At 48.0% G+C, this 144,179-nt stretch overlaps 1 protein-coding gene across 1 annotated transcript; it reads left to right on the top strand.

Annotated features, from left to right (window-relative positions):
• The first annotated feature begins 24,025 nt into the window (after window positions 1–24,025).
• On the top strand, window positions 24,026–117,027 carry vsig10l2 (V-set and immunoglobulin domain containing 10 like 2). The gene is made up of 12 exons (XM_085968235.1): window positions 24,026–24,085; window positions 47,919–47,970; window positions 48,950–49,303; window positions 51,227–51,505; window positions 53,123–53,398; window positions 70,537–70,794; window positions 71,786–72,076; window positions 80,866–80,993; window positions 81,039–81,204; window positions 113,913–113,937; window positions 115,358–115,461; window positions 116,912–117,027. The coding sequence occupies exons 1-12, from the start codon at window positions 24,026–24,028 to the stop codon at window positions 117,025–117,027; spliced, it is 2,109 nt and encodes a 702-aa protein (XP_085824361.1).
• Window positions 117,028–144,179: the final 27,152 nt, after the last annotated feature.

The following is a 144,179-nucleotide window of genomic DNA, read 5'->3' on the forward strand; positions in this document are numbered from 1 at the left end:
GAGAATGGTGGGCAACGACCGACTACCCCATTGCACCGTCGCGGTGGTCGCATTAATGCTCTCCCCGGATGGCCCATTTAAGATGCAAATAGTAAGGGGGGGAGGCGCTCCAATGATGTACTTCGGGCCCCGATTACCATCTGAAGTGGGCAGAGTCTGTGCGTGCCCTCTTCAACCCGTATCATATGGTGGCAGGGAGGAGCAGGACTGATTCCATTAGATCGTGGCTGATCTATATCTTATCTCCGTCTACCCGCCTTGGTTCCGTAACCCTTAATATCCTTGCCTAACAAAACTTTATCTAAGCATATTTTTAATTGAAGTCCATGTGAATTAAGGTGTAAGAAATATCTGGGTGTAATTCTCACTGACTGGGTGGTAATCTGGCAGAGCCATTTGCCCGCAGGTTCTAGAACCCGCCCAATTTTCATAGGAACATTGGAACATAGGAATTACTAGATGGAAAGAGACCAAGGTCGATCTCGTCCTTCTACCATCCTGGTAGTCACATGATACAAAGATAATGGAGTTGTTGACTAATCACAGCGATCAATCTCTATCAATTAGTCTACACCAGACCCAGACATGAGGTGAGGAAACCCCAGTGGTGGAGAGCTTTGGGAACCGCAGGTCCAAAGTCGCCTGTTCCTCCTGAGCACGCCGCACTCACCTCATGTCCGGTCTCAAGTTGTATACTGTATCTCAAATGTTATTTTCTGAAAGAAATCTATCTCATTTGCAGTGGCATGAATCAACATTATCTGCTTTCACCGTCTCCCCAGGGAGCCTGTTTCATAGATTGACCACTCGCTCACTGAAATACTGGGGTTGATTTTTGTGGAGCAGTCAGGCGGGGTTTCAGGCATGTGGGGAGGGGGGGGAAATCCTGAATTCGGGGGTCCCGACACCATCCTGCCCAAAACCCCGCTCCACGCAACTTTCAGAGGCGGCGGGTACCCGCCCCGCACTGGGACCCGCCAAAACCAGGCAGGGAAGGGATTAGTGCCAATTAACTGCCTGTTAACAGGTAGTTAACAGGCAGTTTTTAGCCTAATCCCTATTTTGAGGGGTTTCGTGTGGGATTCCCGACGGCTCCAAACCACGCCAGGTTAGAGCAGGAGTTGGAGGGGTCGCGATGTCGGTGTTCAGGTGAGTGATGGGGGCATGAGTGCAAAGGTGAGTGTGTTTGGTGTGTCTAAAGTGTGTAAAGAACTTTTACTTACCTGTACTTACCTTCACAGCCTTTCTTCCTGTAGCCGTTGGGAGCCCATCACTCAGCCGGCACTTAAAGCTGAACGGCTGCGATCTGTGAAAAGTGACAGCCTTCAGCTTTGAGTGCTGCTGAGAGTTCTAACTGAGTCTGTGCAGAAGGACTCAGGTTAGAACTCAGACTGTCAGTGTTTGGCAGCTTCAAACAGCTGTGAAACACTGATATTTCATCTGTCAAGAACTCTTGACAGGTGAAATTGCAGTCTGTGACGTCAACTGTTGCCGGGTGGCCCTTAATTGGCCTGCTGAGCCCGCTGGGCGGGCTCAACAAGGTCAATCAAGGGAAAATCGCGCGGATTGGCCGGACGTCAAAGTAGGCGGGTCAAAAACCTGAAAGTTGTAGTCCTGCCTTCTTCCCGACATGTTCAGGAAAATCGACCCCACTGTTTCCACAGATTGGTTTTGAATTTCCCCCCCTTCAAGCACAGGCCGTGTCCTCTGGTTTTGCTGATCCGGACCAGGTGAAACAGTTCGTCATGGTCGACATTATCGAATCCCTGTTGAATCCTAAAAATAGTAATCATACCAACTCTGAGCCTTCTCATTTACAGTGAGAATATTCCCAATTTAACTTATCCCTCAATCATACTTGTTCCTCTCTTTTGTAACCATTTAATAGCTGAAATATTCTTTCTATATCGCGGCCACCAGAACTGCTCACAGCATTCTAAGTGCGGTCACGTCAATGATTTGTAAAGTTGCAGGATTACCTCACTATTTCGTCTCTAGATTGACCTTTCAATACAGGAGCGATTGTCAGACAAAATTTGACACCGAGCCACATAAGGAGATATTAGGGCAGGTAACCAATTGCTTGGTCAAAGAAGTAGGTTTTAAGGAGAGTCTTAAAGGAGGAGAGAGAGAGAGAGGTGGAGAGGTTTAGGGAAGGAATCCTAAAGCTTAGGGCCTCGGCAGCTGAAGGCACGGCCGCCAATGGTGGGGGCGAAAGAAATCGGGGTTGCACAAGAGGCCAGAATTGGAAGAACACAGAGTTCTCGGAGGGTTATAGGGCTGGAGGAGTTAACAGAGATAGGGCGAGGCCATGGAGGGATTTGAACACAAGGATGAGAATTTTATAAGCGAGGCGTTGCCTGACTGGGAGCCAATGTAGGTCAACGAGCACAGGGGTGATGGATGAACGGAACTTGGTGCGAGTTAGGCCACAGGCAGCAGAGTTTTGGATGAGCTCAAGTTTGCAGAGGGTGGTAGTGAGAGCATTGGAATAGGAACCAGTACCATGTTATCGGGAAGGCCCTGCACTGACCCAGCCAACGTTCCATGTAATATAGGAAACGCGGCAGCCAATTTGCGCACAGCAAGCTCCCAAAAACAGCAATGAGATAATGACCAGATAATCTGTTTTTTTTAGTGATGTTGGTTTAGGGATAAATATTGGCCAGGACACCGGGGAGAACTCCGCTGCCCTTCTTCGAAATAGTGCCGTGGGATCTTTTGCATCCACCTGAGAGGGCAGATTGGGCCTCCTACAGTGCAGCACTCCCTCAGTACCGCACTAGAGTGTCAACCTAGATTATGTATTCAGGTCTTTCGAGTGGGGCTTAGAACCTACAACTTTCATGACTCAGAGGCGAGAGGGCTACCACTGAGCCACAGCTAATAGCCAAAAAAAAAGTGCATGCATGGATATAAGTTGAGAAAAGCATGGGGCTTGGTCACTCATGGCACATTCACCTGCCGACGACACTCATTACGTAGTTTCAAATGGGCGAGGTTCCAGAGCCCGGCAGGCGCTCCTTCAGTTGTACTCGGGCCAGAGTCAGCGCTTTTGAGAGAGGAGAGGTGAGAATTGGAGGTACAAGAGAAATGAAAGTGTGGTTTACGGTAGGGCGGAGCAGTGGTTTTGCTATTGGACTAGTAATCCAAGAGCGCAGGGGTTGAAATCCCACCATGACAGTCGGAGAATGTGAACTCAGTTGTCCCGTGTGCAGAGTGCCGCGGCCGCTCAGCGGTCAGTGCTCTGCGCTGTGGCCGCAGCAACCTCGGGTCGACCCAGAGTCACGGCAGAGGCTGTGATGTGTCAGTTGGCCGCACTCTTGCTATTGCCTCAGAAGGTGGTGGGTTCGAGCCGCACTCCAGAACTTAAGCACCGAGAGGGTGAAATTGGACTTCAGCCTCTAGGACTAAAGCGTGACGCGGGCGATAGTGAATCAGCAGCCTGTTTGCTCCTCGGTTTGAGGGGGCACTTGTGCAGTTGTCTCCCTGTTAATGACACTGGGGCAAACCGGCGTCCACCCCTACTGGTTTATGTTAAATAGGCAAACAGCCAGCAGGGGCACCCTGGTGGTGCTCAATACAAAAAAAACGTATAAAATTCTAACAGGACTAGACAGACTGGATGCAGGAAGGATGTTCCCGATGGTTGGGGAGTCCAGAACCAGGGGTCACAGTCTAAGGATAAGGGGTAAGCCATTTAGGACAGAGATGAGGAGGAATTTCTTCACCCAGAGAGTGGTGAACCTGTGGAATTCTCTACCACAGAAGGCAGTTGAGGCCAATTCATTAAATATATTCAAAAAGGAGTTAGATATATTTCTTAAGGCTAAAGGGATCAAGGGATATGGGGAGAAAGCGGGGACAGGGTACTGAATTTGGATGATCAGCCATGATCTCATTGAATGGCGGAGCAGGCTCGAGGGGCCGAATGGCCTACTCCTGCTCCTATCTTCTATGTTTCTATGTTTCTAAAACAGCAGAGCTGCACATCATCCACCGGTGCCTGGGAAGCGAGTATTCCTGGTGAATGAGCGTCTGGAAGCAGCTCCAGATTGCTGCTGTTGCTACAAGGCAGCCACAACGCTGAACCCTGTTTGTGCCAACCACATCAAAGAGGCCTTGTCTCAACATTTTGGCCGAGTCAGCCCCTTAATTCAAACTTTCTGCAAACATGCTCCCTGCCCTTATGTTCCCAGCAGTGTTCCTGAGATTGGCTGGCAGAGCTTCAAGCATGAAGGGTGTAATGATGGTCAAAAGCCTTTGGATAAGGCGAGGAATATTTCAACAACAGCTCCTGATCTACTGCCCCGAAGAATGGTGAAGACAGCTCATGCCTGTTTCCCATGAAGCAGCAGCCCCTGATCGTAACTGCTGGGATTATAGACGGGTTGGTTCTTGGCCAGGTTTTTATTACAGGTCTCCAGCCCAAGCCAGTGGCTGGTTCATCACAGGAAATGGAGACAATAGAGCATTTCATCCACGAGCAAGGACTGTGCCAAATGCACCCACACTAGCCCCAGCAGTAAATTCAGTTTTGGCAACATTTTCATTCTTTAAATTCTCAAGCATTTTCTACATGAGTAAATCGTCCGGAGAGAAGAAAGAACTTGCATTTCTATAGCGCCTTTCACAACCTCAGGATGTCCCAAAGTGCTTTACAGCCAACGAAATACTTTTTGAAGTGTAGTCACTGTTGTAATGTAGAAAATGCGGAGCCCAATTTGTGCACAGCAAGCTCCCACAAACAGCAATGAGATAATGACCAGGTAATCTGTTTTAGTAATGTTGGTTGGGGAATAAATATTGACCAGGACACCGGGCAGATCTCCCCAGCTCCACTTTAAATAGTGCCACGGGATCTTTTATGTCCACCTGAGTGGACACACGGGGCCTCGGTTTAACGTCTCACCTGAAAGACGGCACCTCCGGCAGTTCAGCACTCCCTCAGCGCAGCACTGAAGTGTCAATTTAGATTATCTGCTCAGGTCCCTGGAGCGGGACTTGAACCCATAACCTTCTGATTCAGAGGTGAGAGGGTTACCACTGAGTCTATTCTTCACATGCACCTTCACAGTGAATATGGGTGAATTATTCAACCAGAAGGATGTAGCAGTCTAGACTGATCCTGTCTTCAACTGATGTCCACACACATGCCAGGACTTACAATTGGATAGCAATCACTGGATAGCAAGTCACTGGATAGCAAGTCACTGGATAGCAAGTCACTGTACAGCAAGTCACTGGATAACAAGTCATTGGATAGCAAGTCACTGGATAGCAAGTCACTGGATAGCAAATCACTGGATAACAAGTCATTGGATAGCAAGTCACTGGACAGCAAGTCACTGTATAGCAAGTCACTGGATAGGAAGTCGCTGGATAGCAAGTCACTGGATAACAAGTCATTGGACAGCAAGTCACTGGATAGCACATCACTGGATAGCAAGTCACTGGATAGCAAGTCACTGGATAGCAAATCACTGGATAGTAAGTCACTGGATGGCAAGTCACTGGATGGCAAGTCACTGGATAGTAAGTCATTTGATAGCAAGTTGTTGGATAGCAAGTCACTATATAGCAAGTCACTGGATAGCAAGTCACTGGATAACAAGTCACTGAGCAGCAAGTCACTGGATAGTAAGTCACTGGATGGCAAGTCATTGGATGGCAAGTCATTGGATAGCAATTCACTGGATAGCAAGTCACTGGATAGCAAGTCAATGGGTAGCAAGTCACTGGATAGCAAGTCACTGGATAACAAGTCACTGGATAGCAAGTCACTGGACAGGAAATCACTGGATAGCAAGTCACTGGATAGCAAGTCACTGAGTAGCAATTCACTGGATAACAAGTCACTGGACAGCAAGTCGCTGGATAGCACACCACTGGATAGCAAGTCACTGGGCAGCAAGTCACTGGATAGCCAGTCACTGGATAGCAAGTCAGTGGATAACAAGTCACTGGATAACAAGTCACTGGGTAGCAAGTCACTCGATAGCAAGTCAGTGGGTAGCAATTATTGGATAACGATCGGGAGCGCGATCTCTTACCGTCCATTTCTCTTAACTCAGTTGCAATCCCAGGTTCAGTCTCTAGTCCGTGCTGAGTCGATTGGCAATAAGGGAACGAACACTGACCACATTGCAATGTCCCAACAGCTGGGATGAGCTAACTCAGCACAGTGGGGATTTCACCTGGGATTGGAACCGCGACCTTCCTATCCTGTGAGAGTCTGCGCCACGCCTGGAGCTGCGTTAACCCACAGACCCATCACGGGCCAGGAACATTCTTTAATAAGCACGTTATTGCATTACAAAACCGTTGTGCTTCACCGTGTGAGTGTACCAGTGATAAATATTGTAAAACAAGCAGCTGAATTATTGACGTTAGGTGCTCAGAATCTCTCAGCATTGCATGAATAGGATTAGAAACTCAATCTGCCTCACATTCCCAGTTACAGTGTGAATTATTCAACAGGACAGGCCCTCGCATGAAGCCTATCAAGCCTCCATCTTCTCCATATCTCGTTCTGTGCTCTGTGTCATTACACGGTAGAGCAGAGTTTGATGTTGCTCGATGTTTTTTTGAAGCTCCGGCTAGCTGCATGGCGGAAAGTGTTCGAATCCACGTCACTCCGCTACACAAATGGATCAAAGACATCCGCGTCTGCAAGATATCCAAATCTGTGAAGAAATTGCCCCGAGGTTCGCTTTGTAATCTGGGAGAAACCTTTTCTATAGCTAGACACAAGTATCAAGGGTCTGCAACATTCAAGTCATTAAAAGTAGCAATGCAGGTTAACAAAGGCATAAATATGCAAACAAAGCACTGGGGTTCATTTCTACAGGAATAGAATTGAAAAGTAGAGAAGTTATGTTAAAATTATATAGAAGCTTGGTTAGACCACCCTTAGAGTACTGTGCACAGTTCTGGTTTCCATATTGCAAAAGAGACTGGTGAAGCTGCAAAAACAAGAATTATACCAGAACTGAGAGCTTATAACTATCAGGAAAGACTGAACAGGCGGGGGCTCTTTTCTCTGGAAGAGAAGGCTGAGGGCTGACCTGATCGAGGTCTTTAAAATTATGAAAGCATTTGATAGGCTAGACGTATAGAAGATGTTTCCACTTGTGGGGGGGAATCCAAAACTAGGGGTCATAAATATAAGACAGTCACTAATAAATCCAATAGGGAATTCAGGAGAAACTTCTTTACCCAGAGAGTGGTTAGAATGTGGAACTCGCTACCACAGGGAGTGGTTGAAGTGAATAACAATAGATGCATTTAAGGGGAAGCTAGATAAGCACATGACGAAAAGTCATCAACATGAAACGGTATTATCATTGCCGAATCCCCCACCATCAACATCCTGGGTGTCACCATTGACCAGAAACTTAACTGGGCCAACCACATAAATACTGTGGCAACAAGAGCAGGTCAAAGGCTAGGTATTCTGCAGTGAGTGTCTCACCTCCTGACTCCCCAAAGCCCTTCTACCATCTACAAGGCTCAAGTAAGGAGTGTGATGGAATACTCTCCACCTGCCTGGATGAGTGCAGCTCCAACAACACTCAAGAAGCTCAACACCATCCAGGACAAAGCAGCCCGCTTGATTGGCATCCCATCTAACACCTTAAACATTCACTCCCTCCACCACTGGCGTACTGTGACTGCAATGTGTACCATCTACAAGATGCACTGCAGCAACTCGCCAAGGCTCCTTCGGCAATGTGGTAAACCACTGTATTGTATATTGCCACCTCTGGGTGGCGCTGTGTATGGAGGCATGCCTCAGCTGACTCCACCCACCACTGTGTGGGTTTCGTTCAGACTTGTTCAGTCACTCACGAAGAAGCATGGTCTCTTCTTAGCTAATAAAAGCCTTATTCATCTCTTTCGACTCATCATCTCTTCTTCGACTCATCACCTTTTATGAAGTAATTGATAAGCGTATCAATTTTATTAGCTAAAAGTTAAATGGCGACACCTGAGGAGCAACAACAGCAACGGATACAGCAGACATTGCTGAGAGCCCTCAGACCACCACGCCTGGACCTCGACCCTCAAGATGTGGGTGCATCAGCCAAGTTTGAACACTGGCTGAGCTGCTTTGAATCCTTCCTCGCAATCTCACAGGTTACAGAGGAGGATCACAAACTGAAAATTTTGACCGCCCAGGTGAGCCATCAAGTATATATGCTAATCCAGGACTCTAATACGTACGTGGCGGCCCTCGAGCTACTAAAAGGGCAATATACGCGCCCAGTGAACACAATTTACGCCCGACACCTCTTGGGATCCCGCAGGCAGCAACCGGGAGAATCGGTAGGGGCATTTGCACGGGCGCTACTGGCACTCTGCAGAGACTGCGATTGTAAAGCGGTAACGGCTGTGGAGCACGCGCAGGGACTCGCCTGTGATGCCTTCGTCAGGGGCCTCCAGTCAGACCACACCCGGCAGAGACTGCTAGAAAGCAAGGAACCCGACCTGAAGACGGCCATTGCCCTTGCGCTCTCGTTAGAGGAGGCCCACCGAAACCTCGAGGCATACCCCCGTAACGGCGCCGAGACATGGCAATCGAAACCGTGGGACACGGGACCGCCGCCCCCGGCACCAACCGCTGCAGCGACCCAACCGAGACAGCAGCCTCCGGTAAGAACTGCTTCGATGCCCAGTAACCAGGCCCAAAAATGCTATTTCTGTGGCCAGTTAAAACATCCCAGAGCGCACTGCCCAGCTAAGACAGCTACCTGCTCGGGCTGCGGGAAGAAAGGCCATTACGCTAACGCCTGCAAGGGGAAGCCAGCCAGCAGCGCAGCGTGCGGGCCGTGGGAGCAGCCATCTTATCCGCCATTTTGTGTACCCCCGGCCGCATGGCATCCGCCGCCATCGTATCCAACGCACTCAACCGCCATTTCATCACCGGAACCGACCACCGTCTCGGCGGATGACTATAGTGACTCACTAAGCCACATACTGGCCTCCGTGACGCTGGATCAAGGCCACCCTCACCATCTATCCAGCTCCATGATGGATATCGCGGTAAACGGCCGCGCCACCAGTTGCCTGATCGACAGCGGGAGCACAGAGAGTTTCGTCCACCCCGACACGGTACGTAGCCACTCCCTCACGATTCTGCCAACGCACCATCGCATTTCTATGGCGTCCAAGTCCCAGTCAATGGACATCAGCGGCTACTGTGTGGTGACCCTGTCAGTAGGGGGCACTGAATATCAAAAATTTAAACTGCTAGTCCTGCCCCGTCTTTGCGCTGCCGTCCTGCTAGGGTTGGATTTTCAGTGCCACCTTAAGAGTGTCACACTAGCATACGGTGGACCCCTCCCCCCACTCACAGTCTGCAACCAACAACTTTTAAATCGCCCGCTGCAAACCACCTGCAGCCTTTCCACATTAAAAGTCCCCCCCCCTCCCCTGTTCGCTAACCTCACCCGCGACTGTAAACCCATCGCTACCAAAAGCAGGCGGTACAGTGCCGGGGACAGAGCTTTTATCAGCTCTGAGGTGGAGCGGCTCTTGAAGGAGGGCATTATCGAAGGTAGCACTAGCCCCTGGCGAGCCCAGGTTGTAGTCGTTAAAACCACTGCAAAACGCCGCATGGTAATCGACTACAGCCAAACCATAAACCGGTACACCCAGCTGGACGCGTACCCCCTCCCTCGCATATCTGATATGGTCAATCAGATTGCGCAATACAAAGTATTCTCCACCATCGACCTTAAGTCAGCGTACCACCAGCTGCCCATCCGCCATGAGGACCGCCAGTATACTGCCTTCGAGGCAAACGGCCGCCTCTACCACTTCCTTAGGGTCCCCTTCGGCGTCACCAACGGGGTTTCGGTCTTCCAAAGGGAGATGGACCGAATGGTTGACCAGAACGCGCTGCGGGCAACCTTCCCCTATTTGGATAACGTCACCATCTGCGGCCACGACCAGCAGGACCACGACGTTAATCTAGCAAATTTCCTCCGTACGGCCCAACGGCTGAACCTAACGTACAATAAGGAAAAATGTATGTTTCACACCAAGCGCCTGGCCATCCTCGGCTGCGTGGTGGAGAACGGAGTCATCGGGCCCGACCCCGACAGAATGCGCCCCCTAATGGAGCTACCCCTTCCCCACTGCCAAAAAGCACTGAAGAGATGCCTGGGGTTTTTCTCCTACTACGCCCAGTGGGTGCCCCTCTATGCAGACAAAGCTAGGCCCCTCATCAAAGCCACCTCCTTCCCCCTGACACCAGAGGCGTGTGCAGCCTTCACTCTTATCAAGAACGATATCGCGAAGGCCGCAATGCACACGGTGGATGAGTCCATCCCCTTCCAAGTGGAGAGCGATGCCTCCGACTTCGCCCTAGCCGCGACCCTTAACCAGGCGGGCAGACCCGTGGCCTTTTTCTCAAGGACCCTCCAGGGCCCCGAGACGAGACACTCCTCCGTCGAAAAGGAGGCCCAGGCTATTGTAGAAGCGGTGCGTCACTGGAGGCATTACCTGGCCGGGAAACGATTTACCCTGCTCACTGACCAGCGTTCAGTAGCTTTTATGTTTAATAATAAGCAGAGGGGTAAAATCAAGAACGACAAGATCTTGAGGTGGAGAATCGAACTCTCCACCTACAATTATGATATCTTGTATCGGCCAGGGAAACTCAATGAGCCCCCAGATGCCCTATCACGTGGTACATGCGCCAACGCGCAGAGTGATAGGCTGCAGTCCCTCCACAATGACCTCTGCCACCCGGGGGTCACCAGGTTTTTCCATTTTATCAAATCCCGTAACCTGCCCTACTCCATCGAGGAGGTCAGGACCATGACCAAGAGCTGCCAAATCTGCGCCGAGTGCAAACCGCACTTCTATAGGCCGGACAGAGCAAGCCTGATCAAGGCCACCCGCCCCTTCGAACGCCTGAGCGTCGATTTTAAAGGGCCCCTCCCCTCCGCTGACCGCAATGTGTACTTCCTCAACATAGTTGATGAGTACTCCCGTTTCCCCTTTGCCATCCCTTGCCCAGACATGACCAGTACCACGGTCATCAAGTGTCTGAATGACATCTTCGCTCTGTTCGGGTTCCCCAGCTATATACATAGCGACAGGGGCTCATCGTTCATGAGCGACGAACTTCGGCAGTACCTGCTAACAAGAGGTATCGCCACGAGCAGGACCACCAGTTACAACCCCCGGGGTAACGGCCAGGTGGAAAGGGAGAATGCGACGGTTTGGAAGGCAGTCCTCTTAGCACTAAAATCTAAGGGCCTTCCGACCTCCCGCTGGCAGGAGGTCCTCCCTGCAGCGCTTCACTCCATTCGGTCACTGCTTTGTACTGCCACTAATGCGACCCCTCATGAGAAAATGTTCGTTTTCCCCCGGAAGTCTACATCGGGAACCTCGCTACCGGCATGGTTGACTTCTCCTGGGCCCGTCCTACTGCGGAGGCACGTGAGGACGCATAAAACGGACCCCCTGGTCGAGCGGGTGCACCTCCTACACGCCAACCCCCAGTATGCCTGGGTGACATACCCAGACGGGCGGGAGGACACGGTCTCCATACGAGATCTCGCACCCTCGGGTACCCCTGAATTACCACCGTTATCCCCCTTACCACCGTTATCCCCCTTACCACTGTTATCCCCCACCACCCCTCCCAACCCAACCCCTGCAGACGGCATGCCAAAGCCCCAGGAATCTTCGCCAACCACCCAGACACCAGACCCGACGTCGGATGCTGCAACACCACCGCCGCCACCACGACGATCAGGACGTCAGACAAGGCCTCCTGATAGACTTAACTTGTAGTACCCTTCACCCCGCCGGACTTCACATTAAACAAGGGGTGAATGTGGTAAACCACTGTATTGTATATTGCCACCTCTGGGTGGCGCTGTGTATGGAGGCATGCCTCAGCTGACTCCACCCACCACTGTGTGGGTTTCGTTCAGACTTGTTCAGTCACTCACGAAGAAGCATGGTCTCTTCTTAGCTAATAAAAGCCTTATTCATCTCTTCTTTCGACTCATCATCTCTTCTTCGACTCATCACCTTTTATGAAGTAATTGATAAGCGTATCAGGCAGCACCTCCCAAACCCGCGACCTCTTCCACCTAGAAGGACAAGGGCAGCAGGCGCATGGGAACACCACCACCTGCAAGTTCCCCTCCAAGTCACACACCATCCTGACTTAGAAGTATATTGGCCGTTCCTTCATCGTCACTGGGTCAAAATTCTGGAACTCCCTCCCTAACAGCACTGTGGGAGCACCTTCACCACACGGACTGCAGCGGTTCAAGAAGGCAGCTCACCACCACCTTCTCAAGGGCAATAAGTGATGGGCAATAAATGCTGGCCTTGCCAGCGACGCCCACATCCCATAAACGAATAAAAAAAAACCCTGTTTCGCTCTCCACAGATGCTGCCTAACCCGCTGAGTATTTCCAACATTTTCTGTTTTTATTTCAAATCTGTACTGGTCAGTTACTTAATAATCAATTAGTGACCATCCCACTTGGTGTTGGAAGGCGTGCAGAGTCTATATGGGGTCTTGTCGGCTCTATGTTGATATTCCTGGATATTGGAAACAATCAATCCCTGGGGCATGCCGGGCAATCAGCTACCCGAGCTGGGCAGGTCCATAGTGCTCCAGTGTGGTCTCAGGATTGGCCGGCTCTTTGATGAAACTGATGGAGTAGACCTGTCACTAGTGGCTGGGATTTCACAAGATGTCTGTATCTGTCTGGGATGATCCCACATTGCCTCTGCAGACTATGCCGACCCCTAATGTTTCAGGCAAGCCTCCCCTGATCACTGCACTGATTCAATATTCTGTCTGCAGCAATGCAACCAGGCTTCCCTGAAGGACTGGGAGTCAGATATCCAGGAACCTCTGGAGATTTATAAACACATACACAGGTGGAGATCCAATTCTTATGGTAATTACCAGAACTTTGCATTATTAATGTCATATTAAACACGGCGTTAATTCATAGCAGAGGTTGAACTGAAACACCAATCAAGACAATTATTAGAGCTTGGAATAGGAGGAGGAGGATGCAACTGGTCTTCGTCAGTAACCCGATAGCGAATCAGGGGGAAAAATTCAGTTGGTTTGCACCTCCCGTTAGCGCCCGGGTGCGGCGATGTTTGCGCCGCTCGCGAAATTAACTAGACATTTTGCGGCGGCGCTAAACACTACCGCCACGATCTCCTGCGCCGGCTGATCGTGACGTCAGTTGAGTGCGCAACGCCCCGGTAGCGCCCGGGACCAGATATTGAGTGGCGGCCCCTGCCTTACTGCCTGCCGCTAGCAACGACAGGTTGAGGGGAGCGTTTTGCAGTCAGAAAGGGACTGGGGGAGCGCTATTTAAAGGCGACCGCTTCCTGCCTTTTTTTGTTGGTGACATTTTTGCACCACGCATTCAGAGAGAGAGAGAGAGACTTCTGGAGAGATTCAACGCTGTGTGAAGGAGTTTTGGGTACTGAGCAGCACTTTGCAGGTTCATTTTGATTTGCCCTTCCTTGCATCTATTTAGAAGAGACTGTGGGGGCTGCACTCTGAGCTCTTTCCCTGTGACTCCCCATTGTTCTTTCCAGCAGATTTGATGTACAGGTCTCTCCAGGCCGAGATTCAAGGCTGCAATGAGCAGGATGTGGATGGAAAGCAAAATCAACCCTCCCCTTTAAGATAAAAACAGAAAATGCTGGAGAAACTCAGCAGGTCAGGCAGCATCTGTGAAGAAAGAAACAGAGCTAACGTTTCAGGTCGATGACCTTTCGTCAGAACTCCCCTTTAAGAACTGGCCGGCGCCAGTGTGTCTGTGTTCCATTGCTGACTGACATCACATGAGCTTCGCCAGCGCTCTGAGGTAGCGCCTCGCTGCTCGGCCTTTGCGCCTTAAGACAGGTGTGAAGCACCTGATTTAATGCTCCAATCATCTCCAGGGGCGATAAAAGCCAAGTTTGCCGTTGGAAGCGATAATTAGCGCCAGGCGCTAAACTTTGCACACGGCCGATAATCGCGCCCCAAACGGGGCGATCCTGAATTTTTCACCCCAGAAGCCTGTTTTACACCGCATCTGAATTTCTTTTTTATTGACTTCAACGTAACTGAAAATTGGGCGCGGTGTGAAACGGGCTTTCGATTCGCGATCGCCCACTGCCACTGGCCAAGGCCAATTTCATCCCATGGATCTCACTTGAATAAACCAGGTTGTCCTTTCGTGCCTTTGAGCACCAGAAACCCGAAATTGTGAGATTCCGTTCCCAGCGTAGAGCCTCGCTCGGAAAACTGTGTGTGAAGGTCAGTGCGTCTGACCTGTGGCGATTTTTCAGCCATCCATTTTACGTGTGGGAAAATTGGGATTTCTGCTAACTGGGCAAGCTGTCCCCTTGTGCCCGATTCTCCGACACTGGGCCAGGAGCCCAGCTATCAAATTGGAATTAGGTTTAATGCCTTCCTCACTATGCATTACTGGCTAGCATTTAAAGAATTAATACATAATTTACAACAAATATACATTCCTTTAAGGCACAAAAACCCCACAGGAAAAGTGGTCCAACTGTGGCTAACAAGAGAAGTTAAAGATAGTATTAGATGAAAGGGAGAGGCTTATAATGTTTCCAAAAAGAGTAGTAAGCCTGAGGATTGGGAGGATTTTAGGATTCAGCAAAGGAGGATCAAGAAATTGATAAAGAAAGGGAAAATAGAATACGAGAGTAAACTAGCGAGAGACATAAAAACAGACTGTAAAAGTTTCTATCGGTGTGTAAAAAGGAAAAGATAGTGAAAGTAAATGTGGGTCCCTTACAGGCTGAGACAGGAGAAATTATAATGGGGAATAAGGAAATGGCAGAGAAATTAAACACATACTTTGGGCTCGAATTTATCAATGGGGACGTGATGGAGGCGGGACTCCCACTTTTTGGGTTGTAGTCCCGCCTCCATCGACTTGTGGCCAACCCACGCTATTTTCCCTTGATTGACCTTGTTAAGCCCATCCAGTGGGCTCAGCAGGCCAATTAAGGGACACCTGGTTACTGGTGACGTCAGCGATTGACATTTCATCTGTCAAGAGCTTTTGTCAGATGAAAAATCAGCGTTTGACAGCTCTGTGAAGCTGTCAAACACTGACAATCTGTCTTCTAACTTGAGTCCTTCTACTCAGACTCAGTTAGAGATCTCTCCAGACCAGAAAGCAGAGGCTGCAGCTTTTGACAGTTCAGCGGCCATTCTGCTTTCTGTGCCGGTGAGATGAGGGACTCCCGAGAACTGAAGGGAGGAAGCCTGCAGGAGAAAGTAAAGGTAAGTAAAACTTATTAAAACACTTTACACTTACCTCACACACTTACCTCTGCACACATGCACCCATCACTCACCTGCACAACGGACATCTCGACCCCTCCAACCCCTGCAGACCGACGGTCCGCCTCGCTAACTTGCCATGGTTCGGAGCCATCGGGAAGCCCGCACTTCAGGGCTAAAAATAGGGATTAGGCAAAAAACTGTTAATTGGCACTAATCCCCTTCCCGCCTCGGGGAGGCGGCTCCCAGCACAGGTCGGATACCCACCTCCTGGGACATTGGCATGGAGGCGGGTTGGGGGCGGGATGGGTTCCTGCCCCCGATTCTGCAATTTTCCCACCACTCCCGCCTCCAAACCCGCCTCCACGGGGCTTGGAAATTCGAGCCCTTTGTGTTAGTTCTCATAGAAGAAGACGCAAAAAACTTCCCAGAGATAGTGGAGAACCAAGGCTCTAGCGAGAGTGAGGAACTGAAAGAAATGAGTATTAGTAAAAAAATAGTACTGGAGAAATTAATGGGACTGAAAGCCGATAAATCCCCAGGACCTGATGGTCTACATCCTAGGGTTCTGAAAGAGGTGGCTATAGAGATAGTGAATGCATTAGTTGTCATTTTCCAAAATTCCATAGATTCTGGAACGGTTCCCGTGGATTGGAAGGTAGCAAATGTAACCCCACTATTTAAAAAAGGAGGGAGAGAGAAAACAGGGAACTACAGACCAGTTAGTCTGACATCAGCAGTAGGGAAAATGCTAGAATCTATTGTCAAGGACGTGGTAACAGGGCACTTAGAAAATAATAGGATTGGGCAGAGTCAACACGGATTTATGAAAGGGAAATCGTGTTTGACAAATCTGTTAGAGTTTTTTGAGGTTGTAACTAGCAGAATACATAAGGGGGAACCAGTGGATGTGGTGTATTTGGATTTTCAGAAGGCACTCGATAAGGTGCCACACAAGAGGTTATTAAACAAAATTAGGGCTCATGGGATTGGGGTAATATACTAGCATGGACTGAGGCTTGGTTAACGGACAGAAAACAGAGAGTAGGAATAAACGGGTCATTTTCAGGTTGGCAGGCTGTGACTAGTGGGGTCCCGCAAGGATCAGTGCTTGGGCCTCAGCTATTCACAATCTACATCAATGATTTGGATGAGGGGACCAAATGTAATATATCCAAGTTTGCTGATGATACAAAGCTGGGTGGAATGTAAGTTGTGAGGAGGATGCAAGGAGGCTTCAATGGGGTATAGACAAGCTCAGTGAGTGGGCAAGAACATGGCAAATGGAATATAATGTGGAGAAATGTGAAGTTATCCACTTTGGTAGGAAAAATAGAAAAGCAGAGTATTTTTTAAATGATGAGAGATTGGGAAATGTTGGTGTTCAGAGGGACCTGGGTGTCCTTGTACACGAATCACTGAAAGTTAACATGCAGGTACAGCAAACAATTAGGAAAGCAAATGGTATGTTGGGCTTGATTACAAGAGGATTTGAGTATAAGAGTAAAGATGTCTTACTGCAATTATATAGGGCCCTGGTGAGACCACACCTGGAGTATTGTGTACAGTTTTGGTCTCCTAAGGCAGGTCAGAGGCTGGGTATTCTGCGGCGAGTGTCTCACCTCCTGACTCCCCAAAGCCTTTCCACCATCTACAAGGCACAAGTAAGGAGTGTGATGGAATACTCTCCACTTGCCTGGATGAGTGCAGCTCCAACAACACTCAAGAAGCTCGACGCCATCCAGGACAAAGCAGCCCGCTTGATTGGCATCACATCCACCACCTTAAACATTCACTCCCTCCACCACCGGCGTACCGTGGCTGCAGTGTGTACCATCTACAAGATGCACTGCAGCAACTCACCAAGGCTTCTTCGGCAGCACCTCCCAAACCCGCGACCACTTCCACCTAGAAGGACAAGGGCAGCAGGCGCCTGGGAACACCACCACCTGCAAGTTCCCCTCCAAGTCACACACCATCCTGACTTAGAAGTATATCGCCGATCCTTCAACGTCGCTGGGTCAAAATCCTGGAACTCCCTCCCTAACAGCGCTGTGGGAGTACCTTCACCACACGGACTGCAGCAGTTCAAGAAGGCGGCTCACCACCACCTTCTCAAGGGCAATTAGTGATGGGCAATAACTGCTGGCATTGCCAGCGCCGACCACATCCCATGAACAAATTAAAAAAAAATACTTGCCACAGAGGGAGTGCAACGAAGGTTCACCAGAATGGTTCCTGGGATGGGGGGATTGTCCTATGAGGAGAGATTGAGTAGACTAGGCCTATATTCTCTAGAGTTTAGAAGAATGAGAGGTGATCTCATTGAAACATACAGAATTCTTACAGGGCTTGACAGGGTAGATGCAGGGAGGATGTTTCCCCTGGCTGGGGAGTCTAGAACCAGGGGTCACAGTCTCAGAATAAGGGGTCGGCCATTTAGGACTGAGATGAGGAGAAATCTCTTCACTCAGACGGTGGTCAATCTTTGGAATTCTGTACCCGAGGGCTGTGGAGGCTCAGTCGTTGAGTATATTCAAGACAGAGATCGATAGATTTTTGAACATTAAGGGAATCAAGGGACATGGGGATAGTGCAGGAAAGTGGAGATGAGGTAGAAGATCAGCCAAGATCTTATTGAATGGCGGAGCAGGCTCGAAGGGCCGAATTGCCGACTCCTGCTCCTATTTCTTATGTTCTTATATTCTCACTCTTCTGCCCGTTCATTAATTGCCATATATATTTCCTAAAGTATGAATTTGCTTAGTGATGTTTTTAACTATACAGCCATCACTATGATGCAGTGCCAGAAGTATTTCAGCTGTCCAATTGTTTCTCCCTTTTTTCCCATTCCCTCCAGAAGGTGTGACTAGAGGAGTGTGGCTCCACCATCACTAGCAGTCCCCTTCATGTGTAAGTGAGTGCCAGAAGGCTATTTATCATGGGGAGTATCACAACCTCGGTTCCAGACAGCATCAGAGTCTTGATCCAGAGATGGATTCAAGAGCTGAATACCGGAGGACAGGTGAAAGTAGCTACCCACGACATCAAGCCTGGCAGTAAGGAGCTCCAGCAAAACTGAAGTCACTGGGGGTCAAAGGGAATCCCCCTCTAATGGTTGGGGGGTCATGCCACATGCAAAGGAAGATGGCCGTGGTTGTTAGAGGCCAGCCGTCACAGCCCCAGGACAGCATTGCAGGAGTTCCTCATGGATGTGGCCTCGACCCAAGCTGCTTCATTATTACCTTCCCTCTCTCGTAAGGTCAGGAGTGGGACTACTTCCTTTAAAAGAGGGGTTAAAAAGAGGTAGCTGCAGAGATAGTGGATGCACTGGGATTAATCTTCCAGGATTCTCTAGATTCTAGAACAGTTCTCAAGGATTGGATGATCAGCCATGATCTCGTTGAATGGCGGAGCAGGCTCGAAGGGCCGAATGGCCTACTCCTGCTCCTATCTTCTATGTTTCTATGTTTCTATGTAGCAAACATAACCCCGCTATTTAAGAAAGGAGGAAGAGAAAAAACGGGGAGCTATAGTCCAGTTAGCCTGACATCAGTAGTAGGCAAAATGCTAGAATCTATTATTAGGGACGTGGTAATAGGACACTTAGAAAATCGCAATATGATTAGGCAGATTCAACATGGCTTTATGAAAGGGAAATTGTGATTGACAAATTTGTTAGATTTTTTGAAGATGTAACTAAGATGGATAAGGGGGAGCAAGTGGATGTGGTGTATTTGGATTTTCAAAAAGCTTTCTATAAGGTACCACACAAGAGGTTATTACACAAAATTAGGACTCATGGTATTGGGAGTAATATATTAGCATGGATTGAGGATTGGTTAATGGACAGAAAACAGAAAGTAGGAATAAACAGGACTTTTTCAGATTGGCAGACTGTAACTAGCGGGATACCGCAAGGATCAGTGCTTGGGCCTCAGCTGCAGTATTTACAATCTATATTAATGGCTTAGATGAAGGGACTGAGTGTAACGTATCCAAGTTTGCTGATGATACAAAGTTAGGTGGGATGGTAAGCTTTGAGGAGGACGCAAAGAGGCTACAGAGAGATATAGACAGGTTGCCTGAGTGGGCAAGAACAATGCAAATGGAATACAATGTGGGGAAGTGTGAAGTTATCCACTTTGGTAGGAAAAACAAAATAGCAGAATATTTTTTCAATGGTGAGAGACTGGGAAATGTTTGCACTCAGAGGGACCTGGGTGTCTTTGTATATGAATCACAGGAAGTTAACATGCAGGTACAGCAAGCAATTAGGAAAGTAAATGGTATGTTAGCCTTTGTTACAAAGGGATTAGAGTCTTATTACAATTATACAGGGCATTGGTGTGGCCACACCTGGAGCACTGTGTACAGTTCTGGTCTCTTTACTTAAGGAAAGGCATGCTTGTCTTAGAGGGAGTGCAGCCAAGGTTCACCAGACTGGTTCCTGGGATGAGGGGATTGTCCTATGAGGAGAGGTTGAGTAGACTAGGCCTATATTCCCTAGAGTTTAGAAGAATGAGAGGTGATTTAATTGAAACATACAACATTCTTAAGGGGCTTGACAGGGTTAATGCTGGGTAAATGTTTCCCCTGGCTGGGGAATCTAGAACACGGGGTCAGTCTCAGAATAAGGGGTCAGCCATTTAGGACTGAGATGAGGAGAAATTTCTTCACTCAAAGGGTTGCGAATATTTGGAATTCTCTACCCTAGAGAGCTGTGGATGCTCAGTCGTTGAGTATATTCAAGACAGAGATCGATACATTTTTGGGAACGAAGGGAATTAAGGGATATGGGGATAGCGCGGGAAGGTGGAGTTGAGGTAAAAGATCAGCCATGATCTTGTTGAATGGCAGAGCAGGCTCGAGGGACCAAATGACCGACTCCTGCTCCTATTTCTTATGTTCTTATGTTCCTGATAACTCCACAGTGCTCAGTTTCATTCACAACCCCTCTGATATTGAAGCAGCCCATGTCAGCCTACAACAGGAGAGAGATAACATCCAGAATTGGGCTGACAAGTGGCAGGTAACATTTGTGTCACATAATGTCTGGCAATGACCATCTTGAACAAGAGAAAGCCCAGCCACCTGCTTTGACTTTTAATGGCACCATCATCGCCAAATCCCCGTTCATAAACAACCTGGGGGTGGTCAACATTGACCAAGACATATCAACACAGTGGCCACAAGAGCATTACAGAGGCTGGGTATTCTGCGATAAGTGGCTCATCTCCTGACCTCATCAAATCCTCTTCACCATCTACAAGGATCAAGTCAGGAGTGTGATGGAATATTCACCACGCGCCTGGATGGTGCAGCCACAATAACACCCAAGAAGCTCAACACCATCCTTAACAGAGGAACTCACTTGATTGGTGTCCCCGCCATTGGACCCAATCTCCACCTCCTCCTCCTCCACCACCATTGGCCCACTGTGACTGCAGTATGTATGATTAACAGGAAGCACTGCAGCAACTCACCAAGGATACTGCGACAGCCCCTCCCGCCCTCCCCGCGACCTCTATCACCAAGAAGAACAACAACAGCAATGCGATGGGAACGCCATCACCTCTAAGTTTCCCTCCAAGTCATGTACCATCTTGACGTGGACATATGTTGCCGTTCCTTCATCATTGCTAGGTAAAAATCCTGGAATTCCCTACTTAACAGCACTGTGGGAGCACCTTCACCAAACGGACTCCAGTGGTTTAAGGAGAAGGCCCACCACCACCTGTTCAAGGGCAACTAGGGATGGGCAATAAATGGGCCTTTGCCCACTTCACCCCCGTCACAAGAACAAATGAAAAATAAAAGCTAGCTAAATCCTGTCCCTCTGCCTCACCATCACCTCTCTCGACCCCTCCACTTCACACAAAGGGTAGCGGTAATCTGGAAATCTCTCCCCTAAAAAGGTGTCGAGGCTGGGGGTCAATTGAAAGTTTCAAAACTAAGATTGCTAGATTTTTGTTAGGCATGGGTAACGGATTGGGTTGCCAACTCTCCAGGATTGGTCTGGAGTCTCCAGGAATTAGAGATTAGAATCTCTTGAGCTCTGCTGCAAGCAACTGGGGAGAAAAATCATAAAGGCATTAAAAACATGGTGTATTTTTCTTTTCTTTGAACGCTAGTGTTTATTAGTTATAACAAAAATGATGATGGGAGGAAAAGCGGTGAAGAAGGCAAATGGTATGTTGGCCTTCGTAGCGAGAGGGTTTGAGTACAGGAACAAGGATGTCTTGCTGCAGTTGTACAGGGCCTTGGTGAGACCACATCTTGAGTATTGTGTGCAGTTTTGGTCGCCTTATCTGAGGAAGGATGTTCTTGCCATGGAAGGAGTTCAGCAAAGATTCACCAGGCTGATACCTGGGATGGCAGGAATGACGTATGAGGAGAGATTGGGTCGATTGGGCTTGTACTCGCTGGAGTTTAGAAGAATGAGAGGGGATCTCATCAAAACTTATAAAATTCTAACAGGACTAGACAAACTAGATGCAGGAAGGATGTTCCCGATGGCAGGGGAGTCCAGAACCAGGGGTCACAGTCTAAGGATAAGGGGTAGGCCATTTAGGACAGAGATGAGGAGGAATTTCTTCACCCAGAGAGTGGTGAACCTGTGGAATTCTCTACCACAGAAGGCAGTAGAGGCCAATTCATTAAATATATTCAAGAAGGAGTTGGATATATTTCTTAAGGCTAAAGGGATCAAGGGATATGGCGAGAAGGCAGGAACAGGGTACTGAATTTGGATGATCAGCCATGATCTCACTGAATGGCGGAGCAGGCTCGAGGGTCCGAATGGCCTACTCCTGCTCCTATCTTCTATGTTTCTATGTTTCTATGGCTGTTTGACAGGCGGGACTGTTGGAGGCAGGATGTTAACTGATTAAACCTCCAGGAATATTTCCAACCAGTGTTGGCAACTCTCGGTACGGAACCAAGGCAGGTCGACGGAGTTAAGATACAGATCAGCCATGATCTAATTAAACGGTGGAACAGGCTCGAGGGGCTGAATGGCCTCCTCCTGTTCCTATCACCGATGAGGTCACCTACCCCTTCTGAGTAGACAACCACGGATTGGATTGGACGCTCAACTCCACATGGCCGCCGCCTCCTTTAGCCAAGTACAAAAACCTGCTCCTGGTTACACTGTGGCCTAGAAATTCAGTAGGCTTAGCGCCCCATTTGGGGCGCTGGAGGGCCTAGCGCCGGAGTTATGGCCAGTTGGCAAATTCAGTGGGGCCCTTCTGTCGGCGTTACACCGGTTGCGCTGCGCCGGCACCGATGACGTCATCGGTGTGCGCAGCGTCCCGGTTGCCGTGGTGACGGGCCCCAGCGCCGAAATTGAGTTGCGGCCGCCTCGCCCGTGGCAGCCGCAACTAAGACTTTGGCAACCGAGTCTTGCAGGAGTTAGCGCCGGCGCATTAAGGTCGCGCGGCAGCCGGCCGCTTTCCCGCCGGCCGCCTGCCCGCACCTCCCTCCCCAGACTCCTCCACCCCCCCCCCGCGGAACAGATGCGTCTGGCCTGCAAGCCCGGCACTTGTCCGAGGTGCCGGGCTCATTTTTCTGAACATTTGAACGGCCAGCGGGCGGGTGCAGGCAGCTCCTCCTTAACTGAAGGAGGAGGCCTGCACTTCCCCAGCCTGCCGCACCGCATCGGGTGCCGCAGCGCCGGAATTGCGCCGCAATGCGGCACTCAGCGCCCATTTCGAGGCGCTGACACCCTCTAGTAGCGCCGGCAGCCATTTGGGCGCGGCGCTACTGAATTTTTGGCGTGCGCAGGGGGACTTAGTGCCGGCGCTAAATTTCCGGCGCTAAAGCCCTGGCGAACCCACAACCAAATTTCTAGGCCTGTGTCTCCAAAAACATCTCATGACCTTAATCCTTAAGGATAGAAAACTGAAAACCACTGAAGCTTCAACAGACGTTCTTAATCAATGCGATTGTTTCGGCATAATAGGGAGAAGAAAATATCCATCTTAAGCTGTGCAATATATCAGCTGTTCCTTTGTATTATTTTCTGTGTAATTGGAGATTTTGTTACAGTGACATTATTCCAGCTAACATTTCTACATGAAGGCCAAAGTGTTGGCATTGAAAGGATTGCCTCATATTAAACAATCATAAACAATGGAATGAAAAATAACGTAAGAATTTCACATCTGCAAGTGACTGGTTTATAAATTACTTAGTGGCGAAATTGTTTTCCTTAGTCATTTAGCAGAACCTTGTAGAAATAATGCATACCACATTTGGGCACTGCTGCGAGGATTAGAACTGTTTGCCAAGGCCGGATACATTGGCCTCTATTACAGATGAAAGTGATGATCAATGTGAAGCAGCACAGTGCCAGCCCATATGGTCCCATCTGGCAGAGCGACATGGGATTCTGCTACATGAAAGGTTCGAAGGACTCGGGAGAGCCTTTGCCAAGACAATGAACGTCAGAAAGACTGCTCGTGTCAATGCTCAAGACCCTTACATCGCAGTCCTGTGAAAGGCCAACACATCCAACACCCTTACATTGCATTCAAGACCCTTACATTGCAGTCCCGTGAAAGGCCAACACATTCAACACCCTTACATTGCATTCAAGACCCTTACATTGCAGTCCCGTGAAAGGCCAACACATTCAACAACAACAACTTGCGTTTATAGCACCTTTAACAGAGGAAAAGCATCCCAAGGCACTTCACAGTGGGGTGGCGCGAAATGGGCACTGAGCCAATGAGGGAGAGTTTACGAGAGAAGACCAAAGTCTTTGTCAAAGAGGTAAGTTTTAAGGAGGGACTTAAAGGTGGGGAGGAAGGTGGAGAGGTGCAGGCATTTATGGTGAGAGTTCCAGAGAATGGAGCCAAGGCAAATGAAGGCATGACATCAATGGTGGGGTGAAGGGAGAGAGGATGCTCCGTAGCTGTCAGAGGAATGGAGAATTCTGGTGAGGTCATAAGGCTTCAGGAGATCACAGAGATAGGAGGGGTCAGGAAAATAATGTAAAATTTGAGTTGTTGGTACATTGTGAGCCAATGTAGATCAGTAAGGAAGTGGATGATGAGTGAGCAAATTTATTAGAGTTTTGGACTAGCAGGGTAACCAGTGGATGTAGTTTATTTGGATTTCCAAAAGGCATTCAATAAGGAGCCACATGAAAAGCTGTTATACAAGATAAGGGCTCATGGGGTTGGGGGTAATATATTAGCATGGATAGAGGATTGGTTAATGGACAGAAAACAGAGAGTAGGGATAAATGGGTCATTTTTGGGTTGGCAGGCTGTAACTAGTGGAGTGCCTCAAGGACCAGTGCTTGGGCCTCAGCTATTCACAATCTATATTAATGACTTAGATGAAGGGACCGAGTGTAATGTTTCCAAGTTTGCTGATGATACAAAGCAAGATGGGAAGCTGTGAGGAGGACATAAAGTACCGGCAAAGGGATATAAACAGATTAAGTGAGTGGGCAATAAGGTGGCAGATGGAGTATAATGCAGGGAAATGTGAGGTTATTCACTTTGGTAGCAAGAATAGGAAAATAGAATTTTTAAAAATGGAGACTGACTATTAAATGTTGATGTTCCGAGAGATTTAGGTATCCTTGTACAGGAAACCCAGAGAGTTAGCATGCAGGTACAGCAAGCAATTAGGAAGGCGAATGGCTTATTGGCCTTTATTGCAAGGGGGTTGGAATACAAGGAGTAAGGAAGACTTGCTACAATTGTACAGGGCCTTGGTGAGACCACACCTGGAGTACTGTGCACGGTTTTGGTCTCCTTATCTGAGGAAGGATATAGTTGCCTTAGAGGCGGTGCAACAAAGGTTCACGAGGTTGATCCCTGGGATGAGAGGGTTGTCCTTTGAGGAGAGATTGAGTAGATTGGGCCTGTACTCTCTGGAGTTAAGAATGAGAGGTATCTCATTGAAGCATATAAAATTCTGAGGGGGATTTGGACTCTAGGGGATTTTTGAATATTAAGGGTTTTGGTGATCGGGCAGGAAAGTGGAGTTGAGGTCGAAGATCAGCCATGATCTTATTGAATGGTGGAGCAGGCTTGAGGGGCCAAGTGGCCGATTCCTGCTCCCAATTCTTCTGTTCATACATTCTTATGCCCCTTGCATTTAAATCTAAATCATTGATAGATACGATGAAAAGCAAGGGAGCTAGTACTGCTGTAAGGGGTGGCGTGTGTGGTCAGCTTCACCTCTGACTCCCTGAGTGGTTCGAATCGCTCCCACTCCCTTGGTTCTAGACTTTGGACTTATTTGGGGGTGTAATGAAATTGCAACAGACACCTGGGTTGGTCAAAAGAATTGAGATCTTTATTTTGAGACAGGAAAATATACAATACAATAAAACTTATACTCTAAAAGGGTGGGGAACATTCGGAATATGCGAGGGAGAATTACAATGGACAAAAAAAATCCCTTACCCTCCCAACCCCACTATCCTAACTAGGCTGAAATCCAGAGGACCAGGAAATGCTCACCAAACGACTTTCTTGACAGATTGTAGAGGTTCGCGATTTCGGGGTTCTCCTTAGTTGTGGCGGTTGGGGCCTGCCGTACCCCGGACATGGTAGAAGACTGCACCTGCGTTGGGTCTTCAGTTTGGGTTTGTCCGCTGATGCGGTTAGCTGCGTAGTTGGATGTATCGGGTAAGTACCCAATTTTCTTTGGTTAGGTAAAGTTTTTAGGGTTTTTTGCATCAAATCTTACCCGGGGGTAAGTCAGACTAACCTGTAGAGTGGAAACAAGTTTTGATTTTCGAATTTTCGGTGGTTGGTTTCTTGTTGGTCGCAGTGGCCCAGTATTACCTGGTTGGTGGTAATATTGGTAGTTGTTGGTTTCTTGAAGCCTTTGGTTGCCGCGATTTCCTTTTCCTTCTGTTTCATTCAAGTCTCCGATTCTCCGACTAAAGTACGGTAATGATGATATCTTTTCCTGAACCGTACTTTCTCTCCTGTACTGAATTTGAGCTTTCTTTCTGCGTAACGACTCACTGATGCTCTCTCACTGCTGAACTGAATGTGAACAGTACTGACTGAGCAAGCAGGCCTCAATTATACTGGTTTGAGGCCTGGCTTATCTGACCGCCAAATCTCTGATTCCTTTGTCAATTTTGGCAGGCTCGTTATTCTTAATATGTTTTAAATCTTTAACGAGCTCCGGTGATGGCCCATCTAACTTTAATGAACTTCGGGGATGGTCCATCTAGCTTTAATTGGCCTTTAACTGGTTTTGGGATTGCCTTGAAACCAGTTTAAAATGTGTAAAACGTTTTGGAAAACTGTCTGATTGGTTTTGAACTGCTGTTTGATTGTTGTTTCCTGCTGGGCCATGTTCTTTCTTTTGTTGACTGTTGGCATGTATTGTTTTATTCATGTACTTGGTGGCTCTGTGAGTTTCGGCGGGAACAGTTTTTATTGTCTTTATGTAAAGGTTGGGGTGGCCCAGAACATTAGAACATTCCCAGATGGCCCAATACTCAAACTGCTTGTGTTTCGGGGGGCCCATCCCACTTCCCCTTTGTCACAGTTTTCCACAGGCCTGAACATGCCTTTTAAACCAGCCAAATCTTCCTGGGGTTTTGATTTTTAAATCCCTTTGGCCCAATATTAATTCAAACAGTCCAATATCTCTTCTTTCTTACTTTGGGGGAAATTGTGTAATTTTGCGAGCCTTACACTGCGCCCTGCAGAATCCCACTGGAAACAGCCTTCTAGTCACCAAAACACTCATCGACTATTACACTTTGATTCCTGCCACTAAGCCAAATTTGGATCCAACTTGCCATATTTCCTTGGATCCCATGGGCTTTTACTTTTCTGACCAGTTTGCTATTTGGGTCCTTGTCAAAAGCCTTGTTAAAATCCATGTAGACTACATCAAACACACTACCCTCATCAACATCCTTGTTATCTCCTGAAAAAATTCAATCAAATTAGTCAGACACAACCTTCCCTGAACAAATCTATGCTGACTGTCCTTGATTAATCCGTGCCTTTCTAAATGACGATTAGTATTGTCCCTCAGAGCTTTTTCCAATAATTTGCCCACCACCGAGGTTAGGCTGACTGGCCTGTAATTACTCGGCCTATCCCTTACACCCTTTTTAAACTAAGGTACAATGTTAGTAGTCCTCCAGTCCTCTGGCACTATGCCTGTAGCCAGAGAGGATTGGAAAATGATGGTCAGAGCCTCTGCTATTTCGTCCCTTGCTTCTCTTACTATCCTGGGATACATTTCATTCAGGCCTAGCAATTTATCTGCTTTCAACGATGCTAAACCCCTTAATATTTACTTTCTCACTCTGTTTATCCCATCCAATATTTCACACTCCTCCTCTTAACTACAATGTCTACATCGCCCCCTCTTTTGTGAAGACAGATGCAAAGTATTCATTAAGAATCATACCCATGTCTTACACCTCCACAAACAGGTTACCTATTTGGTCTCTAATAGGCCCTAGTCTTTCCTTAGTTATCCTCTTGCTCTTTGTGTATTTATAAAACATCTTTGGGTTTTCCTTGATTTTACTTGCCAATTTTTTTTCATGTCCTCTCTTTACTTTCCTAATTTCCTTTTTAATTTCACCCCTGCATTTTCTGTACTCCTCTAGGCTTTCTACAGTATTGAGCTCCTGGTATCTGACATAAGCTTCCATTTAATTGTCTTATCCTACTCTGTATGCTCCTTGACACCCAGGGGGCTCTAGATTTGGTGAGGGAGTGGCAAGGGAGCAGAGTCTTTGGCGGGGCCAAGACAATGGCTTCAGTCTTACCAATATTTAGCTGTAGGAATCCAAGGCTCATTCAGAATGGTATGTCAGAGAAGCAGTCGAACGGAACGGGGACAATGGAGGGAAGAGATGTGCTGGGTGGTAATGTGGACCAGGTGTCATCAGTGTACATGCAGAAGCTCACCCAATACATGTGGATGCCCCTGAGAAAGGCAAGGAGGCCAAAGGTAGACTCCTGGGGAACTCTGGGGGTGGCAGCACAGGGGTAGAAAGAGAAGCCATTGGTAGAGATGCTCTGGCGATGAACAGATCCGTAAGGTTTGAACCAAGCAAAGGCGGTCCTACCATAATGGCTTTGGAGGAGGATAGTGTGCTCAATTGCATTACAGGCTGCGGAGAGGTCAAAGAAGACTAGGAAGGATAATGCACCACAGAATGCCATTTGTGATTTTGGTAAGAGCTATCTTGGTGCTGTGACAGGGGTGGCAACCAGACTGGAGGGATTCAAATATGGAGTTACGGGAGAGATGGGCATAGAGCTAGGAGGTGAGAACATATTCAAGGATCTTCAATAGGAAAGGCAGGTAACCTACTCCCTCAGTCATGACTGCAGTGTTTCAATCATACCTCTACGCTAATAATGATGATCATACCTCAATCATGGATAGAGTACTCTAATAATCACTGTAGTGCCCCATCAGAAATTGAGTGCTCCAATAATGATGGTACTACTCCAATCATAGATTGAGTACTGTCGGAATGACCTCAATCCTAGCTCTAGTACTCTTATAATGATGTTATCTTGCTCTCTGAATTTAATCGATAGTTAAATCGGACAGGGTGTAAAATGACCATCCAACCCAAATCCGCCTCTTTCCTGCCCGGTGGGTCAGGTTAAAATTACCCCCTAAATGACAAAGAGGAAGGTGTTCCTTGCCCCAGTAACCTGAACAAAACATTTACCAACATGTATGGCAAATTATGAATTACTTTCAATGGAAGTCCATTCCACTGGTCCAATACTCTGAGTGGAAATGTCTTATTCCTAGTCTCACTTGCAGCTTGTCAAATATTGCACTCCAGTCCTCTAGGACTGCAATCGCAGCTTGACTTAACTTCCTTTCTTCTGTATTATCCACGTATTTCAAAGACCTGGATCATGTCTCCTTCTCAATCGTCTATTCTCTTTTCTCCAATGAAAATAAGCTTGATTCTGTCTCCTGTCCTCTTAACAAGAAAGAAAGGACTTGCATTTTTAAAGCACCTTATCTCGTCCTCAAGACATTGCAAAGCACCTCACAAATAATGAATGACTAACGAGTTCTGTGTCTCAGCGTTTATGCTTGTCCATCTTTAAGCATTCTCCAATGATTTTAGGATCATAGGAACATCGGAATTGTTAGACAAAGAAAGATCAAGGTCAATCGAGTTCACCTTCTACCATCCTGGTAGTGGCATGATACAATGATAATGGGGTTGTTGACTAATTATAGCAATCAATCTCTATCAATGAGTCTACAACAGACCCAGACATGACATGAGGCAAACCCCCAGTGGTGGAGAGCTTTGGGAACCACGGGTCCAAAGCCACCTGTTTCTCCCGAGCCTGCTGCACTCACCACACGTCATGTCTCACGTTACACAGATACTGGATCCCAAGATATTATTTTCTGAAATAAATCTATCTCATTTGCATTTGAATGAATCAACACTAACTGCTTCCACCGTTTCCCTAGGGAGCCTGTCCTGTAGATTGACCACTCGCTCACTCACTGAAATATTGTTTCCGAAGATTAGCTTTGAATTTACCCGTCCCCTACCACCCCGTGTGAAGAATTACTTTAATACGTTTTGCCACTTTCTGATGCCCGCCCCTCGCTCCCTGGTATTTCTCTGCACCTGACTGTTTAAATGGACAACTTGCAAAAAAAAATACAATTACATTTGTCAATACGGTGCTAGTATAGTGGCTGTGGGACGGGGCTAGCAACTCAGAGGTCATGAGTTCAAACCCCAACATGTGAAATTGAATTCTAGTAATTTGTGGGCTGACATCAGGAAAAAAAAAAATGACCAAAAAAGCTGCTGGGTTTGTGTTAAAAGCTCAAATGGTTGACTAATGCAACCCCTACCCTGCTTGGCCCACACCTGACTCCAGTCCCACACTATGTGGCTGACTCTTAATGAGCTCGGGGCAACTAGGGACGGGCAATAAATAGTGTTGCCTACATCCGAAGAACAATTATTTTTTAAAAAGCGCTGTGTTTCCAGGCAACAAGAATGTCTGATGTGGGAAATGGAGGCTGTGATTAATGTATGTTACAGGGGCAGCACAGAGGGGCTACGGGTAACCTGAACTGGGAATGGTTGATGTTGATATTGGGATCCCTAAGTGGAAGTGTGTTCCAGTCCACTAGAACGGACATCCCTCGCCATGATAAACGCACAATTCCACTTTGCCACGGTTATTGGGCTCTGATTTTGCTGTGAGACCCTAATTGTTCTTTGCCTCATGCAGTCCTGGTGCTAAGACTAGATGCCACACATCACAATTATAATCTACGGGGGAGAAATTCGGTACCTTAGCGCCTGGTGGGGGCGCTAACGGGGCGCTGAGGCAGTAGTGCTGTGGCGAGGCGAATCCAGCGCCGCACGCCAAATCCGGCCCCCCCCCCCCCGTAGCGCCGCCGTTATGAGTTAGCGCCGGGGACTTCAGCGCTAGGCAGATCGTGACAGGTGCCCGATCTACCAAATTGAGTATCGCCCCCTGCCTAAGTGACTCGCCCCGACAGCGACAGGGAGAGGAGGCATCAAGCAGGCAGATGCCGGCTCCAGGGGCGCGACTTAAAGGGATCATGAGCAATGTGTCACAGCTCTCAGGTTAGTGCTGCTTCACTGCTTCCTTGTCGGTTTGACATTGTGCAGCAGTTGAATTCAATCATTTAAAGGTCGTTTTGTCTCCGGAGAATTACGGCTTCTAAAAGTTCGTTATATTTATTCCCACAAAATATCAAAGTGCTGCACTTCCTTACATTAATGGGGGCTGTACTGGCAGTCGACCTCTCTCTTCAGGATCTACGGCGGAGGGAGCGCAGGCAGCGAGAAGATTGGAACATGTGGCCAGAGGGAGGAGGAGGGCCATCGGGGCTCTCAACAGGAGGCCTCACCCTCCGAGGGTATTCCGACAGCTCTTCCCCTACCTCCAATTAAGCGAGGAACAGTGCCTTAGAAGGCTCCGCTTCAGCAAGGAGGTGGTCACTGAACTCTGCCACCTCCTGCTAACAGACCTCGAGCCTCAGACCAGGGCGACCACGGCTCTCTCAGTGGCAGTCAAGGTCACCGTCGCCCTCAATTTCTTCGCCAGCGGATCCTTCCAGTCGGCAACTGGAGACATAGGTAACATCTTGCAGTTCGCCATCCATTGCTGCATCCGGGAGGTCACAGAGGCTCTTTACAGTAGGAGAAGGGACTACATTTCCTTCCCCGGTGCCCTGGCCAATAATTCTCCCTCAACCAACATAACAAAAACAGATTATCTGGGCATTTTCACATTGCTGTTTGTGGGAGCTTGCTGTGCGCAAATTGGCTGCCGTGTTTCCAACATTACAACAGTGACTCCACTTCAAAAGTATTTCATTGGCTGCAAAGCGCTTTGAGACGTCTGGTGGTCATGAAAGGCGCTATATAAATACAAGTCTTCCTTCCTATCGCCAGAGAGAAGCAGGACGAGCGTGCATGTAGCTTTGCCAGAATAGCAGGATTCCCCGTGGTGCAGGGCGCTATTGACTGCACCCACGTGGCTTTGTGAGCACCGCATAACAATCCTGAGATCTTCCATAACCATAAAGGCTACCACTCACTTAATGTCCAGTTGGTGTGCAACCACAGACAGCGAATCCTCAATCTGAATGCCCACTATCCTGGCAGCAGCCACGATGCCTTCATCCTGTGCTGGCATTCATCCAGCCTCCACATCAAGCTGGTTGGAGACAAGGGCTATCCGCACTCCACCTGGCTCATGGCTCCCCTCCGCAACCCCAACATTCCTGCACAGCACTCATATAATGAGAGCCATGCCGCCATCAGGAACATCATTGAGCAGACCATCGCGGTGCTCAAGCAACGGTTCCGCTGCCTTGACCGCTCGGGAGGAGCCCTCCAGTACTCGGCTGAGCGGGTGCCCCATTTCGTCGTGGTGTGCTGCATGCTTCACAATCTGGCCATCATGAGGGTCCAGCCCTTGCCAGCAGCGATTGCGGGACCACCTCAGGAGGAGGAAGAGGGAGAGGAGGAGGAGGAGGATGATGAGGAGGACGAGGAAGATGAGGAGGACGAGGAGGAGGCGGAATAGGAGCGAGGGAGGAGGCAGCCACTCAATCAGCGTTCAGACTGTAGTTCCAATAAATTAAACCCCAGATCCCCATTGCTCACCATATCTCCATCATTCCCTCCCTGTCGCAGGCCATATCACAGCACCAAGCTGAAATGAGAGACAACAAAATTATCCGAAGTGAATTAATAAATTTATCAGTAATCAGTGAATACATCTTTACAACAACAATATTTACTAGTCACCCTTGTGCAATCCCTTAGTGCCTCTTGTTACTGTGCCTTTGCCTACTCTAGTGCTCCTATGAAGTGTTGGTCCAGTGGCTGCAGCAGGGCTGGTGGAAGGCTGCTGAGTGTCCGTGCGGGAGACGTCAGATGGCCTTGCAGGACGCCCTCGACCAGCTCTGGGCCTGGAAGGTTCGGTTGTAGACTGCACCACCTCAGCATGGGCGGCAGCAGTCTGGGCTGGCTGGATGACAGGCAGCGACAAGGGCAATGGCGGAGTGGCAGTGGTGGGAACAGGAATGCTGTCATCCTGAGAGAGGACAGCAGGTTCCTGCTCCACTGGCCCACTGCCACTCCCCCGGGGCAGCACCTCAGCATCCCTAACAATCTGTTGGAGCACAGATTGCTGCCCTGCTGCGACACTGTGAAAGCCTCGGTTGACGGTGGTAGACCCAGCCACGATGGCAGCAGTCAGAGCTTGTGTGGCATCCATCTGAGACTGCATGAGAGCAGTCTGAGATTGAATGGCACCAAGCATAGACTGCATTACAGCACTAAGACGTTGCGTCGCTTCCGCCTGTGCTGCAATGGAGGCTGCGACATCGCCCATCACACGCAGCATCAGGTCTGGGTCACCACGGTCTCTCTGGGAGTCTAGTATCCTTTGCAGACTGGAAATGATGGGCTCCATGGTGTGCGCAGAGCCTTGTGCAATGTTGGAGGCGGACTCCTCCATGCTCCTTACCATTGCCGAGAGGCTCTCAGGCACCTTTGCCATTGCACCTATCATCTCTGTGTGCATGCCCATCACCCTGCTTCTAAAAGCCTCCCCATTGAGGTCCTCATCTGAGTCCTCGGCAGCAGAACTCACACACGAACTCGCCCTCCGGGGAGCTGGCTCTCGAACTACCCTTTCCTCCTGGCCTTGCTGCAGCCCTCTCGTCCCCGGTGCATCACCCTGTGCAGATCCTGCTACTATACTAGCCTCTAAAGAATGCGGAGTGCCAGTATCTAAGCTGGTGCCTGCGGGTGAGACATGCAGTGACACGGTGTGTTCTTCCTCCTCCTCTTCTCCCGCCGCGCTCTCTACGGTGCCCTCAGGGACAGGCTGCTCCGGTGCTTGCTCATTATCAGAAAGTATAAAGGCACAAGAGTCGGGTTAAGGTGAGGGGAGGGGCAGGAAGGGAGAAATGCAGGTATACAGCATGATTAGCTGGAAAGTGGGAAACACTTGTGGGGTGAGGGGGAAGTGGGATGAGAGAAGAAGGAGTAGGGATGAACATACTGTTGTTCTCCCCAAGGGGGTCAACGTCGCCGGTGGCCACGGTGCCCACCACCTGGTGCCCAATAATCTGCAGCACTCTATTCTCCAGCACAGACAGTGGTTGTGTGTCAGCTTGTCCCCTGCCTGTGCACTCCTGCTCCCTCCTGTTGTGAGCCATCTTGGCTTTCAAGAGAAAGGAAAGTGTGTGAGTGGGTGTGGAGCAATGTGTTTGGGTGATGTGCCTGCCATAGTTGAATAGCTGTCATTGTGTGCAAGGTGTGAGATGTGGATGTGGGTGTTGGTAGGTAGAGATTGTTGGTGGGTGAGTGCTGGGGGTGTGGAACTTTGGTCAGTGTGTGAAGACTGTGGTTCAGATGGTGGTATGTAGCATTTGTTGAGGCATTAACTCACCCTGACCACCCGAGTGAGGTCGTTAAATTTCTTCCTGCACTGTGTGTGGGTCCTGGGGGCCACAGTGCTTCCTGAGACCTGATGGGCTACCTCCCTCCTCATAGCGCGGAAGACTTGCAGCGAGGGCCTCCTGCCACTTGCCGGGTAGAGCACCACCCTCCATCTCTCCACAGCGGACACCAACTCCTCCAATGCTTGGTCTGAAAATCTGCAGGCTCTCTCCCTGGGGCATGGATCTGCCATCATGAAACCTGCTTGAGTCGTCCGACTCCTTGGGCTTGGCCTGCTCTTGTTTGCTGACACAGGTTCACAGGCAGCAATGTGGAGAATGAGGTTCTGCAGCATGAATGAACCTCCCCTTTACGAACTGGAAAGAGCCTGTGGCAATGATGACTTGCGATTAGACTGCACCTGAAATTGGTCAGCACTTTGAGTGTAACGCCACTGAGTTAGGCTGTTAGCGCTTGATTTAGCGCTCCCATCCTTTCTTTGAGCGATGGCGCTGAATTTTGCGTACAGGGAGATTCATTAGCGCCTGGCACTAAATCTCAAACTTTTCCAAAGTTAGCGCCCATTCCTGGCGATAGTGAATTTCTCCCCCTACCGCCCTTCTTTTACATTAGATGGTGCAACCTGTGCACAGACAACCAGAAAGAAAGGGTTAACTCTGGGTCAATTGATACTTTCAATAAGGTAAGGGTATATTTTTCTTAGGTAAGGGTATTAAGGGATATGAAACCTAGGTGGGTCAATGAAGTTAAGATACAAGGTGGAACTGGCTCGAGGGGCTGAATGGCCTACATCTGTTCTTATGTAACTGCATCAATACCTGTTGAGAAAGGGTATTGAGGGTTATAGAGTAGAAGTGTCCATGCTCTTTGTCTTCGTGGGCCCTTTAGGTGTGAACCATGGAGCTTCGCGGGCCACAAAGAAAGTTTAAATCAACGTTTCCATTAACTTATTTCCCATTAGATCAATGGACTTCATGGGCCTGAATGTTGGGTTTGTGGGCTGCATATGGCTCCCGGGCTGTAGACGAGAGTGAGTCCCTGGTTGAGGAAGGAGTGGCCTTGATGGGACGAGTGGCTTCTCATTCCAAGCCTTCTTTTTCTCGTATGTGACAAGAGTTTGCAGCCAGCGGCAACTAGAACCTGAACAGACGTCTCACAAGGCTGACCTTGGTGTTTGCAGGAGGCACAGTAAGACTTGGTGTAGGAGAACTGTGAGTTCAAAGGCTGGTGACTGATCTTCCACAACCCAGCACACACTCTTCCTCTATAACCTTTCTTCACAGGGTCTGTGGAAGAATTTGCACTTTCTTTTCTTTTGTGACTTGGAGCTGGTTGCGTGTTCTTCAAGTACAATAGAGCCCAAGCCCTATTGTACTAATTGGAGCCCAAACAATTAATATAAACTCTTTGCGGTTAATACTTTCTTTGCGTCTGTTTTATTGAAAATTTGAAGGATGTAATTTAGCATTCTGTTAATTCTTAGAGCTTAATTATTGGTGGAACTTGGTATTTGGCACTTTCATCCAATGTTCGTGCTGTGGCTGTTTGAGATACAACTGTACGATATCCCGAGGCATTAATAACATGGAAAGTTAATACCAGACGTGATACTTGAGAATCAAGCTGAATGATTCATCATCGTTTGCTTCAGTTTTCTAATAGATCTGAGGTTTCATTGGATGTGTGTGCCAGCCACTTGAAACTGGAGCTCGCGTTTTGACAAAAAGAAGAAAAGGTGAACAATCCTAAAACTGTATTTTCTCACGGTGCTGACGGTTCCTGGACAAGAATTCAGAGTGGAGTCCAGTTGAGCAAAAGGTGATTGTTTAATTGGAGCCTGCGATGATTCCAGGTCTTCGGTGATCGGCGAGTGTGGTCTTGTGCAGTGTAAGCCTATCTGTCTCCAGGGGACCTGTTGTCAAGGAGATCTGTGGCTGACTAAAGCCACCGAAGAGCTTGGGTTTCTTGATGATGAGGACTAGCTATTCATAAGCCTTGAGGATCTCACAGGGGATTATTGCGTTCGCATTCTATATGTTAGCTCCAATTTCGCAGAATTCAAGGCTCCGCCATCGCTGCTAATCCTTACAGTGATTATATCCTGTGGTAGGGACAAGTTCATAGGTCAGCTGAATGGAGACTCCAGGACCTCGGTGTCTGTCGTGACACTTGCCATTGGCAAAAACGAACAAACCCATCACCAGCGTTACCCAATTTACAGAATTTACAGCACGGAAACAGGCCATTCCGCCAACTGCTCTATGCCAGTGTTTATGCTCCACACCAGCCTCCTCCCACTCTATTTATTTCATCTCACCCTATCAACATATCCTTCTCTTCCTTTCTCCCTCGTGTGTTTATCTAGCCTCCCCTTAAATGCATCTATTGCTATTTGCCTCAACCACTCCCAGTGGTAGCGAGTTCCACATTCCCACCACTCTCTGGGTAAAGATGTTTCTCCTCAATTCCCTATTGGATTTATTAGTGACTATCTTATAATTAGTTTTGGACCCCCGCCCCCACAAGTGGAAACATCTTCTCCACATCTACTCGATCAAACCCTTCCTATATTTTAAAGACCTCTATTAGGTCGTCCCTCAGTCTTCTCTTTTAATAAAAATACAACACAGTTGCAAGTTGGGTAGATCTTTCAATCTTTCACTCTCTGCTTTCTGCTGGTTTCCTCTGGCTGTGTATTTAAACAAAGCATGTAGATCACCTACGCGACTGGCAGACAGCATGGAACAATCCCAGAACATTCTTAAAGCAACACTAATACTATACAGGACTTCACAACCAGCTCCATTATATTAAAACATGGATATTTGGGAGTGAGTCCAAGACAGTGATCTGATCTTGGCTTCAGACGATGGTTATAAACTATGCGAGCTTCAGTCTCATAAATCATGAGATCACCCAGACCCCTCGATTAGATTCCAGCCTGTAACTCACTCCTGGGTATCTGTTATTCTATATATAAACCCCCTGAATCCCTCGATTAGATTCCAGCCTGTAACTCACTCCCGGGTATCTGTTATTCTATATATAAACTCCCCAAACCCCTCGATTAGATTCCAGCCTGTAACTCACTCCCGGGTATCTGTTATTCTATATATAAACTCCCCGAACCCCTCGATTAGATTCCAGCCTGTAACTCACTCCCGGGAATCTGTTATTCTATATATAAACCCCCCGAACCCCTCAATTAGATTCCAGCCTGTAACTCACTCCCAGGTATCCATTATAAGTTTATAACAAACACTTTAAGTTGCATGTGGCCTTCTCCCCATGGTACTCCCATCAGTTATGGGTTATTTTCAATGTCTATGAAAGCAAGTGTCACAAGTGAGGAAGGATAGAGGTGAGAGAAAAGGGTTTCACTGAGACACCTGTGATAAACACTGAGTGAATGAGGAGTACTAACATCTTCAGGATTCCATGTGAAAAAGGCTGACTTCTCTGAAAATTGAACAAATGTCCCAAGTTAGATACCGATTTGCTTGGTAATGGGACAAGTAAAGAAACAAAAGATGGGTCTAGAGGAGGTGTAAATGGCAATATCAGAATTAACAGCAACAGCTGCCGTCCAAAAAAATGGGGCCATCTCCCAGTTTCTCAGTCTCCATCGCATCTGTTCCGACGATGCCACCTTCGATACCATTGCTTCCGATATGTTTTCCATTTTCCTCAACCGAGGATTCCCCTCCACCGTGGTTGAAAGGGCCCTCGACCGTGTCCATTCCATTTCCTGCAGTTTTGCTCTCACCCCCTTTCCCTCCCTCCCAGAACCACAACAGGGTTCTCCTTGTCCTCACCTTCCACCCCACCAGCCTCCACATTCAATGAATCATCCTCCGCCATTTCCATCACCTCCAGCGTGATCCCACCACCAAATACATCTTCCCCTCCCCTCTCCTTTCAGCATTCCGAAGGGACCCTTCCCTCCACGACACCCTGGTCCACTCCTCTATCACCCGCTCTCCTTCCCACGGCACCTTCCTGTGCAAGCGCAGGAGAGGCAGCACCTGCTCTTTCACCTCCTCCCTTCCCACCGTCCAGGGCCCCAAACACTCCTTCCAGGTGAAACAGTGATTTACTTGTTTCATATACTGCATTCGCTGCTCACGGTGCGGTCTCCTCTACATTGGGGAGACCAAACGCAGGTTGGGTGACCACTTTGCGGAACACCTCCGTTCAGTCCGGAAATGTGACCCCGAGCTTCCGGTCACTTGTCACTTTAATTCTCCGCTCCACTCCCACTCTGACCGCACCATCCTTGGCCTCTTACACTGTTCAATGAAGCTCAACATAAGCTCGAGGAAGAGCACCTCATCTTTCTATTAGGCACTTTACAGCCTTCCGGACTCGACATTGAGTTCAACAATTTTAGATCATAACCCCTGCCCCCATTTGTTCAGACGGCAGCTGTTGCTGATGATTCAGATATTCCCATTTACATCTCCTCTAAACCCACCTTTCGTTTCTTTACTTGTCCCATCTCCTTTTGCCTTGCACCATCATCCCTTTTGTCATTTAATCTCTCCTGCCCTCCACCCTATCACAGGCCTTTCCTTTTGTTTTTTCCTCCCCTCCCCCCTTTCCCTGCCCCTACACTTGCTTAAAACCTGTTCCATCTCCAGCTTTTTCCAGTTCTGACGAAAGGTCATCGACCTGAAACGTTAACTCTATTTCTCTCTCCACAGATGCTGCCTGACCCGCTGAGTATTTCCAGCATTTTCTGTTTTTATTTCAGATTTCCGGCATCTGCAGTATTTTGCTTTTGCTTTCTATTTGAATTGAGTAAGGCAATCAGACAAATGATTGGGACTGAGGGGGAAATGTTTATCTCTGCATGATAGATAGAGCATGAATCACATTGGTAAACAGAGACTGGCTTATCAAAGAAGAGGCAATAAATAATTCAGAGTCAATCTGAGAACGTTTCAGGTGCTTCACGTTCCTTGGACCGCACTTGTGTGAGTCGGTCCAGGTATTCCACCGTGATTGCACCAGCCCTCCCAAGAGAGAATGCACCAAGGCTGGAAATGCCGATGAAAGGAGTGAGCCAGGTTCCCCAGGGCAGCTCGTTCTGACAGCACGTTAGTCGAAGGGGGTGTTCTCTGCACATCCTGTGGACTCTCCAGCAGCATGGTCCCGAAATGGGTGATGGATTGACGTGGAATTTTCAAATCCTCTTTAAGTTTCTCTGGATCCTTGCTCCATTGGCCCTTGGTAAGATTTGGGAGAATATCCTGTCTGTTCCCCAAACTCATGAGAAAGTAATTTTAAAGTTATAGAAGTATAGGATGAAATATAGTTTTAAGGTCAAATCCCTTCTAATTGGACTGTTTTCTTTCAATCTGAATAATGTAGTGTGTAAATGTATTCAGTGCTGTTGCAGGAGATTGTTCTGCAATGTATTTGAGTTTTGCAAAAGTTTGGCAATAAGATGACTGTCTTAAACTACTCAACTTCAGGAAAACAGTGTGGTGCTTTGGGTCACCTCTGGGACTTGGGCTGGAGTCCAGCCCAGGGTGCGTGTCCTCTCTGTTGGCTGTACGGATTATGTGTGGGGCAACAGACTTCAAGGGGGACTAGAGATGAAAAGAACCCTCTCCCCTTCCACCAGAGTAGTCAATGGAACAGACTCTTAGCAAGTGGCACAAAATCTCTCAGAGGGTGGTTAGAATGTGGAACTCGCTACCACATGGAGTGGTTGAGGCAATTAGCATAGATGCATTTAAGGGGAAGCTAGATAAGTAATCACACTCCCCTGGATTTTTACCATAAACCTGCAAATGTTTCCCAATCAAGTATTTATCCAATTCCCTTTTGAAAGTTACTATTGAACCTTTCAGATCACATCAACTCGATGTGTAATTTCCCCCCCCCCCCCCTGTCGCCTCTGGTTCTTTTGCCTATTACCAGGACAGTAGAGAGAAAGGATCTTGGCTCGGAAGATGAGGAAGTAGAATCAGTATGGGTGGAGATAAGGAATAACGAGGGGCAGAAAACACTGGTAGGAGTAGTAGATAGACCCCCTAACAGTAGCTATATCATTGGACAGAATGTTGAACACGGAATAATAGGAGCTTGTAACAAAGGGAATGCAATAATCTTGGGGGACTTTAATCTTGATATAGACTGGACAAGTCAAATTGGCAAAGGTAGTCTGGAGGACGAGTTCATGGAATGTATGCGGGACAGTTTCCTAGAACAATACGTCATGGGGGAAATATTCGGTATCGGCTATTTTGGGGCGCTAACATCGCCTGGGCGCTAACTTTAGCGCCCGGCACTAATTAGTGCCAGCAACCGCGAAATTGAGTTTTAGCACCCCAAGAGGGAGGTGCAGTGCTAAATCAAATGTTCCACTTGCTTCTTAGGGCGCTAACATCGGAGAGCGGTGTGGAGACTTCACCAGCGCTTCACACTTGGCCATGCAGCGCTGCCACGTTCAAAGGCTCCTTACCTCCCTTAAAGGGAAGGGCCATCGCTGCAGGCACTGCAATTTAAAAAGTACCTACTGGGACCACCAAGGCAGCCGCGATCCCGGGTGATCAGCCCGGCACTCAAGCAGGGTAAAAGGGAGGGGCCTAGCGCTGCGCACACTGGGGTCCTGTTAGACCACCGGGGAGCGGGGTGCCGTGAAAGCAGCCCGGCACTCAAAAGGAGCGCCAGGCTGAGCGATCGCGGCCGGCACCCCAAAGAAAAAAGGGGAAGGGGGGCAGGTGCTTGCAGTCGGCCAAAATAATAATGGTCGCCCGACACCTGCCCCTTTAAGTAGCGCCGCCGCCGTGGCTGCAAAAACACCCCCTGATCCTGTCAGACATAGCGTCCGGCGATAGGTCAGGAGGCGCAAGCGAAATTTGTGGCCAGGGCACGAGCGGGGCGCTGCGCATGGCGTTGACATCATTGCCGGAGGCGCAGCGCCGTGGGGCGCTACCTGCTACTGCCGCCGCTAACCTCCTGCTGAATTTTGCGGGAGGCATTAGCGGCGCCATGCCCGGATGCTAGGGGATTTGTGCCCTGTTAACGTGGGGGCGCTAACGAGAGGCACAAATCAACCCAGTTTTCCCCATGTACTTACGTTATATATTTGTTGTTTGTTTAGGATCGCTTTAACTCCTATTAATTAATTATTATTTATGTATAAAAGATCCCTTTAATGTTGGTATCTGCTACCTAGTTAATTTATATTTTATCCCCTTATAGTTAATTAGTTACTCTGATTATTTATTTATATATTTACTTATTTCCTGTTGCCACTTGGTTTAAACTATTTAGCACCTCCTTCCTCTCTGCACCGAATTCCCACTCCCACCAAATTCCCATCGTCACTCTGTTTAGCGGTTCACCCAGCTCTGTGCTCAGCTCACAAGTGAATGTGTTTCTGGAGAGACAAGGGATTGAGGATCTGTGTCTTTTTCCAGCCCGGGGCCAATGGTAGAGCTCACTCTGGTCATCCAACTGACCCCCCCGGCTGAAATTAGGTAATGCAGTAAGGGCGCAGTGGGAGCACTGTGTGCAGTATTGGGCTCCACACTATAGGAGGAATGTTGCCAATGGAGAGGGAACAGTGTAGATTCACCAGGATGCTGCCTGGTACGAGGAAACACAAATATGAAGAAAAAGCTCCCCTCAAATGTAATCAAGCAATGCTCCAGAATCCTGATCTATCCTTACATCTTCATTGTTTAAGAAAGACTTGAACAATTGTGTTATGTATTTTGTGTTCTCCTCCCACCCGTGGTGGCGCTGTCACAGGAGATAAATGGTTGGGTGTTCTCTGTTCAGTTTAGCTCTCTTTATTCGGAACTTGCCAGAACTTCCTTTCCTTCCAATAAAGCACTTCATGTTTGAATCTCTGAGTTCTGAGTCCTAAATTGTGTCTAGGTAGAAAGGTACCAACACAACAAGTGGCGACGAGGAGCGGATGAATCTGTGTACGTTACGGGTGCAGTGAGTAAACAGAAATTTTAATTTGAAACGTGAGATGGCTACTATATTAGGAAACATCGGTGATTTTGATGAAAATGTGGAGCAATGGAGTGCATATACGGAACATTTTGACTATTTTGTATTGGTGAATGCGGTGGCAAATGAAAAGGTCGTGCCTACCTTTTTGAGTGTAATCGGGCTGAAGACATTCAATTTACTTCGCAGCCTCGTGCAGCCAGATAAGTCAGGAACTAAAACATATAAGCAACTAGTGGAAATTCTTGGAGCACATTTTTCACCAAAACCTCTGGTTATTGCTGAGAGATTTAGATTTCACAAACGGAATCAAGAGGAGGGGGAATCAGTGATGATGTTTATTGCTGCTTTAAAAAGGTTATCAGAACACTGCGAGTTCAAAGAGGTGCTGAAGGACACCATTAGAGACAGACTCGTGTGTGGTCTGCAAAATGCAGCCACACAGAAGCGCCTTCTTACTGAGGACAACCTTACTCTTGAAAAGGCCATTGAAGTTAGTGTCTCCATGGAGATGGCGGAATAGGAGGCTCACCAGTTGAGTTCAACAGGGAGAGTTCACAAGGTGTCGTCTGAGCCAAAAGAGCCTGAGTGGGTTTTCTCTGGGTGCTCCGGTTTCCTCCCACAGTCCAAAGATGTGCGGGTTAGGTTGATTGGCCATGATAAAAAAAATTGGCCCTTAGTGTTAGGGGGGATTAAATATGTGGGGTTACGGGGTTACGGGGATAGGGCTTGGGTGGGGTGGCTGTCGGTGTAGGGACCGGGTGCTAGGGTTTGGATGATCAGCCAAGATCTCGTTGAATGGCGGAGCAGGCTCGAAGGGCCGAATGGCCTACTCCTGCTCCTATCTTCTATGTTTCTATGTTTCTATGTAAAGGTGCGCAGAACGGCACATGTTACCGTTGTGGGAAAACGGGCCATCACGCTAATGACTGCTGGTGTACTGAGCTGGAATGCCGAAATTGTGGCAAAAAGGGTCACATTGAACGCGCCTGTAGAGGTAAAAAAAGAACAGACAGAGCTGGGAAGCATGGAAGCAAAATGTCTGTATTTGGACAAGAGAGGAAAAAGAGTGTTCATTCAGTGCAGTATAATGGAACAAGCAAAACAGAGGGGAGCGACATCTCTGAGGAGGAAGAGGTGCACATACTGACGGTTGCAGGTGATTCAAATGGCTACTGGGTGTCACCACTGGTGGAGGGACAATCAGTGCGGATGGAGGTGGACACAGGCGCGGCTGTGTCCCTTGTTTCAGACACTGTCTACAACAAAATGCTAAAGCATCTTACCCTTCAGCCGACAAACATTGTGCTAAAGATGTATACCGGCGAACCTGTGGCCATGAGAGGCGTCATTGAGGTGACAGTTAAATTGAACGGACAGACTGCAAAACTGCCACTATATGTGGTAAAGGGAAATTACCCATCGCTACTGGGACGTGCGTGGCTAGAGAAAATCACGCTGGACTGGCCTGCAGTCCGCATGATGTCAAAAGGGGAGTCAGGTCTGACTGCAGTGTTAAACAAACATGCAGAACTCTTCAATGGGGAACTTGGGAACATGAAAAAGATCAGCGTGAGACTGGACATTAAACCTGACAGCAAGCCGAAGTTTCACAAAGCCCGACCTGTACCCTATGCAAATAGGCCAAAAGTTGAGGCTAACTTGGAGGCCTTAGTCGAGAATGGAGTCCTGGAGCCTGTGAGCGTGAGCAAATGGGCCACACCCATTGTTCCTGTCCTGAAAAAGGATGGATCTGTTCGAATCTGCGGGGATTTTAAAGTGACTATTAACCCGGTGCTGTCTGCGGAACAGTACCCTCTTCCCCTCATTGATGATCTTTTTACGGGCTTGGCCGGAGGGCAAAAGTTCAGCAAAATAGACTTATGCCAGGCTTATCTACAAATGCATGTCGATGGCAAATCAAAGGAGCTGCTGACAATTGTGACACACAAGGGGCTATACAGGTACTGCCGCCTTCCGTTTGGAATTACGTCGGCCCCTGCTCTATTCCAAAGGGCAATGGATCAGATTTTGAGTGGACTGCCAGGAGTCCAGTGCTATCTGGACGACATCCTTGTCACTGGGACAAATGAGGAGGATCATCTTCTGAACTTGGATGCGACACTACAACGACTGAAAGAGTACGGACTCAGAGTTCGTAAAGACAAATGTGAATTCTTTCAGTCTTCAGTTGAGTACCTGGGGCATGTGATTGACGCTACTGGCCTGCATAAGGCGCCGTCAAAGGTCAAGGCGATCGTGGAGGCCCCAGCACCCCAGAATGTGAGCCAGTTACGTTCATTTCTGGGGCTACTTAACTACTATGGGAAGTTTATTCCAGACTTAGCAACATTGCTGAAGCCGTTACATCAGTTGCTATGTCAAGGCAAAACATGGAAATGGACTGAACTGTGCAACAAAGCTTTCGCCCAAGCAAAGAAAGCATTGCTGAAATCGGAGGTCCTGACACACTTCGACCCAAAGCTACCCGTGCAGCTAGCATGTGATGCATCACCATATGGTGTGGGAGCAGTCATATCCCACATCATGCCTTCGGGTAAAGAGAAACCTATCGCCTTTGCATCACGCACCTTGAACAAGGCCAAGAGTAACTATGCGCAGATCGAGCGCGAGGCCTTGGGAATCGTTTTTGGAATTCGAAAATTTCATAAGTACCTGTTTGGGAGAAGGTTCACACACCTGATGGACCACTGTCCATTGACTTCAATCTTCGGGCCCCACACCGGAATTCCGTCTCTCGCTGCAAGCAGGATGCAAAGGTGGGCTTTACTGTTGTCAGGACACACATACGACATCAAATATCGCAAATCAGACTTGCACGGCAATGCAGACGGTCTCTCGAGGCTACCCTTGCCTGTTACTCCCCCAGAGCCTCGTCAGATAGACATCTTCTACTTTAGACAAGTGGAGGGAGCACCTGTCACTGCAGTTCAGGTGCGAAGGTACACCCGCAACGATCCAGTCCTGTCTGAGGTAATGGACGATGTCATTCGAGGGAGAGCTATAGGAGGTTCTCCTAGTTTGAAACCTTACGTTTCAAAAAGAAATGAGCTCTCCATCCAGGCAGCCTGTCTTCTTTGGGGACGCCGTGTCATCATTCCGCCACCTCTGAGGGAACCTATACTGCAACAATTTCATACAGGCCACAGTGGGATGGTTCGGATGAAGGAAATGGCAAGAAGCTACTTCTGGTGGCCAGGTCTCGATGGGAATATTGAGGAGAAAGCCAAAACATGTTCCCCATGTCAAAGGGTCCGGAATGTTCCACAGCTGGCAACCCTACACCCCTGGGATTGGCCTGCAGAAGTGTGGCAGCGAGTACATGTGGACTTCGCCGGTCCTTTAGAAGAGAAGATGTTTATGGTGGTTGTAGACGCTCGTAGCAAGTGGCCGGAGGTCGCTGTGATGAGGTCTACCACGGCAGAGAAAACAATTGAGAAACTTGGTGCGATGTTCAGCCGTTATGGCTCACCGGAACAACTCGTAAGTGACAACGGTCCACAATTTGTATCACAGGAGTTTGCAACCTTCCTGCATGTGAATGGTGTCCAACACATCAGGTCTGCTCCCTATCATCCCTCTACTAACGGCCAGGCAGAAAGGTTCATGCAAACTTTGAAGCACGCCTTGAAGGCATCGCAAGGTCAGGGCTCAATCCACCAGCGTCTGAACAGCTTCCTGTTGTCCTACAGGAACGAGCCGCATGCCACAACCAAAACTTCCCCCGCTTCGCTCATGATGAAGAGGCAGTTGCGGACAAGTTTTGACTTACTCAAACCTCCAAGGGCAGAGCAGGTTGTCCATCGTCAACAACAAGCTCAAGTTGAAAAGAGAGAGAAAAGAGCCAAGGAGAGACGGTTTCGTCCGGGAGAGCACGTCCTAGCTCGAAACTACAACACTGGACCGAAATGGGTTCCTGCTACGGTGATCGCGCAGACGGGTCCTGTGTCTTACACGGTTGAGACTGCTGAGGACGTCGTCTGGAGAAGACACACAGATCAACTGTTGCTAGGAGCAGAGACAGCCACAGAGGCTCCAACGGCTGGTTGGCCTGAACTGTTTCCGGATGGTACCGCAAACCAGCATCCTTTGCCACAGTGCTCTTCTCCAACACAGGAAGTCAAAGAGACTGTTCCACCTGTGCAAACTCCTGACTTTCGACTGACACAGGCACCTTCTCCATCCATGCCTGTGTCAATGCCTACTGCTGTGGAAGCCAGCGATGACCGCCGGTAACCTGTCAGAGAGCGGCGGCCTCCAAGACGCTTGGATCTGTAGGCTTAGTGACTTACCCACAAGACTGGGGCAGAATAAGCCCCAGGGTAAAGTCAGGGGTTGAGGCAGTCTACCTCTACCCTAGGTTCGTTGAGTGCATTGAAAGTAACTTACCTGTTGAGGAACAATGTGGACCTTCCATTTAAGAGGGGAGGAAATGTTATGTATTTTGTGTTCTCCTCCCACCTGTGGTGGTGCTGTCACAGGAGATAAATGGTTGGGTGTTCTCTGTTCAGTTTAGCTCTCTTTGTTCGGAACTTGCCAGAACTTCCTTTCCTTCCAATAAAGCACTTCATGTTTGAATCTCTGAGTTCTGAGTCATAAATTGTGTCTAGGTAGAAAGGTACCGACACAACAAATTGGGACTGTTTTCATTAGCACAGCGGAGATTACGGTGTGATTTGATAGAGGTGTTTAACATTATCAGTGGATGGGACAGAGTATATGGAAACAGGCCCTTTCCACTGCTGGAGGGGTGTATAGCGAAGGACATAGATATAAAATTAAATCTCAGAGATTTAGGATAGGAGAAACTTTATTTTACACAGAAGGTTGTGAGGCTGTGGAATGCACTACCAGGGATAGTGACTAAAGCAATTTAGTAATGTAAGAATTGGTTAGATAGGCGGCGGAGGGACTGAAGACTAAAGGAATATGGGAACTGGGTGTGCACATGTGATTAAGACTAAACACTGACACAGACTGGTTGCACCAAATGGCCTATTTTCGTGTTGTAATTTCTGTGTAATTCGAGCAGGGATTGTGACGGGGACCAGCCTGGCCTGTAGGGCTTCGGACCACACTGAGCAACACATTTACTCAATAAACATCCAGAGTCACGAGGTTGTGGGTTCAAGCCCCAATCCTAGGACTTGAACACATAATCAAGGTTGACACCCCGGTGTAGTACTAAAGGAGTGCTGCACTGTCGGAGGGGCGTGCTTTGGATAAGAAATCAAACCTTTCAGCTTTATATAAAAGATCCCATGAAACTATTTAAAGAAGAACAGTGAGCACCTGATGTCCCGACCAATGTCGCTCTCTCAATCAAACCCATCAAAAATAGGTTAACTGGTCACTCATCTTGTTACTGTTGTGGGATCTTGCTGGGTGTGAATGGCTACTGGATTCACCTATACAATAACATTCAGTGCATTTCCAAGTGATTCACTATATGTGAGGTACTTTGACATGTTCGTGAGAGATGTGATAAGGTGTTATATTAAATACAAGTCTGTCTAGAATTCTTTTGTCATTGATGAAGGGGTGTGTATTAACTTTCCTTCCTCTACTAGGCACTTTTACATTGAGTTTAACAACTTTAGATCTTAACCACCGCTCCCATGTTCTCTCAAACAGCAGGTGCTGGTAATGGAGAATGGCTGCATCAGAGCCATTGGGAGTGGAGGAGGTGTGGTCTTGTGCTTGGGGTGGGGATCCTCTATTGGTACACGGACAGTGGGATGGTCCGCACCCCTGGGGTCTACCTCCGTTTCTCTGCCTCATTCCCGGGCCATGGGAACCTTCTCTTTGCCAGATTTTCCATGCTTCCCTCCCCTTCTGCTTTTCTGCTGTAACCAGTTACACCTCCTCTACACCCATCGGAGTATCAGCTGTGGCTCAGTGGGCAGCACTCTCGCCTCGGAGTCAGAAGCTTCTGGGTTCAGAGTCCCACTCCAGAGACTTGAGCACAAAAATCTAGGCCAACACTCCAGTGCAGTACTGAGGGAGTGCTGCACTGTCGGAGGTGCCGTCTTTCAGATGTGACGTTAAACCGAGGCGCCACCTGGTCTCTCCGGTGGATCTAAAAGATGCCATGGTCACTATTTCGAAGAGGAGCAGGGGAGTTCTCCCCGGTGTCCTGGGGCCAATATTTATCCCTCAATCAACATCACTAAAAACAGATTATCTGGTCATTATCACATTGCTGTTTGTGGGAGCTTGCTGTGTGCAAATTAGCTGCCACGTTTCCTACATTACAGCAGTGACTACACTTCAAAAGTACTTCATTGGCTGTAAAGCGCTTTGGGACCTCCTGAGGTCATGAAAGGCGCTATATAAATGCAAGTCTTTCTTCTTCTTGTTTCTTTACTTGTTCCATTACCATCCCCTTTCGCCTTGCACCATCATCCCTTTTGACATTTAATCTCTCCTGCTCTCCACCCTATCCCAGACCTTCCCTTTTGTTTTTTTCCTACCCACGTTTCCCTTTGTTTTGTACTTGCTTAAACACCTGTTCCTCTCGAACATCTTCCAGTTCCGACGAAGGGTCATCGACCTGAAACGTTAACTCTGTTTCTCTCTCCACCGATGCTGCCTGGCCTGCTGAGTGTTTCCCAGCATTTTCTGTTTTCATTTCTGTATTTAACGTCTCTCCTTTTCCTACTCAGGGTTGGTTATCCTGGATCCAGAGGAGGTCACATACATCGAGACCCGGGTGAAAGGGGTCATAGGTCAATCTGTGGTGCTGGAATGTGGCCAGCCCTTGCCCACCATTTACATCTGGGGTTTCACCAGACTCGGCTCCAGTGACACTCGCGCGGTGCTGTACAATTACGGGATGGGCGCCAAACTGCAAAAAATGGCCTCCATGTTCGGTGACATAAAGACTCTCTCCGACAGTGCGGCCCTGGTCATAGACAACCTGCAGCTCGCAGCCGAGGGCCGCTTCACCTGTCAAAGCTTGTTCGACACCAGCGATGGGGCGAAACTTGTGTACATCTTCGTGGATTTACACGTCCTCGGTGAGTTTGAGATTTTAATTTTTTTTGGGGGGGGGTTGAAATTCGACTCTGGTGGACTGAAAGGAAAATTCGGTCAATCCGCTTGCCCACTACCACCCCACCTGCCGCCACCTCCAAAGTTACATTTCACTCCCCCCACCCCCCCAATATCTTGCAACCGCCCTTAAAAGAACATCCCAGAACTGAAATAGAACTCGCACCCGACACAGGCTTTCTGCGATTTTTGACAGTACCTTTTATACGAACAGTGACAGACAGGAAAAGACCCACGGGTCCACCCAGCCTGTCCCACATAACTCTGTGATTCCTCATGCATCACAAAATGCATAGATGCCACAGATGTAGTCTAACAGATATCCTCTGGCATTGCTCACGGTAAGTCAGAAGGTTCATTGTGTTATCAGATCTGGAGCGTTATAGGGTGCAACGCACAATGTATTATTCTGTTGCTAAGCTGGAGCTGTTTGTAAACTGGCCTGTCCCTTTAAGGCTTCACCCGAATTGCTGTTAAAGGGGCACATCCTGAGGCCAACTAGAGTTCAATTGCTGTTGGTGAGCGTTTTGTATGTAGGAAGATTCGTTAAGAGCCTGCAGAGATCGCAGTTCTGGTATTTTGTGTTCTGGATAGCTTTTCTACATTGCATAGATTGCCTTTGTTTCTCGGTACATTTCTAAGTGTGACACAGAAATTTGGATTAGACAATGTGCAACATATGAATCACGATGGACAGGAATTGTATGCGTATGCAATATTTTTATAATATTACTAGCAAATCTCCCGTGGGATGACCCATAGTAAGTCACGAGAACTGCTCAATGGGAATGTTATGCCATATGAAACACAATGGGGCCTAAATTCATTAGCGCCCAAAACCGGATGTGATCCGTGTGGTGAGCGGGCAAGGTGTACCAGAACACAACGGCCAGAGCACCATCCTAAGCTGGTCCTCGAGCCTCATCACCATAACTGTGGCGAGATGTGGGCTCCAATCAGGCGACTCCGATGCAGCTCGCCGGTTAGGGCCTGGCAATTTTTGCTAGGTTTGGATGCTGGCTGAGGGCCACAGGTGAGTCCAGGGGAAGGGGAGTCGATGGGGGGGCGGGGTGGGAGGGGAGGCGGTGGGGGGCTGAAGGTTGAGTATGTGTCATTTCAAAACTACAGAATCAAATCACAGTTAAATAAATCCATGGATGAGTTCATGCAGTCGCCAATTAAGAGACTGCGGATATTCTGGCTCCTGCATTTTATGTTCCTGAGAACCTTGCTTGTTTCTACTTTTTTTGAGTCAACTCACTGTATATAACAAAAGCAAAATACTGCAGATGTTGGAAATCTAAAATAAAAACAGAAAATGCCGGAAATACTCATCAGGTCAGGCAGCATCTGTGGAGAGAGAAACAGAGTTAACGTTTCAGGTCAATGGCCTTTCCTCAGAACTGGAAAAAGTTAGAGATGTAACAGGTTTTAAGCAAGTGCAGGGACAGGGAAAGGGGGGAGGGGAGGAAAGAACAAAGGGGAAGGCCTGTGATAGGATGGAAGGCAGGAGAGATTAAATGACAAAAGGGATGATGGTGCGAGGCAAAAGGGGATGATAATGGGACAAGTAAAGAAACAAAAGATGGGTCTAGAGGAGGTGCAAATGGCAACAGCAGAACCATTACCAGCACCTGCTGTCCAACAAAATGGGAGCAATGGTTATAATTTGAAATTGTTGAACTCAATGTTGAGTCCGGAAGGCTGTAAAGTGTTTAATTGAAAGATAAGGTGCTGTTCCTCGAGCTTCCCTTGAGCTTCATTGGGACAGTGTAGGGGGAACAGTTTACAATGTTTATAGTCAGGAGGTGAGGGAGGTTTTGACCTGAACTCCCAAAGATGTCATAACCATGTTATGTGGAAATAACCATGTTCCTTTTACCTTACAGTTCCAATTACCAAACCGTCCATTCAGATGAGCATCTCGGCTCCTGTTGAAGGGTCTGCGATTTCTATATTGTGTTCTGTGGAGAATGGAACCGGACCCCTGGAGTACACCTGGAACAGGCAGGCAACTCTGTCCAGAAGTCCCGTCAATGTCTCCGAGACAACAGACAGCCTGCTGAACCTCACCTCAGTAAACAGGAACCACACGGGCTGGTACACCTGCACTGCCAAGAACGAGGTGAATGAAGCGACCAGCGACCGGGTTTGGCTCGACGTGATCTGTGAGTCCCTTTAGCTACTCAGACAGAAGGCTTTATGAAATTTACAGTCAAGAGCTCGTCTAATGAAATATGGCTCTGTGCCCAACTAGTTTCCTGGTTGCACTCTACTCTGGAAACAAAAGTGACTCCAGATCCTGGGAAAATCTCCCTCCCCTGGCATACAGTGTAATTGGTTCCCATTAATGTTCGTGCTAGTTTGTACTGATCAGCTGGCCCTTGTTGGCTTGCTGCTAGTTTTTATTGATATTGGACGAGTTGTAACTACAGGCGTCAGCCGTGGCTCAGTGGCTAGCAGTCTTGCCGGTAAGTCAGAAGGCTGTGGGTGCACTTCCCACTCCAGAGACTTGAGCACAAAAATCTAGACAGGCATTCCAGTGCAGTACTGAGGGAGTGCTGCACTGTCGGAGGTGCTGTCTTTCGGATGAGATTTTAAACCGAGGCCCCGTCAGGTAGATGTAAAAGATCCCATGTTACTATTGAAGAAGAGCAGGGGAGTTCTCCCCGGTGGTCTGGCCGATATTTATCCCTCAACCAACATCGCTACAAAAGCATTATCTGGTCATTATCACATTGCTGTTTGTGGGACTTTGCTGTGTGCAAATTGGCTGCCGCATATCCTACATTACAACAGTAACTACACTTCAAAAGCACTTCATTGGTTGTAAAGTGGTTTGGGACGTCCTGTGGTCAGTAAAGGCGTTATATAAATGCAAGGGCCTAGAAATTAGGTTTGCCTCCGCCAGGGCTTTTGCGCCCGAAATTTTGCGCCCGCGATAATTGCCGCTGCGCCCGCCAAAAATTCAGCTGCCCCGCGCCCAGACGGCTGCGGGCGCTAATGGAGGGTCTCAGCGCCTCGCTATGGGCGCTGAATGCAGGTTTGCGGCGCTAATCCCCCGCTGCGGCACCCGATGCGGTGCGGCAGGCTGGGGTACTGCAGGCCTCCTCCTTCTGTTAAGGAGGAGCTGCCTGCAGCCGACCGCTGACCGGTCGATTCGCCCGACAAATGAGCCCGGCACCTCGGAGAAGTGCCGGGCTCGCGGGCCACACACATCAGTGCCGCGGGGGGGTGGTGGAGGAGTCCGGGGAGGGAGGTGCGGGCAGGCGGCCGCCGGGAAAGCGGCCGGCCGCCGCTCCACCTTAATGCGCTGGCGCTACGTGCTGCAACATCCCGTTGAACAATCGTTGGTTGTGGCTGCCACGGGCGAGGCGGCCGCAACTGAATTTGGGCGTCCGGCCGCGTTACCACGGCAACCGGGACGCTGCGCACACCGATGACGTCATCGGTGCCGGCGCAGCGCTACCGGCTAACGCCGATGGTAGGGCCCAACACAATTTCGATCGCGGCTATAATTCCGGCGCAAGGCCCTCTAACGCCTCTAATTGGGCGCTAAACCCACCGAATTTCTAGGCCAAGGTGTTTTATTAACACAATTGGACCAATTCTACAACCAATGCTCCCAGCTGGCAAGGCTCAGTGCCAGGACAATAATTGTCCCTTGATTGCAACCAGTCCTGTGATTCACTATTGATCAATGATGTTGCATCCAGAAGTACAATTGTAGCGTTCAGCAATACGTAGTCTCTAAAGTGAAGCTGGCTCACCTTGTCTTTTTCTAGATGGTCCTGATCAGCCAGCCATCAACGTCACTCCTTACGCTCTCAACTCAGTGGGTTATTCAGCCATTGAGCAGGACACGGTCTCCATGACCTGTTCTGCCTCGTCCAATCCGCCCAGCCAGTACATCTGGTTCCACAACAACTCGCAGATCTACGCGGGACAGCAATTTGTCATGGAGAGAATCGCCCGAAGTCAGACGGGAACCTACATGTGTCTCGCGCACAACACAGTCCTCAACGCCAGGACTAAGACCACCATCGTACTCACTGTCTACTGTGAGTAGAATTTAATCTCAAATCATTTGGTTTCAAGAAACCCTCAGTATTTTGTTGTTGATATACCTATCAATTCCTCCAATAAAAGGCGAAGAGTTACGAAGGTGACTAAAGGTTTTTATTGACTAAATAACAGCCCACTCTCGTGGGTGATCCGATCCAAGCAGGAGGAATACCAGCCAGTCGCTCACCTTTATACCTGGCCTGGTGGGTGGAGCCAAGGCGGAGTCGGCAGTGGTCATCCCAGGTATAGCAGTGTGGCAAGAGGCGACCTCGTACCGTGATACAATAGTGGTCAGTGATACAGTTATAACGAACAGTGGTGAACAGTGCTAACGATAGTGAACGTGGTTTACCACATTCACCCCTTGTTTAGAATTAAGTCCGGCGGGGTGAAGTGTACTACCAATTCTGGTAGGTCAGTCTGTCCGGAGGCTTCGTAAGCCTCTCCGATCGCCGCAGCGGTGGTGTTGCCTTATCCGGTGCTGGTGCCTTATCCGGTGTTGATGCTGGTGTTTGCGTGGTCGGCGAGGGCTCGTGGGGTTCCGGCATGCCGTCTACCTGGACTGAGGTTGGGGGGGGTGGTGGCGGTGTTTCCGGATCGGCTGAGGGTGCGAGGTCTCGTAGGGAGACAGTGTCCTCCCGCCCGTCTGGGTACGCCACGTAGGCGTACTGGGGGTTGGCGTGCAGGAGGTTCACCCTCTCGACCAGGGGGTCCGTTTTATGGGTCCTCACGTGTTTCCGCAGCCAGACCGGCCCCGGGGCGGTCAGCCAGGTTGGTAGAGTGGTTCCCGTAGTCGACTTCCTGGGGAAAACGAACATTCGTTCATGGGGGGTGGTGTTAGTGGCCGTGCAAAGTAATGACCGGATGGAGTGCAGCGCTGTCGGGAGGACTTCTTGCCAGCGGGAGGTTGGGAGGCCCTTAGACTTTAAGGCTAAGAGGACGGCCTTCCATACCGTCGCGTTCTCTCTTTCCACCTGACCGTTACCTCTGGGGTTGTAGCTGGTGGTCCTGCTTGCTGCAATACCTCTCTCTAGGAGGAATTGCCGGAGTTCCTCGCTCATGAAGGAGGAGCCCCGGTCGCTGTGTATATAGTTCGGGAACCCGAACAAGGCGAAGAGGGCATTCAGGCACTTAATGACCGTGCTACTGGTCATGTCGGGGCAGGGGAAGGCAAAGGGGAAACGGGAGTACTCATCAACGATGTTGAGGAAGTACACATTACGGTCAGAGGACGGGAGGGGCCCCTTAAAGTCGATGCTCAGGCGCTCGAAGGGGCGGGTGGCCTTGATCAGGCTTGCTCGGTCCGGCCTATAGAAGTGCGGTTTGCACTCCGCACAGGTCTGGCAGTTCCTGGTCATGGTCCTGACCTCCTCGATGGAGTAGGTCAGGTTGCGGGCCTTAATGAAATGGTAGAGTCTGGTGACTCCGGGGTGGCAGAGCTGGTCGTGGAGGGTCTGAAGCCTATCGATATGCGCGCTGGCGCATGTCATTCGTGAAAGGGCATCAGGGGATTCGTTCAGCTTGCCTGGCCGGTACAAGATCTCATAATCGTAGGTGGAGAGCTCGATTCTCCATCTCAAAATCTTGTCATTCTTGATTTTGCCCTTCAGCTTGTTATTAAACATGAAAGCCACCGAACGCTGGTCGGTGAGGAGGGTAAATCGTTTGCCTGCCAGGTAGTGCCTCCAGCGCCGTACTGCCTCCACGATCGCCTGGGCCTCTTTCTCGACCGACGAATGTCGGATCTCGGGGCCCTGTAGGGTCCTTGAGAAGAAGGCCACTGGCCTCCCCTCCTGGTTTAGGGTGGCGGCTAAGGCGAAGTCGGAGGCGTCGCTCTCCACCTGAAAGGGGATGGACTCGTCCACTGCGTGCATCGTGGCCTTGGCTATGTCTCCCTTAATGAGGGAGAAGGCCGCGCACGCCTCCTCCGTGAGGGGGAAGGAAGTGGCTTTCAGGAGGGGTCTGGCTTTGTCCGCGTAATTGGGTACCCATTGGGCATAGTAGGCGAAAAGCCCCAGGGTTCTCCTAAGTGCTTTAGGGCAGTGGGGGAGGGGTAGCTCCATGAGGGGGCGCATTCTTTCTGGGTCGGGGCCGATGATTCCGTTCTCCACTACGCAGCCGAGGATGGCAAGGCGCGTGGTGTTAAACACGCATTTCTCCTTATTGTAGGTGAGGTTCAGCCGTTGGGCCGTACGGAGGAATTTCTCCAGATTCGCGTCATGTTCCTGCTGGTCGCGGCCGCAGATAGTGACGTTATCTAGGTAGGGGAATGTAGCCTGCAGTTCGTTCTGGTCAACCATCTGGTCCATCTCCCTTTGGAAGACCGAGACCCCATTAGTGACACCGAAGGGGACCCTAAGGAAGTGGTATAGGCGCCCATTCGCCTCGAAGGCGGTATACTGGCGGTCCTCAGGGTGGATAGGGAGTTGGTGGTAGGCCGACTTCAGGTCGATGGTCGAGAATACTTTATACTGTGCAATCTGATTGACCATGTCAGATATGCGGGGGAGGGGGTATGCGTCCAGCTGGGTATATCTGTTTATGGTCTGGCTGTAGTCGATGACCAGGCGGTTTTTATCGCCGGTCTTTACGACTACGACCTGGGCACGCCAGGGGCTGCTGCTCCCCTCGATAATGCCCTCTTTCAGGAGGCGCCGCACCTCAGAGCTAATGAAGGCTCTGTCCCCGGCGCTATACCGCCTGCTTTTGGTAGCGACGGGTTTGCAGTCAGGGGTAAGGTTAGCAAACAGAGAGGGTGGCGGGACCTTGAGGGTGGAGAGGCTGCAGGTGTTACGCGGTGGGCGGTTTAACGTTTGCTGGTTGTTGACTGTGAGTGGGGGGAGGGGTCCACCGTATGCTAGGGTTACGCTTTGGAGGTGGGATTGGAAGTCCAGCCCTAGTAGGACGGCAGCGCAGAGATGGGGGAGGACGAGGAGTTTAAAGTTTTTATACTCCGTGCCCTTAACCGACAGGGTCACGACACAGTAGCCGCTGATGTCCGTGGCGTGGGACCTCGATGCCATCGAGATTCGGCTGCGCGTTGGTAGGACAGAGAGGGAGTAGTGGCTCACCGTGTCTGGGTGGATGAAGCTCTCCGTGCTTCCGCTGTCGAACAGGCAGGTCGTGGCGTGGCCGTTCACTTTGATGTCCATCATTGACTTGGACAGATGGTGCGGGCGGGCTTGGTCCAGGGTGACGGAAGCTAGTGTGTAGCTGAGCGAGTCGTTGTCATCTGCGGGCGAGGCGGTCGGGCGTGGTGAGTAAAATGGCGTCTCCCACGAGGTAGGGCCCCATGAGGCACTATTGGGGTCGGTTGCCTTAATCAAAGATGGCCGCCCCCATGACTCATGTGTGGGGATGCTGGCCTCAGTTGCCCTAAACAAAGATGGCCGCCCCCATGACTCATGTGTGGGGATGCTGGCCTCAGTTGCCCTAAACGAAGATGGCCGCCCCCATAGTTCGCATGCGGCACTGCTGGCCTCTGAGGATCCGCTCCTGCAGGCCTTGGAGAAGTGGCCTTTCTTCAGGCAGGTTCTACATATGGAGTTCTTGGCTGGGCAGCGCGACCTCGGGTGCTTCTCCTGGCCACAAAAAAAACAGCCGGCGGCCCGATCGCGGATGCCCGATGTCGGGGCCGGTGCCGGGGGTGGCAGGGCCGGTCGGGTCCGGGACGCCGACGCAGAGGTAGGTCCCGGGGGCGGCGCTGGGAAGGGTGCTGTGGTAGGGGTCGGGCCCGAGTCCCAGGGTCGCGAGCAGTACCTGGTGAATGCTTCCTGATCTTGGTGGGCCACTTCCAGGGAGATAGCGAGGGCTTCAGCTTTTTCCATGCTGAGGTCTTTAGCTTCCAGCAGTCTTTGCCGTGAGTACTCGGACCGTAGGCCTTTCAGGAATGCGTCGCGGATATTATCTTCAGTATTTTCGGCTGCCGACACCGATTTAAAGTCACAGTTCCTGGCGAGTGCATATAGCGCCTGTGAGAATTCGGCTACTGATTCTCCTGGCTGTTGCGGCCGTGATCTTAGGAGGTGCCTAGCGTACATGTAGTTTACCGGGGTCCGGTACTTCTGTTTCAGCAGGTTGATGGCGGTCTCGTAGGTAGTCATGTCCTCGATGAGAGTGTATACTCTCGGGCTCAGTTGTGCCTGCAGGACACTTAGTTTGGATGCCTGAGGGACGCTGGATTCTCTCAGGTATGATTCGAAGCAGACCAGCCAGTGTTTAAAGTCTGCGGCTGAGTTTGCTGCTCGTGGGTTCAGGTCCAGGTACGGCGGTCTGAGGGCTCGCAGCCAAGCTGGCTGGTGTGGCTGTGCTCCTGGGAGCTGCGCTGGTGGCTCCTCCGCCGGTTGTGACTCGTTGTCGGACATCATTAAATTTAGTCAATAAAATTGATATACCTATCAATTCCTCCAATAAAAGGCGAAGAGTTACGAAGGTGACTAAAGGTTTTTATTGACTAAATAACAGCCCACTCTCGTGGGTGATCCGATCCAAGCAGGAGGAATACCAGCCAGTCGCTCACCTTTATACCTGGCCTGGTGGGTGGAGCCAAGGCGGAGTCGGCAGTGGTCATCCCAGGTATAGCAGTGTGGCAAGAGGCGACCTCGTACCGTGATACAATAGTGGTCAGTGATACAGTTATAACGAACAGTGGTGAACAGTGCTAACGATAGTGAACGTGGTTTACCACAGTTGTCCTCAACTATTTTTCTGCCTTTGATTTTACCATAAACTCCAATATTTCTCGGCAAACTTGCAGATTGTAGATGGACTGCAGATTTTTGAAACCTATAATGTGAGATTAATAAACTTTTGACGTGTAAGGTGCTGTCAGTATATTATTGTAAGGTCCTGCACTAATTCATAACACAAGTAGAAAACTATAGAAGCAGCTTACACAATTGGGATAGTTTTTCTTGTATTGTAAGTACAGTTCAGGGCAGTTACAGGTTGATTGAATTATGGCTTTCGTCAGGTGTTGTTGAAAAATTGAGATTTTTTCTATAAAACCTTTTTGAAAATTTATATTGTTCTAAACTAATTGTCTACCAACCAAATTCTATTAAAAGAGCACACTCTGGCGTGGAGTACCATGCTCAAGATGCGCGGGTGATAGAGCCTGAAACAGAATGCGCAGGAGGCATGGGTGAGACCAACAGTCACACCCTCTGCCATCACCCTGGCTAAGATCAGCCACCGTAGCTCACGTTAGGGCTTGCCGCTGAGGAAGGGTCCCCCATGATCCATGATCTAGGATAACAGGAGAGGGCTTTACGCTCCTCTTATCTTCCTCCCCGAAATGGTCAATCTTAGGACATTCCCAATGAGTGTGAATCAGGGTTACCCTCTTTCTATCTACGTCTCCAGCAGGCTGAGTCTCTCCACATGTAACCTTTGAGGCATTTGAAGACTGGCTTAGTATATTCAAATGGATAAAATCTTTGAAGTATAAATTGCATGAGGCAGAAATAGTGCCCCGTCTGGTTGTATCTAGGTCACTCGCTCATGTAACCCTTGTGGCATTAAGCTTTGCAGGCCAATCATGTTCACCTTATCATTAACCTCCTTAGACGGTTTGGACAGTGGTAATCCTGGCCAAATGTTTCCCAATAACTGCCTTGGCTGCTGCCTTCAGCTTCAGATGTTGCAGGAACAGGCAATCTGCCCAGTGAGGTAAAGCAGCCCCAGAGCATGTATCCGCACTCCTCATGGCCTTGTACTCAAAGAGGATATTAGGAACATAAGAACATAAGAAATAGGAGCAGGAGTAGGCCAATCGGCCCCTCGAGCCTGCTCCGCCATTCAATAAGATCATGGCTGATCTGATCCTAACCTCAAATCTACTTTCACTCTCCATCCCACCCGAACCCGTGTGATCTCCCGGGAGAGGCGAAAAACCTGGAATACCAATAGATGGTTCGAATAAGCTGCCAGGTGGCGTATTGGAGGCAAAAACATTGAGTCCTTCAGAATGGAGCTGAGGGGAATATTGAGGATGGGCATCAATGGCATTTCTTGCCCGTGACGTTTTTTAGATACATTCTTTAAAATCGTAGCTTCTCTCCATTTTCCCAGTTCATCACCACATAAAGCCTATTTCACCGTATACTGAGATTGAAACCTTCACAGTCAGAGATTCACCTCAGAATAACAACTAGCCTGACTGACCTTCAACCGTTGAAATTTACCAGCGGATCTCCTTTGGCGTTGCTCACGGAAAGTCAGTGGCTCTGCGAACTCACAATGACATTGTGGAATGTAAGGCACAATTAGTGTATTTAATCTGTTGAAGTTAGCCTGCCCCTTTTACAGATCACAGAATCGAACTAAGCAGATGCCCGAGGCCAATTAGAGTTTAATTGCTGCGGGTGAGGGAAATTTACAGGTTGGCGGGTGCTTGCAAAGTCTCAGCTCCAGGTGAACCTGCAAACTTCTCTCAGCAACGGCAATTAGCCTCTTATTAACCTCAGCATGAAATGACTCTCTCCTCTTGTATACTTTCTACGCTTGGAGGTGCATGTCTGAAGTGTGCCGGATGTATGGATAGTGTGTATCATAGGTGGTTAGATACACGGGAGGGGGTGATGCTTTGTAACCCGAAGCAAGGTTCTGGGACGAGTGTCGATTACTACATGCACCATGTAGAGGGGGTCACTTATACAAGAAATGCCAAAAGGTGACAATCGGTAGCCCGGAGGCAAATCTGAGTGAAATGGTCACATCTTTGAAGCTATTTTAAAGATAGTCCGAGTAACCAATGATAAGTGACTTGCTTCCCAATACCTTTACCACACGTGGGTTAGCTCCTACAACAACAACAACAACTTGCATTTATATAGCACCTTTAACGTAGTAAAATGTCCCAAGACGCTTCGCATGAGCGTTATCAAACAATATTTGACAGCGAGCCACATAAAGGGATATTAGGACAGGTGGCCAAAAGCTTGGTCAAAGAGGTCAGTTTTAAGGAGCGTATTAAAGAAAGAGAGAGAGCTAGAGAGGCGGAGAGGTTTAGGGAGAGAATTCCAGAGCCTAGGGCCTGGACAACTGAAGGCCCGGCCACCAATGGTGGAGCGAAGGAAATCGAGATACATAAGAGGGCAGAATTAGAGGAGCGCTGAGATCTCGGGGGGTTGTAGGGCTGGAGGAGGTTACAGAGATAGGGAGGGGTGAGGCCATGGAGGGATTTGAAAACAAGGATGAGAATTTTAAATTGCTCCTTAGGGCTGTCATGCATCTGCCGAAATGCATAATGATGCACGACCCTAAATAATAATAATTAGTACACATGATCACTGAGACAACCGAGATCTGTATTTATGAGCGTGTGCGCTGATAGGACGGAGGAGGCCATTCGGCCCCTTGAGCCTGTTCATATTTAGCCTCCAGGTAAGGCCTAGAAACTATTGTACCAAGTTCAGAGTTTTCTCATCAGCTATGCAATGTCTGTAGTTTCCTGGTTTCTCGATCCCTCCTTTCTTAAATAATGGAATGACATTTGCAATCCTGCAATCCAAAGGCACAGGCCGGTATTTTCCGGGGGGTCAGCGGGTGGGATCGGTGGCGGGTCGGGTGGGAAAGTGGTTTTTATCGAGACCCCGCTGTCAGCCTGCTGCCACGCGCCTTTCCCAATGTCGGGTCTGTCAGCGCTGAGCAGACCCGACAGGCAGCGGCAGGGGACCCAATTAAACTCATTAACATCTAGTTGACAGACTTTTTTAACTTACCTTTTCACTTTAACTTCATGGACACGGGAATCACTCTGTTCGGGGACCACGGCTATCAACCTGAGGCAGGAGCTCAGTGGCCATTGCTTCAGCTGATTACTTGACAGCTTCAAATGTACAGTAAAAGCTTCTACCTGACATAATCACTTTCCTCAGCCATAAGCTGTTTCTCAGTCCATTTCCAGCACAGATTCTGCAGGCTTTCCACTTTCCACTCTCCATCCAGTCTCAACTCATTGGAAGAACTCTCTCACCATTGACAGAATCTCTACTTCACCTGCCATCTACTCCATCAACATGGTGCCCTTTATACTGTCTCACCTTGGTCCTCAGAATCCAAGCACGATCAACCCCAACACCAGCAGCACCAACAACACCAACCTTCTCCGCAATCACCTGATGCTGCACAGGACAGAGGGCATCAGCACCCGAGCACATTGCTGCCCGGGAGCCCAGCGATGGCCTCACCATGGCCAGATTTACTTCACTTGACACTGTACACCCTGGCTGCCACATGATGTGCCAGGTTGGCACCACCCCACACCATCACCATAAAGCATCCCGACAATACCCAAGCCATTCATTTCACACTCATCACCATTATGTCTCACCGTTCACTGCACCTCACTAAGCCACTTCCAAAGGTGCACACAAATCTGTCCAAGAACATAAACCGTTGAAAATAAAGGTTACAATGTTTGACAGCACATTAACAGAAACTGTACATGAACATTGGATAAAATATCCAAGTGCCTACCCTTGTGTGTTGTTAGTTGGTATGATTGCAGTAGGATGAGGGTGAGTGTGAGGGCTGGCTAGTGAGATGGGGAAGTGATAATGTAGATAGAGAGGGAGGGATAGGTGGAGGTGCAAAGTAAGTTGGTGTGAGTAAGGATGTGCAGGGGTAGGGTAGGGAAGGCAGAGTGATGGGGATGTGATGAGGGGCACAGCAGGATGAAGGTGAGTGTGGCTTTGTACTAACGTTTTGTGATCTAATGAGGTCATTGAGATCATTTATGTGGCCACTGCAGCCTGGTCCTCCTGACAACATCCCTACTTGTGCCCTCCTGTGCAATGTGCAACCAGGCTGTGTTGGTCTCCTGGGGAGGTCTCTTCCGCCCATCGCTGCATGCTGTGACTCCCTCCATAAGCATATAATAAAGGGATTTAAGATAGACAAATCTCCAGGGCCTGATGGTTTAGACCCTAGGCTACTAAGCATATGGAGGGAGACATGGGAGAGCCTGGGTGCAGCCCTGAACCTCTGTGCAATGATTGTCGGTGTTTGCAGCACCTCAATGCTGTAGAACACTGACAGCACAAATGTCAAAATAAAGTTGGCCATGGTCCCTTTAAGGAAACTGGCAGATGACGCGTCATGAATGAGGTCACCAGACCCGCTTCCTCTAACTGGACCGGCAAACGCGCTGGGCGGACTTAACAAGCTCAATCAAGGGAAAATCATTTTGGACAGCTGGCTGGAGCCAGCAGCGAGGTTGGGACCCGTCACCGACGTCACCCGCCCCGGACCCGCCGAGGTGAGCCAAATCCCTGCCACAGTTTTTGAATCTAGAGAGCTTTGGAAAATTATGACTAACACATCTGTAATTACCCCACACATTTCTTTTAGTAGCCAAGGGTGGAAACCATCAGGCCCTGGGGATTTGTCTATCTTAAGTCACTTAATTATCTCCATTACAATATTTTTACTTACATTGCATCCAATTAATTCCTCCCCTTGACTTATTTTAGGTTTCCTTGTACTGCTGGTATTTTATCCTCTTTACTGTGAAAACGGATACAATGCACTCATTTAACAAGTCTGCAGTCTCGTATTATCCATTATAGCCTCGCCTGCACCGACCTTTTTCCCCCATTGACCATCCTCTTTTTCTTAATGTATTGATAAGAACTTTTATTGTTAACTTTGATATTTGTTAGAAGTATTTTCATACTCCCTTTTTGCATCTTTTATTAATTTCTTTATATCCTTTTGTTGCTTTTTCTAGCTCTCCCAGTCCGCTGGATTTCCACTTTTCTTTGCAATTGTGTAAGCCTGTTCTTTTTAGCTTGATACTGTCTCTTACCTTGTTTGTTGACCATGGTCGCTTAACTGCACAAGTGGAGCTTTCAATCGCGCCCCCTTTGGGGCGCTAACTTCGCCGGAGCGTTACTTTTAGCGCCCCGAAAATGTTAGCGCCCCTGTACCATAAATTGAGTGGTAGAGCCCCAAGCACTCCCCCGCCTTCCTGGGATGCTACCATTTAATAGCGCGGCGCTACGTGCAGCAGCCTCCCTCCCCTGCTGGACCCCCGGGGAATGGGGTGCCAGGAATACAGCCCGGCATTCAAGAGGAGTGCCGGTCTGACCGATTGCGGCCAGCACCCCGCATAAAAAAGCAAAAGGGGGCAGGTGCTGGCAGGCGACCCAAAAAAATGGCCGCCTGGCACCTGCCCTTTAAGTAGCGCCGCCGCGGACGCAAAAATGCCACCCTGACCCTGTCAGAAATAGCGTCTGGCGGTAGGTCAGGGGGCGTGACCAAAGTTTGCGGCCGGGGCGCGAGTGGGGTGCTGCGCACGGCGGTGACGTCATCACCGGCGGTGCAGTGCCGCGGGGTGCTACCGGCTACCGCCGCCGCTAACCTCCCGCTTAATTTCGCAGGAGGCGTTAGCGGCGCCGTAGGCTTTGCGCCCCATTAGCGCCCCCCGGGGATGCTAACAGTAGGCGCAAAGCAACCCAATTTTCCCTCCTTTGTCTTTTAGGGGCATGCATTGGTTTTGCATTGTACAAAATCCTCTTTTAATATTTCCCACTGTCTTTCTGTAGGTTTACCCATTAACAGTTCAGCCCAGTTTACTGCAGGCAATTTATTCTCAGCCCCTCCAAGTTTATCTTACTTCAATTTAAAAACTTGGTTTGTGAAACTCAAACCTAATATCAAATTCAATCATATTATGGTCACTGCTCTCGATTAATTCATTTAATTCATTGATATATACGATGAAAAGCTAAGGCTCCAGTGTAGATCTCTGGGGAACACAAGACGTTCCCTTACAGTCAGATTTTAACTGATCCTGGTTCGTTGCTCATCTCTGAATCTAGTGCGGCCTGTTCCCTTCTCGATTCTAAACGATAGGGCTGGATTTTGCCAATGGGGAGCTTTTGGAGGCGGGACTCCCACTTGTCGGGTTTCAGCCCCGCCTCCGTCAACTTCTGGCCAACCCACGCTATTTTCCCTTGAGTGACCTTGTTAAGCCCGCCCAGCGGGCTCAGCAGGCCAATTAAGGGGAGACCGGTTATAGAGAACGTCAAAATTTTTGATAGATGAATTGTTATCGTTTGACAGCTCTGTGAAGCAGTCAAACACTGACATTCTCTGTAGTTTGATGAGTTCTTGAATTCAAGACCTCTTCAAACCTCTTTCTTTTGCAGAAATGAGATGGTTGTTGCATTGGAGAATGCAGCGGCCATCTGTCATCTCTGCCGCGGAGGTGCGCGACTCTCCGCATACCCACCGATTGAAGCCTGCAGGAAGAAACAAAGGTAAGTAAACTTTTTCTAACACTTTCCACTTACCTCACATACTCACTTCTCCACATTTGCACCCATCACTTACCTTCCCAGCGCACTTTTGCACCCCTCCGACCCCCTCCGACCCACTACTCGCCTCGTTGACCCTGGTGGGGTTCGGAGCCTTCGGGAAGCCCGAACTTGTGTGGGTAAAATGGGGATAATTCTCTTATTGGCCTGTTAACTGCCTTTTAACAGGTAGTTAAGTGGCTGTAATCCCTTTCCCGCCTCCAAGGAGACGGGACCCGGCACAGGTCGGCTAACTGCCTCCTGGCAAGATGGCATGGAGGCAGGTTGGGGGCGGGTTGGGCACCCGAATTCTGCCATTTTCCCGGCAGTCCCGCCTCCATACCCGTCTCCCCAGGGCTGGCAAGATCGCGCCCAAAGTGTTCCAGAAAACTGTCCCAAATACATTCCAGAAATTCATTGCCTTTACTACTTGAGATATTCCGCTTCTCCCAATCTCTGTGAAAATTAAAATCTCCCACATTGTTGCTACTACACGCGACTCTGATCTCTGTATTTATAGATTCCCCCAACTACATCACCACTATCAGGATGTCTTTCGACAACTCCCACCACATGCTTGCATCCTTCGCTGTTCCTTAGTTCTACCCATACTGTTTCCACCACCTGGTCAGCCTTACTGAAGTCCCTTCTTTGTGCTGCTGGTATTGTGTCCTTATTCAATGTCGCTGCTCCTTCTCCTTTCCCAATGTCCCTGTCCAAAGCTGGATACCAAAGCTTCCGATTAGGCAGTCTGCAGCCTTCCGGTCTCAATATCGAGTTCAACAATTTCAGATCATAACCTCGGCCCCTATTTCATTTTCACTTATATTTTTCCACTCCTTTCCTTCCCCCCCCCCCCTTTCCTTTTGTTTTTCTCTCACACCTGGCAGCTATCTTTTGCCCTGCCAGTACACTTTACACCTAATCACAGCCTATTACCATCTCGTCTAGCTTCTAATCTCTTTTACTTCTTTTGGTTCTTTAATTCTTTTGTCCGATCGCAGCCCTGCCTTCGATCTAGTTCCTTTTCTCTCCAGTTTTGAAGAAGGGTCAAACCCGAAACGTCAACTCAAATTTCTCTCCACGGATGTTGCCTGACTTGCTGAGTTTTTCCAGCATTTTCTGTTGTTATTACCAAAGCTTACTGGCTGTTCCTCAGATGCTGAGCTTCACCAAGTCAATGTGCTGCGTGAGAGGGTGCAGTGACTGCTCGGTGTTTGTCTCCCCATTTATGCCACACAGTTTGACCTTGGATCTCTCACAAGGGGGAAATTTTAACTCTATCTGCCCGACAGAAACGGTGCGGAACGGGAATTAATATCCAAGCGGTATACTTAGTGCTCATTTCCTGCCCGATGGCCATTTCAACGCCGCTGTTTTTCTGGGCGGCTGAAGCTCCCGCTGGAGACACTCATAAATATGTGCAAATCGCGGTCGTATCACTCAGCTAGGACCGCGAGGCTATTTTAACTGCCTACTGAGTGGGGCACCACCGCGGGTTCCATGCTTCGTAAAACCTGGGCGAACAGCCATGGGTGGCCCTGTCAGGTAAGTTTGTGGGGCCTGGAGGAACAGGAGTGTTGCCCAGGGCTCCCCCCCACCAGCCCCTTTCCCTCCTGTGAAATCCTCCCGAAACTACCCCTGCAACCTACCTGACTGCCGGCCTGGCCGCCCGAGTATCATAGGCCCAAAACTGGCCCAGCAGCCCCTGCACACCACTTTGGGCAGGCAACCGGCCGCTGGGATGTTAATGAAGTTCCGCCATTAAAATGGACCAGGCCATCTACTGCAGCTCATGAGCGAGTGGCCCGTATGCTCCACTGGTTTCTCACCCAGGAGTTAAAATTCTCCCTACAGGTGAAAGAAGCCCTTCTGTTGACTGCTTAAGAGTGTTGAAGCATGAAATAGAACGGACTTGGCATACGTCTTGCACACAATGCGTTTAACCTGCACTGGGGTATTTGCTCAAATCGAAAAAAGGCAAGAGCTACCAAAGAACCCTCAGCGTGGTTCCAAAGGATTGTGTCCAGGCTGAAGCTGGCCTCACCAGAACCCTCAGTTACTGAACTCTGCCTCCAAAGCACGCTCAGGCAAAGTTGTCCATGTCATACATTCAAATTGATGTCTTCATCAGTGATGTGCAGCATAGTGCCCGTGTTTCTGTTCTAGACACTTCTGAAAGAATTGTGGCACTGCTTCTTGCCGATTACATTGGGGGTGGTTTTCACCTTCTCTGCCTGGGCGGTAATCTGGTGGAGAGGATTCACCGCCCATTGTAGAAGCTGCCTGATCTTCATCACTTTGAAGCCAATAGGATGAAAATCAGGCAGTTCTACAACAGGGTGGGTGATCTGCATCGCCAGGCTACCGCCCAGACTGTGAAGGTGGAAAACTACCCCCTCACATGCTGTTGGTAACTCATGCAGGGATCTAGTGTGATCTACTCACCACCTCAAGCAATGATCTAATGGTGCTACAGTGGGGTATTTTGGTTCAAGAGGGGAACGTCGGAGGTAATTATTCCTGGGAATTTCCTCAGAGTGCTTCCGCTTGGTCGCTGTGTCTTTGCTGGAAGTGCGGTGGAAACCCCGTATACACACACGCGTTCCTGCCGCACTTCGGCCAAAGTTACGGTGGTGGGGCGGGAGTAGCTGCGAGGAAATTCCCAGCCTGGATCTAGTGTCACACCGGCACAGTGGGTTGGGGGAATCTTCTGAGTTTGGTATTGAGGCACATTCTTGGGTCGAGTTGGGGAGACTTCATTCTGTGTCTAACCCATACTGAGCCTGACCTGGGAGTGCCAAAGTGGAAAAACATTCTACTCCCAACACTGATAACCCTCAACACAAACAAGGGTTGTGCATTTTTTTAAACACAAAAACTTGTTACATCATAAAAAAATCTGCTCACTCATTGTACTTAGTTTTGAATGAAAATTAGTTTCACGTGAAACTGTATTCCTTACAAATATTAGCAGGATTTTTTGTAAAGTGTGTGGTGTAAGTTAATTGTTGGAAGCCTAGGCTACATATAGGTCACTGTTGCTTGCTCAATGCTGTAGATTTATCTTCAGGGATACAACTGCACAACTTCTAGGAGTGTACCAGGAGTTGCCCGTAGGTTACTGGTAAGTTAGGCTTGTGCATTAACTGTAGTGTTTGGAATCATCTTAAGCATGTTAAAAGCAAATACAGAAAATCATTCTTCACAGAAACACCTGGGGCTGTCGATGTGCTTGTCCCAAAAGGTCATAGAGGCAGAATCAATTGAGGTTGATAAAAGGCAGATCGATGCTTACTTGGTAAGTGAGGGTATTAAGAGTTGTAGAGAAAGGGCAGGAAATTGTGATCTAAAGCTGTCAAGGCTAGCAAAATGGCAGAGCAGGCTCGACGGGCTGAATGACCTCCTCCAATTCCTACATTCCTATCTTCCCTCTTGAACTGTTCACATTGACCAGATGTAGCTCCGCGATCCTCTTTATTGGAGACAGGTTGTCCACTGGCTAATTGTAAATGGGAAGAGGCGGCGGAAAGCGTGAAGGTAGGATCAGGTTCAGTTTTGTTCGCTGCGTGTCCTCATATACTGAGTTACTAACCTCTGCAGTCCTTCACACCATGTACAGATCTTCCTGCTGGGAGGCCCATCTGCACCGTGCTATCCGTTAATGATAATCAGGATTTAGCTTTGTGGTGCTCATGGGAAGGTGGAGACCCGCCAGCGACTCTCCAGTGGGTTAATATGGTGAAAAAGGGCATTGATGCGGAGGGAAAATCCAGTATTTCAAGAGTAAAGCCAGGACGGGAGACATCAAACAACAGTACCTATTCCTGCCGACCCTCTCATCCAGCTCTGAGGGCAGACTGGTCCTGCAGAACCACAGCACGTGAGTATAACTGATCAATAACTGTTAGAATATGCTCCTCGCTCTTTTCCCCCCTCCACCTCCAGTCTTTTTCTCCCCTCTCTGGAAGGTGCTGACTAGACGGTTGTGGGAAGTGCCACGGTTGAGTTTGATCCTGTCCGCACCCAACGCACACTTGCCAACAGGAATCACTGGCTAATGATCAGGATTGGGAGCCCTGTCTGATTGCACTTATAAAAACATAATAAATAGGAGCAGGAGTCGGCCACTCGGCCCTTCGAGCCTGCTCCAACATTCAATGAGATCATGGCTGATCTTCCGCCTCATCTCCACGTTCCTGCACTATCCCCATATCCCTTGATTCCCTTAATATTCAAAAATCTATCGATCTCAGCCTTGAATATACTCAACGTCTGAGCCTCCACAGCCCTCTGGGGTAGAGGATTCCAAAGATTCACCACCCTCTGAGTGAAGAAATTTCTCCTCGTCTCAGTCCTAAATGGCCGACCCCTTATCCTGAGACTATGACCCTAGGAATCAGTCTAGTGAATCTTCATTGCACTCCCTCTAAGGCTTCCTTACGTAAGAAGACCAAAACTGTACACAGTTATACAGTACCTTGTCGTGTCCAAGAGCATTTCCAGCTCCCAGTAATGGCGCTGGGCTTTTCTAGACTGCACCAATATTGTGAAAAATATCATTAGCCCCCAACCCCAAATCCTCAACCCCTGAAAGCTCCAACATGCAGAAGGACATGAGCATGTCATGAAAATGAGGTGAATGCACATGAAATAAAGCTTCTGCATTGTTTTTGCAACAATGGGTCAGAAATTGCTGGAGTGGGGCATCTCGTTGCGAGCGCCCTCAGTTAGACTTTTTCCAGCACCCTTTAGCTCCAATTAATTTTGTGCCATAACTTGCTGGAAGTGTGAGCTGATAACCAGGTCAACCGGGCATCTGGGACCTCGGTGAATGATGGGACCAAAAGTCTATCTCCTTAACCAACGAGATTGAAGGATTGAAAAAGAAACAGAGGAGCGATGGAAAAAGAAATAGGGTGAATTAGAGACAAATCAGGAACAGAAAGAGAAATAAAGAGGGAAAGAAATATTGATTAAGAGAGAGAGAGAAAAGAGACAGAAAGGAAAAGTAAGACAAAAATGTAAAAATTTGAAACTAATATTTTACAAATCTCTAACAGCAATTGACTACATGTATGAATGAGACTCAACAGTTTAAATTGTTCTTTTTCTGGGCTGGAGAGGTTGATTGGCATTGCATTAACAGGGTTGTTAAGTATGAGCCCTAACTTTCTGATGGGCATTTAATGTGCAAATCCAGCAATTTCTTATAAATAACGGGGAGGCTAAGGGTGGGATGCCGTTTGTGGGAAGCAAATGGCGGAACAGCGTAAATCGGCCAGCAGGCTCTGGAGATTCGCAAATCACGGCGTATCCCTTAATCCCCTGAATTTGCTGGCCGACTTGTGCATTAATAATGGCATGCGCCGTTCACATGCTGCTGTTTTCCCAGGAAGATATGGCCCAATGCCGGAATGAATTGAAGAAAATGGCAAGCCTATGCTTTTTTTTTCTTAGGATTTAATTCTGAAACCGCCATCTTAGAAGAAAATTCCAATTTGTAAAGAACAAAATGGCCGATGGAGACAATGTCGAACTTTTAGTGACATCATGTAGTGGGGTGAGAGACACAGCAAGATTGCCATTGGGAATGTAGAATGCACCATGAAACGTGCATCAGTTGAGACATCAACCCCCTCAAATAGGGCGGTGATTATAAAGGAAGTCCCATTTTGGGATACAGATGGTGACAAGCTGGACTTGTGGTTTGCGACAGTTTTTGAATTCACTTCTCTATTGAGATTACTTTCTTATTCTCACTTTCACCCATGTGTTGTCCAACATCTAATTTTGTTTTGATGTTCTTTTGTGTTTTCATTTCCGGCTAGTATTGCCTGAAGGAAGACCCAAGTGTTCGGCTGCTGCCGTGAAGAGCTTGGAGTACACCATGCTGTCGTGTAGCTGGGAAGGAGGACTACCGCAGGCTTCACTGCAGTGGAAGAACTGGAGAAGCAACTTCTTGGGTAATGCTGAACGGTCCATCAACAATCAGGTGCTAAAGTCTAGTCCAACATACAGCGGCAAGGAGTTTATCTGCCAAGCGACACATCCTTTGACCAGAAGCAGAGTATGCAGCATCCGACTAGGTACGGACTCTCCTGGAAGATTCTTCATTTTCAAATATTCACTACTCTTCGGCCTTCCATCCTGAAGGGGCGTTCTCCCCCCAGTGTCCTGGGCCAATGTTTATCCCTCAACCAACATAACAAAAACAGATGATCTGGTCATTATCACATTGCTGTTTGTGGGAGCTTGCTGTGCATGAATTGGCTGCTGCGTTTCCCACATTACAACAGTGACTCCACTTCAAACAGTACTTCACTGGCTGTAAAGCGCTTTGAGACGTCCTGTGGTCGTGAAAGGCGCTATAGAAATGCAAGTCTTTCTTTCTTTCTGAACTCAAAGATTCTATTAGCATGTAGGAGAGTAGTCAGTCTTTGGCTATCATCTTGCTTAACTCTTACCGCTTTAGTTAAAGATACTGCCCTTGAGCAGGTACTGAGGCAAGCAGCCAAGAAAGTTCTGGGCCTCAAGGATCTAAATTATGAGGACAGATTAAGGATGCTGGGTTTGTTTGCTGTAAAATAAGTGGACATTTTGTGGTGACCTAATTGAGGTTGTCAATATTATGAAGGGATTGGCGGACTGCAGACAAACCGCTCCCTGTGATGAAAGGTTCAGAAACCAGCAAGGCTTCCTTCGGTGCTGTATGATTCTATGATTCTATGAAATGAAGTAAAGATGTTATTTGAAATTTCGGGTGAGACGTTAAACCGAGGCCCTGTCTGCTCTCTCAGGTGGACGTAAAAGATCCCATGGCCACTATTTTGAAGAAGGGCAGGGGAGTTATTATTTATCCCTCAATCAACATAATAAAAAAATAACCAGATTATTTGGTCATTGCAGTTTGTGGGAGCTTGCTGTGCAAAAATTGGCTGCCGCGCTTCCTATATCGCAACAGTGACTACACTTCATTGGCTGTAAAGCGCTCTGGGATGTCCTGAGGTCGTGAAGGGCGCTGTATAAATGCAAGTCTTTCTTTCTTTTTATAATCTGCTGTGTTTATTCCGGTTTCAGAGGCGCCCGATCTTCTCACCCCGAGGAACACCCTGACCGTGTTTGAGGGGAGTGATGTCCATCTGACCTGCATCCTTAAAGCTGCCTACCCTCCCTCGGAGATCGTCTGGCACAACAACAGGAATGAGAGCATCTGGCTAATGCCCAAAAAGTACCTGCTGCACCAGGAGGTCTTCTGGTCAAACCTCACCATTCAGGAAACAGATGGAGACAGCGACAAAGGAACGTACTGGTGCACAGCAAGCAACGTGGTGGGGAGTTCCACCATCGGCATCCAGCTCAACCTGAATAGTGAGGGAGCCTCTCACTAGTGATTGTTACCGTGCAAATTAGTGTTTGAATTGTACAAACTCTTTGGCTATTCCTTTCATTATGTGTGTGTGTATGTGTATCAGTGTGTGTGTGTTTGTGTATCAGTGTGTGTGTGTTTGTGTATCAGTGTGTGTGTGTTTGTGTATCAGTGTGTTTGTGTGAATGTGAGTGTTTCTGTGTAAATGCAGGTGTGCATCTGTGTGTTTGGGGGTTGTATCTGTGTGTGTAAATCTGTGACTCATCTTGTCCATGAGACCCACCTCCTGCTCCCTCGACCCTATTCCCACCAAACTGCTGACCACCCAACTTCCTTTTCTGGCTCCTATGTTAGCTGATATTGTTAACGGTTCTCTCTCCTCAGGTACTGTCCCCCTCTCCCTCAAATCTGCCGTCATCACCCCCTCCTCAGAAAACAAACCCTTGACCCCTCCGTCCTTGCAAACTACCGCCCCATCTCCAACCTCCCTTTCCTCCCCAAAGCCCTTGTTGTTGCCTCCCAAATCCGTGCCCATCTTTACCGCAATTCCACGTTTGAATCCCTCCAATCAGGTTTCTGCCCTTGCCACAGTACCGAAACGGCTCTCATCAAGTCACAAATGACATCCTTTGTGACTGTGACAAAGGTAAACTGTCCCTCCTCGTCCTTCTTGACTTGTCTGCAGCCTTTGACATGGTTGACCACTCCATCCTTCTCCAACACCTCTCCACCATCATCCAGCTGGGTGGGACTGCACTCGCCTGGTTCCATTCTTATCTATCTAATTGCAGCCAGAGAATCACCTGCAGTGGCTTCTCTTCCCGCTCCCGCATCGTTACCTCTGGTGTCCCCCAAGGATCTATCCTTGACCCCCTCCTATTTCTCATCTACAAGTTGCCCCTTGGCAACATCATCCGAAAACACCGTCAGTTTCCACATGTACGCTGACGACACCCAGCTCTACCTCACCACCACTTCTCATGACCCCTCCACGGTCTCTAAATTGTCAGACTGCTTGTCCGACATCCGGTTCTGGATGAGCAGAAATTGTCTCCACTTAAATATTGGAAAGACCGAAGCGATTGTTTTCAGTCCCTGCCACAAACTCCGTTCCCGAGCCACTGACTCCATCCCTCTCCCTAACATCTATCTGAGGCTGAACCACACTGTTCACAACCTTGGTGTCATATTTGACCCTGAAATGAGCTTCCGACTACATATCCACAGCATAACTAAGACCGCCTATTTCCACCTCTGTAACATCGCCCATCTCTGCCCCTGCCTCAGCTCATCCGCTGCTGAAACCCTCATCCATGCCCTTGTTACCTCTGGACTTGACTATTCCAACGCACCCCTGGCTGGCCTCCCACATTCCACCCTACGTAAACTTGAGGTCATCCAAAACTCGGCTGCCCGTGTCCTAACTCGCACCAAGTCCCGTTCACTCATCACCCCTGTGCTCGCTGACCTACATTGGCTCCCGGTTAAGCAGTGCCTCGATTTCAAAATTCTCACCTGTAGTGTATGTAACTGTTCTACCTTTAAGAGAACTATTGTATGTAACCGTCCACCTTTAAGAGAACTATTTTAGGTGTGGCACTACTTTATCCTGGCTGCTGTATACTGTAATACCGACGGTGACCACACCGGTATATAAGTGCTGTGGCAGAATTTATTGGGCAGATTCGCCCTGACCTTCGAATAGTAAAGTCCTGTTTAAGTTACTCTTGTAGTCTGTGTATTACTTCGCTATACAACCCACAGACTTTACAGTGGCGACGAGTTCGATCTTACCCTGCGGCAACAATACTTCTGAAGAAGTAAACGAGCATCGAAAAGAGGCACCCGCCCTCGTCGTTTTGCTGAGAGAAAACTCGAGTCTGCTGACCAAGAAAGGAGGAAGATTTCAAACACGAAGTCTTCCATCAGCAACAGGCATGGATTGTCCCTTCTGCCACGGTGGTGAGTGAGCCGATCAACACGAGAAGCAAGTCGGCCACGGTGACTGTGAGTAAAGGGAAAATAAAAAAAAATAAACAGAGGATAAGGGCAGTGAACTCGACCACGGTCGAGGGGGAAAGGAGCCGGACAGAAGTCGGGCCCAGAGGCGCTGAGACGGGGCAGCGTGGAGCACGGAAGCCGCGGTACAAGCGGGCTGGGGAGCGTTGTGAGACGGCTAGACCGCGACGGCGAAAAAGGCCGGACAACTACCGCGACCACGAGGCGCTGCGACCGGGATCGTAAGGCGCGGGAAGATATAAAAATAAATAAGCCACGGAGAACTCAGCCGCAGCCGGGGAGGAAAGCACCGGACTGCGAGAGGGCTGGGAGGCGCGATTGGAGCGAAAAAGGCCGGGCACCTACCGAGGCCGCGAGGCGCTGCGACCGGGATCATAAGGCGCGGAGGCAATAAATAAATAAATAACTAAATAACCCGCGAAGAATCAGCCGCAGCCGGGGAGGAAAGGACCGGACTGCGGGAGGTCTGGGAGAGGCGTTTAAAGCCGCTGAGGGAGAGCCGCGCGAGCGGGAGAGACAGAGCCCGAGAGAGAGCGAGCGAGAGCCGAGCGAGCGGGAGAGACAGAGCCCGAGACAGAGCGAGCGAGAGCCGCGCGAGCGGGAGAGACAGAGCCCGAGAGAGAGACCGAGCGAGGTTCTGGCCAGCGGCTTGCAGCAGCTGCCGTGAAGGACCAGGAGCTGGATCTGTCCGACGCCAACTGGTTGTCCCCAGCGCCGGTTGCCCCTGCCGAAAAGAAGAAGGGGGGGGGAACAAGGAACGAGATCGGCTTTTCTAGCGCGCGCTTCAGAATAAACTAAAGCCGGCGCACAGGCTACAAACCCCGTAAACCAGCGGTCGTCGCCCGAGGGCAAAGCTTACCCCTCCCACCAGAGGAAGAAGTCAGGAGCGGGAAACCGCCATTTTGCCAGTAGGGGGGAAGAAGACAAGCGCGGGAAACCGCCATTTTGCCAGTAGGCGGGGAAGAAGACAAGCACGGGAAACCGCCATTTTTGGAAAAAAAAAGAAAAAGTTAAAAAGTTAAAGAGAAATCCTGTTGTTTCGCAGAAAGATAGTGAGAGATAGTGAAGATGCCTAAGCATGGTAACATCAATAACTTCGATGCCGAGGTGGAAGATTGGGCCACGTACGTAGAACGTATCGAGATATATTGTGAGGCCAATAAAATAGAAGATGATGATAAAGCTATAACCTTGCTAAACTCGATGGGCGCGAAGACATACGGGTTATTGAAGCATCTTCTATCACCAGCTAAACCGGCGGATCAGACTTTTGATAATATTGTTGCTGTTCTGAAGGATCACTTGAACCCCACACCGCTGATGTTGGCGGAACGATTCAAATTTTATGCGAGAACGCAACGGAAAGAGGAAAGCAACGCGGAATACTTGGTCGAACTGCGTAGACTAGCGAAATACTGCCAGTTTGGAGGAAATCTGACAGAGGCATTGCGAGACAAGTTCGTGTGCGGGCTGTCGAAGGAAGGAACGCAAAAGCGACTACTCGAAGAGAACGACCTTACACTTGAGAGGGCTGCCCTTATTGCAGCATCGCACGAAGCCGCAGCGAAAGGAACTGCGGAAATGCAGCTAAAGGCAGCTGTACTCAGTGTGGATCAAATTACTTCGGGTACAACGAAATGTTATCGTTGTGGGAAGACAACACACGACCAGAACCAATGCTGGTTTAAAAACCAGGAATGTAGAAAATGTGGCAAACTGGGTCACATAGCTAAAGTATGCCGGTCAGGAAAGAAGACCAACAACCAAAAAAAGCCATCACAGGGAAAGTACAACAAAGTACACAAGGTGGCTGAGAAGAGTTCAGACGAACAGAATTCGGATTCAGACCCAAACGGCCAGGAACTGGGTAGTCTGAGAATTCACAATGTGAGTAAGAAAGCTGACCTACAAACTATCTGGGTCATGCTAAAAATAGCCGGAGTCCAAGTGAAAATGGAGTTGGACACTGGATCAGCCCTATCAGTCATAAATTGAAGGGATTACAACCGGCTATTCTCACATATACCCTTGAGAGATATCAAGTTCGTATTGCAGACATACATGGGGCATAAAGTATACCCCATGGGGAAGATAAGAGTCAAGGTGAGAGACAGGGGCAAAGAGCACCCAGGAATGGACTTATATGTACTACCTGAGGGAGGACCACCACTTCTAGGACGGGAGTGGATCAAGAAAATAGACATGGAATGGCACTACCTAAAAGCAATAACGAGTGAGGACTCGGTGCAGACAATCAGCTCAGACTCTGAAACGGATGACGATGAGACCAGCCCAAGTATGAAAGACAAGTCTAAAATGAACTTGCTGACTGAGGTTGGAAAAACGAAGGCGTGCATAAAGGCTTATGCTCCAGAGGAGAACAATGTTTCAGAACAGAATTCCACTGAACAACAACAACATAGTTTGACAGAGAATTCTGAGTCTGTCCAGTTTACAGACATATACATTACTGAGGAACACCGAGCTCAAACTCAACTTTATTTCAAATTACAACAGCAATTAGAACAATTGAGTTGCCGTCTTGAGCAAGAGACAACAGCAATGAAAAAGTTCTTGGACACAGAGTGGGAGAATCTGGAAAGACAACAGAAGCAGCTGGGGGTGAAAATGGAGCAGGAGCACACAAACCGTCTGCGCGAGGAGGCCAAACGAATCAAAGCTGATTCGGTCTCTGAAGGTGCATGCTCTAATCTGGTGGAGCAAGATGTTCAGCAACTGAAGGCGCTTGTTAGCAGGTTGCAGGCAGAAAAGGCTGATTTGGTCGCCATGAATTCCGAGCTCCTACTGAAGTCGGGTGCAGCATCACCGGACGATTCATTTGTGGAAATTCGAATGGTGGAGGCTGCGGATGATGGCGAAGTAGAAGCAGCAAAGGGACCCCAGTGCAAGGTTCTAAACAGCCCTGCAGCTAATGGGAAAGGGATGATGGCAGAAGAGTTAACAGTCAGCCAACTCATTCATATGCTGAGGGATAAAACTCTAAAATGGGAAAAACTTAAATACGAGCCTCAATCTTCAAAGGGAAGGGAGCTCTCAAAAGTCATTGGAAGAGCTGAGGTGGCAACCCAGACTGAGAAGTCTGCAGCAGAACAGCCCTTGGATGCCAAAAGTACGCTGACGCACGGCAATGTAGAACAACAGAATACTGAAACAGCTACTTCAGTAGAGGGATTGAATAGTCCGATCAATCAATCTCCGAATGAAGTTGAAGTATTGAAATTACAAATGAGGTCACTAGTAAAAGACTTGCAGGAAGCCCAGAAAAAGCGGGATGAATCTGAACGCATGATGAAGTCTCTTCAGGACAGATGTCGGGATTTGGAACAAAAGTCGGCTAACGTCCAGCTGGGTAAGGAGGAAATAGAAGACCCTCTCACTGGCCTAGCTCAGGACGACACCGAATATTACCATGATCTGTTGAGTGACACTGAATATTACGAGGACCTGGTCTGCCCAGCTTGTGCCGAGAACTCCCAAAGTGCCGAAATCAGGATGAATCACTTAAAGTCTAAGGAACATAGGGAGATGGTGGCGTTACAGCTGGCAGCTGACAATGGAGCTCCGAGAGTCTCCAAGAAGCAAAAAAGGAAAAGACGAAGCAGAAGATGATAACCATCTGAACCATTATTACCTCTACCCGATCACACACGTGGCCCCCCGAACGGAACCAAATCAGTTGGAAGGTAGGAAAATTTCCCAAGGCAATCCAACTGTTTTTTGTTTGTTTTAAAAAGTCAGCAATGCTGGTTCAGAAGTGATGGAAGTAAAGCTGTTAAGTCTAGGGAAGGACTATGGGATGAGTCCCTCTAGCAAGGTGACCCGACTACACCACGGAGGCGTGGTCCGGACCGAGTCAAGAAGATCAGAGACTGAATCTGTGAACTGTTTTCCGCAGAGACTGAATCTGTGAACTGTTTCCGCAGAGACTACCTCTGTGAACTGTTGTAACATGAAGTTGGATATGTTATGATGTTATGTTAATGGGGAATAAGTATGTTGTAAGCTAAAAAGGGAGGATTGTAGTGTATGTAACTGTTCTACCTTTAAGAGAACTATTGTATGTAACCGTCCACCTTTAAGAGAACTATTTTAGGTGTGGCACTACTTTATCCTGGCTGCTGTATACTGTAATACCGACGGTGACCACACCGGTATATAAGTGCTGTGGCAGAATTTATTGGGCAGATTCGCCCTGACCTTCGAATAGTAAAGTCCTGTTTAAGTTACTCTTGTAGTCTGTGTATTACTTCGCTATACAACCCACAGACTTTACATCATCCTTATCAAATCCCTCCATGACCTCGCCCCTCCCTATCTCTGTAATCTCCTCCAGCCCCACAACCCCCCGAGATATCTGCGCTCCTCTAATTCTGCCCTCTTGAGCATCCCTGATTAGAATTGCTCAACCTTGGTGGCCGTGCCTTCTGTTGCCTAGGCCCTAAGCTCTGGAATTCCCTGCCTAAACCTCTCCGCCTCGCTACCTCTCTTTCCTCCTTTAAAATCCTCCTTAAAACCTACCTCTTTGACCAAGCTTTTGGTCACCTGCCCTAATTTATCCTTATGTGGATCGGTGTCATATTTGTTGTCTTAAAATACTCCTGTGCAGCGCCTTGGGACATTTTACTACATTAAAGGCACTATATAAATACAAGTTGTTGTTGTGTTTGTGTATGTGTATCAGTGTGAGTCTGTATGTGTGTATATGCAGAGGTGTGTGTGTGAATGTGTGTAATTCTGTGTGCGTATGTTTGTATCTGTGTGTATAGGGGTGTGAGTGTGTGTATATCTTTCTGTGTGTGTAAACTAGTGAGGGCACAGTGTGATGGGGCAGCCCCAGCATCAGGCTCCACATTTAACAATTAAACATTTGCCCAAATTTATGTTTTAACCTAATTTTTAAGTTTAGTTTTGCCAAATCTCCCCGGTCCCTGACCGTACCTCCGGGCGGGTTTGGGTGGACAGTGGAGTGAGTTCGAAACTAGCCGCTGCTCCGGCACACAGGCCCAGGCTTCATTCACCGAGGGGTTTCCCACCTGATTTGCTGACACACACCACACACACACCGCACACACCATGACACACACGACACACACCATGACACACACCACACACACACCACACACACCGCACACACCGTGACACACACCACACACACCATGACACACATCGTGACACACACCACACACACCATGACACACACCACACACACCGTGACATGCACCACACACACCATGGCACACACCATGGCACACACTGTGACACACCATGACACACACCACACACACCGTGACACACACCGCACACACCATGACACACACCGCACACACCATGGCACACACTGTGACACACCATGACACACACCACACACACCGTGACACACACCACACACACCGTGACACACACCACACACACACCACACACACCGCACACACCGTGACACACACCACACACACCATGACACACATCGTGACACACACCACACACACCATGACACACACCACACACACCGTGACACGCACCACACACACCATGGCACACACCATGGCACACACCGTGACACACCATGACACACACCACACACACCGTGACACACACCGCACACACCATGACACACACCGCACACACCATGGCACACACTGTGACACACCATGACACACACCACACACACCGTGACACACACCACACACACCGTGACACACACCGCACACACCACGACACACACCACACACACCATGACACGCACCACACACAGCGTGACACACACCACACACACCGTGACACACACCTCACACACCATGGCACACACCATGACACATGCCACATACACCACATCACAATCACACATCCATATTACACCGTCTAGAATGACCCTCCCCCAAACTATGTAGTGTTTTGTTGTGTGGCAGAATTTTAGTGGCGTGTGTGAATTGCACATAAACCTACCAATGTACATCAATAGTTTTACCCAGGTTATCCCAGATTGATGTTCTTGTACATTTTTTATTTCTTAACCAAGAAGTTCTCAGATCTCCCTTTAAATTTCCTGACTGTTAACACGGCCCCCGTCAGTAGGATTGGTCCTCCGAGGGTCGGGAGGGACACTCGTAGATTGTTGTCATGTAAATTCAATACACAGGTATTGAGAGCATAATATATCTTCATCATTGCCGGCTGTGTCATATCCTATATATCCCATTCCCGATTGTGTTGTAACCTAGAGCAATGCCTCGATTTTAAAATTCTCATCCTTGTTTTCAAATCCCTCCATGGCCTCGCCCCTCCCTATCTCTGTTATCTCCTCCAGCCCCACAACCCCCCGAGATCTCTGCACTCCTCTAATTCTGGCTTCTTGAGCATCCCTGATTTTAATCGCTCCACCATTGGCGGCCGTGCCTTCAGCTGCCTGGGCCCTAAGCTCTGGAATTCCCTCCCTAAACCTCTCTGCCTCGCTACCTCTCTCTCTCCTCCTTTAAGACGTTCCTTAAAACCCACCTCTTTGACCAAGCTTTTGGTCACCTACCCTAATATCTCCTTATGTGGCTCGGTGTCAAATTTTGTTAGATTACGCTCCTGTGCAGCGCCTTGGGACATTTTATTATGTTAAAGGCGCTATATAAATACAAGTTGTTGTTGTTACGGTCTCTGTTTCCTTCTCTACCGGTTTTTATTGGTGTTTCTGGTATGAAGCTGCTTGCTGGCGCTACATTATGCTGCCGTGCTAACAATGCGTTTATCCCTCTATCCGTCACAGAGTACCCCACGCCCCCCAATGTCACCATCAGCAAGCTGCTGTACGGCCGCCAGCGGACGGAGGTGGTTCTGGAGTGGATGACCCGAGGCGCCGGCGATTTAACAGGCTTCATGGTACAGAGGAGACCCGCGAGACGATCCCTCAGGGGACGTGGCAGAACCAAACTGGAGCAGTCTGTCACCAACCCGCACATCCCCTGGCAGATCGTGGCCAGTGCCATCAACCCCGCCATCAGAGGTCACAAGCTGGGGGGCCTGGACCCCAGGGTCTTATACGCTTTCCGCATTTTGGCTGTCAATCACAAGACAACAGGGTATCCTTCAGAAGTGAAAACCCCAGGTAGAGTTTCAAATCTTTCGGAAGAAAAATGTTTTCCCAGGAGCTGCCATCTTCTTTTTCCCAATCTTCTTCCTATTTTGTGTTTTTTGAGATGTAGGGTGAGGCACATTTACTGCCCATCTCTAAGAAGATGGTGGGTCTTCTGCTTGAATCCTCTTTAGCGATTGTTTCTACAATGGTTTACTGGGTCACGACAGAGGACATTAAAAGTCAACTGGATCCAGGCATAGGTCAGACCGGGTAGGGGTGGCAGTTTCCCTTCCCTGAAGGGCATAATTTTTACCGCAATCCGGCAGCTTTCATGCTCACTTCTTTCCTGCTGCCACAAGCTACCAGATTTACTTGAGTTCGACTCACAAGCTGCCATTTAAGCACATGGTCTCTGGGTTGCTAGGCCAGTGCCATAACTACACTACTGTACCAATCATTAAAAGGCACTTTGCAGCCTTCCGGACTCAATATCGAGTTCAACAATTTCGGATCATAACCTTGGCCCATATTACATTTTTACTTATATTTTTTATCCACCCCTTTGTTTTGGTTTTTCCCTCCCCCCTTTCCTTTTTTTTCTCTCTCCCACATGGCAGCTGTCTCCCATTCTGCCAGAACATTTCACACCTAATCTGAGCCGTCTTTTGTCTCCACTAGTCCTATCACCATCTCGTCTGGTTTTGAATACCTCTTAATGTCTCTTCACTTCTTTTGTTCTCTCCCAGCCCTGCCTTCGATCTATTTCATTTCCTTTCCAGTTTTGAAAAAGGGTTTCGACCCGAAACGTCGACTCTAATTTCTCTCCACGGATGTTGCCTGGCCTGCTGAGTTTTTCCAGCATTTTCTGTTGTTATTTCGGATTTCCAGCATCCGCAGTATTTTGCTATCGTATTAAAAGAAACCTGACAGGATAACTTCAAGGTGATCCAAAGCAGCTCAGATGGGAGTGAGCTTGAGGAAGGAGATAGACTCTTTTGAATATAAACCCCACAGGTCCACACAGCCGAGGAAAGGATGGATTCCCGGGTCTGGAGGCAGCTTCTCAGCTGTTCTATCCAGGGTCCGTGAGAAAGGCGTTACCGTCGGGGCTGGGATCTTGGCTCGGAGAGCAATCTTGGAGGGAGTGGGCGGCAGAGCTTATTTTTCGCAGCTATTGATATTCTTCTCCTGTAAAATCACATTGAAAACCTTGACTAAAATCTCCTCACAACTCTCCCAGTTGCTTAATAGGCAAAGGGAGCATCTTACTGTGTCGTACAGACCAATAGGCCACGGGGTCAATCCCTGCCCTCTGTAGAGTTAGCCTATCTGAGCTGTGGTGTGGAGATGCCGGTGTTGGACTGGGGTGGACAAATGTAAGAAGTCACACAACACCAGGTTATAGTCCAACAGCTTTATTTGAAATCACAAGCTTTCGGAGCGCTGCTCCTTCATCAGGTGAAGTGGAGAGATGCATATAGGCACAGCATATATAGTCAGAGAATACTGCCAGATGATTACAGGTAATCTTTCTAACTGCCCTTTATCACACCTCGACAGAGAGATAATCACAGCAATGCTGAGGTGTGATAAAGGGCAGTTAGAAAGGTTACCTGTAACCATCTGGCAGTATTCTCTGACTATATATGCTGTGCCTATATGCATCTCTCCACTTCACCTGACGAAGGAGCAGCGCTCCGAAAGCTTGTGATTTCAAATAAAGCTGTTGGACTATAACCTGGTGTTGTGTGACTTCTTACATTTATCTGAGTTGTGGCAGTGGGAGTGGTGCTACTACTGGCCTGAGCGGCCTTTGGTTAGGCAATGAGAAAAATTAGCCAAGGTTCCTGCTCCTGGTGTGTGGATGTTGGACAAAAACAGGCTTGAGCGTTCCAGCGGTGCATTCCATTGTGGAATAGCTTGGTGACAAAAAGCATCTATCCTTGCACATGAAAATGGCCGCCTTTGGCAAAGTACTGGAGGGTGACCAATACCCATGGAAAACCCAGGGAGTGTAAGGACCTTCTGGAGAGGAAGGGAAAGTCCCAAAGAGCTCCACAAGGTATGCTCCACCCTGCCAGCAGATCCAAAGCGTCTGATCAGCCAGATCACTCGGCAGAGCGAGCACACCCAGTGCATTCAGCACATCCGACACCCCCACCCGACTCGACACACCCAATCCGACTCCAAGAGCGGTTAGAATGCGGAACTCGCTGCCACAGGGAGTGGTTGAGGCAAATAGCATAGAAGGATTTAAGGGGAGGCTAGATAAACACATGAGCGAGAAAGGAATAGAAGGATATGCTGATGGGGTGAGATGAAGAGGGGTGGGTGGAGGCTGGTGTGGAGCATAAGCACCGGCACGGACCTGTGGGGCCGAATGGCCTGTTTCTGTGCCGTAAATACTTTGTAATACCGGAGGGAAGCCGGAGCACTTCCTTTAGGAGAAGAGGGCGGGAAAAGAGTGCATTAGTGGGAAAATCATGAAGGGTTTAGAGAAAGTAAATAAAGAGAAACTGTTTCTAATGGCTGAAGGGTCCAGATTTAAGGTGATTGGCAAAAGAACCAGAGGCGACGTGAGGAAAAACTTTTTTACACAACGAGTTTAGGATTTGGAATACATTGCCTGATAGGGTGGTGAAGACAGATGCAATAGTAGCCTTCAAAAGGGAATTGGATAAATACTTGAAGGAAAAAAAACTGCAGGGATATGAGGAAAGAGCGGGGGAGTGGGACTAACTGAATTGCTCTTCGAAAGGGCCGGTGCAGACTCGATGGGCCGAATGGCCTCCTTCTGTGCAGTACTATTCTATGATTCTATCCAATCTGGTATCTTCCTACAGGAGCTACATTGGATAGAGAGAGGTTTTTTTTGGATTGATCCGAAGCAGTAGAGGATTCCTGAGGGAAACCCGGAAATTGTGTCTGCAGAACCACGGATCCCAAGGGTTGGGTTTATCCTCAAAAAAGGGTGTGAGGATAAACCCAGCAACTACAGGCCAGTCAGTTTAACCTCGGTAGTGGGGAAGCTTTTAGAAACGACAGTCCGGGACAAAATTAACAGTCACTTGGACCACTGTGGATTAATTAAGGAAAGCCAGCACAGATTTGTTAGTGGATACGAAATTGGCTAAGTGACAGGAAACAGAGAGTAGTGGTGAACGGTTGTTTTTCAGACTGGAGGAAGGTATACAGTGGTGTTCCCCAGGGGCCGGTACTAGGACCACTGCTTTTCTTGATGATATATATTAATCACTTGGACTTGGGGGATGTACAGGGCACAATTTCAAAATTTGCAGATGACACAAAACTTGGAAGTATAGTGAACAGTGAGGAGGGTAATGATAGACTTCAAGAGGACATAGACACTCGGCAGATGAAGTTTAATGCAGAAAAGTGCGAAGTGATACATTTTGGTAGGAAGAATGAGGAGAGGCAATATAAACTAAAGGGTACAATTCTAAAGGGGGTGCAGGAACAGCGAGACCTGGGGGTATATGTGCACAAATCGTTGAAGTGGGCAGGGCAGGTTGCGAAAGCGGCTAAAAAAGCATAAGGGATCCTGGGCTTCATAAATAGAGGAATAAAGTACAAAAGCAAGGAAGTTATGATGAACCTTTATAAAACACTGGTTTGGCCTCAACTGGAGTATTGTGTCCAATTCTGGGCACCGCACTTTAGGAAGGATGTGAAGGCCTTAGAGAGGGTGCAGAAAAGATTTACAAGAATGATTCCAGGGATGAGGGACTTCAGTTACGTGGATAGACTGGAGAAGCTGGGGTTGTTCTCCTTACAGCAGAGAAGGTTGAGAGGGGATTTGATAGAGGTGTTCAAAATCATGAGGGGTCTGGACAGAGTTGACAGAGAGAAACTGTTCCCATTGGCAGAAGGGTCGAGAACCAGAGGACACAGATTTAAGGTGATTGGCAGAAGAACCAAAGGCGACATGAGGAAAAGCTTTTTTACGCAGCGAGTGGTTAGGATCTGGAATGCACTGCCTGAAAGGACGGTGGAGGCAGATTCAATCGTGGCTTTCAAAAGGGAATTAGATAAGTACCTGAAGGAAAATATTTGCAGAGCTACGGGGAAAGGACGGGGGAGTGGGACTAGCTGAAGCGCTCTTGCAGAGAGCTGGCACGGGCTCGACGGGCCGAATGGCCTCCTTCTGTGCTGTAACCATTCTATGATTCATTCTATGAACTGTTGTCACTGCCGTGACTCTAGTGTTAAGACCAGTTGACACTTGGTGATCCATTTGGTACCTTTACACTTGTTTTTTGGAGGCCTCTTCATTCTCCAAAATGCTGTCCATTCTATTCTATGTTTATTTTTATTTACATGGTAGAGATTGCTGTGTTCACTTAACAGTTATAAATGTGTATACTTATTGATGTATTTTTTTTAAAGGGCCATTTGTTATATTTAGGCCCTCATGAAAGGACACTTCAGTGAAAGTGTTAAATTGAAAGGAGTTCTATCACTGCACTGTCCGTGTGTAATCCGGTTCAGATCTAACCCCTTTTGCTACTTATTCCAGTTTACAGCTAGCCGTTGGACAGCCTGCTCCCAGCAGAAATGATGGAATCCAGCGTCGTGCCTCTTCCCATTTACAGTGGGCTCCCTGCATTATAACTGAAGCAGCCACTTGGAAACCTGTTTCCCAATGGAGGGCAACAAGGAGCTATATTTAGCCAGAGTGTTAAAACTCTTTCCAGGGAGGTGTACATAGGATAACTAGGAAGAGTATAAAGGGGATATAGGGAAAGGGTGGGGCAAAGGGATTAGAGTAGATATCTGCAGTTGAAGAGCTAACAATGGCAATGGCTCGATGGGCCAAATGGCCGCCTTCTGTGCTGTAATTTCTTTGATTCAAGAATCAGAAAATTCTTTTTTAATGAGCAAGAATTATTTGTACTGAATTTTGATTGCACTTTATTGAAATCTCATTGTTATAAACTTTTTCATTGCAAAACCTCCTCAAAATACAAACATTTCCCCCGGATTGGCTACAAGCCCCAATTTGTTGAGGGAGAAGACACAACTTCAATAAGATGGACCCTCGATAGACTCAATTACCTCCTGGAACCTCGGAGTTTATAGTAGTGATTAGTTAAATCTTTCTTTGTAAGGTTTCGAGGAATAGTGTTTGAATAGAATAGGCTTGAAATGAGAGAGTCTGATGTGTGCCTTGTTGTGATTTATCTTCCTTCTTCAGATGTTGCTGTTGTAGATTAAGCTGCTGGAGTTTGTGGGAGTTGCGGAGCTGAATTTTAACAGCCAAAAATGGGTGGGTTGGGGTCGGGACCAATGTTCTCTTGAAGCTGTGTGGCTGCGCAACACTCTGGAGCTCCCGCGCAGCCAGCTCATTGGCTTTTAAATGGGAAAAACCGCGGTAGAAACATAGAAAAAAAATAGGAGCAGTAGGCCATTCAGTCCTTCGAGCCTGCTCCACCATTCAATATGACCATGGCTGATCCTCTATCTCAATATTATAGTCCCGCTCGCTCCCCATTCCCCTTGATGCCTGGGAAAAACTGTGGTATTTTGAATGGGTCGCGAAGTCCCTTAAAAGGGCCGCGCACCCAAAAAAGAAATGAAAGGAAACATTGGTCGGGACAGATGTTAAAACTAGAAGGCAGGTTGGCAATTTAAGTATTTTAATGAGGACCAGGGAGCACCGAGGCGAGGAGCGCGGTATAAAAACTGGCGCGAGCACCGAGGCCCGACCAGTTCTGACCAGGGAGCACGGAGGCGAGGAGCGCGCTATAAAAACCGGCGCGAGCACCGAGGCCTGACCAGTTCTGACCAGGGAGCACCGTGGCGAGGAGCGCGGTATAAAAACTGGCGCGAGCACCGAGGCCCGACCAGTTCGGACCAGGGAGCACCGAGGCGAGGAGCGCGGTATAAAAACCGATGTGAGCACCGAGGCCCGACCAGTTCGGACCAGGGAGCACCGAGGCGAGGAGCGCGGTATAAAAACCAGCGCGAGCATCGAGGCCCGACCAGTTCGGACCAGGGAGCACTGAGGCGAGGAGCGCGGTATAAAAACCAGCGCGAGCATCGAGGCCCGACCAGTTCGGACCAGGGAGCACCGAGGCGAGGAGCGCGGTATAAAAACCGGCGCAAGCACCGAGGCCCGACCAGTTCGGACCAGGGAGCACCGAGGCGAGGAGCGCGGTATAAAAACCGGCGCGAGCACCGAGGCCCAACCACTTCGGGCCAGGGAGCAATGAGGCTTGCCAACTCAGCAGCGGGGAGCGAGGTAAAAAGTAATCAGAGTGTGACGTCACCAGGGAGCAGGTACGTGATTGATTGTTGAGTATTTCTCTATTTTTTAAACTTTAACTCTGTGGTTTATAGTTGCGAAGATCTTTCTGGTGTAGCAGGGACTGTTGGTAAACCATACAAGCGTCCTAGAGTTTATCTTTAATTGGTGGTAGTGAATTAATTTAAATTAATTAAAGGGTAAGTCATGTCAGGACAGCCCAACCCCGTGTTATGCTTCTCTTGCTCTATGTGGGAATTCAGGGACGCTGACTATGTCCCTGATGACCATGTGTGCCAGAAATGCATCCAGTTGCAGCTACTAGCAGACCGCATTGTGGCGCTGGAGCTGTGGATGGATGGGCTTTGGAGCATTCACGATGCTGAGATAGTCATGGAAAACACGTTTACTGAGTTGGTCACACCGCAGGTAAGGGCTGCACAGGCAGAAGGGAAATGGGTGACCATCAGGCAGAGCAGTAGAGGCAGGCAGGTAGTGCAGGGGACCCCTGTGGCCATCCCCCTCTCAAACAGGTATACCGATTTGGATACTGTTGAGGGGGATGACTTACCAGAGGAAGGCAGCAGCAGCCAACTTCCTGGCACCAGGGGTGCTTCTGCTGCTCAGGAAGGGAGGAAAAAGAGTGGGAGAGCAATAGTGGTAGGGGATTCTATCATAAGGGGAACAGATAGGCGTTTCTGTGGCCGTAGATGTGACTCCAGGATGGTTTGTTGCCTCCCTGGTGCCAGGGTCAAGGGTGTCACTGAACGGCTGCAGAGCATTCTGAAGGGGGAAGGTGAACAGTCAGAGGTTGTGGTTCACATTGGGATCAATGACATGGGTAAGAAGAGGGATGAGGTCCTGCAGCAAGAATTTAGGGAGCTAGGTAGCAGATTAAAGAGCAGGACCTCAAAGGTTGTAATCTCTGGATTACTCCCGGTGCCACGTGCTAGTGAGTATAGGAATAGGAGGATAGAGCAGATGAATGCGTGGCTAAAGAGTTGGTGCAGGAGGGAGGGCTTTAGTTTCCTGGATCACTGGGCCTGCTTCTGGGGAAGGTGGGACTTGTACAAGTTGGACGGGTTGCACCTGAACCAGAACGGGACAAATATCCTTGCGGGGAGGTTTGCTAGCACTGTTCGGGGGGGGTTTAAACTAAAATGGCAGGGGGTTGGGAACCTGAGCAGGGAGACAGAGGAAAGGGAAACAGGGATAAAAGCAAAAGATAGGAAGGAGAAAAACAAAAGTGGCAGTCAGAGAAATCAACGGTTTAAATCAAACGTGGCCACAGTAAATAATAATTCTAATAGGTCTAAGAGCATTAAAAAAACAAGCCTGAAGGCTTTGTGTCTTAATGCGAGGAGCATTTGTAATAAGGTGGATGAATTGGCTGCGCAAATAGAGGTAAACGAATATGATTTGGTTGGGATTACGGAAACGTGGCTCAAGGATGGCCAAGACTGGGAACACAATATCCAGGGGTATTCGATATTCAGGAAAGATAGGCAAAAAGGAAAGGGAGGTGGGGTAGCATTACTGGTTAAAGAAGGGATTAATACAATTGTAATGAAGGATATTAGCTCTGATGATGTGGAATCTGTATGGGTAGAATTGAGAAATACTAAGGGGAAAAAAACATTATTGGGAGTGGTATATAGACCTCCAAACAGTAAGGTGGAGGTTGGGGATGGCATTAAAAGGGAAATTAAAGAAGCGTGCAATAAGGGCACAGCAGCCATCATGGGTGACTTTAATCTACATATAGATTGGGCCAACCAAATTAGTAACAATACTGTGGAGGAGGAATTCCTGGAGTGTTTACGGGATGGTTTCCTGGACCAATATGTCGAGGAACCAACCAGAGATCAGGCCATCTTAGACTGGGTATTATGTAACGAGAAAGGATTAATTAGCAATCTTGTTGTACGAGGCCCCTTGGGTCGGAGTGATCATAATATGATCGAATTCTTCATTAAGATGGAGAATGAAGTAGTTGACTCAGAGACTAGGGTCCTCAATTTAAATAAAGGAAACTACGATGGTCTGAGGAGCGAGTTGGGTAGGATTGATTGGGGAATGGCACTCAAAGGGTTGACGGTGGATAGGCAATGGCAAACATTCAAAGACCGAATGGATGAGGTACAGAATTTGTTCATCCCAGTTTGGCATAAAAATAAAACAAAAAAGGTGACTCAACTGTGGCTAACAAGGGAAATTAGGGATAGCATAAGATCCAAGGAGAGGACATATAAATTGGCCAGAAAAAGCAATAATCCTGAGGATTGGGAGCAGTTTAGGATTCAACAAAGGAGGACAAAGGGATTAATTAAGAAAGGGAAAATAGAATATGAGAGTAAGCTAGCAAGGAACATAAAAACTGACTGTAAAAGCTTTTATAGATATGTGAAGAGAAAAAGATTGGTGAAGTCAAGCATAGGTCCCTTGCAGTCAGAATCAGGGGAATTTATAATGAGAAACAAAGAAATGGCAGACCAACGAAATACATACTTTGGTTCTGTCTTCACAAAGGAGGACACAAATAACCTCCCAGAGATGCCGGGGAACATAGGGTCTGATGAAAGGGTTTAACTGAAAGAAATCAGTATTTGTAGGGAAATGGTGTTAGGAAAATTGATGGGACTGAAGGCCGATAAATCCCCAGGGCCTGATAATCTACATCCCAGGGTACTTAAGGAAGTGGCCCTAGAGATAGTAGATGCATTGCTGGTCATCTTCCAGAACTCGGTAGACTCTGGAACAGTACCCATGGATTGGAGGGTAGCTAATGTTACCCCACTATTCAAAAAAGGTGGTAGAGAAAAAGCGGGGAATTATAAACCAGTAAGCCTGACATCAGTAGTGGGGAAAATGCTAGAGTCTATTATAAATGATGTAATAGCAGAGCACTTGGAAAGCAGTGACAGGATCGGACAAAGTCAACATGGATTTACAAAAGGTAAATCATGCTTGACTAATCTACTGGAATTTTTTGAGGATGTAACTGGTAAAATAGATAAGGGAGAACCAGTGGATGTGGTGTATTTGGACTTTCAGAAGGCTTTTGATAAGGTCCCACATAAGAGATTAGCGTGCAAAATTAAGGCACATGGGATTGGGGGCAAGGTATTGACTTGGATGGAGAACTGGTTGGCGGACAGAAAGCAAAGAGTTGGAATAAATGGGTCATTTTCCGAGTCGCAGGCAGTGACTAGTGGGGTACCGCAAGGATCGGTCCTAGGACCCCAGCTGTTCACAATATATATTAATGATCTGGACGAGGGAATTGGATGTAATATCTCCAAATTTGCAGATGACACAAAGCTGGGTGGGAGGGTAAGCTGTGAGGAGGATGTCGTGAAACTCCAGTACGATTTGGACAGGTTGGGTGATTGGGCAGAAACTTGGCAAATGCACTATAATGTGGATAAATGTGAGGTTATCCACTTTGGTGGCAAAAACAGGAAGGCAGATTATTATTTGAATGGCAATAGATTGGGAGAAGGGGAAGTGCAAAGAGACCTGGGTGTTCTTGTGCACCAGTCGCTGAAGGTAAGCATGCAGGTGCAGCAGGCGGTTAAGAAGGCAAATGGCATGTTGGCCTTCGTAGCAAGAGGGTTCGAGTACAGGAACAAGGATGTCTTGCTACAGTTATACAGGGCCTTGGTGAGACCACACCTTGAGTATTGTGTGCAGTTTTGGTCGCCTTACCTGAGGAAGGACGTTCTTGCCATGGAAGGAGTGCAGCGAAGATTCACCAGGCTGATACCTGGGATGGCAGGAATGACGTATGAGGAGAAATTGTGTCAATTGGGCTTATACTCACTGGAGTTTAGAAGATTGAGAGGGGATCTCATTGAAACCTACAAAATTCTGTCAGGCCTGGACAGACAAGATGCAGGAAGGATGTTTCTCATGGCTGGGGAGTCCAGAACCAGGGGTCATAGTCTAAGGATAAGGGGTAAGCCATTTAGGACTGAAATGAGGAGGAATTTCTTCACCCAGAGAGTGGTGAACCTGTGGAATTCTCTGTCACAGAGGGCGGTGGAGGCCAGTTCATTAAGTATATTTAAGAAAGAGTTGGATATATTTCTTAAGGCTAAAGGGATCAAGGGATATGGGGAGAAGGCAGGGACAGGGTACTGAATTTGGATGATCAGCCATGATCTCATTGAATGGCGGAGCAGGCTCGAAGGGCCGAATGGCCTACTCCTGCTCCTATCTTCTATGTTTCTATGTTTCTATGTGATTTAGCCTGCAGATTTAACAGTGGGCGGCTGGGTTTCCCAGGCTTTGGGAAACCCGGCAACTCAAGGGAGACGAGGACAGCTTTGGGTAGGAGGTAAGTGCCTTTACAGCACTGCTTGTGGGCCAGGAGGAGCAGGAGTACTTCCCCCACGACTCCCAAGCTCCGTCCCACCCCCACTGCCATCAGACCCTCCCCGCCATACAAAGACCTCCGGAATTGAACCCCTGGGGTCGGGGATTGGACCCCCCAGGTTTGTGGATCAGACCTACCTAGTCCTGTGGCCTGCTCTGGAGTGCTCCCCACCTGACTGGAAGCCAAGCCTCTCAACCAGGCTGTCTTTCAGGTGGGGAATCTGTCAGGGCCAAGAGTCTCACATTGTGCGTGCGGGGAAACCTGGACTTCTGAGCTTCCCGTCTGAATCTCCGCCCCCCGCCTATGTAACCAACCCCTGTTAATATCCAGGCCGCAGTGTCTGTAACAGCACTCTGTTGAATCTTTGTAATTAGTACTTAGAGGTAAGAGGATGACACTGTGCTGTGATCAGAGGTAACCATCAAAGGCTTCTCTTTAAAGAGAGTAGAATTTTCACCCAAGACTGATTCAAATCTAACTCAGAGGGAGAAGATGGGAAGCCTTCTATCTTTCTGATGGAAGGCCAGGCGATGCAATGCATAAGCGCACTGCTCTTTCCGTGTGAGGTGGTGGGTCCAAATCTAGCCCAGCTCAAGGCGACGAGAATCTTTTGTTGTTGATGATTGTTAACAAAGACAAGTCAAGGACAAGAAAATGCCATCTGGCTCATGGAGACTTGGCCCTCAGGTATTCCAACCCTCTGGTACCCTAACTGGCTAATACCCTAACTGGTTAACACCCTAACTGGTTAATACCCTAACTGGTTAACACCCTAACTGGCTAACACCCTAACTGGTTAATACCATAACTAGCTAATACCCTAACTGGTTAACACCCTAACTGGCTAACACCCTAACTGGTTAATACCCTAACTGGCTAATACCCTAACTGGTTAACACCCTAACTGGCTAACACCCTAACTGGTTAATACCCTAACTGTACACTAACGCTCTGGTGTCCTGATCTCCAATATCCTAACCAGTTATTACACTAATCCTCTGGTACCTCAACCACCAGGTACCCTAATCATAAGGTGCCCTAATTGGCTAGTACCCTAATCCCCTCGTACCCCAACCATCTGGTATCCTTAACCCTCAGGTACCCTAACTATGTGGTACTCTAACCATCTAATACCCTGGCCATCTAGTACCCAAAACATCTGGTACCCTAACCAGCTGGTATCCTAACCAGTTAATAACCTAATTCTCAGGTACCCTAACTGGACAATGTCCTAATCCTCAGGTACCCTAACCTAATCCCGTGGTACCCTAATTCCCTGGCACACTACTTTCCTATCATAGCAGCCACCTGCATTTTGAACAGTCCAATGTATGTATCGCTGCTACCTCACTTGGTAGATTATTCCAAACATTTAGCCCTGAATAAAGAAGTTTTCCTGATAACCCTTTGAAGTGAATTTCTAATCAGATTTTTAATTCTGACCATTCAGTTATTATCAATTAGTCTCTCTTCGGCTGATTTTGCTCACACAGTCGATGCTGACCACGTCATTGAATAAACTGGGTTGGAAGACTTACTAAGCACGACAATGGGAGGGAGTTCAACTAAGATTTGCAAAGTTACTGACATTAACTGGGGTGCGCTTCAGAGTCTCCTTTGAACCAAGTATTCTCTTCTCACTTTTTTGTTCATCTCTTTGCATTGCTGGGCTCAGCTCCTCATTATTGGACTCAACACCTCAACATCAAGTTAATCTCCTCATTGTTGGGTTCATCTCCTCACTGTTGGGTTCATCTCCTCACTGTTGGGTTCATCTCCTCATTGTTGGGTTCATCTCCTCATTTTTGGGTTCATTTCCTCATTGTTGGGCTCATCTCCTCATTGTTGGGTTCATCTCCTCATTGTTGGGTTCATCTCCTCATTGTTGGGTTCATCTCCTCATTGTTGGGCTCATCTCCTCATTGTTGGGTTCATCTCCTCATTGTTGGGTTCATCTCCTCATTGTTGGGTTCATCTCCTCACTGTTGGGTTCATCTCCTCATTGTTGGGTTCATCTCCTCATTGTTGGGTTCATCTCCTCATTGTTGGGTTCACCGCCTCACTGTTGGGTTCATCGCCTCACTGTGGGGTTCATCTCCTCATTGTTGGGTTCACCTCCTCACTGTTGGGTTCATCTCCTCACTGTTGGTCTCATTGATCAGCACCTCAATTCATGGAACTCGTCTTGTCAATGCACCCTCCATAGAATCATACAATGGAATGATACGGCACAGAAGGAGGCCATTCGACCCCTCGTGCCTGTGCCGGCTCTTTGAAAGAGCGCTCCAATTAGTCCCACTCCCCTGCCCTTTCCCCATAGCCCTGCAAATTTTTCCCCTTCAAGTATTTATCCAATTCCCTTTTGCTAGTTATTATTGAATCTGCTTCCACCGCCCTTTCAGGCAGTGAATTCCAGATCACAACAACTCGCTGTATAAAAAAATTCTCCTCATCTCGCCTCTGGTTCTTTAGCCAATCACCTTAAATCTGTGTCCTCTGGTTGCTGACCCTTCTGCCACTGGAAACAGTTTCTCCTTATTTACCCAATCAAAATGCTTCATAATTTTGAACACCTCTATTAAATCTTGCCATAGCCTTCTCTGGTCTAAGGAGAACAACCCCAGCTTTTCTAGTCTCTCCACGTAACTGAAGTCTCTCATCCCTGGTCCCATTCTAGTAAATCTCTTCTGCACCCTCTCGAAGATCTTGACATCCTTCCTAAAGTGTAGTGCCCAGCATACTCCTACTGGGGCCAAACCAGTGATTTATACAGGTTCAGCATAGCATCCTTGCTTTTGTACTCTACTCTTCTATTAATAAAGCCAAGGATCCCATATGCTTTTTTAACAGCCTTCTCAACTTGTCCAGCCACCTTCAAAGACTTGTGTACGTACACCCCCGGGTCTCTCAGTTCCTGCGCCCCCTTTAAAATTGTACCATTTAGTTTATATTGCCTCTCTTCATTCTTCCTACCAAACTGCATCACTTCACACTTCTCTATTTTAAATTTCATCTGCTATGTGTCTGCCCATTCACCAGCCTGTCTGTCCTCCTGGAGTCTGTTACTATCCTCCTCACTGATTACAACATTTCCAAGTTTTGTATCATCTGCAATTTAAATTATGCCCTCTATACCCATGTCCCGGTCATTAATATATATCAAAAAGAGCAGTGGTCCTAATACCTACCCCTGAGGGATACCACCGTATACTTCCCTCCAGTCTGAAAAAACAACCGTTCACCACTACTCTCTGCCTTCTGTCTCTTAGCCAATTTTGTATCCATGCTGCCACTGCCTCTTTAATCTCATGGGCTTTAATTTTGCTGGCAAGTTTAGTAAATGGTACTTTATTAAATACCTTTCAATGTTCATATTCACAACATCAACTGCGCAACCCTCATCAACCCTTTCTGCTCCTTCATCAAAGAACTCAATCAAGTTAGACAAACACGATTTGCCTTTAACAAATCCTTGCTGGTTGTCATTTATTAACCCATATTTTTCCAAGTGACAATTAATTTTGACTCCAATTATTGTCTCTAAAAGTAGCCCATCACCAATGTCAGGCTGACTGGCCTGTAGTTACCGGGTTTATCTCTCTCCCCTTTTTTGAACAGGGGTGTAACATTGCCATTCCTCCAGTTCTCTGGCACCACTCCCATATCCAAGGAGGATTGGAAGATTGTGGCCAGAGCCTCTGCAATTTCCACCCTTACTTCCCTCAGTAACCCAGGAATTATCCCATCCAGACCGGGTGACTTTTCTACTTTGAGGACTGCCAAACTTTTAAGTACCTCCTCTTTATCTACGGCAGCCACCAGGTAGAATTACAGTATAGACTCCAATGTAGCCAATTGTTCTGTTACGAAACCTAGATGAAAGATCAAAACCCATAGCAGAGAAGAGCAGATAAATCAAGCAATAATGGTCAACTTGAGTTTTAAAAGCCTATAGATTTTAGGAGGAACAGAAAGGTGAGAGTGGTAAATTCTGAGGTCCTGAGAAAGAATGACTTAGAGTAGGAGATGATGCCATGAGTCTTGATTGCAACACATCAAGGGTAGAGGGAGGAGGAAGAGCGTTTGGGTGGGTTGGGGTATTTGGAATATAAGAAAATAAGAGAGGAGGTTGAGAGGAGCAATGGCTATAGTAGAATTGATAAAATAGAGAAAGACAAGAGAGAGATTGAAGTTGCAGGTGAAAGACGATCAGACCAATTATTTCTTCTATCCTCTCCAATAGAGATGCTAGAAGAGCCTCCTCAGATATGGGAGCAGGATTCTGGTCTTGGATGGACTTGAGCTTTATAGAGCTAGGAGCTGTTGAAGAGCAAAAGTGTTGATTTGCATATGCAGCAACATTGTACCTTTGGACGAAGCTTACCACTTTCCTCCATAGTGGCTCCCTCCTCAGTCCCACCAACATCTTCTAGGTTCTCCAAGTCACCTTGACTTCCGAGGTTGTCAGCTCTTATAGTTGTGCGATTCCTCTTCTTGCTTGGTGGCGAAATGTTATCTTCTCTTTTGTTGTCTTCTTCATGTTGTCATTTTTTCTGCATCTCGTGCCACTTGCATTTCAGTCGTTGTTGCGATTGAGCCCCGACAATTTGTGGGGATACAGTCCTGGCAGTTGTGTTGGGATCACGTTCCTGTGGAGATCTGCTGTTGCTAAGTTCATGAGGTCGGGGGAACAATCTCCAGGAATGGGTTTTCAGTCACTTGAGGGTATATCTGTGGCTAGCCTCCCTGCTGTAGGCTCTGGAAACAAGGGTGCAAGATGTCCAGACCAGGAGGGTGCTGTCTCTCCCAGAAGGCGGTCCTCGATTTCAGAGGGCCACTTAAAACATTTTATTAAAAGTTTCCCAGCAACCTTTGGGGGTCCACTTGCATCTTCAGGAGGCTAGTATGCCTTATCTCACTTGGTGTACCAGCCAACAATACCCTGCACCCATTGAGGTCGAAGAAGTTGGAACTTGTAGTACAGGGAGTCCTCGCCCTTTGCCTTGCCTTGTCATTTGCCTTATTTGGGGCAAGTGGAGGTCACTGGAAGTGTACGACCAGGACTCGGTGTACCTGAGTCTCGGGGGAGAACCTGGCTGTTCCAGCTGACACCCAATCTGGAAGAGCCAGAAGCTCCCCTGAGACCCAGATTTGAGGCCGTTGTGTTCAAACACTGAACAACGTCCTCTCAGTCCTTCCTCATGGTCCTTGGATTGGGGAAATCAGTGCCAAATATTTTGGACTTAACCATGACCTCCTTCATCCAGACATGCATCTTGGTCAGTATAAGGCACTTCCCACATTATGTAGGTGTGCCATTTTGTGACGAGCTCTAAAATCCGTATTAATGGTTGATTTTTCTTAAGGTGTCAAGGTCTTCATATTGGGCTTTCTCAGGTGTTGGACTATGATTATTAGTTCATATTGTCTGCTGCTTTCTAAGCCCCCTGGTGACTTTCTCACCAAAACCTGCTTTCTATTTGCCTCACTGAGTCTTTGCACTAAGGGGCTCCATCCTCAGTGACTTCAACCTACACCTAAATTCCTCCTTCCCCTCTCCTCTCACCCTTCCACTCTCCTGTTCCTACTCAACCTTATCCTGCATAACAACTCTCCCAATCATTCTTATGGCCACCCCGCAACCTCGCCAGTATGCAAGATCCTACCACCGCCAACATCTCCGGCGAGGCAATTTTGAAGACTTCTTTGTTTCCCTTGCAATCCACATTCTCATGTCCACTTCCAAGTTCTCTAACGCTCTGAAAATAGCCTAAATAATAGTCAAAATGGAGTAGCGCAAAGGGATTTTGTTGCGTTAAGGTTCAATGCACGTTGAACATAATTTCTCTGTTTTCAATTCTATTGTCTAGAAATTAACCCCAGTGCTTTGCTTGCCTTTTTTTTAATGGCCTTATTAACCTGCGTCGCTACTTTTAATGATCTGCGTATCTGTACTCCCAGATCCCACTGCACCTCCCCCCCATTGCTGCAGAAATCCTCATTCGTGTGTTTGTCACCTTCAGACTCGTCTTTTCCACTGCCCTCCTTCTAACATACGAACATATGAAATTTGGCGGGCAGGAAAAGACCAGCTGGTCCATCAAGCCTGCCCCACAACTATCATGGCGGAAGCAAGCATCATGACTGGAAACTTCCCACCCCATGCAATCGCCAGGGAGAGGCAAAAAAAATCAAAAAACCCAGGGACTGTAGGAAAAAATACTCTGGGAATTTGCTCTCCGACCCCTCAGGCAATCGAAACCAGTCCAGGAGATCACACGGACTAAGTGTTATCTGAAAATCCACTTACCTCCTATATGATGGGATCTCTGCCCCAATTAAGACCCAGTTCAGTTCCCTTCTGAAGGCTACAGAGAGCCAGCACACAACGTAATGTCCCACCCCACCGACACTCCATCTTACTCTGTGCAAACTCCCACTCGCCTATCATTCCCATTCTTACCGACCTCCATTGGCTCCCTGACCCCAGCAATGGCCAATTCCAAATCCTCATCCTTTTCTTCAAATTCCTTCATGACCTCACTTCCCCCCCTCCCCCCCCTCACCTTTATAAACTGCTCCAGCCCCCAACCCCTTGCCACTCTTTGCCCGTTTAACTCTTGGGCACTGTGCGTTCCTGCTCCCTCTGCTGTGCCATCAATAGCAGAGCTTGGGTGCCATCCTCTGGGGCTCTCTCCTGGGCCTTCATCCCCTTGCTACTTCTCTCCTCTCCTTCAAGCTCCTCCTCAAAACCAATCTATCCGTGTTTCTTTTATTGGTAGAGCTCTTGTTAAAATTGCAGATGAAGTAATTTCACATGAATGTGCCAAATGTTCATATATTACAGCCTTATTTCTGTGTTGTAATTCCTGTGTAACATAATTTATTTTATTTTTTGAAGGGTGAGCAATCCTGGTTGAATAAAACCACTTTAAAAGGGCAGTATTGAGTTGTCACCTGTGTATTTTTCAGCGGACCCACCTTTTAGTGCCTTGCCAGCCGTGATTGGTGCAGCAGTGGTTGGAATGCTGGTTGCCGTTGTAGGAACTGTGTTGGTGTTTCAGTACGTTATAAGGAACCGCGAAAACATTCCATGTAAGTAATTCCCAGCCCTTCTAGATCAATATGGCATCAAGTGTTAGAAACTACTTCCTACCTCCTCCCCACCCCCCCCACCCCACACCCCCACCCCCCACCCCCACCCCACCCCCCCACCCCCCCACCCCACCCCCCGCAGTCATGTAATCTCCAGAGAGAGGCAAAAGAAATTAAAACATTCCAGGGCAAATAAGGGAAAAAATACTCTGCAAAATTAATCTCCAATCCCCTCGAGTGATCAAAATCAGTGCAGGAGATCACACGGACCAAGTGTTGTCTATAAAACCACTTACCTTCTATATGATGCGATCTCTCCACAGTTAGATACAGAGTAAAGCTCCCTCTACACTGTCCCATCAAACACTCCCAGGGCAGGTACAGCACGGGTTAGATACAGAGTAAAGCTCCCTCTACACTGTCCCATCAAACACTCCCAGGGCAGGTACAGCACGGGTTAGATACAGAGTAAATCTCCCTCTACACTGACCCATCAAACACTCCCAGGGCAGGTACAGCACGGGTTAGATACAGAGTAAAGCTCCCTCTACACTGTCCCATCAAATACTCCCAGGGCAGGTACAGCACGGTTTAGATACAGAGTAAAGCTCCTTCTAAACTGTCCCATCAAACACTCCCAGGGCAGGTACAGCACGGGTTAGATACAGAGTAAAGCTCCCTCTACACTGACCCATCAAACACTCCCAGCGCAGGAACAGCACGGGTTAGATACAGAGTAAAGCTCCCTCTACACTGTCCCATCAAATACTCCCAGGGCAGGTACAGCACGGTTTAGATACAGAGTAAAGCTCCCTCTAAACTGTCCCATCAAACACTCCCAGGGCAGGTACAGCACGGGTTAGATACAGAGTAAAGCTCCCTCTACACTGTCCCATCAAACACTCCCAGGGCAGGTACAGTATGGGTTAGATACAGAGTAAAGCTCCCTCTACACTGTCCCATCAAACACTCCCAGGGCAGGTACAGCACGGGTTAGATACAGAGTAAAGCTCCCTCTACACTGTCCCATCAAACACTCCCAGGGCAGGTACAGCACGGGTTAGATACAGAGTAAAGCTCCCTCTACACTGTCCCATCTAACACTCCCAGGGCAGGTACAGCACGGGTTAGATACAGGGTAAAGCTCCCTCTACACTGTCCCATCAAACACTCCCAGGGCAGGTACAGCACGGGTTAGATACAGAGTGTCCTCTTTAAGTTGAAAGAAAAAAAAGACCAGTACTTATGTGGTGCTTTATCACACCTCTGAGAAACATCTCAAACCGCCTTACATACACTAAATTACTTTGAACACTGTTGTCATGTAGGCAAACATGGCTGCCATTCTGTACACAGCCAGATCCCACAAACAGCAATGAGATGCGCAGTGTGTTTTTGGTTGAGGGAGCAATGTTTATCAGGACACTAGGAAAACTCCCTGCTCTTCTTTGAACAGTACCATGGATCTTTAACATCCATCTGAACAGGCAAAGATCTCAGTTTTGCAAAGGACGGCTCCTCTGACAGTGCAGCACTCCCTCAGCACTGCCTTGGAGCGTCAGTCCTGATTATGTACTCAAATCCTGGAAAAGTTCTTGAGCCCACAACCTTCCAACTCAGAGATGAGAGTGTTACCAAGCTGACATTGCTCCACCAAGCAGTCCCCACTGCAGTTACAGCATGGAGTAGATGCAGAGTAATGCTTCCTCTACACTGACTCAACAATGTGTTTTTTAATATATGTAGGTAGAACAAATGAAGGACAGAGACACGATGAGTTGCTAGTCCATGTACTTGTTTACTAGGCCAGAGCGAACTGAGCATGCTCATACTAAACCATGTGACAAACCATGTGATAATACATTACACTAAAAAAAATGTATGTAATCTCCTCTCAAATACAACAAAACTATGGTCCCACTTTTCCCAACATTACATGTACCACAGAACAAAATCTCCTGTTTTTTAAAAAATGAACTACAAATCCAGTTTAATAACAGGTTTGCGGAGCCTTCCTGATCTCCTTACAAAAGGTTTTGGTGTTGCTCCAATTTTCGGGCTGTTTTGTTCTGGTTCCGAACTCAAAGATTTGTTTCTATCTCAGATTTGTTTGAACCTGGTACATCAGGTTCTGAGGTCTGAATCGAGTCAAACTCATGTATGTGTTGATGATCAAGTGGTTCAAGATCACGTCTTGGGTCATCTCTAGCAGAGATGATTTGATCTACATGAACACTTCGGATGTTGTCACCAATTTTCAACCAAATATCTCTTGGTTCCACCAACCTCTACTATGGCTCCTACATCCTACTTGTGTGAACTCGACTTTCCAGGGGGACTGAGAACACGAACACACTCGTTTTGTTTAACTCTGCGTTCTTTCTGATTACTGTCATAATAACATTCCTGACTCAACCGTTTCTGTTCCATTCTTGAGGCCAAATTTGGTTGAACAAAACTCAATCGTGTTCTCAATCTCCTCTTCATCAAGAGTTATATCCAGTTGTAGTGTGCGGAGTAGTTCTGTACTTCAGCAAGAAATTTGCCAAACGTTGCTTCATGCTGAGTCCCGAACAACCCGGCAACACTTGCTTTTTGAGAGCTTCTTTTACTATTCTGACTGACCTTTGGGCTGCTCCATTTCAAGCTGGATGATATGATGGAACGAGAGTGTGTTTGATACCGTTCCATTTCATGAACTCGTGGAATAGAGCAGAACAGAACTGAGGGCAATTGTCAGAAACAAACTCTTCAGGTAATCCATGACAAGCAAAGATAGACCTCAACTTATCTATGGTACGTTCAGTTGTAATATTTGAACCTCTGTGTTTCACTTCAATCCACTTTGAGTGACTATCTACAAGTACCAGGAAATAATCATTTGCTTTCTCACAGAAGTCTACGTGTACTCTCTGAAAAGGTCTACTGATCAGTCCATCCATTCAAAGTGTTTTCATACGCTCTTTTCAGTACTGAGTCCTTTTGAGTCTCATTTGCAATCTCAGTTGCATTCATGGGAAAGTCCTTGCCAACAGCACCTAACGTGAAAATCTCACCTTCATGTGGCAACCTGGACAAAACATCTGCAATTGTGTTTTGCTTTGAAGTGTGCTATTCCATCGTGTAGTCATATTGTGACAACAACACTGCCCAACGTTGCATTCCTAATGCGGCCATTGCAGGGATGGCAAATTTAGGCCCCAATATTGCTAGGAGCAGTTTGTGATCGGTTATCAGGGTAAACTTTCTGCCGATCAGGAACTGTTGGAATTTCTTGATTCCAAACACTATGGGCTGGATTTTCATTCAGCAGTCGGGTAGGAGGCAGGACTACAACGTTCGGGTTTTAGTCCCGCCTCCATCGAGATGCGGCCAACCCACGCGATTTTCCCTTGATTGACCTTGTTGAGCCCGCCCAGCGGGCTCAGCAGGCCAATTAAGGGCCACCCGGCAACAGGTGACGTCACAGACTGAAATTTCATCTGTCAAGACGTGTTGACAGATGAAATATCAGCGTTTCACAGCTGTTTGAAGCTGTCAAACACGGACAGTCTTACTTCTAACCTGAGTCCTTCTACGCAGACTCAGTTAGAAATCACGCCGGCACTGAAAGCTGAAGGCTGTCACTTTTGACAGCTCGCGGCCATTCTGCTTTCAGTGCCGGCTGAATGATGGACTCCCGAAGCCTAGAGGAAGAAAGGCTGTAAAGGTAAGTACAGGTAATTTAAACTTCTTTACACACTTTAGACACACCAAACACACTTACCTTTGCACTCATGCACCCATCACTCACCTGAACTCCGACATCTCGACCCCTCCAAGTCCTTCAACCCGACGGCCCGCCTGCTCTAACCAGGCAGTTAATTGGCACTAATCCCTTCCCGCCTCGGGTCGGCGGGTCCCAGTGCAGGGCGGGTACCCGCCTCCTTTGAAACTTACGTGGAGGCGAGTTTTGGGCGGGATGGCGTCGGGACCCCCGAATTCGTGATTTTTGCCCCCCGCACGCCTAAAAGCCCGCCTCACGGCACACTGAAAATCAACCCCTATGGCGAGTGCTTCTTTTTCAATTTGCGGGTAGTTTCTTTCGCTTTTTGTGAGGGTTCGCGATGCAAATGCGATTGGTTTCTCTTGGCCGACATCCATTATATGGCTTATGACAGCTCCCACACCATAGCTGGACGCATCACGCGCTAACTTAAGCTCCGCTCTGTGTCGTAGTGCACAAGGAGAGCATCGCTAGAGAGACTTCTCTTACAAGCATCGTAAGCTTCCTGTTGCGCTTTTGTCCAATTCCACTGGACATCCTTCTTGAGGAGCTCGTGCAGTGGAACTAACATGGTCACTAACTCAGGTAAGAAACGTGCGTAGTACTGGACCATTCCAAGGACAGATCTTAACTCAGACATGTTCTGTGGCTTTGGAGCATTGATGACAGCATCAACCTTTTCCTTAACTGGTTGCAAGCTATTTGCATCAACTTTCAGACCAAGGTACACAACCTCGGGCTGCACAAAAGCACATTTGCTCCTTTTAAATTTGACATTATGGGAATTCAACCATTGAAGCACTAAATCTAACACTTCTAGATTTTCTTCCTCGCTGTTTGTTGCGATCAGCACATCGCCTTGATTGCATAAGCAATTTGGAATTCCTTGCAAAATCTTATCCATCGTAGCCTGGAAGGTTTTGGGGGAGGACTTTACACCATACGGCAGCTTGGCGTATGAGTACAGTCCCTTGAGTGTGTTGATAGTGAGATACTGTTGACACACCTTGTCAACATTCAGAGTAAGCATGCGATAGGTCAAGCTTGGAGAAAACCTTTGACCCAGAGAGTGTTGCATACAAATCTTGTGATGTAGGTAACGGGCACTGCTCATCGTCAACTGCTTGGTTGGTAGTAACTTTGTAGTCACCGCACAAGCGTACAGTTTTGTCTGCTTTGGGCACTACCACAATCGGGGTAGCCCATTCACTTTTGTCAGTTTTTACTAGCACTCCGTTCTCTCTCAGTTTCTCTAGCTCTTCCTCCACCTGACTTTTCAACGCATAGGGGACCGGCCTTGCCTTACAATAGACAGGCCTCGCATTGGACGATGCGGATATGTGCATCATACCCAGTGATGCCTTCATAACTGTCTGAGAACATGCTTTTATACTTGTTCAGCTTTGTGTCGAGTCACTCCTTTGAAGCATCTACACTGAAAATGTTTTTCCAGCCTAGTTTTTACTTTCTCAACCAATCTTTGCCCATGAGGGTTGGCCCGTTGTTGTAGCTTGCTACGATAATAGTCAGCTTTACCGACTGGTCATTGTGTTGAACTGTACATTCCATTTGTCCACATGTCTCTAGAATTTCTCCAGAGTAGGTTTTTAACTATGGTACTCTTTGTAAGTGGTTTTTGATTAACCTTACTCTCATATCTGTCCTTACTCATAGAGCAGTCTGCCGCTGTGTCGATACACCTATCAATATATTGGTCATTGATCAAAAGTTTTGTACGGAAGTTTTCCTTCAACTGCTAGCATTGCCGCTAGTGACATAGAGACTGTAGATGCCTAGTTCTTCAATATCAGGTGTGTTCATTTCAATATTGTGAACTCCTCCCTTTTGTTGTCACTGCTTTGCATTGCCACTAGAATGGTTCTTACTTCCTGCTTTCGATCTAGCTCTGCAAGCTGTTGAAATATGGCCTTGCTTCTGGCAGTGAAAACACTTCACATTTCTGTATTGGCAGGTCTGTGGTGAGTAATTTCCATTGCAGCGATAACAATTCACTGAACTGCTCTCACCGACATGCTTTTGACTTGGTTTCAGAGCTTTAGGTTTGGCGGTGGCTTTGTGACTGTAGACTTCAGCTGCACTAGTCACTTGAGTTGGACAGAGCTCTGTAGCATTCTTAGATGCCATCTCATTAGATACAGCAATTTTGCATGTCAAACGTTAGGTTCAGAGTGTTCAGTAACTTGGACTGTGTGCGCTCATCCACCAGTCCACACACAAACTTATCTCCCAACGCACGATCCAAAAATGTGCCAAAGTTACAATGCAAAGTCAGGTTCTTAAGAGTTACAATGTACTCACTGATGGTTTTACTTTGTTTTTGGTTTCTGGTACCAAACTTATAGCTCTCTGCTATTTCCGACAGCTTTGGGTCAAAATGGTCCTCAAGTTTCTCGACAATGTCTTCAAACGACGCATCCTTCACTTTCCCTGGCACGAGTAGGTTTGTCAACGTTCCATAGACATCTGGCCCGATCTCCGTTAGAAAAATTGCTTTCTTCCGTTCATGAATTACTTTATTTTAAGCTTGAACATTCTCACCTGCACCTTCGGTCTCAATAATGTTATTGGCCTTAAAAAAAATCTCCATCCGCTCAATGTAAGAACTGAATGGTTCATGAGTTCAGTCATACATGTTGAGGCTTCCGATGAATCACATAGGAGTGGCCATGATTGTCCCGATCCTGTCAAACAGTGACTCGGCACGCTACCTGTTTACCTGTGATAATCAACGCCGCTGTTGCTGTTGATATACATACACACGAAGGCAAAGCACAGACAATTCTGCATCAGCATTAATAGTAAAACATCGCAAAAATTCAGTTTAGTTGTTACAAATTCATCTTAAACTTTTCCACTCGAAGCTTGAACACTGTCCTTCTATGATCCCTAAAAATGGCTTTGGAATCCCATTCTTGTTGTCAAAAATGTAATATATGTGGGTAGAACAAATGAAGGACAGAGACAGGATGAGTTGTTCGTCAAGGTGCTTGTTTACTAGGCCAGAGTGAACTGAGCATGCTCATACTAAACCATGTGACAAACCATGTGATAATACATTACCCTTAATCACAGAAGACCTCAAATGACCGTGGGTAACCAATTAGTGGCTCACCCCACAGTGCAATTTGCAACTACCAGGTCGGATATTACTAGCTGAAAGGTGTTGATTCTGGATAATGATATCTCTTTGACATTTACAGTCTAACGCCCACTAACCTTTTAGGATAGGTAAGCATGAGTGATAGGTCTAGAAATTCGGGTGCGCCCATTTTTGGCTCATGGGGGGGGGGGGGAGGGGGGGCGCAGGATCTATGGCCTGCGCCTGAATGGTGAGGCCTGAGGCGCCGCCGGTTGTGGGCCGTGGGCCTCATTGTAACAGAGCCGGGAGGCGCAACAGCTCGCGGCAAAGAGGCGCAAGATTGGCGAGTGGATCTAAGGGCCGGGATCAGGCCAGGGTTCGGATTGGCTCCAGGGGTCGGAGCCGGGATCCCGAGTCACGGATTGCAGAGACCAAAGCATCAAACCAAGTAATGCTTCTGAATGCTTCTGTCTGTTCACCAGCCATTAACACTGTACGAACCTAGAGTGGACTGGGTGGCACACCGCTTCTTCAGCTCTGTGACCCATGTTTGAATCCAGCCCAGGCTCTTTCCACTGGTTGTAAAGGTCCTTAATGACTTTGAGCAGATTCAAACTCTTGCCCAGTAGGTGCCCACTGCAGCGATCTAATCATATTGGCAATCTCATTTAGGGAGATGGCGGGGAAGGGGAAACATTCGCACTTAGATTTGATGCTCCAATGAGGCTGGAGTTAAAGCACATTGTTGGGTGCATCGAGCCATGGCATACCTGGCCTGGGCGTGCTTGGTACAGACACTGGGTAGTCAAGTAGAAAATTCTTCCATTCCTCAAAATGTAGATCCCTCACCTTGATAAGCACAGATATTCACAAAAACATATTCAAAGAAATAATTCTGAAATAAGGAATCATTTTGCAATGTGAGTGCCCTCTTTAGCTAGGGGTGTATTGTAAGATTGTGCGCTGTTCCCATATGGATATTAAATGTATCCACTTTTTAAATGAGACGTATCGCCTGTTTTAAAAAACGCATAAATGGGTTTAGTCTCTTTTTGTGAAGCACCAACACACTCAAAACTCAATAGTCTAAACTCACACTTCTGCCTTTTTAAAATTCATTCTCGGGATGTGGGCGTCGCTGGCAAGGCCGACATTTAATACCCGTTCGTAGTTTCTATTGAGAAGGTGGTGGTGGGCCTTCTTCTTGAACTGCTAGTCTAATGTGGTGAAGGTGCTTCCACTTAGGTAGAGAGTTCCAGGATTTTGACCCAGTGACGATAAAGGAACGATGATATGTGCCTAAGTCGGGATGGTTTATGACTTGGAAGGGAACTTGGAAGTGATGGTGTTCCCATGCGCCTTGCAGCTTGTGATACTCAGATCAGGTCAGTCACAACTGGTGGCCTTTGCACCCCACAAACCCCAATGTAAAAGCCGCTCTTAATCTAAGTGTAGTCCAGTCCACCATCTACAAGGCACAAGTAAGGAGTGTGATGGAATAATCTCCATTTGCCTGGATGAGTGCAGCTCCAACAGCACTCAAGAAGCTCAACACCATCCAGGACAAAGCAGCCCACTTGATTGGCACCCCATCCACCACCTTAAACATTCACTCCCTCCACCACCGGCGTACCGTGGCTGCAGTGTGTACCATCTACAAGATGCACTGCAGCAACTCGCCAAGGCTTCTTTGGCAGCACCTCCCAAACCCGCGGCCTCTTCCGCCTAGAAGGACAAGGGCAGCAGGCGCATGGGAACACCACCACCTCCAAGTTCCCCTCCAAGTCACACACCATCCTGACTTGGAAATATATCGCCATTCCTTCATTGTCGCTGGGTCAAAATCCTGGAACTCCCTACCTAACAGCACTGTGGGAGTACCATCACCACACAGACTGCAGCGGTTCAAGAAGGCGGCTCACCACCACCTTCTCAAAGGCAATTAGGGATGGGCAATAAATGCTGGCCTTGCCAGTGACGCCCACATCCCATAAACGAATTTTAAAAAAAGTCGAGGGGTTCAGATTGCAGGAAACATATCTGTGACTAGACCTGAAAGGGTTTCTGTTATCCTTGAGAATGGAGGGAAAATTAACAGAAGGGAATGCCATCATATTCACTGTGATGACCTCCTGAACAAGGGAGGAATGATAACTTTGCAACAAAATGACATAAATCACATCGAGTTTCGGAAAAAATACTTTTTGCTGAAATATTTTTTTCATAACAAGTGTTTCTCTTAAATAAAAACAGAAAATGCTGGAAATACTCAACCGGTCAGGCAGCATCTGTGGAGGGAGAAACAGAGTTAACATAGAAACATAGAAGATAGGAGCAAGAGTAGGCCATTCGGCCCCTCGAGCCCGCTCCGCCATTTAATGAGATCATGGCTGATCATCCAAATTCAGTACGATAGCAAAATACTGCGGATGCTGGAAATCCGGAATAACAAATGAAAACGCTGGAAAAACTCAGCAGGCCAGGGCAACATCCATGGCGAGAGAAATAGAGTCAACGTTTCGGGTCGAAACCCTTCGTCAGAACTGAGAAAAAAAGGCAGGAAATGAAACAGATTAAAAGGCAGTTTGGGGGCTGGGAAATGGGGGAGGGGATGAAAGAAGAGACATTAAGAGATATTCAAGGTGAGACGAGATGGTAATAGGACAGGTAAAGAGACAAATGCGCTGGCAGAGTGAAAGACAGCTGCCATGTGGGAGAGAGAAAGAAAAGGAAAAGGCACAAACCAAAAGTGTGGATAAAAAATATTTAAATATAATAGGGGCTGAGGTTATGATCTGAAATTGTTGAACTCGATATTGAGTCCGGAAGGCTGTAAAGTGCCTAATCGGAAGATGAGGTGCTGTTTTTCTCTCTCCCACAGGGCAGCTGTCTCTCACTCTGCCAGCGCATTTCACACTTCATCTCGAGCCATTGTCTGTTTCTTTACCTGTCCTATTACCATCTCGTCTCACCTTGAATATCTCTCAATGTCTCTTCTTTCATCCCCTCCCCCATTTCCCAGCCCCCAAACTGACTTTTAATCTGTTTCATTTCCTGCCTTTTTATCTCAGTCCTGACGAAGGGTTTCGACCCGAAACGTTGACTCTGTTTCTCTCTCCATGGATGCTGCCTAGCCTGCTGAGTTTTTCCAGCGTTTTCTGTTAATCCAAATTCAGTACCCTGTCCCTGCTTTCTCCCCATATCCCTTGATCCCTTTAGCCACAAGAAATATATCCAACTTCTTCTTGAATACATTTAATGAATTGGCCTCAACTGCCTTCTGTGGCAGAGAATTCCACAGGATCACCAATCTCTGGGTGAAGAAATTCCTCCTCATCTCAGTCCTAAATGGCTTACCCCTTATCCTTAGACTTTGACCCCTGGTTCTGGACTCCCCCGCCATCGGGAACATCCTTTCTGCATCTAGTCTGTCTAGTCCTGTTAGAATTTTATAAGTTTCGATGAGATCCCCTCTCATTCTTCTAAGCTCTAGCGAATATAAGCCTAATCGACCCAATCACTCCTCATACGTCATTCCTGCCATCCCAGGTATCAGCCTGGTGAATCTTAGCTGCACTCTCTCCATGGCAAGAACATCCTTCCTCAGATAAGGTGACCAAACCTGCACACAATACTCAAGGTGTGGTCTCACCAAGGCCCTGTACAACTGCAGCAAGACATCCTTGCTCCTGAACTCGAATCCCCTCGCTATGAAGGCCGACATACCATTTGCCTTCTTAACCGCGTGCTGCATCTGCATGCTTACCTTCAGTGACTGCTGCACAAGGACACCCAGGTCTCGTTGCACTTCCCCTTTTCCCAATCTATTGCCGTTCAGATAATAATCCGTCTTCCTGTTTTTGCCACCGAAGTGGATAATCTCGCATTTATCCACATTATACTGCATTTGCCATGCATCTGCCCAATCACCCAACCTGTCAAAATCATACTGGAGTTTCTCAGCATCCTCCTCACAGCACACACGCCCACCCAGCTTTGTGTTGTCTGCAAACTTGGAGATATTACATGTAGTTCCCTCGTCTAGATCATTAATATATATTGTGAATAGCTGGAGGCCTAGCACCGATCCCTGTGGTACCCCACTAGTCACTGCCTGCCACTTGGAAAAAGACCGGTTTATTCCAACTCTTTGCTTCCTGTCTGCCAACCAGTTCTCTATCCAAGACAGTACCTTACCCCCAATCCCATGTGCTTTAACTTTGCATGCTAATCTCTTATGCGGGACCTTATCGAAAGCCTTCTGAAAGTCCAAATACACCACATCCACTGGTCTCCCATATCTATTCTACCAGTTACATCCTCAAAAAATTCCAGTAGATTAATCAAGCATGATTTACCTTTTGTAAATCCATGTTGACTTTGTCCGATCCTGTCACTGTTTTCCAAGTGCTTTGCTATTACATCTTTTATAATGGACTCTAGCATTTTTCCCACTGCCGATGTCAGGCTTACCGGTCTATAATTCCCTGTTTTCTCTCTACCACCCTTTTTAAATAGTGGGGTTACATTAGCTATCCTCCAATCCATGGGAACTGTTCCAGAGTCTATAGAATTTTGGAAGATGACCAGCAATGCATCTACTATTTCTAGGGCCACTTCCTTAAGTACTCTAGGATGTAGATTATCAAGCCCTGGGGATTTATCGGCCTTCAATCCCGTCAATTTCCCTAACACCATTTCCCTACAAATACTGATTTCATTCAGTTCCTCCCTCTCATTAGACCCTATGTTCCCCGACAGATCTGGGAGGTTATTTGTGTCCTCCTTTGTGAAGACAGAACCAAAGTATGTATTTAATTGCTCTGCCATTTCTTTGTTCCCCACCATAAATTCCCCTGATTCTGACTGCAAGGGACCTACGCTTGACTTCACCAATCTTTTTCTCTTTACATATCTATAGAAGCTTTTACAGTCAGTTTTTATGTTCCCTACAAGCTTACTCTCATAATCTATTTTCCCTTTCTTAATTAATCCCTTTGTCCTCCTTTGCTGAATCCTAAACTGTTCCCAATCCTCAGGTTTGCTGCTTTTTCTGGCCAAATTATATGTCCTCTCCTTGCATCTTATGCTATCCGTAATTTCCCTTGTTAACCACAGTTGAGTCACCTTTTTTGTTTTATTTTTATGCCAAACAGGAATGAACAAATTCTGTAGTTCATCCATGCGATCTTTAAATGTTTGCCATTGCCTATCCACCATCAACCCTTTAAGTAACATTCCCCAATCCATCCTAGCCAACTCGTGCCTCATACCATCGTAGTTTCCTTTATTTAAATTCAGGACCCTAGTCTCTGAGTCAACTACTTCACTCTCCATTTTAATGAAGAATTCTATCATATTATGATCGCTCCTCCCCAAGGGGCCTCGCACAACAACATTGCTAATTAATCCTTTCTCATTACATAATACCCAGTCTAAGATGGCCTGATCTCTAGTTGGTTCCTTGACATATTGGTCCAGGAAACCATCCCATATACACTCTAGGAATTCCTCCTCCACAGTATTATTACTAATGTGGTTAGCCCAATCTATATGTAGATTAAAGTCACCCATAATAACTGCTGTGCCCTTATTGCACGTGTCTCTAATTTTCCATTTAATGCCATCCCCAACCTCAGCATTACTGTTTGGTGGTCTGTATACAACTCCCACTAATGTTTCCTGCCAGTAGGTATTTCTCAGCTCTACCCATACAGATTCCACATCATCAGAGCTAATGTCCTTCCTTATTATTATGTTAATCTTCTCTTTAACCAGCAATGCTACCCCACCTCCTTTTCCTTTTTGCCTGTCCTTCCTGAATATTGAATACCCCTGGATGTTGAATTCCCAGCCTTGGTCACCCTGGAGCCATGTCTCCATAATTCTAATTACATCATATCCATTTACATCTATTTGCACAGCTAATTCATCCACCTTATTATGAATGCCCCTCGCATTAAGACACAAAGCCCTCAGGCTTGTTTTTTTAACACTCTTAGTCCTTTTAGAATTATTATTTACTGTAGCCCTGTTTGATTTACACCCTTGATTTCTCTGCCTTCCACTTTTGCTTTTCTCCTTCCTGTCTTTTGTTTCTATCCTTGCTTCCCTTTCCTCTGTCTCCCTGCACAGGTTCCCAACCCCCTGCCATTTTAGTTTAAACCCTCCCCAACAGCACCAGCAAACACTTTCGTCATCAACCTGAAACATTGGGCTGGATTTTACCAACCTCATAGGGTCCATGGCAGGCGATGTCGGTGGTGGGTCTCGACCTCACTGCTGTCTCCATCCCACTGTCCAATATGATTTTCCCCTGACTGGGCTTGTTAAGCCCGCCCAGCGCATTTGCTGGCCAATTGAAGGAAGTGGGTCTGATGAAATCATTTGATGACACGTCATCAGCCTTAAAGGGACCATGCGCAAATTAATTTAGACAGTGTGCTGTCAGTGTTCTACAGCATTGAGTTGCTACAAACACTGACAATCACTTCACGAAGGTGCACGACTGCACCCAGGTTCTACCATGACTCCCTCCATGCTTATAGAGGGAGTCAGAGCATGCAGGGAGGTTCTCTTCCCTTCCAATGGGCGGAAGAGACCTCCCCAGTAGATCAACGCAGCCTGGTTGCACATTGCACAAGAGGGCACAAGCAGGGATGTCGTCAGGAGGACCTGGCTGCAGTGGCGCAAACCTTTCAATGCTCTCAGTAGATCATGAAACCTTACTGCAAAGCCACACTCAACCTCATCCTGCTGTGCCACTTATCACACCCCCTTCACTCTGCCTTCTCTACCGTATTCCTGCACATCTTTACTCATACCAACTTACCTTGCACCTCCACCCATCCCTCTCTATCTACAGTATCACTTCCCCATCTCAATAGCTACCCCTCACACTCACCCTCATCATAGTCCAATCATACCAACTAACAAGGGTAGGCACTTGGGTGCTTTATGTAATCTTCATGTAAAGTTTCTGTTAATGTGGTGTCAAACATTGAAACCTTTATTTTCAACACTTTGCGTTCTTGGAAGTGGCTTAGTGTGTTGCAGTGAATGGTGAGACATAAAGGTACCCCCCGCAATGGTGCTGAGTGTGAAAGGAATGGCTTGAACATTGTCGGGATGCTTTATGGTGTTGGTGTGGGGTGGTGCTAACCTGGCACATCATGTGTCAGCCAGGGTGTACAGCATCAAGTGAAGTAAATCTGGCCATGGTGAGGCTATCCCTGACCTCCCGGGCAGCAATGTGGTTGGGTGTTGATGCCCTGTGTCCTGTGCAGCATCAGTTGATTGCGGAGAAGGTTGGTGTTATTGGTGCTGCTGGTGTGCCTGGTGATGCTGGTGTTGGGGCTGATCGTGGTGGGATTCTGAGGACCAAAGTGAGAGCATAAAGGGCACCTATGCTGATGGAATAGATGGCAGGTGAAGTAGAGATGACAGAAGCGATCTGTCAATGGTGGGAGAGGTAATGAGGTCAGACTGGATGGAGACTTGTGTAAAGGCTTGCAGCATTCTGAATCTGTAGTGGAAATGCAGTTTAGAGAAACTAATGGCTAAGGCAAGATATCTGTTTCAGCTGGGAGCTTTGACTTGACATTTGAAGCTATCAACTCATCAGCAGAAACAATGGCAAGTGACCTCCCGCCTCAGCTTCACAGACGAGGTCCAGGTATAGCGGGAAACTGGTGGGTGACCTGTCAAAATCAAAAAGCTGGGAAAAAAGCATTTTTAAGTGAATGTAAACAAGCCACTAATGATTTAAATTGCCTTCCCCACCGCTTCCTGCCGGGTCTGCTCAGCGCTGACAGACCCGACATTTGGGAAAGGCGCATTGGGAATGGGTTGACAGCGGGGTCCTGATCCGTTGTCAAAATTTTTTTTCCCCACCCGACCCGCCACCGATCGTGCCCACTGACCCCCTACAAAATTCCCCCCGTTAACTCTAGTTCTCTCTCCACAGAAGTTGCCTGACCTGTTGAGTATTTCCAGCATTTTCTGTTTTTATTTCAGATTCCTAGCATCCGCAGTATTTTGCTGTTGTATTAGTGTTCCCCTGATGCAGTTAATGGGTAATGTTGAAATATTATAATGTATAATACTATAATGGCTGACTATCTCTCTTTCTTAGGGTTGCACGACCTGCTGTTTCAACGGTAAGTACTGCACAACCCATAATATGTACACGTGTAGCTCGCGGAACTTGATTGTGTGTTTTTTTAAGATTGTTTCGGAATAAAATGTTCAGCTCTTTCAGCTGTTCCTGAGGGCTCACTCCCTAGCTGTTCTACTCCTGATGTTGCTCGAAGCTTAGAGTGTCCCCCAGCATCCACAGCCTTTTGGGGGAGAGAGTTCCAGATTTCCACCACCTTTAGTGTGAAAGAAGTTCTTCCTGAATTCACTCCTGAATGGCCTGACTCTAATTTTAAGATCGTGCCCCCTTGTTCTGGATTCTCCTTCCAGAGGAAATACTTCCTCATTATCTACCCTATCGAATCCCATTATCATTTTAAACACCTCAACCTTCTAAACTCAAGGGACTACAAGCCAAGTTTGTGCAGCCTGTCCTCCTAATTTAACCCTTTCAGCCCTGGTATTATTCTGGTGAAATGTACCTCGCATTTAAAAAGTACTTGGATGTGCACTTGAAGCGCCGTAACCTACAGGGCCACGGACCAAGAGCTGGAAAGTGGGATTAGGCTGGATAGCTCTTTGTTGGCCGGCGCGGATACGATGGGCCGAATGGCCTCCTTCTGTGCCGAAAACTTCCATGATTCTTCTATGAAATGGTAGGTTTTTCAGCCGCTAGTTGTGGCTTTGAAATTGGTCCCGATTGCCAGCAGACAGTTCTATCCAGCAATATGGTGACTGTGTTTATTTTAATTTAGCAGATCTCCCAGGTATTGCTCATGGCGATTTGCTCACTATTTCAGAACAATACGGGTGTTACCAATAAAGTGTGACAGGGAAAGTGTTACAGGAAGTGAGTGAGACACTTACAGGAAGTGCACAACATGGGACGTTTCCAGAGGCAGTTACCATAATAAAGGCGGACATTGAGATTTATAAAGGAAAAAAAGTGGTGCAGGTGTGAGATTTTGAATGTACAGGAAACTCTTTTTTATCCGGCACCGACGGGACCGGCGTGGTGCCGGTTTATCAAAAAGTCCGGATTACAGAGAGTTATAGCTAAAAGGTACAAGAGCTCCGTACACAGCAACAAATCCAAGCTTCCCTGTTGCTTAGCAGCAGCTGCAAGAACCCCGGCCACAGACCAAGCATCCCTGTTGCTTAGCAACAAGTGCAGGAACCCCCGATTACACAGCCAAGAATCAAGAAACGGCCACTAATATGAAGAAAAACTTAACTGAACCTACTCCTGAATTTTGCCGGTTAACCGAGATTTCCGGTTGTTTGGGTGCCGGTAAATCGAGAGTTTCCTGTATTATATCGATGGTCTATCACTGGACTGAGTGGCATTTTTTGTTCCATGGTTTCTTTTGCGCTCCTCACTGAGTTGAGAATTGGAAACAATGAACTGAAATCCTCAGAAACCTTTCACCTTCCTTTCCATAGACCGCCTAGTGAATCGCGGGAGCAGATTAATTTTCCGGAGGATGCTGATGTTACTTCCCCTGCCGAGGGAGAAGACATTGAGGACGGCAGGGAACAGACAGAAGGTATAAGATAGATTTTCTATTTCCCCCTTTGTTTTCTTCAGGCCTCGCTGGGTCACAGCCCCAGAGCTGGGCAAACGGCATCCAGTGTTGTCCTTGAGCTGACCTGAAAAAGCTGCACGAAAGTAGCCTGGGGTAACTCATCACAGAATCACAGAATCACAGAAACCCCACAGTGCAGATAGAGGCCATTTCGGCCCATCGAGCCTGCACCGACACATATCCCACCCGATCCCCGTAACCCCTACACCAACACATATCCCACCCTATCCCCGCGTATTTAATCCCCCTAACACTAAGGGTCAATTTATCATAGCCAATCAACCTAACCCGCACATCTTTGGACTGTGGGAGGAAACCGGAGCACCCGGAGAAAACCCGCGCAAACACGGGGAGAATGTGCAAACTCCACACAGACAGTCACCCGAGGCCGGATTCGAACCTGTTTAGTTACTCTCTATCCCTGTGGGGCAAGGTCTGCCCTTCTCCCATCAACCCGCACTCTCCACCCCCCCAACCCTGAAGCCCACCAAAAGGACGTAACAGGGGTGAACCTGTACTGAACAGTCATAGCAAATGTGTCTGGCTGGTTGAAGTTGAAGAAGCCAAAGTTTTGGTCTGTGTTTGGGTTGAGGCATGTTGGTCACAACCTTCCCTTTCGGGGCAGTAGTGTAGTTCTTATCAAGACCTTTTTTTGGAAAATCTATCATCCAGTTGTGATATTTACCCGTTATCAGTTCCAATCTTCTAACTGATGTGGCCCAGCAATCCATTGAAGATCTGGGGCCTGGTTGAAGTCTCTCCATTGGTAAGTTGCCAGCACTCCAATCCTCCAATAGTGATTTTTAAATCTTCATTGTTCGGGTTCTCATTATACTTTATCCACAGGAGGAACTTTGGTAAATTCCTGGGGAGTAGAAATTCCATGTGCTTCCCTCAATCACCCAACATAACTTCAGGAAGAAGATCAGAGAAATAGCAGAAATAGCTGGCGGTGCTGTTTCTCCTGGTATTTCCGCCGATCTTCCACTGAAGTTACGGCAGGAGTAGCATTACATCCCTAAATTACACCAATAGGTAGATACTGGGCAGTGTGAATCAATTCCAGCACATAAGAGGCGTTGGATCCGCTTATAGGAGGGTCTAATGCCATTGAACCCAAGAAGGTATCTCCAGCAAACCCTAAACTTGTAAGAGCTTCCCTGAAAGGAGGACACCACAAATAAAAAGCAAATGGCCCGTTCAGACTAAAAATGCGAGTGTCTTTTTATCATCATTTACAAATATGGATCAATAAAGTGGTCCTGTGGTACCCTCCAGTCATGGAATAGAAGTTCCATGCCATTGTACTGTGGTAGATTGAATTATGGTCAGCCTGGGAAACCAATTGATGGCCCTCGTGTTTCTGTAAGAGTGCAGTACATGTTCTCAGTGGCTGAATTCCATCTTGCAGAGACCAGTCCAGGAGCTTCTGCCGAGGAGACGTTTACCACGACAGCCACCATCGAATCTCCGGCCACTGGTGATGACCAAGCTGAGGCAGCAGCCCCCGAGCCAACCAGCACCTGAGAGTCGGAGATGGAGCCTGAGGAACCAGCAGAGCACTTTCCCTGACGCGAAACACTGAAAGTTTCCTAAAGTCTTAATGTTGACCGGTATTCCACTAGTCTGTCTAATTTGAAAACAATGCAGATAAATGGTTTCTACCCAAGTGCTGACTGACATCAAGAAATAGTTACATGAATCTGTCAGCTGACTGTGTTATGGAAGATACATGAATTTCACTGCATGTTATTTTCTTGCCAGGGGTGCAATGCCATCTGTGTCTTCTCCTCGCCCTCCTGCCACCCTCCCTCTTACCACCAGCTCACTCTTTCTTTCCGTGAGTTTTCTAGCAGTCACTTAGGCTGCTGCTCCCACACTGCATTTGGTGGCTTTTCCCTCTCTGCTGGCATTTAGATTCTCGTGAGCCTTTGTACCAATTGTTACAATTGTTTTTGGGGGGCCCCCTGCGCCATTACTGGAAGCATTGTGGGGTATGGTTAATATAGCAACATTGTGGGGTATGGTTAATATAGAAACATTGTGGGGTATGGTTAATATAGAAACATTGTGGGGTATGGTTAATATAGCAGCATTGTGGGGTATGGTTAATATAGCAACATTGTGGGGTATGGTTAATATAGCAGCATTGTGGGGTATGGTTAATATAGAAACATTGTGGGGTATGGTTAATATAGCAACATTGTGGGGTATGGTTAATATAGAAACATTGTGGGGTATGGTTAATATAGCAGCATTGTGGGGTATGGTTAATATAGCAGCATTGTGGGGTATGGTTAATATAGAAACATTGTGGGGTATGGTTAATATAGCAACATTGTGGGGTATGGTTAATATAGCAGCATTGTGGGGTATGGTTAATATAGAAACATTGTGGGGTATGGTTAATATAGCAACATTGTGGGGTATGGTTAATATAGAAACATTGTGGGGTATGGTTAATATAGCAGCATTGTGGGGTATGGTTAATATAGAAACATTGTGGGGTATGGTTAATATAGCAACATTGTGGGGTATGGTTAATATAGAAACATTGTGGGGTATGGTTAATATAGAAACATTGTGGGGTATGGTTAATATAGCAACATTGTGGGGTATGGTTAATATAGAAACATTGTGGGGTATGGTTAATATAGAAACATTGTGGGGTATGGTTAATATAGTAACATTGTGGGGTATGGTTAATATAGAAACATTGTGGGGTATGGTTAATATAGTAACATTGTGGGGTATGGTTAATATAGAAACATTGTGGGGTATGGTTAATATAGAAACATTGTGGGGTATGGTTAATATAGAAACATTGTGGGGTATGGTTAATATAGCAGCATTGTGGGGTATGGTTAATATAGAAACATTGTGGGGTATGGTTAATATAGAAACATTGTGGGGTATGGTTAATATAGCAACATTGTGGGGTATGGTTAATATAGAAACATTGTGGGGTATGGTTAATATACAGCATTGTGCAGTATGGTTAATATAGCAGCATTGTGGGGTATGGTTAATATAGAAACATTGTGGGGTATGGTTAATATAGTAACATTGTGGGGTATGGTTAATATAGCAGCATTGTGGGGTATGGTTAATATAGTAACATTGTGGGGTATGGTTAATATAGTAACATTGTGGGGTATGGTTAATATAGCAGCATTGTGGGGTATGGTTAATATAGTAACATTGTGGGGTATGGTTAATATAGCAACATTGTGGGGTATGGTTAATATAGCAGCATTGTGCAGTATGGTTAATATAATAACATTGTGGGGTATGGTTAATATAACAACATTGTGGGGTATGGTTAATATAGTAACATTGTGGGGTATGGTTAATATAGTAACATTGTGGGGTATGGTTAATATAGCAGCATTGTGCAGTATGGTTAATATAATAACATTGTGGGGTATGGTTAATATAACAACATTGTGGGGTATGGTTAATATAGTAACATTGTGGGGTATGGTTAATATAGAAACATTGTGGGGTATGGTTAATATAGCAGCATTGTGCAGTATGGTTAATATAATAACATTGTGGGGTATGGTTAATATAACAACATTGTGGGGTATGGTTAATATAGTAACATTGTGGGGTATGGTTAATATAGTAACATTGTGGGGTATGGTTAATATAGAAACATTGTGGGGTATGGTTAATATAGCAGCATTGTGGGGTATGGTTAATATAGCAGTATTGTGGGGTATGGTTAATATAGTAACATTGTGGGGTATGGTTAATATAGTAACATTGTGGGGTATGGTTAATATAACAACATTGTGGGGTATGGTTAATATAACAACATTGTGGGGTATGGTTAATATAGCAGCATTGTGGGGTATGGTTAATATCGTAACATTGTGGGGTATGGTTAATATAGTAACATTGTGGGGTATGGTTAATATAGTAACATTGTGGGGTATGGTTAATATAGCAGTATTGTGGGGTATGGTTAATATTGTAACATTGTGGGGTATGGTTAATATAGTAACATTGTGGGGTATGGTTAATATAGCAGCATTGTGGGGTATGGTTAATATAGTAACATTGTGGGGTATGGTTAATATAGCAACATTGTGGGGTATGGTTAATATAGCAGCATTGTGCAGTATGGTTAATATAATAACATTGTGGGGTATGGTTAATATAACAACATTGTGGGGTATGGTTAATATAGCAACATTGTGGGGTATGGTTAATATAGCAGCATTGTGCAGTATGGTTAATATAATAACATTGTGGGGTATGGTTAATATAACAACATTGTGGGGTATGGTTAATATAGTAACATTGTGGGGTATGGTTAATATAGTAACATTGTGGGGTATGGTTAATATAGCAGCATTGTGCAGTATGGTTAATATAATAACATTGTGGGGTATGGTTAATATAACAACATTGTGGGGTATGGTTAATATAGTAACATTGTGGGGTATGGTTAATATAGAAACATTGTGGGGTATGGTTAATATAGCAGCATTGTGCAGTATGGTTAATATAATAACATTGTGGGGTATGGTTAATATAACAACATTGTGGGGTATGGTTAATATAGTAACATTGTGGGGTATGGTTAATATAGTAACATTGTGGGGTATGGTTAATATAGAAACATTGTGGGGTATGGTTAATATAGCAGCATTGTGGGGTATGGTTAATATAGCAGTATTGTGGGGTATGGTTAATATAGTAACATTGTGGGGTATGGTTAATATAGTAACATTGTGGGGTATGGTTAATATAACAACATTGTGGGGTATGGTTAATATAACAACATTGTGGGGTATGGTTAATATAGCAGCATTGTGGGGTATGGTTAATATCGTAACATTGTGGGGTATGGTTAATATAGTAACATTGTGGGGTATGGTTAATATAGCAGTATTGTGGGGTATGGTTAATATTGTAACATTGTGGGGTATGGTTAATATAGTAACATTGTGGGGTATGGTTAATATAGCAGCATTGTGGGGTATGGTTAATATAGTAACATTGTGGGGTATGGTTAATATAGCAGTATTGTTACTGGACTAGCTCGGAATCCACAGAAGGTGAATTCAAATCTCACCATTGCAGTTTGAGAATATGAATTCAGTTTGAAATGACCATGAAGCTGTCCGATTGTTATAAAAACCCAACTAGTTCACTAATGTCCTGTAGGGAAGGAAATCTGCCATCCTTACCCGGTCTGGCCTATATGTGACTCCAATCCCACACCAACATGGTTGACTCTAACTATCCTCTGAAGTGGCCCAGCAATCCACTCAGTTGTATCAAACTACGACATGGTGGTGGCCCACCATCACCTTCTCTGGGGATGAGCAATCAATTCCGGCTTTGCCAGCAATGCCCACATCCCAAGAATTTTTTTTTTTACTAAATGGGTTTCCCAATGGGATTCCCCTACCTGAGGCATTAGGAGAAACAAGACGGGAATCCAACAGGGAGATTTCAGGCAGATCAGGCTGCATGAAAGATGCTCTGAGCCCACCCATCATGTGCCCGAACATCTCCAGACAGAGGTGCACACACCTTGTTTTGGCAACCCATTCGTGCTGGTGGAGGCTCCGCTTCCCAAAGGAAGCTGGGACAGCAGTCCTGATGACACCAATATGTTATGTGAATGCCTCACTAACCATGCTGTTGGAGACTTCCCCAGAAGCACCACAAGAGAAGGTGCTTGCTGTAGGTGTAGGGACTTCTGAACAAGAATAAATGGGTAGTCTCCACACATACCTTTAACACATCCCTCACCATCATTTCATAATGTGTCAGCCGTGGCTCAGTGGGCAGCACTCTCACCTCTGAGTCAGAAGGTTGTGAGTTCAGAGTCCCACTCCAGAGACTTGAGCACAAAATCTAGGCTGACGCTCCAGTGCTGTACTGAGGGAGTGCTGCACTGTCGGAGGTGCCGTCTTTCAGATGAATTGTTAAACCGAGGCCTTGTCTGCTCTCTTGGGTGGATGTATAAGATCCCATGGCACTACTTTGATGAAGAGCAGGACGTTCTCACCGGTGTCCTGGCCGATATTTATTCCTGGACCAGCATCTCTAAAATAGATTATCTGGTCATCATCACATTGCTGCTTGTGGGAGCTTGCTGTGCACAAATTGGCTGCCGCATTTCCTACATTACAGCAATGACTACACATGCTTTGGAACATCCTGAGGGTGTGAAAGGCACTATATAAATGCAAGTCCCTCTTTACAATGTACACAAAGGCTCAATTCGACTCATTGAAAACGGTCGTCAATGGATCACAGAATTGCCAGTGCAGTAATGAGAAGATGTGGGAATATGGCATCATAATGCAAGGGAACGGGAGTCAGAGATACAAAATATAGAGAAATAAAGGAATCAATATTAACAGTTGGAGCTCCCAGTACAGAGTTTGATGCAATGGGAGCGCATATCAGGAATCTAAACACGGCGTTCAATACACCGGTTCTCAGTCTGCACAATTCTCTATCCATGTATTGGATGGAAAGTCGTCACTAGGAATGGGACATGTTGAACTCTGTGCCTGAATACCCGATAGGCGATCCCGTCGTATGGGAACTCTATCTCTGAAAATCTTCCTCTTTTACTTACTGCGGCTGGTGGCCCCTCATCTCACAGTGAGGCCTTCAGACACGAGCGTCAGACATTATTAACACTTCACACGTGCTCTGATTCTGAGCAGTGAAAGTACTATTCACTTTGCCACATCAGAATAAAACAATATTACCATCACACGCACTCCGGCAATTCAACTCTGTCATGCTTTTGTCAACAACTTCATGGAACTTATGCAACTAATCAACTAAAAATAAATTGAAGAAAGATTTCAGCAAAATAAGTCAGTGCAAATTATTTGTCATTTCATTTTAATGCAAAGATTAAAAGCTGGAGTAAAATCAGGAACTCTTCCAGAGTCACATTGCATTATACAGAGGATCACAGAGAGAGTGTCACAGGATCGTGTTACAGGGACTTTCACAGGAAGGGTGTTACAGAGAGAGTCACAGCGAGGGTGTTACAGAGAGAGTCACAGCGAGGGTGCTACAGAGAGAGTCACAGTGAGGGTGTTACAGAGAGAGTCACAGCGAGGGTGTTACAGAGAGAGTCACAGCGAGGGTGTTACAGGGGGAGTAACAGCGAGGGTGTTACAGTGAAACTCACAGAGAGGGTGTTACAGAGAAACTCACAGCGAGGGTGTCACAGGGAGAGTCACAGCGAGGGTGTTACAGAGAAACTCACAGAGAGGGTGTTACAGGGGGAGCCACAGCGAGGGTGTTACAGAGAGAGTCACAGCGAGGGTGTTACAGGGGGAGTCACAGCGAAGGTGTTACAGGGGGAGTCACAGCGAGGGTGTTACAGGGGGAGTCACAGCGAGGGTGTTACAGAGAGAGTCACAACGAGGGTGTTACAGGGGGAGTCACAGCGAGGGTGTTACAGAGAGAGTCACAGAGAGGGTGTTACAGAGAGGGTCACAGCGAGGGTGTTACAGAGAGAGTCACCGAGAGGGTGTTACAGAGAGAGTCACAGCGAGTGTGTTACAGAGAGAGTCACAGCGAGGGTGTTACAGAGAGAGTCACAACGAGGGTGTTACAGAGAGAGTCTCAGCGAGGGTGTTACAGGGAGAGTCACAGCGAGGGTGTTACAGAGAAAGTCACAGCGAGGGTGTTACAGAGAAAGTCACAGCAAGGGTGTTACAGAGAGAGTCACAGCGAGGGTGTTACAGAGAGAGTCACAGCGAGGGTGTTACAGAGAGAGTCACAGCGAGGGTGTTACAGAGAGAGTCACAGCGAGGGTGTTACAGAGAGAGTCACAGCGAGGGTGTTACAGGGGGAGTCACAGTGAGGGTGTTACGGGGGAGTCACTGCGAGGGTGTTAGAGGGGGAGTCACAGCGAGGGTGTTACAGAGAGAATCACAGCGAGGGTGTTACAGAGAGAGTCACAGCGAGGGTGTTACAGGGGGAGTCACAGCGAGGGTGTTACAGGAGGAGTCACAGCGAGGGTGTTACAGGGGGAGTCACAGCGAGGGTGTTACAGAGAGAGTCACAGTGAGGGTGTTACAGAGAGAGTCACAGCGAGGGTGTTACAGAGAGAGTCATTACAGAGAGAGTCACAGTGGGGGTGTTGCAGAGAGAGTCACAGCGAGGGTGTTACAGAGAGAGTCACCGAGAGGGTGTTACAGAGAGAGTCACAGTGAGGGTGTTACAGAGAGAGTCACAGTGAGGGTGTTACAGAGAGAGTCACAGCGAGGGTGTTACAGAGAGAGACACAGCGAGGGTGTTACAGAGAGAGTCACAGCGAGGGTGTTACAGAGAGAGTCACAGCGAGGGTGTTACAGAGAGAGTCACAGCGAGGGTGTTACAGAGAGAGTCACAGCGAGGGTGTTACAGAGAGAGTCACAGTGGGGGTGTTGCAGAGAGAGTCACAGCGAGGGTGTTACAGAGAGAGTCACCGAGAGGGTGTTACAGAGAGGGTCACAGAGAGAGTCACCGAGAGGGTGTTACAGAGAGAGTCACAGTGAGGATGTTACAGGGACAGTCACAGCGAGGGTGTTACAGAGAGAGTCACAGCGAGGGTGTTATAGAGAGAGTCACAGCGAGGGTGTTACAGAGAGAGTCACAGTGAGGGTGTTACAGAGAGAGTCACAGTGACGGTGTTACAGGGAGAGTCACAGCGAGGGTGTTACAGAGAGAGTCACAGCGAGGGTGTTACAGGGAAAGTCACAGCGAGGGTTTTACAGAGAGAGTCACAGCGAGGGTGTTACAGAGAGAGTCACAGCGAGGGTGTTACAGAGAGAGTCACAGCGAGTGTGTTACAGAGAGAGTCACAGCGAGGGTGTTACAGAGAGAGTCACAATGAAGGTGTTACAGAGAAAGTCACAGCAAGGGTGTTACAGAGAGAGTCACAGTGAGGGTGTTACAGAGAGGGTCACAGTGAGGGTGTTACAGAGAGGGTCACAGCGAGGGTGTTACAGAGAGAGTCACCAAGAGGGTGTTACAGAGAGAGTCACAGTGAGGTTGTTAGAGGGAGAGTCACAGCGAGGGTGTTACAGAGAGAGTCACAGCGAGTGTGTTACAGAGAGAGTCACAGCGAGGGTGTTACAGAGAGAGTCACACCGAGGGTGTTACAGAGAGACTCTCAGCGAGGGTGTTACAGAGAAAGTCACAGCAAGGGTGTTACAGAGAGAGTCACAGCGAGGGTGTTACAGAGAGAGTCACAGCGAGGGTGTTACAGAGAGAGTCACAGCGAGGGTGTTACAGAGAGAGTCACAGCGAGGGTGTTACAGAGAGAGTCACAGTGAGGGTGTTACAGAGAGAGTCACAGCGAGGGTGTTACAGGGGGAGTCACAGCGAGGGTGTTACAGGGGGAGTCACAGCGAGGGTGTTACAGGGGGAGTCACAGCGAGGGTGTTACAGAGAGAGTCACAGCGAGGGTGTTACAGAGAGAGTCACAGCGAGGGTGTTACAGGGGGAGTCACAGTGAGGGTGTTACAGGAGGAGTCACAGCGAGTGTGTTACAGGGGGAGTCACAGCAAGGGTGTTACAGAGAGAGTCACAGCGAGGGTGTTACAGAGAGAGTCACAGCGAGGGTGTTACAGAGAGAGTCACAGCGAAGATGTTACAGAGAGAGTCACAGAGAGGGTGTTACAGAGAGAGTCACAGCGAGGGTGTTACGGGGGAGTCACAGCGAGTGTGTTACAGAGAAACTCACAGAGAGGGTGTTACAGAGAGAGTCACAGCGAGGGTGTTATGGGTGAGTCACAGCGAGGGTGTTACAGGGAGAGTCACAGCGAGTGTGTTACAGAGAAACTCACAGAGAGGGTGTTACATAGAGAGTCACAGCGAGGGTGTTACATGGGGGAGTCACAGCGAGGGTGTTACAGAGAGAGTCACAGTGAGGGTGTTACAGGGGGAGTCACAGCGAGGGTGTTACAGGGGGAGTCACAGCGAGGGTGTTACAGGGGGAGTCACAGCGAGGGTGTTACAGGGGGAGTCACAGTGAGGGTGTTACAGAGATACTCACAGCGAGGGTGTTACAGAGAGAGTCACAGCGAGGGTGTTACAGGGGGAGTCACAGCAAGGGTGTTACAGAGAGAGTCACAGCGAGGGTGTTACAGAGAGAGTCACAGCGAGGGTGTTACAGGGGGAGTCACAGCGAGTGTGTTACAGAGAGAGTCACAGTGAGGGTGTTACAGAGAGAGTCACAGCGAGGGTGTTACAGAGAGAGTCACAGAGAGGGTGTTACAGAGAGAGTCACAGCGAGGGTGTTACAGAGAGAGTCACAGCGAGTGTGTTACAGAGAGAGTCACAGCGAGGGTGTTACAGAGAGAGTCACAGCGAGGGTGTTACAGAGAGAGTCACAGAGAGGGTGTTACAGAGAGAGTCACAGAGAGGGTGTTACAGAGAGAGTCACAGAGAGGGTGTTACAGAGAGAGTCACAGCGAGGGTGTTACAGAGAGAGTCACAGAGAGGGTGTTACAGAGAGAGTCACAGCGAGGGTGTTACAGAGAGAGTCACAGCGAGTGTGTTACAGAGAGAGTCACAGCGAGGGTGTTACAGAGAGAGTCACAGCGAGGGTGTTACAGAGAGAGTCACAGCGAGGGTGTTACAGAGAGAGTCACAGAGAGGGTGTTACAGAGAGAGTCACAGCGAGGGTGTTACAGAGAGAGTCACAGAGAGGGTGTTACAGAGAGAGTCACAGCGAGGGTGTTACAGAGAGGGTCACAGCGAGGGTGTTACAGAGAGAGTCACAGCGAGGGTGTTACAGAGAGAGTCACAGCGAGGGTGTTACAGAGAGAGTCACAGCGAGGGTGTTACAGAGAGAGTCGCAGTGAGGGTGTTACAGAGAGAGTCACAGCGAGGGTGTTACAGGGGGAGTCACAGCGAGGGTGTTACAGGGGGAGTCACAGCGAGGGTGTTACAGGGGGAGTCACAGCGAGGGTGTTACAGAGAGAGTCACAGCGAGGGTGTTACAGAGAGAGTCACAGCGAGGGTGTTACAGGGGGAGTCACAGCGAGGGTGTTACAGGAGGAGTCACAGCGAGTGTGTTAAAGGGGGAGTCACAGCGAGGGTGTTACAGAGAGAGTCACAGCGAGGGTGTTACAGAGAGAGTCACAGCGAGGGTGTTACAGAGAGAGTCACAGCGAGGATGTTACAGAGAGAGTCACAGCAAGGGTGTTACAGAGAGAGTCACAGAGAGGGTGTTACAGAGAGAGTCACAGCGAGGGTGTTACGGGGGAGTCACAGCGAGTGTGTTACAGAGAAACTCACAGAGAGGGTGTTACAGAGAGAGTCACAGCGAGGGTGTTATGGGTGAGTCACAGCGAGGGTGTTACAGGGAGAGTCACAGCGAGTGTGTTACAGAGAAACTCACAGAGAGGGTGTTACATAGAGAGTCACAGCGAGGGTGTTACATGGGGGAGTCACAGCGAGGGTGTTACAGAGAGAGTCACAGTGAGGGTGTTACAGGGGGAGTCACAGCGAGGGTGTTACAGGGGGAGTCACAGCGAGGGTGTTACAGGGGGAGTCACAGCGAGGGTGTTACAGGGGGAGTCACAGTGAGGGTGTTACAGAGATACTCACAGTGAGGGTGTTACAGAGAGAGTCACAGCGAGGGTGTTACAGAGAGAGTCACAGCGAGGGTGTTACAGGGGGAGTCACAGCAAGGGTGTTACAGAGAGAGTCACAGTGAGGGTGTTACAGAGATACTCACAGCGAGGGTGTTACAGGGGGAGTCACAGCGAGGGTGTTGCAGAGAGAGTCACAGCGAGGGTGTTACAGAGAGAGTCACAGCGAGGGTGTTACAGAGAGAGTCACAGCGAGGGTGTTACAGAGAGAGTCACAGCGAAGGTGTTACAGGGGGAGTCACAGCGAGGGTGTTACAGAGAGAGTCACAGAGAGTGTCATGAATCTTACCATTCCTGTAGAAATGACTCATGAGATAACACTGGGTGGCCAGCTTGTGGCGCCATCCAAGGAAAGTATAAATACTCGGGCGTGGGCCCAGCTTGCTCAGGACGTTTTTGTAATTAAGGGCTAGTGATGTAACTAGAACTCATGGTTGTGAAACAGTGGATTAGAGCCTTGTTTTATACTCCAACCAAGTGCTTAGTAGTTTTCTTACGTCAGAGAGGGTGTTACAGAGAGAGTCACAGAGAGGGTGTTACAGAGAGAGTCACAGCGAGGGTGTTACAGAGAGAGTCACAGAGAGGGTGTTACAGAGAGAGTCACAGCGAGGGTGTTACAGAGAGAGTCACAGAGAGGGTGTTACAGAGAGAGTCACAGCGAGGGTGTTACAGAGAGGGTCACAGCGAGGGTGTTACAGAGAGAGTCACAGCGAGGGTGTTACAGAGAGAGTCACAGCGAGGGTGTTACAGAGAGAGTCACAGCGAGGGTGTTACAGAGAGAGTCACAGCGAGGGTGTTACAGAGAGAGTCACAGCGAGGGTGTTACAGAGAGAGTCACAGCGAGGGTGTTACAGGGAGAGCCACAGCGAGGGTGTTACAGAGAGAGTCACAGCGAGGGTGTTAAAGAGAGAGTCACAGCGAAGGTGTTACAGAGAGAGTCACAGCGAGGGTGTTACAGAGAGAGTCACAGCGAGGGTGTTACAGAGAAACTCAAAGAGATGGTGTTACAGAGAGAGTCACAGCGAGGATGTTACAGAGAGAGTCACAGCGAGGGTGTTACAGAGAAACTCAAAGAGATGGTGTTACAGAGAGAGTCACAGCGAGGGTGTTACAGAGAGAGTCACAGCGAAGGTGTTACAGAGAGAGTCACAGCGGGGGTGTTACAGAGAGAGTCACAGCGAGGGTGTTACAGAGAAACTCAAAGAGATGGTGTTACAGAGAGAGTCACAGCGAGGGTGTTACAGAGAGAGTCACAGCGAGGGTGTTACAGAGAGAGTCACAGCGAGGGTGTTACAGAGAGAGTCACAGCGAGCGTGTTACAGAGGGAGTCACAGCGAGGGTGTTACGGGGGAGTCACAGCGAGGGTGTTACAGGGGGAGTCACAGCGAGGGTGTTACAGAGAGAGTCACAGCGAGGGTGTTACACAGAGAGTCACAGCGAGGGTGTTACAGAGAGAGTCACAGCGAGGTTGTCACAGAGAGAGTCACAGAGAGGGTGTTACAGAGAGAGTCACAGCAAGGGTGTTACGGGGGAGTCACAGCGAGTGTGTTACAGAGAAACTCACAGAGAGGGTGTTACAGAGAGAGTCACAGCGAGGGTGTTACGGGTGAGTCACAGCGAAGGTGTTACAGGGAGAGTCACAGCGAGGGTGTTACATAGAGAGTCACAGAGAGGGTGTTACAGAGAGAGTCACAGCGAGGGTGTTACAGAGGGAGTCACAGCGAGGGTGTTACAGAGAGAGTCACAGAGAGGGTGTTACAGAGAGAGTCACAGCGAGGGTGTTACAGAGAGAGTCACAGAGGGTGTTACAGAGAGAGTCACAGTGAGGGTGTTACAGAGAGAGTCACAGCGAGGGTGTTACAGAGAGAGTCACAGCGAGGGTGTTACAGGGAGAGTCACAGCGAGGGTGTTACAGAGAGAGTCACAGCGAGGGTGTTACAGAGAGAGTCACAGCGAGGGTGTTACAGAGAGAGTCACAGCGAGGGTGTTACAGAGAGAGTCACAGCGAGGGTGTTACAGAGAGAGTCACAGCGGAGGTGTTACAGAGAGAGTCACAGCGAGGGTGTTACAGAGAGAGTCACAGCGAGGGTGTTACAGGGAGAGTCACAGCGAGGGTGTTACAGAGAGAGTCACAGCGAGGGTGTTACCGAGAGAGTCACAGCGAGAGTGTTACAGAGAGAGTCACAGCGGGGGTGTTACAGAGAGAGTCACAGCGAGGGTGTTACAGAGAGAGTCGCAGCGAGTGTGTTACAGAGAGAGTCACAGTGAGGGTGTTACAGAGAGAGTCACAATGAGGGGGTTACAGAGAGAGTCACAGCGAGGGTGTTACAGGGAGAGACACAGAGAGTGTGTTACAGAGAGAGTCACAGCGAGGGTGTTACAGAGAGAGTCACAGCGAGGGTGTTACAGGGAGAGTCACAGCGAGTGTGTTGCAGAGAAACTGACAGCGAGGGTGTTACAGAGAGAGTCACAGCGAGGGTGTTACAGAGAGAGTCACAACGAGGTTGTTACAGAGAGAGTCACAGCGAGGGTGTTACAGATAGCGTCACAGCGAGGTTGTTACAGAGAGAGTCACAATGAGGGGGTTACAGAGAGAGTCACAGCGAGGGTGTTACAGGGGGAGTCACAACGAGGGTGTTACAGGGGGGAGTCACAGCGAGGGTTTTACAGGGGGAGTCACAGCGAGGTTGTTACAGAGAGAGTCACAACGAGGGTGTTACAGAGAGTGTCACAGTGAGGGTGTTACAGAGAGAGTTGTAAAGTCTGTGGGTTGTGCAGTTAATAAATACACAGACTTCAGAAGTAACAAACAAACAGGTCTTTACTATTCGAAGGTCAGGGCAAATCTGCCCCAGCAATCCTGCCACAACACTTATATACTGGTGTGGTCACTATCGGTATTACAGTATACAGAAGCCAACAAGTAGTGCCACCCCTAAAGTAGTTCTCTTAAAGGTGAACGGTTACATACAATAGTTTCCTTAAAGGTAGACGGGTACATACACTACAATCCTCCCTTTTTAGCTTTCAACATACTAAGTCCATAGTGAACATACATTCTAACATATATACAGGTTTATGTAAGACAGTTCATAGATTCAGTCTTTCTGGGGGTTTCCGGATTCTGTCCGGATAACGCCGCAGTGGTGTCGTCATTTCAGGCGGGCTAGGAGGTGCTTCTGGCAAGTTCGATTCGGCTTGAAAAGCCGTGTCAGGTTCAGCTGACTCCAGTATCACTAGATCGGAAGTAGGTGTTCTGGGTATCTCAGTCTCAACCTTACCTGGAGAAAGTGGTGAAGTCGGTTGCCCATTTGTGGCGGACCCTATGATTTGGTCAACATGACGCCTTATTATATTGTCTCCAATGTCCACGGTGTACATCAACGGCCCCAGCCTTTTCCCAATAGTTCCAGGCTGCCATTTCTCAGTACGGTAGTCCTGGGCCAAAACTCGTTGACCGGTCTGGAAAGATCTAGTGACCCTGTCGTTCATGCCCTGGAATTGCCGGTTCTCTACGTCTCTTCTGACGTTTGGTTTTAGTAAATCCAGCCGGCATCTTAGGCGTCTATTACAAAACATCATTGCGGGAGTTTGATTTGTGACCGCATGTGTTGCATTTCGGTATGCCAACAAAAAGCTATCCACCTTATGTTGCAGACTTATGTTTTCATTACTCATGGCCTTTACGGCCTTCTTGAAGGTCTGGACAAACCTTTCAGCCAATCCATTGGAGGCGGGATGGTATGGGGCTGACGTGTAATGTTTAACCCCATTGCTCTTTAAGAACTTCTTGAATTCTTCGGACACAAATTGTGGTCCATTATCAGAACAGATCTGTTACGGCAGGCCATTCCGAGCAAACATAGTCCTTAACACTGTGATGGTTTTTTCCGTCGTGGTGGTGGTCATCTTAATTACTTCCGGCCACTTGGAGTGGGCATCCACCGCTATTAGAAACATCGAGTCCATAAATGGACCAGCAAAGTTGATGTGTACTCTTTGCCAAGGCGATGAGGGCCACTCCCATGGATGCAGAGGAGCCTGGGATGGCGCGTTCTGAACCCTCTGACATCCTAGACAGTTCTTCGTGATCTCCTCTATGTCTCCATCAATGCCTGGCCACCACACAAACGCTCTTGCTAGATTCTTCATCTTTACTCCACCCAGATGTCCTTCGTGCAGCTCCTTTAGCACTTTCTTTTGGAGTTTGGGTGGAATCACCACTCTAGATCCACACATCAGGGTTCCTCGACACACTGACAGTTGTTCTTTCCTCTGTGCAAATGCTTGCAGTGTTGGTTCGCTCTGTGCTGGCCATCCCTCCACCGTTACATCATAGACTCGTGAAAGAGTCGGGTCATTCCTTGTCTCATTCTCAATCATTGAGTTTGTTATCGGTAGACACTCCACTATGGATGAGTGGAACAACTCTACTGGGTCCACTATACTCGCTTCTCCTACCATCGGCAATGGCAAGCGGGACAACCCATCAGCATTTCCATGCTGTTTAGACCTTTTGTACTCAATTTCATATTGGTGTGCCCCAAGTAACACGGACCACCTTTGTAACCTTTGTGCTGTCATGGTGGAAACGGCCTTATTTGGGTTGAATATGGACACCAACGGCTGGTGGTCTGTCAGCAATGTGAACTTTTTACATTGTAGGTAATGGTTGAATTTCTTCACGCCCCACACAAGACTGAGGGCCTCCCTATCTATTTGGGCGTAATTTCGCTCTGCGGGTGTCAATGATCGGGACGCGAAAGCCACTGGCCTTTCCGAGCCATTTGGTAGCCTGTGCGAGAGTACTGCCCCAATTCCGTACGGGGAAGCATCGCAAGCTGGACGAAGGGGTAATGCTGGGTTGAAATGAGCCAACACTTCTTCAGAGGTAATCAACTCCTTGCTTCTGCGAAAAGCCTTTTTGCATTCTTCACTCCACTTCCATGGTGTTTCTTTCCGCAACAGGTCATTCAGCGGATGCAGCACCGTGGATAAATTTGGCAGAAACTTGTGATAGTAATTAATCAACCCCAAGAATGATCTTAACTGTGATACGTTTCCTGGAGCGGGGGCTTTCACGACCGCTTCTATCTTTTCAGGTGACTTATGCAGTCCCTCTCGGTCAATGACATGACCGCAGTATGAGATCCGTTTTTGGAAGAACTCACACTTCTTGCGATTAACCCGAAGGCCATACTCCTTCAACCTGGTGAGTACCAGTTTCAAATTCGTGAGGTGTTCTTCCTCATCTTTTCCCGTGATTAAAATGTCATCTAAGTAGCACTGCGTGCTTGGAATTCCTTGTAACACCTGTTCCATGGCCCTCTGCCAAATTGCTGGCGCCGAAGCTACCCCAAAGACCAGTCTATTGTAGCGATACAAGCCTCTGTGAGTGTTGATGGTGAGGTACTGGCGTGACTCTTCCTCGACCTCCATCTGTAGATATGCTTGAGTCAGATCTATTTTCGTGAAATGCTTCCCTCCAGCCAACGAAGCAAAGATATCTTCAATCCGCGGAAGCGGGTATTGTACCGTGTGAAGCACCGGATTCACAGTGATCTTGAAATCTCCGCAGATACAGACCTTCCCCGGTCCCCCTGGCTTATTACTTGGTGAGGACTTCATGACGGGAACAATGGTCATGGCCCACTCACTCCAGTCCACTTTTGACAGAACCCCTGATCGTTCAAGTTCTTCCAGTTCTGCCTCCACAGCTGGTCGTATTGCGTAAGGTACCGATCTGGCCTTAAAAAACTTTGGGCTTGCATTTTCTGCAATCTTAACCTTTGCTTTAATTCCTCGCAGTGTTCCCAGTCCTTGCTGGAATACCTCCTTAGCTTCGTCCAATATTCTGGACAACCGTTCAGGTTTGACATCCTCTTTTCCGGAATCCACCGTCATGGTGTTTAGTGACTGCCAGTCCAACTTTATTTTTCGGATCCACTCCCGTCCCAGAAGTGGTGGTCCTCCCTCAGGCAATACATACAGGTCCAACCGGTGATGATCTTTATCCTTGTATCTCACCTTGACTTCTATCTTTCCGATGGGGAATACTTTGTGCCCCGTGTATGTCTGTAGTACTAGTTCCGTATCCCGTAGTGGAATAAGCTTGAATTTTTTTTTATAGTCATGCTTATTCATGACCGTCAACGCCGATCCGGTGTCCACTTCCATTTTTACTTGGACCTTTGCAATCTGTAGCGTTATCCAGATAGTTTGTCGGTCAGCTTCATTGCTCACGTTGTGAATTCTCAGACTGTCCAGTCCTTTGCATTTGGAGTGTGAGACCGACTTCTGTTCCCTCAGACTCTTCTTAGTCACCTCTTGCACCTTCCCGTACCATTTTTGTGGTGACTCCTTATTGTTGTGCGTTGCTCCTGACCGGCATACCTTAGCTATGTGCCCGATCTTGCCACATTTCCTGCATTCTTGGTTTTTAAACCAGCATTGATTCTGGTCGTGTGTTGTCTTCCCACAACGGTAGCATTTTATTGTGCTCGAAGTAATTTGGTCCACCCCTAGTGCCGCCGCCTTTAGCTGCATTTCCGCCGTTCCTTTCGCTGCGGCTTCGTGCGATGCAGCTATGAGGACAGCCCTGTCCAGTGTGAGGTCATTTTCTTCCAGTAGTCGCTTCTGCGTTCCTTCTTTGGACAATCCGCATACGAACTTGTCCCGCAGTGCCTCTGTCAGATTCCCTCCAAACTGGCAGTATTTCGCTAGCCTACGCAGTTCGACCAAGTATTCCGCATTGCTTTCGTCTTTCCTCTGCGTTCTTGCGTAGAATTTGAATCGTTCAGCCAGCATCAACGGTGTGGGGTTCAAGTGATCCTTCAGCACTGCTACCATATCATCGAAAGTCTGATCTGCCGGTTTAGCTGGTGAGAGAAGATGCTTCAACAACCCGAATGTTTTCGCCCCCATCATGTTAAGTAAGGTTAAAGCTTTTTCATCCTTAGCTATTTTGTTAGCCTTACAATGTATCTCAATACGTTCTACGTACGTGGCCCAGTCTTCTATCTCCGAATTGAACTCGTTGATGTCCGCCCGCTTAGGCATCTTCTTTTCCTTGGGTACAACACAAGTATTTCTTTAAGTATTCTTATTTATTTGTTTATTTCTAAGATGGCGGTTTTCCCTGCGAAAATGGCGGTTTCCCGCTCTTTCCTTCTCGCCCCGCCCACTTCACTGGCGGTTTCCCGCTTCTGTCGTCTTCTCCGCCTAATGGCGGCTTCCCGCGTTTCTTCCCTGGTGGAAGGGGTACGCTTTCCCCACAGCGGACAGGTTCAGCCGCTGGGCTGGCTTCCGCACAGCTCCCCTTACTCGGCTCTGTCTTTTCCTCCCGCCCGCACGGCTCTACCGGCGCTGGGTACACCCCGTTAACGGAGGACAGTTCAGCCGCTGGACTGGCTCTCGCGCAGTCTCTCTCTCCGTACCCGGCTCTGTCGCTCTCTCTCCCGCACGTTCGGTTCCACCAGCTCTGGGTACCCCGTTGGTGGAGAACAGCTCAGCCGCTGGACTGGCTCTCGCGCAGTCTCTCTCCCCTTGCTCGGCTCTGTCTCTCCCTCTCCCGCACGTTCGGTTCTACCGGCTCTGGTTACCCCGTTGGTGGAGGACAGCTCAGCCGCTGGACTGGCTCTCGCGCAGTCTCTCTCCTTGCTCGGCTCTGTCTCTCTCTCCCACCCGCACGGTTCCTGTTCGCCTCCCAGCCCTCTCGCAGACCGGTGTTTCCCTCCCCGGCTGCGGCTGGGTTTCTCTTCCCGTGCCTACTCCCAGTCTCAGCGCTTCATGGCTGCGGTCGCTGCCCGGCTTTTCCCGCTGATCGAGGTCTGACTGTCTCACGACGCCGTTGGACCCGACTTTCTGACCGGCTCCGTTCCCCCTCGACCGTGGTCGAGTGCACAGCCCTTATCCTCCGGATATTCTCTACACCTTCCCCTACTCACAGTCTCCGCGGCCGCCTTGTTTCCTGCTGATCGGCTCACTCCGCACCGTGGTAGAAGGGTAGTCAGTGCCTGTTGCTGCTGGAAGCTTTTGTTGCTAAAGTCTTCCTCCTTCCTCCTGCTGCAGCCTCGTGTTTTCTTTCAGCAGCACGACGAGGGCGGTTGCCTCTCTTCGACGCTCTTCGTTGCTTTGGTAGTCTTGCCGCAGGGTACGATCGGACTCGTCGCCACTGTAAAGTCTGTGGGTTGTGCAGTTAATAAATACACAGACTTCAGAAGTAACAAACAAACAGGTCTTTACTATTCGAAGGTCAGGGCGAATCTGCCCCAGCAATCCTGCCACAACACTTATATACTGGTGTGGTCACTATCGGTATTACAGTATACAGAAGCCAACAAGTAGTGCCACCCCTAAAGTAGTTCTCTTAAAGGTGAACGGTTACATACAATAGTTTCCTTAAAGGTAGATGGGTACATACACTACAAGAGTCACAGAGAGGGTGTTACAGAGAGACTCACAGCGAGGGTGTTACAGAGAGTCACAGCGAGGGTGTTACAGAGAGACTCACAGCGAGGGTGTTACAGAGAGTCACAGCGAGGGTGTTACAGAGAGTCACAGCGAGGGTGTTACAGAGAGAGTCACAGCAAGGGTGTTACAGAGAGAGTCACAGCAAGGGTGCTACAGAGAGAGTCACAGCGAGGGTGTTACCAAGAGAGTCACAGCGAGGGTGTTACAGAGAGAGTCGCAGAGAGGGTGTTACAGAGAGAGTCGCAGCGAGGGTGTTACAGAGAGAGTCACAGCGAGGGTGTTACAGAGAGTCACAGCGAGGGTGTTACAGAGAGACTCACAGCGAGGGTGTTACAGAGAGTCACAGCGAGGGTGTTACCGAGAGAGTCACAGTGAGGGTGTTACAGAGAGAGTCGCAGAGAGGGTGTTACAGAGAGAGTCGCAGCGAGGGTGTTACAGAGAGAGTCACAGTGAGGGTGTTACAGAGTGAGTCACAGCGAGGGTGTTACAGAGAGACTCACAGCGAGGGTGTTACAGAGAGTCACAGCGAGGGTGTTACAGAGAGAGTCACAGCGAGGGTGTTACAGAGAGAGTCACAGCGAGGGTGTTACAGAGAGACTCACAGCGAGGGTGTTACAGAGAGAGTCACAGCGAGGGTGTTACAGAGAGTCACAGCGAGGGTGTTACAGAGAGAGTCACAGCGAGGGTGTTACAGAGAGAGTCACAGTGAGGGTGTTACAGAGAGAGTCACAGCGAGGGTGTTACAGAGAGAGTCACAGTGAGGGTGTTACAGGGGGAGTCACAGCGAGCGTGTTACATAGAGAGTCACAGCGAGGTTGTTACATAGAGTGTCGCAGCGAGGGTTGTGCAGAGAGTCACAGCGAGGGTGTTACAGAGAGAGTCACAGCGAGGGTGTTACATAGAGTATCACAGGATGTTACAGAGACTGTGATATTCTGATGAGTCCTTTGCTGCTTGGGTCTTGCTCCCCGATGCCCTGCTCAGCTGTTCAAGTTGCCAGTGAGAGTTGGTCATCAACTGGTTCCCGTGTGCAGATCCTATTGTGGTTGTATTTAGAATGAGGGTGAATTTGTAGCCTTAGTTTCAATAAAACTACGAATCAAAACCTGAAAGCAGATAAAGTACAACATTGTCTATGAGCAACATGATGGTACTGGGGCTGAGGAGAATGGAGGAAGTGAGCCTGCTTGGAAATACAACACAGTAATACCATCCTTCCAGAACTCTTTGACACATGTATTTTGGTACTGCAGAGGAAATTCCAGTTTCAGACGGGTCAGTGTAGCAGGAAAGGTCTTGAAGAATTGTCTGAACCTTTGGCGCAATGTGAGATCAGTCCCCAAGGGTGGTCAGGTGACCCATTCATTCTTTGACCACTTTGACCCTGAGGCTGTAGGTCAGCAGATGTGCTGTTCTCAGCTGGCCAACTATTGGAGAAGCTCCGCATTGTCCCTAAACACATTCATGGGGTGACCCTTCCCGAGATGGAATGCCCATCCATGTACTGACAGCTCTCAGCTGCACCGTTGATCCTCATATCTTAATGGAGGGTTCCTTATCTTTAAGACATCTGGAAAATACAGACTATAATGAAAAGAAAACATATGGGCCCAGAAATTCGGGCTGTCGTGCCCATTTTTGGTGTGTGGCGGGGGGGGCGGGGGGGGGGGGTGGTGGGGGTGGTGGGCCAGGGGGGAGGGGGCGCAAGGTACATTCCTGCACCGGAATGCTGAGGCCCGAGGCTGCCCAGATACTCTCCCTGCTCCTGCTCCTCCCAGCTCCACATTCAGGTGAGTCAATTATATTCCGCAGATGCTGGAAATCTGAAATAAAAACAGAAAATGCTGGGGATACTCAGCAGGTCAGGCAGCATCTGTGAAGAGAAAAGCAGAGTTAACGTTTCAGGTCGATGACCTTTTGTCAGAACTGGATAAAAGCAGGACATGGAACAGATTTTTAAGCAAGTGTAGTGGCTGGGAAATGGGGGAGGGGGATGAAAGGATAAAAGGGAAGGCCTGCGATTGGCTGGAAGGCAGGAGAGATTAAGAGACATTGAGAGACATTAAGAGATATTCAAGGCAAAAGGAGATGGTAATGGGATAGGTTAAGAAACAAAGGATGGCTCTACTTGAAGTGTAAATTGCGCTGGCAGAATGAAAGACAGCTGCCCTGTGGGGGAGAAGAACAAAACAAAAGTATGGATAAAAAATATATATATATGTTAGATCTGAAATTGTTGAACTCTATGTTGAGTCCAGAAGGCTGTAAAGTGCCTAATCGAAAGATGAGGTGCTGTTCCTCGAGCTTATGCTGAGCTTCAGTGGAACAGTGTAAGAGGCCGAGGGCGGAGAGGTCAGAGTGGGAGTGGAGCGGAGAATTAAAGTGACAGGCGACCGGAAGCTCGGGGTCACCCTTATGGACTGAACGGAGGTGTTCCGCAAAGTGGTCACCCAATCTGCGTTTGGTCTCCCCAATGTAGAGGAGGCCACATCGTGTAGTGGGTGGTGTGGTTGGCGTGTGCGCCCAGTCAGTTATGCCCCTGACTGTTTGTGAGTGGTTCGAATCGCTCCCACGCTCCTGGGTTCTAGACACCGGACTTAGGTACAGGCGGCGATACAGAAAAGACTCGCTTAGACAGGTGGTTTGGATGTAAGAAAACCAAGATTTTATTGAAATAGAAATTAACACAATCTTATGAGGAGTCACTAGTATAAAATTACAGGCAAATACAAAATAACTATACTTATACAGGGAATGGGGAACACACAGCACATTGAGGGTGTGGTGTATGTGCCTTTAAGAGCCCCCTGTGTACTGTAATGCCGGTAATGGCCACTCGGGCTATATAAGCCTGTATAGTGTCTTGTATCTGTTAGTTCACCTCCAGACTTTGTTCAGTAAACACCTGTGAAACCAACTCCTGCATTCTGTGTCTCCATTAACACACGGATACAACAGTGGCGACGAATTGGAAACGGACTTACCTGCAAATCGGCAGCACCTCAAGGAGATCGATTCCTCAGACGAAAGTCGAAGAAAAACAAGAAAGAAAAAAAAACTGTGGTTTCACCAGCTAGCCGAGCTGGTGGCAGATACTGCAATAATCCTTCCTGGGCGGCGGGCTGGGGCTCCATCGGCTGGCTCTGCAGCGGGGCCGAGCAGCGAAGGCGGAGGCAAACAGAGACAGAGGGTGGAGCACTCGGGAGACGGCTGGCGCTGCAAAGCAGGTCGGCGTTCGGACCAAGCAGAGGGAGGGAAAAGTCCCAGAGAGTCCGGCGGGAACGAGTCTCCACCTATTAAAAATACCTATGTAAATAAAAACCACGGAGAACAGCGTTGTCAGCAGCGGCAGCGGCGGGAAAGCACGGGAGGCGCCATTTTTTTTCTGCGGGGAAGAAAGGAAAGCACGGGAGGCGCCATTTTTTTTCAGGATGCCTAAGACTGGCAATATTACTGCTTTCGATAGCGATATAGAGGATTGGACCACATATGTGGAAAGAGTGGAGGTATATTGCACAGCAAATGAAATAGAGGATGATAAAAATGCATCAGTACTTCTAAATCTAATGGGCGCAAGGACATACGGGCTGTTACGAAACTTAATCACTCCAGCCAAACCGAAGGACAAGAATTTTAAGGAGATTGTTGATACCCTACAGGAGCACTTAAACCCAACACCGCTGCTGATAGCGGAACGATTCAAATTCATCAGGAGGAATCAGCACAAGAATGAAAGTAACGCTGATTACCTCACCGAATTAAGGAAGCTGTCAAAGCACTGCCAATTCGGGGCAGGACTGGCAGATTCTCTTCGAGACAAATTCGTCTACGGTCTCCTAAGTGAAGGAACACAGAAAAGGCTACTTTCTGAGAAAGATTTGACACTGGACAAGGCTTTCAGTGTGGCTGTATCATACGAAGCAGCAGCAAGAGGAGCTGCAGAGATACAGCAAAAGCCACAGGACTTCGGCACCCATGAAATGACACAGGGTTTTGAGAGATGTTATCGCTGCGGCAGATCCACCCATGACCAGAGGGACTGCTGGTTCAAGGACAAAGCGTGCAGGCAATGCGGAAAGATTGGACACATTGCACGTGTATGCCGATCTGGAAACAAAAAATCCACGGAAATGAAAAAAATCAATAAGGGAAAGTACAGAAAGGTACAAATGATGATGGACAGTAGCTCCGAAGACCAGAAGAGCGATAGCAACTCCGGAAACAAGAGGCTAAGCTGTCTCAAATTACATAATGTAATTGCCAAAGAAGATTACCAGACCATTTGGGTTACCCTCACGATAGCGGGGTCCCCAGTTAAAATGGAGCTAGATACAGGATCAGCTCTGACCGTCATAAGTCGACGGGATTACGAGCGGCTATTTCCGCATATACCTTTGAAAGACACATCCATTATCTTGAAAACATATACGGGGCAGAAAGTATACCCCAAAGGGGAAATAAGGGTGCCTGTTGTATACAACGGCAAGGAAATACAGAAGTTGTATTTATACGTTCTGCAAGATGGTGGTCCACCGCTGTTGGGATGTGAATGGATCAGGAAGATACGTTTAGACTGGCACTCCATTCAGGCACTGACGGTGACCAGTAAGAAAAAAAATGATGATGACGTCATACCTGAACGATTAAAAGACATCTTGGCCAACGCCAAGGAAGTATTTCAACAGGAACTAGGAACCTTGAAAGGCGTCACCGCCTCAATAAAAGTGGAAGATGCGGCAATTCCCAAGTTTTTTAAGGCAAGGCCGGTGCCATACGCAATTCGTCCAGCAGTCGAGGCAGAGCTGGAGAATTTGGAAAAGGTAGGCGTATTATCCAAGATAGATTGGAGCGAGTGGGCAACACCCATCGTCCCGGTCATGAAGAAAACGTTGAATAATGATAAATCTGAAGAACAGAGAAAAATTCGCATCTGTGGGGACTTCAAGGTGACTGTAAACCCGGTCCTTCACACGGTACAGTATCCTCTTCCGAGGATAGAAGATATTTTCGCCTCACTATCCGGAGGGAAACGTTTCACCAAAACTGACTTGGCACAGGCATATCTACAGATGGAGGTTGAAGAGGCCTCTAAAAAGTATCTCACGATAAATACACACAAAGGCCTGTACTAGTACAATCGACTGGTTTTCGGAGTAGCATCAGCTCCAGCTATCTGGCAAAGAGCTATGGAGCAAGTCCTCCAAGGGATTCCGGGGACTCAATGCTACCTAGACGACATCCTTGTAACAGGAGAAAACGACAACGAGCACCTTGCCAATTTGGAGCAGGTGCTCACTAGGCTGAGAGAACGGGGCCTACGAGCAAATCGCCCCAAGTGCGAATTTTTCCAGAAACAAGTATCATATTGTGGCCACATAATTAACGAGGAAGGGTTGCATAAGTCACCTGAAAAAATTGAAGCAGCCATAAAAGCCCCAGCACCTGAAAATGTCTCACAATTAAGGTAATTCCTGGGATTGATAAATTACTATCATAAATTTTTACCGAACTTGTCAACTGTTCTGCACCCTCTTAACGAACTGCTACAAACGGGAGTAATTTGGAAATGGAGCGAAGACTGTAAACATGCCTTCCATAAATGCAAAGGCTTGATCACGTCCAAGGAAGTTTTGGCTCATTACAACCCATCACTGCCGATCAGACTGGCGTGCGATGCATCCCCTTACGGCGTAGGAGCGGTATTATCGCATAGATTCCCTGATGGCTCGGAGCGGCCGATAGCTTTTTCGTCACGCTCATTGAACTCAGCTGAGCGTAACTATGCCCAGATCGACAGGGAAGCACTCAGCCTGGTATGGGGAGTGAAGAAATTCAACCATTACCTACACGGACAAAAATTTACCTTGTTGACTGACCATCAACCCCTCGTCTCCATATTCAACCCTAAAAAGGGTGTTCCCATTATGACAGCGCAAAGGCTACAGAGGTGGTCCCTTTTCCTAGGGGCACACCAATATGACATAGAATACAAAGGATCAAAACAGCATGGGAATGCTGACGGTTTATCGCGCCTACTGTTGCCAACGGTAGAAGAGGCACCTACAGTGGACCCAGTGGAGATGTTCCACTCAACCATAGTGGAATGTCTACCAGTAACAAATTCTGCCATTGAAAAGGAAACGAGAAATGACCCGACTCTCTCACGAGTCTACGATTTAACGGTGAAGGGATGGCCAGCACATGGTGAACCACTGTTGCCAGCATTCTTGCAAAGAAGAGAACAGCTGTCAGTGTGCCGAGGAACCTTGATGTGTGGATCCAGAGTGGTGATTCCCAAACTCCAGGATAAAGTGCTAAAGGAGCTTCACGAGGGGCATCTGGGTGGAGTGAAAATGAAGAACCTAGCCAGAGCGTTTGTGTGGTGGCCAGGTATCGATGGAGACATCGAAGAAATGAGCAAGAGCTGCCTAGGATGCCAGAAGGTCCAGAACGTCCCACCACAAGCCCCTCTACATCCATGGGAGTGGCCCTCATCTCCATGGCAAAGGGTACACATCGACTTTGCTGGTCCATTTATGGACTCAATGTTCTTAATCGCGGTTGATGCACACTCCAAGTGGCCGGAGGTAATAAAGATGTCCTCCACCACCACGGAAAAAACCATCACAGTATTAAGGACCATATTTGTCAGGAATGGGCTGCCTGAACAGATCTGTTCTGATAATGGACCGCAATTTGTGTCCGAAGAATTCAGGAAGTTCTTAAAAAACAATGGGGTTAAGCACTACACGTCCGCCCCATACCATCCTGCCACCAATGGATTGGCTGAAAGGTTTGTCCAGACCTTCAAGAAGGCCATAAAGGCCATGGGTAATGAAGACATAAATCTACAGCATAAGGTAGATAACTTCTTGTTTGCATACAGGAATGCAACACGTGGTTACAAACCAAACTCCCGCCATGATGTTCTTCAATAGAAGCCTAAGATGCCGGCTGGATTTGATCAAGCCAAACATCAGAAGGGACGTGGAGAACCGGCAATTTCAAGGCATGAATGAAAGGCCAACTAGAACCTTCCAGATAGGTCAACAAGTTTTGGCCCGGGACTACCGTACCGAGAAATGGCAGCCTGGAACTATTTGCACACGACTAGGACCGCTGATGTATACCGTGGACATTGGAGAAAGCATAATAAGGCGCCATGCTGACCAGATCATAGAGTCATCCAAAAAGGGACAACCTACACCACAACTCTATACGCCTAATGATGAACAGAGATACCCATAGTATCTACCTCCGATCCGGTGATACTGGAACCAGATGAACCCGACACTGGCATTCAAGCCGAATCGCCCTTGCCAAAAGAACCTACTACACCACCAAATACTACTACACCACTGAGGCGTTATCCGGACCGAGTCAGGAAGCCTCCAGAGAGACTGACTTATAATTGATTAACTGCAGCAAATGTGTAGATTATTGTTCTTGTAACATGTTCATTAATGATTACTTAAAATGTTATGTACTGGTTGTCTAAAAGGGGAGGAATTGTGGTGTATGTGCCTTTAAGAGCCCCCTGTGTACTGTAATGCCGGTAATGGCCACTCGGGCTATATAAGCCTGTATAGTGTCTTGTACCTGTTAGTTCACCTCCAGACTTTGTTCAGTAAACACCTGTGAAACCAACTCCTGCATTCCGTGTCTCCATTAACACACAGATACAACAGAGGGAAAACAACTATCTTAACAATCCCCTTATCCTTAGCCCACCCCCTATATCTAACTAGATTAAGCTATGAGGGGCTAGAATTCATACTCACCGAGTCAAAATCTGCTGAGCTCAAACAACGGTGGGGCTTGGGGTTCGCTCTTTGTGCTCTCTGGGGCCTGCCGTAGTCACGTGGTCTCCGGGCGCTGCAAGGGCGTCATCCAGGTAAAAGTACCCCAACGTTAAAGTCTTTGCTTGGGTACTTTACCTCGCAGGGATGATGGTTCCTCTTCCTCGGGCGGCAGTTGGAGTTTGCATGAAGATAGTCGCAGGTCGGCTGAATTGAAGGCCCGATTATTCGAAGCGTTCTTCAATCTTCTCCCAATTTGTCTCGTCTCATCTCATCTCACCTCACCTCGCCTCGTCTCGTCCCGCCTCGTCTGGCCTGGCTTGCCCGTGTTCGCCTGGTGCAATGCCGGGCATCTCTGATGGAGTGGGGAAAGACACGGGCGGTGGCCAGGCAGCAAGTGCGGGACGGGGGAAGAGCAGCAGCCACGAGGGCAAGGAGCAAGAGAGCGTCGGTTGCCGGTGGGCCTACAATTATACTCCTTCGGATGGCCCTTATCTGCGCGCCAAATCAGGTTAGTTCATTGTCCCAATCTTAGCGGGCTAGTTTAAATAATTGTAGCAATCTAAACTAACTGTATTTAGATGGCCGTTGATCGCACCTACTGGCCTGATGTCTGAGCTGTATTGTTATTAATGCATCTTAATCGGCCTGTCCAGCCTCGATGGCTTCCTTAAGCTGTTTCCGATTATTTATGCAAACAACTTGATGGCCTCAACTATGGGCCTAACTGGTTCTACAAATTGGCTCAATGCATATTCAAAGTTCT

Source organism: Somniosus microcephalus, chromosome 26 (genome assembly GCF_052327205.1).
Source record: "Somniosus microcephalus isolate GS21.2 chromosome 26, FLI_Smic_1.0, whole genome shotgun sequence".
Lineage (NCBI taxonomy): Eukaryota > Metazoa > Chordata > Chondrichthyes > Squaliformes > Somniosidae > Somniosus > Somniosus microcephalus.

What these genes read in the sequence shown, in the direction of transcription:
- vsig10l2 (XM_085968235.1), top strand. Translation starts at nt 24,026, where the DNA reads ATGGGCACTGAGCCAATGAGGGAGAGTTTACGAGAGAAGACCAAAGTC. An exon ending in AGTATGCAGCATCCGACTAG is followed by an intron (nt 70,795 to 71,785) that starts GTACGGACTCTC and finishes TTCCGGTTTCAG; the next exon opens with AGGCGCCCGATCTTCTCACC. An exon ending in CACGACCTGCTGTTTCAACG is followed by an intron (nt 113,938 to 115,357) that starts GTAAGTACTGCA and finishes TCCTTTCCATAG; the next exon opens with ACCGCCTAGTGAATCGCGGG.